General features: G+C 48.1%; 6 protein-coding genes and 3 long non-coding RNA genes across 19 annotated transcripts; 6 read left to right on the forward strand and 3 right to left on the reverse strand.

Annotated features, from left to right (window-relative positions):
• The first annotated feature begins 658 nt into the window (after positions 1 to 658).
• LOC142602877 (uncharacterized) lies at positions 659 to 3,418 on the forward strand. Of its 2 annotated transcripts, XR_012836691.1 has the most exons (4): positions 659 to 1,827; positions 1,930 to 2,105; positions 2,223 to 2,293; positions 2,425 to 3,418. It is a non-coding gene; the product is annotated as an uncharacterized LOC142602877 (long non-coding RNA). The 2 variants fall into 2 exon arrangements; XR_012836690.1 differs by having other exon boundaries at positions 659 to 2,105.
• Positions 3,419 to 4,796: 1,378 nt separating this feature from the next.
• NRROS (negative regulator of reactive oxygen species) lies at positions 4,797 to 10,063 on the forward strand. Of its 2 annotated transcripts, XM_075760691.1 has the most exons (4): positions 4,798 to 5,562; positions 6,278 to 6,391; positions 7,014 to 7,137; positions 7,379 to 10,063. In XM_075760691.1, exons 3-4 carry the CDS (start codon positions 7,030 to 7,032, stop codon positions 9,344 to 9,346), a joined length of 2,076 nt encoding a protein of 691 aa, XP_075616806.1. In that variant the 5' UTR covers positions 4,798 to 5,562; positions 6,278 to 6,391; positions 7,014 to 7,029; the 3' UTR covers positions 9,347 to 10,063. The 2 variants fall into 2 exon arrangements, with proteins under 2 accessions (XP_010309545.1, XP_075616806.1); XM_010311243.2 differs by lacking the exon at positions 6,278 to 6,391 and having other exon boundaries at positions 4,797 to 5,562.
• A 2,956-nt stretch (positions 10,064 to 13,019) lies between these two features.
• On the reverse strand, positions 13,020 to 16,930 carry CEP19 (centrosomal protein 19). The gene is made up of 3 exons (XM_075760692.1): positions 16,842 to 16,930; positions 14,099 to 14,297; positions 13,020 to 13,796 (listed from the first exon to the last, which is right to left on the reverse strand). The coding sequence occupies exons 2-3, from the start codon at positions 14,226 to 14,228 to the stop codon at positions 13,435 to 13,437; spliced, it is 492 nt and encodes a 163-aa protein (XP_075616807.1). The 5' UTR covers positions 14,229 to 14,297; positions 16,842 to 16,930; the 3' UTR covers positions 13,020 to 13,434.
• A 229-nt stretch (positions 16,931 to 17,159) lies between these two features.
• On the forward strand, positions 17,160 to 23,826 carry PIGX (phosphatidylinositol glycan anchor biosynthesis class X). Of its 3 annotated transcripts, none has more exons than XM_075760702.1 (6): positions 17,160 to 17,287; positions 18,425 to 18,488; positions 18,943 to 19,084; positions 19,995 to 20,208; positions 21,194 to 21,294; positions 23,529 to 23,826. In XM_075760702.1, the coding sequence occupies exons 1-6, from the start codon at positions 17,218 to 17,220 to the stop codon at positions 23,640 to 23,642; spliced, it is 705 nt and encodes a 234-aa protein (XP_075616817.1). In that variant the 5' UTR covers positions 17,160 to 17,217; the 3' UTR covers positions 23,643 to 23,826. The 3 variants fall into 3 exon arrangements, with proteins under 3 accessions (XP_075616817.1, XP_075616816.1, XP_075616818.1); XM_075760701.1 differs by lacking the exon at positions 23,529 to 23,826 and adding an exon at positions 22,407 to 22,997; XM_075760703.1 differs by lacking the exon at positions 23,529 to 23,826 and adding an exon at positions 22,505 to 22,997.
• LOC142602878 (uncharacterized) lies at positions 22,368 to 28,436 on the reverse strand. Its single transcript, XR_012836692.1, has 3 exons — positions 28,262 to 28,436; positions 26,920 to 27,262; positions 22,368 to 23,783 (listed from the first exon to the last, which is right to left on the reverse strand). It is a non-coding gene; the product is annotated as an uncharacterized LOC142602878 (long non-coding RNA).
• Positions 28,080 to 75,521, forward strand: PAK2 (p21 (RAC1) activated kinase 2). 6 transcript variants are annotated; one of them, XM_075760696.1, is made up of 17 exons: positions 28,085 to 28,245; positions 33,601 to 33,788; positions 36,630 to 36,696; positions 51,132 to 51,342; positions 57,062 to 57,162; positions 57,693 to 57,843; positions 58,736 to 58,767; positions 59,123 to 59,230; positions 60,405 to 60,537; positions 61,194 to 61,257; positions 62,059 to 62,107; positions 64,133 to 64,245; positions 64,744 to 64,861; positions 66,430 to 66,529; positions 69,145 to 69,341; positions 69,879 to 70,016; positions 70,544 to 75,521. In XM_075760696.1, exons 4-17 carry the CDS (start codon positions 51,156 to 51,158, stop codon positions 70,628 to 70,630), a joined length of 1,578 nt encoding a protein of 525 aa, XP_075616811.1. In that variant the 5' UTR covers positions 28,085 to 28,245; positions 33,601 to 33,788; positions 36,630 to 36,696; positions 51,132 to 51,155; the 3' UTR covers positions 70,631 to 75,521. The 6 variants fall into 6 exon arrangements, with proteins under 6 accessions (XP_075616809.1, XP_075616811.1, XP_075616812.1 ...); XM_075760697.1 differs by lacking the exon at positions 36,630 to 36,696; XM_075760695.1 differs by lacking the exon at positions 33,601 to 33,788.
• Positions 75,522 to 79,656: 4,135 nt separating this feature from the next.
• Positions 79,657 to 82,490, forward strand: LOC104637046 (aquaporin-12). Of its 2 annotated transcripts, XM_075760705.1 has the most exons (3): positions 79,746 to 80,392; positions 80,881 to 80,997; positions 81,438 to 82,490. In XM_075760705.1, exons 1-3 carry the CDS (start codon positions 79,786 to 79,788, stop codon positions 81,620 to 81,622), a joined length of 909 nt encoding a protein of 302 aa, XP_075616820.1. In that variant the 5' UTR covers positions 79,746 to 79,785; the 3' UTR covers positions 81,623 to 82,490. The 2 variants fall into 2 exon arrangements, with proteins under 2 accessions (XP_075616819.1, XP_075616820.1); XM_075760704.1 differs by lacking the exon at positions 80,881 to 80,997 and having other exon boundaries at positions 79,657 to 80,392.
• Positions 82,491 to 83,322: 832 nt separating this feature from the next.
• LOC104637045 (galactose-3-O-sulfotransferase 2) lies at positions 83,323 to 90,825 on the reverse strand. The gene is made up of 4 exons (XM_075761833.1): positions 90,713 to 90,825; positions 87,812 to 87,922; positions 86,227 to 87,178; positions 83,323 to 85,527 (listed from the first exon to the last, which is right to left on the reverse strand). The coding sequence occupies exons 1-4, from the start codon at positions 90,739 to 90,741 to the stop codon at positions 84,670 to 84,672; spliced, it is 1,950 nt and encodes a 649-aa protein (XP_075617948.1). The 5' UTR covers positions 90,742 to 90,825; the 3' UTR covers positions 83,323 to 84,669.
• LOC142602983 (uncharacterized) lies at positions 89,965 to 90,836 on the forward strand. The gene is made up of 3 exons (XR_012836853.1): positions 89,965 to 90,058; positions 90,492 to 90,660; positions 90,739 to 90,836. It is a non-coding gene; the product is annotated as an uncharacterized LOC142602983 (long non-coding RNA).
• Positions 90,837 to 113,050: the final 22,214 nt, after the last annotated feature.

Below are 113,050 nucleotides of genomic sequence, written 5' to 3' on the forward strand. Positions count from 1 at the left end.
TGAAACCCACCTTGAGAAGAGCTGCCTGTGAGCTAAGGCTGCGAAGCAGAGCTGTTGGCTCTCCTGGCCAGGGGAGAAAGCTGGGTGGGACAGGCTTAGCTCTGTAAGGAGCTGAGGGAGTTTCACTTCCCTTCACGTTAATGACACAATTACTCACTTCTCTTAAGCGGAATGGCAGCAGGAAGGGAGTACGTGTGACTACAGATGGGAGTCGTTTTTCTCGCCGTAATTTGCATTGCTGAATGATGTCACGGCAGTGACTTGTCCATACCTTCTCCTCCTGGTGACTTAGAGCCTCCAGTCCCGACAGTTTTACACTAAAAACTTTGGTGAATGTGCTGGAGTAGATGGGTCAGGGGTTTTTATTGCTTTTAATGGTTTATTTTATTGTAAGAAACTGACAATTTATCCACATCTGGCAACCCTGTGGGGAAAACTTGGGCAACGCTTTCAGGTCCAGGTGCAACCAAAGACCAAACTGTAGATGTAAGCAACCTGGTCGTGGGGTTTTCCAGCTTTTGAGGAGATCTAGGAGGAAAGATCAGTTGTCTTCTCTGGCTTTGGGCACTTGCGCGTCCTGCAGGTGCATTGCAAGCAGTTCTCTAGAGCACCTGGACTTCCAGTAGTGTCTGTCTCTGATCTTGAGTTGCTACAGAAATCCAAGGCTCTGCTACTTCAACATCTGATGCATCCCGCTGCGTGCTCTGCTCCGAAGACCTCGTGTTCTGGATGCTCTTCCGCCCTCTGAGGAGGTTCGTTTTGGCGTGGTGGTGGATCCCTGGCGCAGACCTCAAACCCCCGGCCCGGGACAGGCGGGTGGGTGAAGGCTACGAGAGGCAGCAGGAGCCTGGCCGCAGGGTGGGCTCGGCCGCGTGTGCGGGCGAGCAGAGGGGGAAATGAGATCACTTCTGTGGCTCTCCCTTTTGCGGCCCACTTCCTCCTCATTTACATCTTGCACGCTGTCAGATGTGGGAGAAGGAAGAGCGGTGACCGCAGGGACGGAGCTGCCCAGGCTGGACCTGCCTGCAGGAGGGGGACCGGCGTGCAGCCTCACCCCCCAGCACGGGGTGCGGGAAGCGGCTGTGGCTGAGCTGCTGACCAGCTCCCCTCTGCCCTTCCCGCGCGGCGCTGCGCTCTCAGAAACGTGGTTTTGCTCTCTACTAAGACCTATTTCTGCCTTTTTTCTGAGCCCCATAGAGGATATTGCACCTTTTAGAAATTAAAGGGTCAAAGCGGGGGGATCCTCTATGAAAATCGTTGCTGTGGGGCTCCTGAATGGTGTCTGGGTCCTCGATAAAGTGTCCTCCGAGCCCAAAGGCATCATTTTCCCACCTGGTTCCCTGCGGGCTCGTTGCACGTTTTCAGTCTGGTGGGGTTATTTCCTTCCCCCTCCTCCCTGAGCTCATGCAGCCCCGGTGTCTGCAGGTGTCAGCAAGCAGCGTGTCGCCGCGAAGGCAAGCGAGTGAACCCTGCGCTCCGCTCAGAACAACCCAGAATTAATTCTGCGTTCAAAGACGACGACGACTTCTTTCCATCAGAAAACCTGGCAAGGGCTCGGAGAATCCTGACGGCTGAAAATTGGGGGGAGCAAAGGGGAGCTTGGTCGAGGATAAACGGGTAATCGTAGAGCGAGAGCCAGCCAGGAGCGTGGGCTGCCGCGAGGGGAGCGGGAGTGGGGTGTGGAGTCGGCCCGGAGGAGGATGCTCTCGCTGCGGGGTTTTCCCGGGCACACGAGCTGCTGCGAAACCGGAGCCTGGAGCTTTAGTTTAGAGACTGATGTCAGTGCTTGCACGTGTGTTTCCTCGGCAGAAGACCGAGCGTGGCTAGGTAAACAATCAAGCAGGTTGTTTGGCTACAACTGGGGGGGGAAAGGAGATTTTGAAGCTGATTATAGACTGCTGATTTTTATCTCTTGGTTTCCCCTGCAAGAAATACGCTGGAGGGAAGCTGTGCTGCTTGCAGAGCTCCAGCTGCAGCGCTGGGGCTGTGGAGGTGCCCGTGCTTGTTTGCGTACATGGATGCATCCACGCCATCCTGGGATGGACACGGCCTTCGCTGTTCCCTGGGGATAAACTGAGTGGATTCCTGTCCAGAAATTCAGCCAGGTGAACTTCTGTAGCTTAAAGCTCAGCCGTCCAGCTGGCCAGTTTAGCTTTTCCCTTTAGGCTATGTAACAACTGATCGTGTTTTCTTTTTGATGTTCATGGTTCATCTTAAATTAGAGGCAACTACCGCTACCGGCAGCTTCTGAGATACATTAGAACTTCAGCTTCCCTCGTTTTATCCGGAGCGGGTGATTAAATTAAATAACTTTGTCATTCGTGTCATTTTGAAAACGTTCGTGCTGCCTGTGCACACGTCAGCCAAGCAGCAAATTTGATGTGGGTTTTTAAAGATAAAATTTGGATTTTCTTTCATTTCCAGAGTCGTCGCTGACCGCAGTACCTGGGAATGAACAACTGGAGGGAGATGCTGGTCTTCACCCTGCGGCCGCTCCTCCCTGAGATCCAACACGCGAGATGCTGCTGCGACGGGGTCAGTCGCTCCAGCCTACCTAACTTTTTCTGCAATGCAGGTTACGGTTTCCCCTGAGCTGGCGATTGTAACGTTTCTGTAGGTATTTATCTAACTAAGCCTTCCCAGAGCAGCTGGTTCTTCTCTCCGTCTCTTTTTCCCTCTGCAGGGGCGCTCTCTGTGTCTTCTCCTTGTCGGGCAAAATGCTGGAGAGCGAGCAGAGCCGGAGGCTTCCCGGGAACTCTTTGCTCCGTCCTGCCTTGCGGAACAACTTGTTTAATTCTCTCCAGTTCTCCGTCGCGGCGGGAGTAGAGGAAGCCCGTGGAGAAACATTTCTGTTTGCTTTGCCCCAACTCTTCGGAGGTCCTGCTGGTGCGTGAACCGGGAGTGACCTTTCTCTTGGTGCTTCCACTCGGGACGAAATCACATTTCCTGCAGGAAAACAAGGGGCACGCCGAGGCGCAGCGATGGGGTTGCTGTTTTCTGTTCCAGTTTCTCCTTTCCCTGTGCTGGGAGCAGCAGTTCAGGGGCAACCGGGCAGCTGCCTTCTCGTTCCAACTTTTCTCTTGGTTTGTGCTTGAGAATTTGCGGATTGTTAAGGGAAAAAGATGGTTTGGAGGGAAGAGTTGGTGGGAGGAATGGAGGAAGCTCACTGGGTGTAAAACTATATGGGGATTCCCGGTCCTCTCCTACAGCTGCAGGAATTGCAGCTGCGTGCGTGGACGCTGCTCCGAGTGGCTGAATGTCCTTCAATTTAATCCACGTGTGTCATTGAGCTGGATTGGAGCTTCATGAAGAGCTGACCAGACCAGCAGCTCCTGGCAGCTCAATCCCTATACCTTTACTGTGCTGATATTCAAAAACAAATTAAAAACCCCCTCAACGCACAGAGCCAGTCCTTACGGGGAAGGCTAGGTGGGGGGCATGATGCTGCTTGAGAGGAAGAGGAGGGGAACAAGCAGCAGCTTCGGGACGTTTTCAAAACCATCTGGCTGCAGGATGTGGGGAAAGTGTGAAATGCAGCGCTGCTGCCAGCTGCCCCAGTGCGGAGTCGGCGGCCGCTCTGCGGGGAGCAGCCCTGGTGTGCGGCTGCTTTCTGAGGAGGACAGGGTGGGTGAAACACGGTCGGGCGGCGCGAGGGCTCCGCCGATCCTTCGGGCATCACCTTTGGTAGCAGCGCACGAAGGAATCTCATCGGAAGGTCTCCCAGGAGCCGCCGGATCACCCAAGAGCAGGGTAAGATTGCAGGCGAGGATGCTCAAGTTCTACGGCTTCAGGACTTCCTGGCCCTGGGGTGAATGTCTGCTGGCTCCTCCCTTTCCAAGCATCAGATGAGGGGGTTTGGTGCGGGTTGGGCTGGTGGCAGGGTTTTGGGGATGAGGAGTGGGTTTGTAATCGCCAACCAGTGTCAGCCCTTCGTGTGACCTCGAGCAGCGCTATGGGAATTTTGCCCCACTGCGGAGGTTCTGCCATCTGCCCCGGTTCACTTGGATGAGGAGTGCTTCTCTCTTTTCCTTCTTGATTTTTATACTTCAAACTTCCTTGAAAATGGAGGAAATGAAACCACAGGGCTTTTTCGTGAGTGACATGGGAGAGCTCAGTCTCCTTCCAGAGAAGAAATTAAATTTAGGGTGAAGGCAGAAAAATATCTCACTGGTCATTTCTGCTGGCTGCAGGAATTTGGGGGCCGCTTGGTCTGGTGGGTGGGGGTGACCCAGGCTGTCACGTCCCTTGGTGGGGGCTTGGTGTGCCGCCATGAAACGGTTCATCTCCCAACTGCTGCAGAAGGTCCCGCCGGTGCCTGGGACGCAGAGCAGAGACGTTGCAGGGCGATACCTGCTGATCCCACTGCGCAGGGTCCTGTCGTGTGGCTGAACCCTTTCTCGAGAGTTTTGAAGCCTTTTGCAGTTGGGTAAATCCAGGCAAACTGTTTTCCCCCTCAGTGGATGGATTTGCTGAGGATCTGGGGGTTCATGAGGATCCCAGGAGAGCAGGGGATATGAGGTGGGGAGATGGAGAGCAGGGGTGGATGGGGGTGAGGAAGAAGAGGGCCTCTCTGTTCATATTGCCTTGGTAAGGTGGATTTTTTGTCTCTGCCTTGGCAGTTGTGGGAAAAGCCATTTGTGCAGACTTTCACGTGAGGATCAGCACTTGGGAGGTCCCTGCATCCAAATGGGTCTCACTCGCAACCCTGGGTGCTGGGTTTGCCGAAATCCCGAGCAGCCCCAGGAGACCCAAAGGTCTGTGGGCGGTGGGATCCGAGCATCCCGAATCTCACCTAGGCAGGGCGAGGGTCTGGGCGCTGGTGTCCCAAAGCATCTGGGGACATCTCAACGTCCGGGGACACGTTCAACCCGCACTTGGGATGCGACGGGAAATAACAGCACCTTCTTCTTCCCCCGCGGGAAGCGCATCCCTTGGCTCCTGCTGAAGCCCCTGAGATGGGCGCTGGAGGCAAGCAAGGGACTAGAGGGATGACGTGGGAAGAGGTGCCGTGCAGGGGAGCACTGCCCGGCCGGTGGCTTTTCTCCAGCGCGGCAGGGTCGGTGGATGGCTCCGCAGGCAAGAAACACCCCCCGGGGTCACCGGCTCTGCTGCCTAAAACCCTCGCAGGGGTTTTGCTGCTGGAGCTGTGCAGAAGAGTCACGGTGCAAGGGTTGTCCCCAGTGCTGGCTTCTCCCCGGGAGCAGCGGGAGAGCCAGGAGCTGCACGACCCTGGGTGGGGGCCGGTTCCCCCGGCATCCCCCTCCCTGCCCACCCGGCCCCCGCGGTTCCTCCTTGCTGGGGAGCTGTTTGTGAGTGCATGACCCGGGTTGTAAGTGCTGAGATCAGTAAGCGAAGTGCCTGGCCGCGCTCGCTGCCTCCATGTGACTGCAGTTTCCGTTAGCTCCTTCCGCAAAGGCTATATTGGTGCTAAGCGAGAAAACGGGTGGGAGAGAAACCCAGCGGGTTGCACCTACCCTTGGCCACAAGAGCCCCCTGAGCGCAGCCGGAGGGGCCGCCGGCTGCAGGATGAGTTGCAGCAAACCCTGCGCGCCGCCTCACGCGGTGAGTACCCCAATACCTTTGCTGGGGAACAAAACTCCCGTTGGGGGTTTTTGGGGAGCGCCCCCCTCACCAGCTTGAAGACCCAGCGACCGTACCACACTTGTGCCCACGTTCACAAGAGCCGTGGCTGCGTGGGCCGGCGCACCGTGGGGAGCACCCCGGGTGCTCCTAGATCTCTTGCATGTGGGCTCCTCTGTGGGACTGCGGGCAGGGGTTTCCTGCCCATGCTGCTGCCTGCTCTCCTGGCCGGGCAGGCGCCATCCCTGCAGCCCCGGGGAGGAGTGTGGGAGGATGGAGGCTCTTCTCGGCGCTGGGGGAGGCCAGCTCTGGGTGGCAAAGACAGGCTGAGCTGGGTGAAGGAAAGCGTGAGCTTCTGCGGAGGGCTTCAGGGGCTGAAGGTGAGCTGGAGGCAAAGCCCTCGTTTTTTTGGGTGCAGCAAGGACACAGCAGGGTTCCTCTGCTGCCACCGTGCCTGGGCATGAGGCGTGGCTGGAGACCGAGGGCTTGGGTGGGCGCAAGCTGCTGTGTGCATCAGCTCCAGCCTGCGGGAGGGGGGCTTCCTCTCCATCCCCACCAGAGTAATTAATGCCGCTTTGGTAAGACATTGTCTTCCCGCTTTTGGCTGCCCCAAGGAAGGAGACAACCCAACTCCCTCTGTGCTGCGAGGCTCCGGCTACCCGGGCTGCCAAAAATAACCCACCATTTCTTCTTCAAGCGCTGGCAGTTATGAAAACGCCGCTTGCCGAGCCCTCGCCGAGACCTCGCTGCTCATTTGCCTGAGGTTCAGCTTTTCCCCAGATGCAAATGCCGTCAGCTCCGGTTCCACCAAGTTAGTAAGGGGGCACCTCACGCTGGAGAGCCTCTGCTTCCCCGGGAGGGTCTCCGGCAGGGTGCTGGTGGGGGGCTCGGCAGCGGCTGGGTCGGTGTCCCCCAGGGGAGCGTGTGGTGCTGGAGAGGGGGGACGGGAGCCCTGGCACGGGGGGAGCCTCTGCTCGAGGGCTGCAGTTCACTGGTGTTTGCGAGCAGCTGTGCAGCAATGACGGTGCCTTTCCCACGTGTGCTGCCCTGCACGGGGACCGGGCCGTCACCCCCCCATCCCTTGCCTTCCCCTGCCCCCCAGGCTCTCTTTGGTGGACCCCCACGAGGGCTCCTGCTGGGGTGGGCGGGCTCCGTGCTGGGGCTCTTTCTTTGCCATTTCTCTGTGGCCAGCTTGTGGTGGCCCAGGTCTTGTGGGGCATAGTGGCCACTGCTACGGTGTGTTGGGAGCCCATCACCTCTGGGTGCTGCTGGGGGCAATGATGGGAGCTGTGCGCCCGTCTGCAGGCAGCAGCCGTGGGCAGGAGGCCGGCCGTGTGCAAGGATCACCACTGCCATGATGGGCCCCCTGGGAAAACCTTTCGGGAAGAGGGGTCTGCAGCTTTTGACCTTCTCACCTGTCTCCATCTCCACAGGAGTGCCGCCGCTGAGATGGAGGCCCCGCTCCCTGGCATCTCCCTGCTTCTGGTCCTCCTGGCAGCGGGATGGGGAAGCGGGGCGGTCGCAGCCTGGGCAACATCTCCTGGTGGCTGTGAGCTCGTAAGTCCTCTCTTGCAAACCCTCACCCTTCTGATTGCTTGGTCCTGCCCAGCAAAGCCCAAGTATCTCCAGACCTTCCCTCTCCCGGCTACAGGCTTAGCTAAGGAGTGGACTGGGGTGCCAAGGCTCTAAGCATAGAGCCACTTCCTCGTCCTCACTCTGCTCCCCAAACTTCTCCCTTGTCTTCTCCCCGCATCTCCCGTCTCTCAGAGCAGCGTTACTTATCCACTTCATGCTTTAGGTACAGAGCACCACAGACTGCACTGGGAGGTGGTTCAGCTCCGTCCCAGGAAATCTTCGAGGCGATACTGAGGAGCTGTTGCTTGATGACAACACTGTCCAAGTCCTGGGAAACACCTCTCTGCTCTCATACCACCAGCTGCGGCATCTCAGCTTGACCAAGAACCGGCTGGAGCTCATCGAGCCTGGCACCTTCCTCAGCAGCCAAGGCCTTCACGTGCTCTCCCTGGCAGACAACCTCCTCTTCACCAACTACTCGCTGACAGCAGCTGCTCTTTCTGTTCTGCCAGCCTTGAGGATGCTGGATCTAGCTGGAAACCGCCTCACTGAGGACATGGTATCCGTTTTGGTCTGGAACCTGTCCTCCTTGGAGTCCTTGTCAGTGGCCAGGAACATCATCATGAGGCTGGACTCATCCGTCTTCACGAACCTGACGCAGCTCTTGGAGCTTAACCTGGAGAAGAACTACATCTTTGAGATTGACCAGGCTTTCGAAGGGCTGCAGAGGCTGCAAAGGCTCAACATAGCTTACAACTACCTCCCCTGTGTAGTGGAGTTTGGCCTGACCCAGCTCAGGGTGCTCAACGTCAGCAACAACGTCATCGAGTGGTTCCTGGCTGTGGAAAGCGATGACCTCTTTGAACTGGAGGTGCTGGACCTATCCCACAACCGCCTTCTCTTCTTCCCCTTGCTGCCCCGGCAGAGCAAGCTGCACTCTCTGCTGCTGAAGGACAATCAGCTGAGCTTCTACCAGCGCCTCCCCAACGGCACATCCCTGGCGGACGTCACGGTGCAGTTCCTGCTCATTGATGGCAACTCCACCACCATCACAAGGGTCAGCCTCTGGGACGAGATCTGCAATAGCAACCTCTCCTCCCTGCGCCTCCTCGACATGAGCCAGAACCAGGTCTGGTACCTGCCGGAGGGCTTCCTGGCCCAGATGCCCTCCCTCACCCACCTGAAGCTCAACCAGAACTGCCTGGAGGTGTTTCACCTCTCGGAGGGGGGTCCCTTAGCCATGCTGACGGAGCTCGACCTCAGCCAGAACCAGCTGGCGGAGCTGGAGGCGGAGGTGGGCGCTGGGGACATTCTGCCCAACCTGCAGCTCTTCAACCTCAGCACCAACAGGCTGCGGGCGCTTCCTCCTGGGGTTTTCACCTACACCAGGAAGATCGCTACCGTGGACCTCAGCCGCAACCGGGTTGACCTCTGTCCCCAGCCAGCCGTTGCAGGCCAGGTGGAGAGTCCCCCTTGTGTGGACATCAGGGGTGTGGAGACCTTGACTCATCTCTCCTTGGCCGGCTGTGGTCTGCAGGGACTGGGTGGCCACCCCTTCCAGGGAACACCGCTGATGCATTTGGACCTCTCCAACAACCATCAGGCACTGTCCAGGGACCTGGGATGGCTGCAGGACCTTGCTCTGACGCTGAGGGTGTTGTCTCTGAGGAACACCAGCCTCTCCTCCACCGCGGTGGACTTCTCTGCCTTTAACAGCCTCGTGCGCTTGGACCTTTCGGGGAACTCCTTGACCGTCCTCCCTACCTCGCTGGGCGTCCTGAAGCTGCACAGCCTGGACCTGCGGGACAATTGCCTCCCGGCTCTGCCGTCAGATGTCGCGCGGATGCCCCTCGGGAAGAGCCTGCGGGAGGTCTACCTCAGCCGAAACCCCTACAACTGCTGCACGCTGGGCTGGTGGGACGCCCTGCAGCGGGTTGAGGGGTTGCACATCCCCGATGGGCAGGAGGTGACCTGCAGCTACGCCTCCCGCACGCTGAGCCCCAGGGCGCTGCCCGAGCCCGTCCTGCGGAGCTGCCGCTGGCAGACGGCCGACCTGGCGCTCCTCTACCTGGTGCTGGCTTTGCCCACCTGCCTGACGCTCCTGGTGGCCTTCGCTGTCGTCTTCCTCACACTCAAGCAAAAGCTGCTGAAAATGGTGAAAAGCCGGTGCGGGGTGTCCAGCCCTTACTGATGGCTGAGGAGGAGGAGGAGGAAGGGCTCGGGAACAGTGAACGTGAGCAGATTGTCAGGATTACAGGCGGTAATCCCTCCGAGGTGGGTGAGATGGAGACTTGCTGGATTAGAGGACCAGGGGGTGCTGGGAGAGCTGCTGTTCCTGTTACGGATGCCCTACGGATACCCGATGGGCTGTGGCTGGTGATGGAGCCTGGGGCCATGCTGGGCATCCCCAAGGGACACATCTTCAGCAGAAACCTCCAGCTGATGTTGGCGAGAGCCAAGCAGACGTGACACTGAACACCTCTTGGCCAAAGGGGCACAGACAGTTGCCCCCCAGGGCTGTTTTTTGCCCCTGTTCAGGCAGTTCCTTTTATTTATTCATTCCCGTAGCCAACTCTGCTGCAAAACATCGTCCAGCTCTGCACCCAGCCTCCATGAATTGCCTCGGGCCGGAGCAAGCATCACCTGGGCACTGCAGAGAAGGGCCTCCGTGGCTGCGGCTTCCCGTGCCGCTCTTGCTGGCACGGGCAAACCTGCAGGCAGCCCTGGGTGTGCGCCCGTGTGCGTGTGCTGATAAGACAAGTACTGTCAGCACGGCTGAAAAACACGTTTTGGGGTGTTGTTGCTTGATCAAGTCACAGTCCTGGCTAGACGAGCCCATTAAAAATAGCCCAAGTTGCAATGATGTAAAATATTGACTAAAAGACATGAGAATAAATTATATCAGTGGTAGTATTTCATCATCAATTTCTTTTCCTCCAGCAACTGCTGGATTAAACAGATGCAAAGAAGAAAAAACCAAGAGAAAGCCTTCCTTCTTGTTGCGCAAGCCCTGCTCTTGTGGGCTGTTGGGTCTGTCAGCGTTGGGGGGTTTCCTCCACCCAGCCCCGGTCGCAGCATGTACCAGCTCTCCCAAACCAGCAGCGCGCTACCTGGGGAAGTGTCGCTTTGTTCCTCGGAAGGTCACTGTGTGTGGAAACGAGAAGTGATGGCGGTTGGTGCTAACTCAAAAGCCCTGCTGAGAACCAGAGCAGCTTCGTTCCTGCGGCACTGTCGGGATGTCTCCGGTGAAACGCGTGTCTGAGTTGGACGGGAAGGCGGGGTGGGGGGAAGAAAGTCGTGGTGCCAGTGTGGGCATGATGGAGGCTTGTCCTTGCCTGGACTCGGCAGGGTGATGCAGGGTGTGCTGGGGACTCGAGCCCCTGCAGCCAGCCCAGCCGTCACTCCGTCCTTGTCCTGGGAGGTGGTGGAGGGAGATGCCGGAGACTGGCATGGGGCCGGGAGTGATGCCGGGGGCCAGCGCAGGCAGGCGCGGGCAGCGGGAGCCAAGGCTGGCAGTGGGGCCAGCAGGGCAGCAGCCTCCCCAGCACAGGCGTGGAGACGAGGACCGGGGGTCATTGATGAGCCTCGCGTGGCCGACTGCCGTGTCCGGCTGGGAAAAAACAGTGTAGGTCGGACCACGCTGGACCACCTGGCAGCACTGCTGGGGCCAAGCGCTGGCAAGGCTCTGGAAACCCAGCTGTCAAATCTGTCTCAGAAAACAGCTTCTCTCTGGCCCTATTTTAGACCAAAATAGCCAAAACCAAAACAGGCCCCAGCTGGGGAATCCCTCAACCTATTTCAGCCGTTCTTTTGCCCATAAGCCACACGCCTGAGGGACAACAGCGACCTATAAATACGTCCCTGCAATGGTCTCCGGTGGGTCTGCGCCAGCACCAGGTACTGCAGCCGCGTTTCAGTGTGTCCCCGCTGGTCAGGAGCCCCTGAGAGCACCCCCCTCCCTGGGACCACTTCTCCCCTGCTGTGGGTGCCAGGTCTGGCCTCAGAGGGTGGATATGTCGCATCCCCCGCCGCCGTGGGTCTGCTGCTTCTCCTTTTGGTGGGGCGATGTGGGGTGCACAGGTGCCTGGCACTGCCTGGGTTGTGGATAAAAAGTGGGTGTTCTTGCTCTTATTGAGCCGATGTGGGGGATACTCAACACTCCTCCATCATGGGAGGTAGCAGCAGCTTTGCCCAGGCACAGGGGCACGGTGCCGGGAAAGCCGAGGCTCACCCAGAGCTGGGACCTGCAAGGGATGTCAGGGCAACGAGATGAGCTTCCACTCTTAGAGCTGCTGTTCATCTTCACAAGGTCACAGAGATCAGGGGAGGTCCTCAGTGACTGGAGAAAGGCAAATGTCTCACACATCTTCAGTAACAGTCAAAAGGACATCTTGGGGAGCAACAGGGCGGCCACCCTCATGTTGGGAAAACCCTGGAGTGTGCTTTCTTGGAGCACGTTTCTAGAAGAGGGTGGCTGGGAGCAGTCAGCGTGGATCAACCATGGGTAAGTCATACCTGAGCAACCTGTGTGCCTCTCACGATGACACGGCTGGGTTTGTGGGCAAGGGGAGAGCGGTGGGTGCCATTGACCTCAACTTCAGCAAGGCTTTCAATACTATGTCCCAAAATGTTCTTGCATCCAAGTGAGGATGTTGTGGTCTGGATAGCTGGGCAACCAGCTAGGTAAAAAACAGTTGGGTGATCAGAGAAAGGCCTGTGCCGGAGATCTACACACCCGTTTGGGGGTGGAAGAGCTGAGTCAGGCTTTATTTTTTTCAGTTTTTGGCAGATGAGGCATTGGCTTCCATTTCCCTTCTGAACTGAAGACTCCCTTAGAGAAACATAAGCTCACTCATCTTCTCCAGTGATGACAAAGTACAGTGGTTTAACTGACACTCCGTTCAGATTTTTCACAGAACTGGCTCTATCATTTCGATGTGTAGGAGGAGAGCTCTTCCAAACCCCAGCTTCTGCACTATGATACGATGTCTTATTGACAGAATTGACAGGCTTTAATTAATTTGTGGTTGCAGGGAGGAGGACAGGAAATAAATTGGTCTTGGAGGCACTTTACAACTCTTCTTAGTTACCTCAGGCACGAGTTTGTTGAGGCCACTCAGCTCAAGGTGAAGGCCCATCCCATTCACAGCCCTCACAAGCCACTCAGATTCAGAAAGCCAAAACCTGGGAAGCTTTTGGAGTCACATAATTTTCTAAAGAATCCTAAACTTAGGCTTCTAATTCTTACCAGAGAGCAGGACTTGGCTAGTACAAACCAGCTGAGGTAGCCAGTGGGATTTAAAACTTCAGCGGGATAAGTAAAATAATCGTTTGCAGAGATTAAGTTCTCAGTGACCATCAAAACACTACGTGGAGGACCTTTTGCTGTAGCTTTGTCACCTTAGGTTCTCCCCTAGAACTATTTCGAGGGAGCTGGGAACTGTAGTCTGATGAGGCAGCAGGGGTAAAGGTTTTGTTTCACTCTAAAACCACCTTCAGCCTTTGTGAACTTCTAACACATGACTTTTTTTCGGATAGTTTAAGCGCATTTTCCCAGAACTGCGCACTCACTGAGAAAGCATCATCTAGTAGTACAAGGAAGCAAAACACCTCACTTCATCAGTTTGAAATCGCTGTAGTTTCAAAAATACCTTCAAGACTAACTTACTTTCTAGATGTTCTGTTTCTTAAATAAATACAAGGATTTATATTTGTGTAATCCAAAGCTGGTGATTTAAGCATCGCTCAGGAAACGTGAAAGTAATATTCTCAACGCAATGTTGATTCACCCAGAAAGACTAGGATATATTTAACATTCCAACAAGTAATAATAAATACTACACGTATGCAATAAAGCTTTAGCATTGCTTTCAACACATAAATATTTAATGCTTCATTTTCAGATGAAGCTGAATAGAAATCACAGCAAGGCAGGCTGGTAGAGTTTTCGGCCAAAGCTGACGGAAAAGTAAACGAATGAAAGAGTAAATAATTTAAAATTATTTAGGCACTCGTACATAGGAAAAGACTAAAAACACCCAATAAGTTCAGCTGCCCAATTTCCATTTCGTCAAGTCTGGCTTCTTAAACAAAATTCACTTAAACCTGGAATCCGCTGTAGCACCTTAGGCCTTGGATTCTCCGTAGCCAATGTAATAATGTGCACCAATGGCACGAACTGAAAACGATGCAGCAGAATACGTACGCTGACATCATTCTCTCTGTTAGGACTGCGAGATCTGTCAATGAATTGCTCATCCAAGACATCTTTGTCTGGAATCAGATTTCTTCACCTGACTCCACGTCCCAGCCACAGGACTCAAGCTGCTCATCCTGTGGAAACTCAACCTCAATGTCGTAGACAAAATCTGGGTCGTCCTTCTTCTTCCTGTTCTTTTCGAAGAGCTCATCCATGATGCTCTTCCTTTTGGCTAGTTCCTTGTCATCTAGTTTGTTCATATCCTCCTCAGGATCAATGGTCTCTTCCTGCCGAAATTTTTCCAAACTTTCGGCCAGGCTCTCTCCTCCCAGGTGACCTTTCAGCAAACTGTACAGCTTCTGTAGCTGACGCAGCGAGACCCCTTCTAGGTAAGCCTTGTGCCGAGGGTTATTCTTCAGCTGCTCAGCAGCCAAGCCGCAGTCTAAAGAGAGAGCCACCGTGAAGAGTTACAGCTGCAAGCAAATCTCTTCCCCTAAACAGATCCTCTTCTCCCAAACCCTCACACGTGAGACCTCCAGACTTAGCAGAGCCACTGCTCAGGTTAAGATGTAGCCCTGGGCTCCTCGGGGGGTGACAGCGTTACCCCAAAACAACCCCTCTTTGCACTCCCTGCATGCCAGTGAGAAGCTACCCGGCAGTTACTAAAAATGCTGTTACCAACTATCTGTTCCTCTCACCGTGTGCAGAGAGGACTTGGGGAATGCTGCAAGTAACACACCACACCTGAGAACTTGGAGAAATTTCTGACAGGCATGATGCGCTGGCGAGTCTTGTCCTTGTTGTCTTCTTTGTAGATCAGGATAATGGATGGAGGCTGAAAGCAGACCCCGCACTTCTTTGCGATGTATGTCATTACAGTTCTTGCCGCTGGCTCAAGCGTGGTCAGTTTTATCAGAGGTGTGCTCAGCAATGTCAAAGCTCACTGAAAAACAGGAAAAGAAAAAAGGGAAAGAAAGTATGAACATCTCTCGTTACTGTTCCTTTTAGCAGGGTTAGAGTGGCCCAAGTTCAGCCAAAACACGCAGCCATAGCGTAAGTGTCCCCGATTTCAGTGGAAGCTGAACACGTCTCTGCGTGCTCTGTGAGCCGGGGGCCAGGCGCAGTGACTCCCAACTGCTGGTTTACACCTTTGTCCCTACTTGGGCTTTGAATCAGAATTACGTATCGCACACAAGTTAATGTTTTGGTCTACCAGCTAAGTACTGCACAGTGAAATGATACCAAAAGGATGTGGGTTTTTTTAATATTTATTCATTTTGAAAGTGAAAATGTCATAAAACCGTAAATCAATGTATTATAGTTTCTTCACAAACAACATTTGCCACATATTGTATCCATTGCTCTGGAAAGCAAGGAATTGTTTACCCACCAAACCCCTTCCTGCTCTAAGCACCAGGCTTTTAACTTCATATCGCCTGACAGTTCATATGAAAGCTCCAGCTGTGACTTCAGGGAGAATCCTTTTTTTTTCAGTAAAGATATAATGATATATTTCTGCTGTAGGCTTATTCGAGCATATTTGAAAAAAAATCTTCAGAAAAATGCAGCTAAAATGGAAATTTGAAACATCTTGGAACCTCGCTCAAAGAGCTTCTACAAAATTAAATCTGAATGACGCAATAAGGAAAAGACAGAATTCTATTACACTTATTTGTCTATTATACATATTGGCTTTGAAAAGATACAAATTGATTGATATGAATCAAATTTCCTTTATTCGCCTTTCTTTCACAAACCTGGGGATGTCATATTCCTTATTTCACATGGTAAGGGATAACTTTGCACCCATAATGTGACTGGAATTCCTTATTTTTTTTTTAAGATTTGAAGAGGAGCGATACCTAGTCAGTTTTTGTAAAGCTTTCTTACAGTTTCTTATAGTGGCATACCTATAACCGATGGCAGATGGGATAAGGACAGAGAAGAGATTCAGAAATGAAGGACAAAAGTAATTAAACTCCTTATTAGGCGACAATAAAAATATGAATTAATTTTCAAGAGAGGAGATGATGTTGAACTGTTTACTCCTCCTCAAACTAAAATACACCAAAAATGAAACTGAAAAGCTGAGAATTTACAAGTGACAAATGGAAATGCTTTTTACACAGCATATTACCACTGGGAGAGCTTAAACTATAAAAAGTTCATGAAGGTCAAGAACATCTTAAGATTAGAAAATGCTGAGCTCCTGCATGTGTACACGGAGGAACCAGGAGCTTTTGTCATAGTTAAAAGGTGGAGGAAAGGGGTGGCTGGGGAGGGAGCGCTGACTGACCCACTGAATCTGCGGCTGTATTTATACGGGTAGCACAAACATACTGTACACACTAGAATCTCTTTTTAAAGTCAGGGCTAGTAAACTCTCAGGTATCAGTGTGTCAGTCAGGCACTATATAAATGAGGTTAGGAAGCTAATCCGTAACTATCCTTTTTACTCTTTTCTGAAGAATTCTGTCTTGCAACAGGAGAGGGGGAACGTCGGCCTGACGGGTGGTGCCAACTTCTCTTTTTCTGCCTTATCGCGTTTGTCCGTACCCAACATGCTGTCGAGAACTCCTCAGCACCAGCCCTGCCCTTGGCTCCCTCCTCTTTTTAAGTCAGATGAAATATTAGATGAGACTTAAAGATCCAAATCTGCTGCAGATCCTCTTTCCCAGCTTGGTGTGCAGCACTGAATGCACGTGTTTTATTTTTCTTTTGGTTTTAAATAAGTGAAAATATGCCAAACGTGAAGGTTATCTCCTTCTCTGACTACCCTACAGACTGCAGTAAGACAAGGTAAGAAATTATACCCCAAAAATTAATGTCTCCAAATCAAGAAAAATTGCATTAATCTTCAAAAGCTACTTTGAAGTGGAGTTGAAAAGTCTTCCTTCTTTGTTAAAACCCACGTAGGACAGAGTTCAAATTTCCAGCAATGTTCTCAATACTGAAAATGAACTACAGCTGCGCTGCCTTTTGCTTTTACGTAGTTCTACCAGCCGGGCAGAAAAGCAGAAATCTCTCAAGAGCCACTTTCACTATCTCAAAATGAGAAATAATGCTTCAAGCTGAGCTGAAATGGCGTTTTGAAGGGTCACTGACAATCACAAGAGTGGGCCTGAAATAGCAAAGAAATCTTTCAGTGAGGAATACGACCATGAGAAGAAGCCATTCAGATTCGTGTAAATGCGGGGAAAGAGGTTTTGCATCTTCAGGTATCGCAAGCAGAGACCTTCACTACCAGGCGCGAAAGGCTGGTTTCAGTAGCTCTGAAACACAGATAGGTTGAGGTTTTTGCCCTGCCAACTTCTGCGCTGCTGAAGAACTACTTTTGCCGTTAAAAAGCCACTTTTCTATCGCTCGTTGCTGCCAGACGAGCAAACCCTCGGGGTTATGCGCGGTCGAAACCTAAACGTTGAGAGCGAAGGGAAGCGGGGCAGGAGCGGGTTCGTCCTTCCCTCCCCCTCTCGCCCCTTCCCCTCACCTCAGGCGCCGGCGGGACCGGGCAGGAAAGCGCTTCCTCGGTGGCGGCCTGTTCCCGGCGCCGGCCCAGGCCTGGCCCGCTCCACCGGGCCCTCCACCGGGGTGGTTGCCATGGCTACAGCCGCGTCGCACGGGCCCTCCCGCTGCAGGCCCCCTCTGGGCTGCCCGCGCCGCTGCCTGCAGGACGCGGCGGCTGCTGGCCGGCCGCTGCAGACCCGCGCACCGGGCGGGGATAACGGCGAGGCTGAAGCGCCGGGGCAACGTTTAACGGCGGGTCCCGCCGACGCCGCGGAGTGAGGGGTGAGCGGGCGCTGCGGGGGTCAGGCGAGCCCCGCGGGCGCCCGGACCGGGAGCGAGGCCGTGTGGAGCGGCCCGCCATGGCGGCCGGCCGGCGGCGGGGTGAAGCGCTGCTCCGCGCCGGGCTGGCCGCGCTCCTCTGCGCCCTCCGTAAGTGCCGGCCCGGCCCGGCCCGGCCCGGCCCGGCCCGGGGGAGCAGCTCCCTGTTGGGCCCGGCGGGGGGGAAGCCGGGCCCACGGGCGGTTCCCTGCGCGTCCCGCTGGGTGAAGCCGGCCGGGCCTGCGCAGCGGTGGTGGGAGCCCGTCCCCTCGCCCAGAGCTCGGCCGAGCCGAGGCGTCGGTGGTTAAAGGCGGCCGGGCTGCGTGTCCGTAACCCTGGGCGTGGGACAAATGGCTTCACGCAGCGCGTCCCCGCGCAGTGTGGTCCACGTGTGAGCATCTGGGATGCCGTGGTACTGACGGGAAAGGGTTCAGGCCAGGTTGTTCGGGCTTTCGTCTTGAAAATATTTATTTATGCGCTTGTGGAGCTGTGTGCGCCTGCTTGCTTGTAGGGCTGGGTTCTGGGCTCTTCCTGGGGAGATGGCGGATGCCCCAAGCCTGTCAGCGCTTCATTTGGACAATGCCCTTAACGACGTGCTTGAGCTTGGCCAACCTTGGAGCAGTCAGGTCATCACTTGGTCGTCATAGGTCACTTCCAACTGAAATAGTCTGTTCCAGTATGGAAATTAATAACAGAAACAAGCAATTTTCCAGATTAGGTAACTGAAAACCAGCTGCAAAATCTCATAGTAAGGCAGCATTGCCTTGCTTTGGGTCTCCGCTCAAGCAGATACTGATGTTGTACGTAAGATGATTGGAGTTTCAGGTCTAAAAGTGAAATCCTGTGGAAACTTAGCGAAAAAGAGTAGCTGTAACACAAAGTTTGTTGTTAAAATCTGGATCTTACAGGGATTGATGGAGAAGTAGGAGATAAGGAATCGCACCTGGAATGGGGGTTGCAGTGGGAAAAAGTGGGGATTACTCCTCAGTAAAAACAAAAACATGCTTTTGAAAGTTGCTGTACTGGAAAAGAGATTTCAACCTTCTGGAGGCTGAAGCTTGGCGTTCTACTGACAAAACAGCTGTTGGTTGCACTAAATTGAAATAGTTTCCCCTTTTGCTGTGAGAAGTTTTACAGACGATGTGTTCGTAGATGATACGCTTTCATTCATTAAGGTTGTCTGCCCGTGTGATAATTACGTGTGCTATTCTGTAAACACCATTACTTGTTCCTTTTGTGTTATCTTAGATGTGCAAGCCGCTTGTCAGGATGCCACCGTCACGCAGGAGCTTCTGAAAGAGGGGTTTCACAGGTAAGTTGTCACCCTGGTGCCGCATCAGAGTAACGTGCAGGGAATTTTACATGAGAGGAAGCTTCTCCCCTAATTCATGCACAGTTGTATCATCAGCTCACTGAGCTGTGATCTGTAGGCATGGCTAGGCACCAGGAATCGAGTAATTAACAATTACAAGCTCTAGTAGAGGAAGAATAGGAGGCCCTTTTCTAAGATTAAGATCTCGGAGTAGTTCTGAGAAGTTAACAAAGAAGTGAAACTTCATTTTGGTCATGGATGTGGAGTCAGGGTGAACTTCCTCACGGGGGAGGGACAGCATGGCTCGACAGGGAACTGTTTTTTGAATTTGACGCACGTAGTACATGAGAGCTGTGTCTAATCTCTGCGTGTTTGAGAGTATGTCTCTTGGGGGTGTTTGTGCCATCTTTTGAAGTGCGGGTATAAACACTTTGCTTCTGTGGCTTGTTTGAAGGGACCTGCTGGTGAAGGTAGAACTCGACGTAGCGGAGGAGGATGCAGCAGGATGCACAGTGGCAGCTAGAACTCGTCTTCCAGCAGGAATCTACGTGGATCCCTACGAGCTGGCATCGCTGCAGCAGCACAATTTAACGAAGGTAACAACCCCTAAGCTAAGACTTCTGGTAGTCACTCAGATAAGAACGAGTACGCTCAGCAAGTTGTAATCTCTGCTTATCTGGCTTGTTGAACCAAGGTGATTAATTCCTTTTCCTGGAAGGAGATGCTGCATAATATCATCTTTGTGACATCTCATTGTATCTCTCAGCTTGATCGGCATTGCCTGGTGCGGGGGGTTTTGTGTCATGCGCAGCTGATGTTTCTAGACATCGGGGTGCGTACCGGGGAGCCTCTGCCATTCTGCTCAGCCCCAGATGTGAGCGACTGCGGTACAAGCTATTCGGGTTCAGAAGACGGAAGGTTAACCCCACAAAAGAGGTGGTGGTGGCAGGCTCTTAAGTAGCGTGCGGCACGTGTGGGCTGAGTAGCTTCACAGCTTCATTTTCATCAATGCTTTCTGTGTTGCTTTCAGGTATTTGCTTTGCATTTTGGGTAGAGAGATGTGCTAACGCTGTGGCTTTACGGTAATCTCCTTAGGTGCTTAATTTAGTTAAAACATATGAAGACTCTGGGCAACTTGTGCTTGTGAGTGCTGGTATGGCCTTGCTTATACGCATAACTAAGCTAATGCCTGTTAGGTTTGCACCGTAAACTTTTCACACGTAAGAATGACTCATTGGAGAGAAACTTGAAAAGTTATTTTGGAACAGCCTAAGGAGAGAATTCCCAACCTGATCATCCTGACCGTGAAATCAGGCACAGTGCTAGACAATAGAATGAGGAAAATAGGTTTCCCTTCTGATGCTGCAGTAGGTTATTGCAGCAGACAGCAGCCCCTTACATCCCAGAATCATGCACAAAATGTTCATTTATTCTTTTTTTTTCCCCATATCCCTGCCTTTTGTCGATTCTGATCGCAACTGCATCTGTATCTTTCTCCACTTGCAGGCAGTGTTAATTCCTGATGTCATCGATGTGGAGGCTCCAGAGTACTTGGCTACAGATCTTCTTGTGCTCCTGTACATGGAACCCGACCCTCGGTGCTCTCGCTGTTTTAGAGCGGCCTTGCCTGTGCACGGGCGGTACCACCGGCCGGCAGAAGAGAGCAAGGAGGCGTTGGTTGTTCTGAAGAGCCCTGAAGTACTGGTCTGCTGCTGTGACAGTGAGATTCTTGTTCCGTGTTCTTTTGGGGAGAGAGGAATAACCGGCTGGCAATCCAGAGCTCGGAATTCAGTTCTGTATTTGTCTTCTGGAGAGGGAGCTCTTGGTAGAAGCCGTGCATGGCGTATTTAATATTCACGACCAGGTATTTAGAGTAATCAAAGCATTCTGGTGGTTTCTAACACTTTCTTCTTGCATTCCCTACATACAAGGGAAGAATGTAGAAAAGTGTGTGCCTGAAGGTTAGAATGGGTGGAGTCTCGGACTCCTGTGAAACAAGAACCTGATATCCACTGACAGTGAATATTTTAAGTTATATGGACAATGAAATCCTCCACTTTTGCTACAAATTGTATTTCCTTTCACAAAATCATTCTTGCTAGCTGCCAAGTCAAATGTGCTAACGATTCTCAGCTCCTTTATCTTCACTGGCACATTATTTGAGCCGTGATTTTCTGGGATAAACTTAGGGGCAGGAAAGACTGCCTGGTCAGTTAAAAAAGGGGTGCAAAATCTTCCCATTTTTATGTTACATTTACTACTTATGAGCAGGAAAACATATTTATTATTAATATGAAAGTATTGGAGGGGAGTACTTGTATGTGCCAATGGGAGGCCAACAAGGAGAAATGGAAGAATGACCTCTTTGTTTTGAGGGAAGATAAATTCCTATGGCTAAAGTTGAGGAGTCTACAGGCTGATGATGAATTCTTTGTCCTGTTACGGACAGAAGGGCCAAGCTACCACAGAGGTGAGAGTCTTCCTTGGGTACCTACTCTATCAAGAAGGGAAGAGTTGCAAAGTGCACAAAAAGAACCGTGCAGGTTAGCTGGCACATCTCTGTCGGTGCTGTTTCACCTGCTGCCTTTCACGGAGTAGATTCTGTGTAGTTGTTGTGGAGGAAAGACACCCCATTTGGAAAAGTCTTGCAGGCCGTATTGCTTCATCCTGTCTGGATCCTGCTGATGCGTTAACATCTTCCGTAGATCGCCTGCGAACAGAGTGTTGGAAGCCTGCTGAAGCGGAAGCTCCCTGCTCAGGCAAAACCAGTGGCCCCTGTCAGTGGTACAGTGTAACGCACAAACCTGTGAGTTCATATTTTTGGTGAGAATTCTTGGTTCTCGTTTAACAATCGCTGTCTTTTTTCTGTGATTAGCAACTTCCATAGCACAAGAACTAATTAGTAAAAGGCTTAGTTGTGTGATTCCTGTTCAGGGAGGCTCCCTTCTTCCTTTCTGACTGGCTCTTAATGAGTGTCCTCCCACCCTTCTGACATGCTTAGAGCCTCTCTCCTCTTCTAGTCCTTAATGATGGCTGCTCTCCTTGCCCCTTTTTTTCCCCTTCATAGTTCACTTGGAATTTGAGGATATAATTGGCACTGGTCAAATTAAGAAGTCTTTACAATGTATGTGCTTCAGAGGAATAGCAAAGTGGAAAACTACTTTATGATCTAACTAAAGGAGGGGTGAAACCCAAAAGATTGAAGGAATAACATCTTAAAATAAAAAAAAGGCCACTTCTATTTGTTTGGTTGTCATCTGATTGGCTAAGTATCTAGGCAGAGGTGAAGCTTCTTTATTCCGTGTTCAAAACCAAGGAAAGTTGGATCTTTAGTGTGGTCAACAACTGCCTTTGATACTCGAAAGGGTTGCAATAGCGTAGAGATTCAGAAATGAGACTAATTTGTCTCATCGCAAGTCTGTTGGGTTTGTAATGTGTGTGCCTTCCTACATTTAAGATACCTGCAGGTGTCTGGGATAGCTGTAGCTCTTGTCCCAAAACAGTTTTGAGCTTTTTGCATCAGAGAGAATCCAAATAGTATAGTTGTTCGCCTTGGAGGAAACTGACTTCTCAGTGAACTGTGAAATGCTCGTTCCAAGAGCTGCTCCCTCCCGTGCTGTATTACATACATATCCTCAACGGCAAGCCTGTTGTAAGAACAAAGATACAGAGGATATAAATGGCTACCATTTAAAATGGTATCAGACAAATTTATTGAGCTTTGTACTGCAAGAGCAGCTGGTGCTCCCTTTGCAGTAAATTGAAAGGTGATGTCCCATCTCGGTTCTGATTTTGAATCCCAAAAGAAGCCTTAGCAAAGGGCTAATTAAATAGTGGTCTGGTTACTAATCCTCCAAGTTGCAGTCAAGAAGAAATAGCTTGTTAAATGCATGTAATCCATTTATTTTTCCTTTGTAGACATATGAGGAATCGATTCTGCAGGTTCCAGTGGGGCTCAGGCAACATAGCTCCTTAGTGTGTGTCCTGACTCTTCTTGCCACGGTGCTCTGTTCCAGTCTGATTCTCGCAGCCGTATGCAAATATGGACACTTCTCCCCAGTGACCTGCTCAGAATAAAAAAAATACGGAATGACTGACCACTGTGCAGAACTCACTGAATATTACATCAGCTTCCTACGTGAGTCCTACCCTACTGTTAGTTACATCTTGCTAATGTGCAAGAGTCCCATAATGGGTAAAAGTTCCCTTGGCCGAATTCTTACAAACACCTTTCACACACCAGAAGGCTGTTTCGGTGCATTGTCCATAGACAAAGCAGGAGGAGAGTAGGAATAATGCTGCCAAAAACTGGAAGGACTGCCATGGGCAATACAGCAACAGTCAGGAGCAAAGTCTCAGTCCCCTCCTCCTGGCTCGGATCCTGCTTCGATTACAGCGCTGCTTCTTGCAGAGCTGTTTGTATTTCTTCAATTTAAACCAACAGACTTGGTGATTGGTTATTATGGGTATGAAAAACATCAGCTAGTCATTAAAGTTTCTGAATTTTAAGCTTGTTGTCCAGATAGGTTACATATGAATTTGTGAAGAGAGATTCTGTGCTTACCTGGGACAGGAGAAGGCTTAAATAATCTCTCCCATTCTAATAACCAGGAGGGATTAGCTGCTTTTGGTCAAATTGGAATTGAAAGGGTTTAGAAAATTGAAAGAAATTTCACCCTATTTCAGAAGTGGAAAGAGAAGCACTTGGCAGATGAAATGTGGTGAAAAGATACTAACCAGAAGCAAATATTTAGAAAATTCACATTCAGCCATCAGAACAGCTGATGAATACAAGGAAATGGAGAGGAAATTACTTCATGGAAAACCAGAGTTGCTCTGGATTGGCAGAAGAGCTTGGTTGATAATTGTCAGTAGGTGGCATTGTGAGCTTACAGTAACTCCTGGGGACTGCTGGTGGATTCCCTATAAGATTCCCTATAAGCTGAGAGTGAGTTAGTAAAAGCAGGTGATTTTGGGGAGTGCGTGTGTGAGGGGGAATGAATGAAAATCTTGGTTTTCAAATTCTGTCCTCCTTTCGAGGGCTCTGTGCACAGCCGAGACTTCTCATCAGCAGAATCGGCCTTTCATCGCTGTCCAGCTGTCACTCCAGGATCCCTTGGGCATCTTTCTTCTGCTTCTGCTGGAATTCAATAGAGAGCTCGTCTTGTGACTTCACCCACAACAGGTTGGCAAGTGCTCTCACACTAGGCTCTTGTTTTCCCTCGACTGTGCTGAATGATGATGGCTGCGCCAGTACTTCATCCACTACCTCAGAGGAGTCACGCACTGCATCTGCTGGGGGGAAGGGAGAAATTAAAAGAGAACAATTGCAGAGAGATTGAGTGGCCTGGTTAACCACATCAGCGCAGCAGGGCTGTGGACCGATATCGGAATGCTTGTCTCAGAGTGGGATTTTTAATTCCCAGAGTTGAGTTTGGTCTTGTGCTCTCTACAGGTAAGTAATTTTGTGTTGCGGTCTGACCCTTGGAATGGTGACATCCCAGATGGCCACTCAACTCTGGCAGGTCTTTATCACCTGAAAGCTCACAGTTTGTTTTTTTTAACATCAGATAATACCAGTTGAAAATCACAGGTGGAATTCCTTAGCTAAAACAAGCTGCCTGCTATCACAGCATCTGAAGAGCACCTTCATGTCCTTGTCACCCAAAATCAGCATCCAGCCCCTGCTCCCAGGCCAAAGGTGCCAGCCCCAAAAGGGGTGCCTGGCCTGAAACCTCCCTCAGCAGCCCTCGCACAGCCCCACTCACACTGGGGCTGTGGGCTCCCCTTAACACCTAACAGTTCCCTACCTCGCTCCATCCCTCCAACAGTTCTATCCAGACAGGTGAGTTCTCAGATGTGAGGAGAGCGAACCCAGCAGAAAGCCTCAGGGAAAAGGACCTTGGAAGAACACCATGGTCAACCCTAGTTGTTACACAAAGGGCAGCCCTCACCCTTTGCCACCTGCAGCCCTTTTAAAAACTAAGCCCAGCCCCATCCTCCTCACACCTACCTGGGCTGCCAGCCCAAGCACACAGCTGTGAAGATTTGCTTGTAAAGCACAACAGAAATACCAGCCATGGAGAAGAAGTTTCTACACAGAAACTTTTCTGAGTGGTACTTTAAAATACACACTCACATTGGGGCTGCGGACTTGCCTACCCACAGAAGGGGTCCAAAAAAACCCAAACCCTTACATCCCTCTTATCAAAATCAGCATCCAGTCTCCAAACTGGAAATGTCCAGCCACTGCTCCCAGGCCAAAGGTGCCAGCCCCAAAACGCGTGCCTGGCCTCAAACCTCCCTCAGCAGCCCTCACACAGCCCCACTCACACTGGGGCTACAGGCTCCCCTTAACACCTAACAGTTCCCTACCTCTCTCCCCCCAACAGCCCTATTCATACAGCTCGTCTTAAATGCCAGGAGAGGGAACCCACTAGACAGCAGAATGACTTTGTTAGAGCCGTGGGTACAGAGCAGAGGGACACACTGCAGACAGAGACAGGTTCCTGGATAGACATAGATAGGCATTTGTTAGGAGCAATGTGGAAAGACTTAATACCAGGTGGGGTACCGGAACAGGAGAGGCATATAAAGGAAAAGTGGAAGGCAGCGGGGTACAGGGCACCATTGGCAGAAGAGCAAAAATCTTGGGGCATCCGGCCAGCCTGAAAGGGTGATGGAGGCAGGGACGGGAAGGAGACAGGCAGAGATCTGGAGAAGTATGGCAGGGATGGGCCCGGACACATGTCTCACCACTTCCTGGCACCCACAGGAGACCTTCACCACCCCGAGGCCTCTCTCTGCCTCTGCCCCTTGCTCCTCTGCAGTGCTGGCTGCCCAACCCTCGCCCACCCAGGAGCAGGTGGTGGGTGCCTCCACACTCCTCTCCCACCAGGCTTCCAGGATGCACCACAGCTCACACACCCAGCTGACGGACACACCGAGCTCCCGGCACTGTGTGCTGAAGGTGCACGCTGTCATTGAACGCTGGGAGGGATCTGTCCTTGCCACAGGCTCCGGCTGTTCCTTGTCAGAGGCAGCTGCCTGTGGCAGCCCCTTCATTTCTCTCCTAGGCCAGCTCCCAAGGACAGGCAAGCACAGGCAGCCCCCTCCCCAGCCAGAGCCCTCGGCACAGCAGGGCCAGCCCCAGCACCTACACAAAGAGCTGCCCTGCCCCTTCACCCCTTTTAAAAACCAGGCACAGCCCCCATCCTAATCAGACACACATGGGCTGCCTACTGCCAGCACACACCTGTGAAGATTTGTTCCTTAATGCACAACAAAAATGCAAGCCAGAGAGAAGATGTTTCTAGAAAAAAAACTTCCCTTAGTGGTCCTTGCACAGCCCCACTAACATTGAGGCTGCGGGCTTGCCTAGACCCCTAGTGAAAGGAAATGGTAATGTCCTTTGAATGAACGAGAAAAAAATGTCACAAGTGGCAAAAATATCTAAGTGGATGATTTGGAAATCTGTGCAAGTGAGGATGTGGGAGTGGAAACCCATGTTAGTGATAAGATGCTGTGGGAGAAACTGAGGCAGGAGGGGTTTGAATTACAGGGGGCTTAACACTGGCAGTACTAAAATAATTGACTTCAGAACAGTTTCGGTGTGCGCTAACCATTTTGGCTGGCACCTGGCTCACTAAGTGTATCTAAAATTCATCAGAATCCCACCAATAAGATTTTTAGCTGAACTTGAATAATACCAATTCTGATTAATATAAACTAGGAGAGAAATCGCAGAACTTCTCAGTGCCTGTTTTTTGTTATGGCAAATAGCAAGTATTTGCTGGTTTTAAATCCACAGCATTTGTATTATAAATATAGTAGATGAGTTAAGACTTTCTGAATCACAAATGAACAGGCATCACAAAACCAAATCAAACCAAAAACCCCTCCTAGTTTGTTTAAACAGATGTGCTTGGGGAGGGAGACAGAAGAATGGGAATTGGGGGAAGGATTCTGAACACAGTTTGAAGCAGGAGCTGAATGGGTTTGGGGGTGCAAGGCTGAAGCTGCAAGAAGTAAGGTTATTGATAGGGAAGGAAAGTAGAGCTGAGGGAAGTGTGAAGTTCAGAAAGCTGCTGTGGTTTCTGGAGAGGTACGTGCAGAGATGAATTAGCAAAAGTTTGATCCTGGGAGGATCAAATCTGGAGTTAGAATGGGAAAGTAACAAAGCAGTATGCAAAGAGAAGTGAAGATGATGGCCTTGCCCACAGTAGGAAGCGGACCAGCAGAGTCTCCAGCAGCTGCCGCAGGGTCACTTTACAGGGCTGTTCCTGGAAGAATGGGGCTGAAATAAAGCAGGTCTGTTGGGGCAAGTTTTCTGTGACCTTTGGCTCTGCAGTAATTCTGTGGAGAGTAAGAGAGAAGATCGCCAGCAAGCATTGGCTGAAAGCAACAGAACCTGCAAAAGTCTGATTTACACTTTTTCTGCTTGAGACTGTAGTGGAAGTCTGGGCTTTCCCCTCCAAGACCAAGCTGCCTGATGCATCTCCCTCTCTTTCTGAAGATGTTACTTCAAGCCTGGACTGACAGAGGAGGTGAGGCGCAAGGTGCAGGGCAGGTCGATGTTTGGGGAAAGCCGTCTGGAAGATTAAATGTATCCCAGGAATTCAGGGCTGAAGCCTTGAGGGCACATATGTTGCTTTCTCAGCTGTGTTACTACTGCATCTCTTGGAACCTGGGCATCTGGTAGTGGGTTAGATCGCTCTGTGTCCTGCTGCTGTTCACTGGTGATACCGCACCCCAAGCCATGTGGACTCCTGGACCTGAAAAAAATCAGTGGGAGAAGGGTTAATTTGTTTACAGCTGCATTGATACAAAAACGAGCCCCTTCCAGTACCTTTAGGGTAAGAGGAAGAGTGAGAATACCAGTGATAAGGACCATGAAGCACAACCACCCTTGTCCTTTCAGACACCCTTCCCAACCTCCTGGGTGCAGACCTCGAGGAGACACTGAAACGCAGCGTGAAGCCTCCTGTGCTGCGCCAAACCGGTTTTCCCTCAGAAAATGCAAGCATTGAGGAAATCACTTCCAATTATATGCCAGAAGATGGAAGCGAGGGGTGAAGAAGAGACTGTTTAGAAGTGGTGGTCTGCTGTTGTCTTTTTTTTTCTAGGGCGGTGAGCTTTTGCCCCTGCAGCTGGCTGCAGCCAGCTGCAGGGGCAAAAGCTCACCGCCCTAGAAAAAAAATTGTATATATATATAATTATTTTTATATATATAGGTTCAGATGATAGGACCTGAAAGTAGCACAGCTGAGATAGGGGGGTAAGGACTGAGGAGAGGGAGCGCTGCCCCGGGCGTCTCTTACTCCTATCCCAGCCGGATCCCTTGCCGACCCTCAGGCGTGGGGCTGGGACGGTGATTCCCCAGCACACACACCAGCCCGGAGCTACTCGTTCCCCTCAGGCACCGGCTCAGTCCCGCCGCGACGGGCCAGCGGCGGTTTCCCCTCAGCGAGACGAGCGACGGACTACGCTTCCCATGATCCTTCGCGCCACCGCCTATGCCCCTTCCTGCGCGGGCGCGGTGCCCGCCGGGAGTTGTAGTCATGTGGGTGGCGCCCCGCCCCCGCCCGCCCTCGCGGGCTGTGGCCACGCGCGGCGGTTCCGCTTCCCCCTCCGGCTCCTGCCGCCGCCGCCTCGGTGGGTCCCGCCGCCGCCATTGCTGAGGCGCCGTGTGGCGGCCGCGCCCCCGTTCAGCCCCTCCGGCCCCCGAGGCGGCAGGCGTTGCCGCCGCCCCAGCCCGGTGAGTCCGTTCCCACCTGCCGGCCGCGTTCTTCCGTCCTTTGTGGAGTCCCTTGGGCCGGGCCGGGCCTGTGGTGAGCTCGGGGCGGCGGCTCTCCTCACGGCGCTTCCGGCAGCGCGGGCCCGCTGTCCCTGCGGCGTCGGGCACCGAGGGCTGCTCGGCCCGGCCTTGTCCGGCCTCGGGAGGGCGGCGGTGCGGGACCGGAGCTCGGCCCCCGGCTTCCTGCGGGCCCTGCCCGCCTCGGCCCCCCGCTCCCGGGACACCCACCCCCCCCCCCCCCCCCCCCCCCCCCCCCGACCCCAGAGGGGACATCGCCGCCCTGGGGGTCTCTGAATCCTTGGGGAATTGATTAAAACCTCATTAATCTTGTGGGGGGGGGGGGGGGGGAAACATCGGTGTGGATATTGCTGGTAGAAGTCCTTACGGAAAAAAAAGAAATCTGTTTAAATACAGAACCGGAGCGCGGAGCCCTCCCCGGCCCGCGCAGCGGGTGCAGGCGATGCAGGTATCGCGGCAGGTTGGTAAATGCATCGGGCCTTTGCAGCCTGCGATGCCCGAGTTGCCATCAGCCCGCGGCTTTCCGTGCCGGTTAAAAACTGTTGCTCTTTGTGCACCTCACCTGCTTGTTTTTTTCTCCTCTCTGTGTCTTCTGCTTTGTTTTTGTTACCGCTTTTTGTATTTATTCTGTCAAAGCCATGCAGGATGGTTTAGTTGGTTGATGGCCAGGGAGCAGGGAGGATAAAGTTGGTTTTAGCCTGGTTCGTGCAAGCAGCTGCCCAAAGGTTTGTTTGGGAGCAGAGAGTTCACCAGCTGGCTTTCAAGGAGCAGTGTTGCACTTTGCCTCTAGCCAAAATAAACCGGTTCACGTGCTGCCTTACGGTGAGTGAAGACAGTCCAGATAGCGTGGCATGTTAATAATCATTATTTTGAAAGTCTTGCAATAATTGCAATGTTAGGTGCAATTCCAACATGGCGTATTGTGGGGTTCTTTATCTTCTTATTTCTGTCTTCCTCTGTTTTTGTCTTTTTATGGGTGGTTTTTATACTTAAAAAAGTGGACTCGCTCTTGTGAAGGTCTAGAATCTGCTTTCCAATGTGGAGTGTCCTCACAATGTGAGCTCTCCCTAAAAAACAGGGGACTGGCTGCTTTCTGATTCAGTTTCCTCATTTAGGAGATAATTTAACTTGCAGAGATACCGTGGAGGCAGGTTAATAAATATCCGTGTGTGAGCAAATGAGCTGTTCCAGTTTTATGTTACCAGAGAAATGACGAATTAGTCATTTTATTATTACGGACTAATGGACCGAAATAGAAGCAACGTAGAAACGTAAAAATGCAAAGCCTTTAAAGGTGTTACTAGTTTTTGACTAGAATCATTAAGATAATAGGAGCACTTTAATAAAAATTCACTGAGTACTGTTTTGGAGGAAGGAAAAGCCTTCTTTAAAGTTCACTGGTTGGATATTTCAGTTCTTGAGGCCAGAACAACAATGCTTGAGAAAGCGTAACTCAAATCTTCTGTGTTGTTGAAGTTGTATGTGGAATTTCACTTGGCTTTGTGCAGACATACCTGTTAAAACAAAAATGTTGGGCTATAAAATGGGGAATAACGCTTCTAAGTATCTTGCACCTTTGAATGCAGTGCAACGTGTTTTGGTGCATCCAAGGCATGCGCTCTCTGAGCTGCGGTGTGGCAGCTTGTCAGAGGCTGATTTACCAGGATGAAATTTGTACCGAGTTCCAACCTGGACGTTTGTCCCAACTGGAGGGGTTTCTTTCCGGAGGCACCTGCTCGTGTTCCCTCCCTGTGATGGATGCTGGAGTGGATGGGTGAATGCTTTGACCATGTATGGCAGCTCTAATCTTGTGCTTATTTTAAAATGTATCCTTCTGAAAACTCATGCATGCTTGTGTTTTTTCAGTCAGTCTTTTGGTTATGCTCAAAAGAGAAAATAATTCAAGCGCCTTTGGTTTCTAAATAACTTTAGGGTAAGTGTTCAGGGTATTGATGCTGCAGATTTTGTTCTTCTGATGGTATGAAAAGTTGTAGGGATCTGGAATCTAGGTCTATGTGTTTTACTAGTACAAGATACTTCTGCTTCAGAGTTCTTGCATCAGTCTTGTTGTTTGTTTGTTTTTTCCCTCTCTTCTACCTTTTATCTGTTTCTGCATTAGGAGGTTTCTGAGGCACTGAACTTCCCTGCAAGTTTTGTGCCAGTATAGCCTTGTTCCTTACAACATGCACATTTATTGCCATGTCTGTGTGGCAGCCACAACAAAGAAAAAGCTATTTGTTCTGAAAACAATCCCTGGGTAGAGAGACGCTGTTCTACATGACCAGGCCCAGTGATAACGTGAGCAAAGGTGCAAGTTCTGGGTCAGAAACTGAGACACAGGCAGAAAGATTTGAAAGTAAGTTGATTCACCGAAGCATCCGGGAGGAGAAGGTAGCAAAGGCATGGCGATGGGGAGAGCAAGGGGAAGGAGAGGTCTTCAGCAGCCAGGCATCACACATTAGGATGCAGCCTAATGAATCCTATTTCTGCTGGCAGTTTGGAAAAGGTGCAACTGAGTTGCCAAAAAGAAGGCGGTTGTGGAGCTTTCCCTTCTTTTTCTAGAAATGTAGTTGCTGCGATCAGTTCTGCTCTGTTCTTGTCAAAGCAGAGGGGCTCTCTTGGACTGGGAGAGAGATTCAGAAAGGCTGCAGGAAAGCTCAATTTTTAGTTTTCCAAGGAAGGGCACCTTCTTTCTAAATCAAATTTGACTGTCTGGATGAAAACTTTACGAGAGCTTCGCAATTGCATGATGTCGTCTTGGAGAGGTTTCTGTGCCTGCTGTGGTAGTAACAACAACCAAACCTACTTTTCCAGTGAAGTTTAACGTTGCGAACGCTGAGGTTACCACTTGCCCTGTGCTAAAGATAACTAATCACTCCAGGCACTTGAGTGCCAGCCTGAGCTACCAGGTTGTCTCTGAGAAACAAGACAGTCCCTGCGTTATTGATTCTGCATCTCAACAATGTCAATTTGAGCAGGGAAGTGCTGTGGAGGAGGCTGCATCTCCTGCAAGCCTTCAGTATTTGCAAGACTTTACATTAGACAAAAATCGGTGTTTTCTCTGGCTTTCTGGCATGGCGAGGCCTTAGGGGAAGGGATGCGTGCATCTCTTGGACAAGAGAGAGAAAAGACTGTTTCAGGAGGATGCTTTATAAAATCACCTATGAATGTTTAAGCCCTTTCCTTTTGAAAAGGTCTCTGATAAAGTGAGAACCTGGAGAAAGGAAAATGAAAATATCTTTTGCCACTCTTGACGTGGCGTGGTGTGAGGACAGCTGTGCTTGTAAAGGGGGACAGTAGGCGAGGAAGAGGAGAGGAGCCCAGGGTGCTTGCCTTGTGGCAAAGGGCAAGGAGCCCTCCGGCAAGGCCGATTTTAAAGGCAGGAGGATGCAGCTAGTGTCTTTTAGCAAGGAAGCACTGCAGCATTCCCTGAAGGCCTGAGGATTCTTACTGTGCTTTGCTGTTTGGAATTAGGGTGTCTTGAGGTTGCTATGTTGTAAGAATTTTTAGAAAGCTCTTATTTGTATTTAAATGCAGGTGGTAGGAGGTGGAGGATGTTTTCAGGAGATCTCCTAGTGACCTACCTAACAGAGCCCAGATTGTGAAGTGTAAACTGAGCTCACTGTTTATATTCAAGGTTTGTCAGATCTCAGAGCATGATTTTATCTAAAGTTGTGCCTTATTCTAAGTGGAAAATACATGCTTTAGTGCTTGTATTTGGACTGATGTAGTGGACAGTGTCTGTCACCGAGAGCTGGAAACACTGGTTTTGGTCCCAATTCTGTATCTGACTTGCCAGTTTTTTTAAGTCAATCATTCTTTCTGTTTTTCTCAGCTTCTTTCTATTTTCCCAGCTGTGAATGGGGATTAATCAGGCTTTGAAAATGTCTCACCTGGCAGGCAGGCAGGCAGAGATGTAAATGTTAGGAACATGCCTTAAAATTGACAGGAGTTTTGGTTTTGCTGTTTAGATAAATTTGGGGTGACTAGACACACTATCTGTGAATTCACAAAATGAATTCTTATGCTTTCGAAGGGCTGAGGTTATGGTATATTAAAAGAAATTGGTGAGGCTTCTTTTTTTTTTCAGGCAAGACAAATGGATTTTGAAATTCTCAAATGGATGTATCTAACCTTGTTTCATAAATTTCAAAACTCTTTTAAAAATCTTCACTTCAGCTGCTAATGATGTACTGGTGCTTAGTATTGTTTTAATGAACACACCTTACTAGGGAAATAAATTATTTTTAAGACTCTTGGAAAGTATTGGGTGCTTTGTATAACAGATGGGCCAGGTTGTCATTTCCCAAAAGATCTAAGCCCAGCACTGGTGTTGGGGTAGCTCTGGCAATGATAAGTTTTCCCAAAGTTGTACGCTTCAACAGAATTAATTTGTTACTGAGATACTGGCTGTTGTCCTGGAAGATAGGTGGTTACCTGTTACTGACAACTGGACTATATTTGAATCTTTGGTCAGGGCTGTTCTCTCTGCCAATTAGCAAAAATTGTTTCCTATCTTTAAAGGAGTTATTTTGATAAGACAGGTTTAATTCTTTCTGATTCTATAGTTTCATTTCAAAGAAAAGCAGCTATGGGGAGGCACCCACATGTTATGGCAACAGTGAGTGTGATTTAAAAGTGGTGTATGTGTTAAGAAAAGGATTTAGCATAATGTGATCCAGAAAGAAGGCAGCTGGCAGATGTATTAAGGGATGGAAATACACTAGAAAGTCTTTACAATTCAACTTCTGCTTTTTTTTTTTTTTTCCTCCTGAAGTTTTCTGCTTCCTGTTCAGGTGCTGGATGTTTGACTCAGTGTATACCCACAGGAGTTTGTACCTGTCAGCGTAGGTAGGCTTTCCCATTGCTTCTTTAATGACTGAAGTTAGAGTTTTATCCAATAGCATGGGGTCTATTTTAGAAACAAGTGTAATACTTTCTACACTAAGCTGTGTTGGTTCTTTATTTACAATCATTCTAGAACTACTTTAACTAAGAGAGGTATCTCTTGGACAAGAGAGAGAAAAGACGGTTTCAGGAGGATGCTTTATAAAATCACCTATGAATGTTTAAGCCCTTTCCTTTTGAAAAGGTCTCTGATAAAGTGAGAACCTGGAGAAAGGAAAATGAAAATATCTTTTGCCTAAGCCTGTCTACTGCAAAAGGGGATTTGGGCCTCACTTACCCAGAGGTCAGACAGAAGCTGTAAGAGTCTCAACTTTTTTCTTCGTTTTAAACTGTTTGACCAATCAGGAATTCATAAGACAAGGAATTAAACATTTTTTACCTTTTTGCCAGGATTCAGGATATCAGAATTGAGGAGAAACAATTTCTGGCCCAATTCAAGGTGCTGCTGAAAAGGGTCTCTCATGGAAAGGATCTCCCTCTCCTGCTACGGGCAGGTCACATCAGTCCGACAGCCCGGAGGGTTCCTAAAATGCTAGCAGCAAACACTCTGAAGGTGCTGGAGGAGAAAGGACCAAAGGGTGAGAACAATCATCCATACAGAGTCCCAGCTACGTGTCCGTGAGCTCTTCTTGGCTAATTCACATGGAAACGTTACTCTAAATGTGCACGCTAAGGCAGTTTTCCTACCACTGTGTTGGTGCACTGTGAGCGTGCAGAGAGATGCTTCCTAGTTCAACAGCTGCTACTTGGTGGCATAAAAAGATGTGATTAGTTTTGCAGCTCATGTAGTTTGGGAATACAGAACGTAGCAATGAGATTGGTGGGCAGCTTGGGCAGCTTCAAAGGGTTTGGGTCTTAGTTGAGTCTTTTTCTGAACCTGGCTGACTTCCTACGTGATCTCGGATGGCTGTTACCATGTTTGCTTGCCTTGGGCGAACAGGTTGACTGTGGTTCATGAAATACTTGATGTTTTATACTAGTGTTAAAAGCTCCGAGTGCTTGAGGTTTTTACCAGGCTGTTAAGCCCACCTGCTGCTACTGTTTTAGATCAGAAATACTTGACTATAAGGGTGCTGCCTGATTTTACACAGAGCTAAATGTGAGAACCAGCCGTTTGGGTTGGAGGGGGGAAAGGAGAGGGTCTTGCTTTCCCCTGGCCCCAAAACAATTTTATCTACCCACTCCAAGCTAGTGCTGTGGCATCTCTGCATCTGCAGTGGTCTGCATCAGGGAACTAAATTGATGGAAAAGGAATCAGTGATGTTAAACTTGCCTTGCAAATTTTGCTTGATGATCTGATGCCGATGGCCCGGTTTGTAATAGCTGGGGAGCTGTGTGTCTGACTTTTGGCTCTTCTGCCTTTGTCACATGTATTTCTGAGCTTTTGGGAATGTCACTTCAGATCAAACACAGAATGAACAAATGGGTATTTATTTGTAGATCTCTTCACAAAATAGTAGCATCATTTTCTATGGCATAAAAAATAGGTTTCTAATGTTGTGAAATGATTTGTTACGTTGAAAGGGGCCTTTTTTCAATGTGTGAAATGCTAGCTGTCACAATTACAAAAATGAATTATGTGAAGTGTTTAATTTTCAGAGTTGAGACATGATAACCAAGTGTGAAATACTTAGTAAAACTTTTTCTGCTTGTCTCTTTTTGCTTTTTCTGCTCAAGGCTGCAAGTGAAGTCCAGGATTTTCAAAGACATTTAGCAACAAGAAGAGTTAATTTTAATCTGGTGCTAACATGCTAAGGCTCTTTGATATTAATGTCCAAGCTTACAAATTAATTCCTTGTGGTAAAGGGAGCCTGGGCTGCCGCAGTCAGGAAATTCATGCAAGTACCTCCTTCTGATTTTTGTTTCTGGCATGTTGCAAAGTATGTGGCAGAGCGGTGGGATGAGGACTGTTTCGCAGTAACCAAAGTATGTGTTGGCAGCACCGGTGACTCATTGCTTTTGTGAGTGCTACTTTTTCTTTCCAGCCCTTCTGGACTCACTTGCACGGATTTTATATATGTGGTATAGTACTATTTGGTCATAGGGATTTTGTTTGTGGGTTGTTTTTTTGCTTGTTTTTTTTTTGTTTTAGAGAGGATCCTTGTTGAGATTTTTTAGATATAACATTATTTTCCCAGGTAGCTGTTGGAAAATAAAAATTCAGTATAGTTCAGTACAGCTGGTTTGGATGCTTTCTTCACAAGCAGGCCTATGTGTTTTAGTGTGTGGTTGTGATGTCTTTTATTTTCTTATTAATAATTATCCCATTGTAGAATATTTTACTTCTGAGAGGCACAATTCTCATTCTCCTTGGCTGCTTGTGTGTACGCTGGAAAGTCTTACAGTCTTTTTGCAGCACAAGCAAACGTACTCATGCTTGGTAAAACTGGATCGAGTATTACTTGTGGACGGAGTTAGGACACCTGGTAAACCTATATGTTAGCACATCCACAGCAACGTTTCTAGAGCTTGGAGCATGTAACGTAATAAAGTTTTAGTGTCATAAAAAAAATAAATTAGAAAGAAGGGTTGGGGAATAAACCACAAGAATGAAGGATAAGTGAAAATACCAGGATGAAATTATTTTTAATGTTGTTTAATTCATGGTAGTGATGATTTTGTTACTCCAGCTAAACAAAATTTGTATTAACACTAACAGGGTTTAAATAATTTTTTTTTCCGTTCCCTCGTTGCAGCTAAGAGATACTTGTTAGACACATGGCTGTCACTGGTTTTTTATCTTCTAACACTTTAAACACAACTTGTTGGGGATCATCTTTGCCCTGGTATTGAAAGTCTTGGGAAGTTAGTCTTTGACAGGGCTCTTCTACCACGTCTTATTTGGCTGAGTGACTGGTGATGGTTGTGCTTTACTTCCTCAGCCCTTCCAGAGCCCACGGGCCAAAGTGAGATGCTAGCTTTCTAAATTTAAAACTGCATCTTAACTAGAGAAATCTCTTTGTCTCGAGGATCTTGGTCAGGATTGAAAATAGATGTAACTCTTGTTCCAAGTCACTCTGATTAACGAGAGAGATTGTGTTTCCTACGCTACTTAAACAGCTTTCTCTTCCCAACCCTTAATGCTTTTGTCATTTTGTCAAATAACTTGTCAGTAATCCTCAACATTTGGGGTCTTAATTGTCCCTTTCTCTTGTTTATATTTTTAATTGCTTAAATAAGGTACGGGTATCATCAGTGCTTTCTTTCTGGCTTCACACGTACTGCCTATGTGTTCATATGTACCTGGTCAACAGTGAATGATGGGTCCTTTTCCAGCGATAGACTGCTTGGTGGCAAGTGACTGCTCAAACTGCTATTTTGTGGGTTCTCTCTTTGTTACCAAGTTTAATAGAGATCTTTATCTCTATTTTACTCTTTTGAAATGACTTACTGAAATTCGCTTCCTGTTTTCTTAACAGAATTGAAAGAACCTGAGAAAGTTTTCCTTTAGATGACAAGCTCTTGGAAGGTTGACCGCTTCTAAAGGTATTATATCAGGGTTAACTTTTTTCCATAGTTAAAATAAATTTAGTGAGAGGAGGACTTTTTTGTATTAAGTGTTTGTATTGTCATACTCACAGAATTTGAAAGTCTTCCAGGCTGATTTGTTGCAACAAAAATGTTTTATGCCCTATGTTTGGACTCACTAGTGGCAGCTACTAGTATGGTAAACTAAGATGACGATGTGGAAGGCATAAAAATGTTGTGCCTGGGTCAGGCTGTTGATGTGTCTCGCCTAAGGTACTGACTGCAGTCTCTTCTTGATAGATATTGGCTTCTAGTGTAAGGATGCTCTGAAATGGCTTTTTGGAGCTGGGATGTGGCCCAGGACTTGCTTCAGCTGCTGTCTGCAGTACCCTGGTTTTGCAGCACCTCTAGATGAAGGAGACAACAGAGTCTTCACCTGGTGATTTAGGGCTCAGCTAGTGTTGAAAATTAAGGTAATGCTGTAATGCAAGTCTCCAGTTCTTGTGTTGATGGCACAGCACGAGCGATGGCTTTCTTCTGGTTTTTCATAGATTATTATCATGTGCCCCTTGCAATGGAATTAGAGCCCCTCAGACAAGTGGGGTATCTCTTATTTCTATAGAGTAAGTAGCTTTAATTTTTTATTGGGGTGGTATGCATGTATGTGAGGACCTCGTGGATGGACACCTCCATTTCATGCATGAGTTTTTGTGTTTTGTAGATGGTAGAGCTTAGACCTTAGTCTTTGAGGTCTGTTTTATGTGAGTTCAGTCTCATCCTTACAGACATCTTCAGCTGCTTTATAATTGTACAACTGTTATTGGAGGCAAGGCAAGGTAGAGCTAGGTTTGAGAACTGTATCCTTTTCATTTGTAAATGCCTAAGCCTCACAAAAATCCATTTTCTGAAGCTTTACTCTTGCTCTGTAGTATTTAACTGAAACCTTATCATTCTGCCCATAAGAATTTCACTCATTCTTTATTGAACAGGTACATAGTTAATATATGTGGAGCTGGAATGGCTACTTAATTTTAAACCTAAGTGCTACAGTACTGCAGCATCCTTGCCTAGACAGCCTGGGCCTTACAGCTTAGCTGCGACAGCTGAAATAGCGTAAAAGACCCTAAGGAAACACTTTGAATAATAAGTTCAATAGGATCACATTTACAGTTGCTTAACATCTTGCATAAATTGTTCAGCAACCTGATAGATAGATGCCCAAAGACAACCGTCACCAGCGATAGAGACCTTTCACATGATGTTTGCTCTCTTATATACGCTTCTGTGTTAAACTGCTGTCATAATTTATACAATGATATACGTTTTTTAAAGCCTTTTGCAGATTTCTGAGTTCAATATTATGTTTTGTCAACTGTTTAAATATTATTTTAACTTGACGTCTTCCTTTGGAAGCTCTTCTGCTTCACAGAGTGCTGGTTATCCTGTGTTGTCATTTCCACAGTCCTTTTGTCTATTCAGTTCGTAACTGTGTTCTTACTTTTTAAAAAATAAAAATATAAAATTATTTTCTTGAGCTGTAAAATCTATTCTTGTGGTCCTGATGCTGTAGCATCCTATATAAACAGTTGTAGATGGCTAGAGATAATTGGTGTCCTGTCAGTAAAGCAGGGATAGAATAGTCATTTCTGTGAAGTGTGTTCATGTAAATGGAGGATGTACTACATCACTTTGAAAATTTGATAAATTTGTTTGACCGTTCACAATTGGCGTTTAAACCATTGTACATTTATTTATATGTATATATGATATTTTTATCATAGATTTGATTTGTGAGCTGTAAGAAGCATATGTAGTAGTAATAATACACAGAAGAGCTTGGGGTTTTATCTTTTTTTTTTAATTTTTTTCTCTGCTTACTGGCTCCTAAAGTTGTCTTGTAGGCTTGGCAAAAATTAGTTTCCACATCAGCATATGAGGAATAAAGATGCGTTGGTTTTGAATTATGAGACAATTTTCAGCTTTTTTGGCTGTTTTTTTAAATATATTTTGATTTGTAGCTTGTGCACACAGTTCTAGTTGGTTTGGATTCATTTCTTTGCCATTTTAGATAAAAACCTGTTTATGAGTGAGAAGAGTGAGAGAAGTAGTTTTACTAGGAATTCCTTAAAGAAAAAAATTAGAAAATTAGTTAAAAACCTCATTCTGGTATCCACTTTTTTGAATGTAAGTTGTTCTTTCCCGGTTCTGAATGAGTGCTTTGGCTCCCTGAAAGATGTAGAAGAACGTTTCCCCAGATTTCAGGGATTTGCTGCATCAAACCATACGTTAATATGTTGCTTGTATGTGTGCAAGTAATTTTCAAGTAGAAAACCTGTAACGGCATGCAAGGCAAACCAGGGTAGTGTCACAAAATGAGTACTGGAGTGTGAACACCAGTAGGCCTCGCTCACTTTTTCCTGTGGTGTTTTAGGTACTACTGTTCACTTTTTTTTTTCTGTTGACGAACACAGGTCTTCATGTCCAAAATTTTCTGTGCGTAGAGATTTTGAAAATTCATGGTGATTTGAGTTGTGACAGCTACAGTTTGTGCTTTTTTTGTACTATTTATTGCTGGGAAAGGATGGGCTATGATGTCGTGCAAAGACTGCAGAATTTGGTTGTATGCCCCATCTAGGTATCTTTATCTAGTGGGGTTAAATATGCCATGAGAAATAGTTAACTGCTAATCACTTGTCTCTCTGTATAAAATTTGTAAAACTTTAAACTTCAGCAGTCTAATGAAGTTCTCTCTCAACGGGACAATCTTGAAACACTTGTACAAGCTAGCTGTGGGCAGAGTAGTGTTGGTGAGGCTTCGTTGCTGAGCTCTGGGGAGTATTTTACTAAGACCTGATGCCATCCTGCAGTCCAGAGCTGCTGTTCATAGACATACATTGGGGTGACCCTTGCTGAGTTTGTTGCTTTCTCTTTTTTTTTTTTATTTTAATAAATTGACAGCCTCACTTCTGAACTTGTAGGACACCCTGCTTCCCCATCAAGATCTACTGCTGGCTATTGCTTGCTGGGCAGCTAGTTTGCTGTTATCCCCTGTTCCCAGTTTTCCTCCAAGTAACTGCAGCAATAAACCCTGCTTTGTACTTTTCCTGTTACCAAAAGCACAGTCTGGCTCTGGTGGGGGACTGTCGGTTTTGCTGATGTGGGCAGGACCCCCGGTTAGGGGCAAGAGCCAGACCTTGGCAAAACCGTTCGTAGCAGCAGTGCTCTCTGCAGCCTTGGAAACGCTGCACTGATTTACGTTTGTAGGTTATTCTGGCGGCAGTGAAGTCTAGAAGCTACGTGTGTTTCTAAGAGGGCTTAAGGCTTGTAGAATTTGTGTGTACTAGCCAAGAGCTTTCCCAGCTAGCAGCAAGTGAACTTGGCTGGTGCAGAAGTGGGATGCTGCAGGGAACACGTCCCATGTAGGAGTCTGAGTGTTTGAAGAAGTCATTGTGCTTGTCTGTCATGGGACAAATGGAATATAATTCTCTCAAGAGAAATGATCTCTTGATTTCTGTATGGTGCTGGTAGAATATGCTTAGAAAATAAGTTACGTCCACTCAAGCCATCTCTGCTTGTTTATTTATTTTGAACGGCCTGCTGCCATGCTCAAGTGCTTTTTGTACTTAGAAATCCTACATTTGATTTCTTGGAGGTGGGTGAATTTACACTCAGTGTGGATATGAAGAAGTAAGCATTTTCAGCTTGGGTCCATTCACGTAGGGTTTTGGCAAACTGGTGAACTGTTCCAAGTGGTTGTGATCATCTGGGTGGCAGGGCTGTACTGGTCTCCACTGGTGCGTACTGTGGCTGGGAAAACCAACTCGGAAGGGGCAGAATTTCCCATTGTGGCATTTTGTGCCAGGCTGGTACTGTTTTACAGCGCTGCAAGAAGAGTCAAGGGTTTGGCCCCCAGGGCTGTTGAGCTGAGCCTAAGTTCCCACTATCTGTTACAAGTAACTGGAGTTGGAGCAAGCTTTGGCCAGCCGCTAGAGAGAAACAACGAGCTCTATCCTGACTGTATATGGAAAAGGTAGTTTTTCTGGAGGGAGCTATTTCTCTCTTCTTTTCCCTTATTATTTATTTTTTCCGTAGCTGACAACTCTACCAGTGTGATGAGGGAGTGATGGATCCTGTAATCTTGGATTCTTTCTTTTATTTATTTTTTTTTGCCATCCTGGTACACACTGCGTGTTTCCTCTTCTCTTTCCAGTTAGCCTGGATCTCTAATTTGGATGGGTAACCCACAGCCTTGTCTTGCTGCTGCCCAATAATATTTCCAGAGGTTTAAAAAAAAAAAAAAGCCTTTGTTTTCTATTAGAGTTACTGGTGATCTCTCCACACAACACCAGTAGCCTGACATTTTTAGAGCTGTATCATTGCTCTATTGAGTGGTGATTGTCTAGGCTAAACAGCTGTGAATGCTGTTAGAAATCTAAAAGTGCACTGAGCTGTATAGGTACCTTGTGCAGGATAGCCTTTATTCAAATAACTTTTGCTCTGGAATGTGTGATCCCTCCCTGCCTGTAAATGCCAGATTTAATTAAGAGAGCATCTCAATGATGAGATGCAGAGAATCTCAACGATGAGATGCAGATTTTTATGGTTTTTTCCTTGTAAACTTTCCCCCCTAGTTGCCCTTTTCCTCATTCTCCTTTGATCTTTCGAAAACCTCAGCTCATGAAAATAAAGGCTCAAAAGTGTCTTCTAGTTAGTGAAATATGAGTAAGCACAAACACCTTGAATCATGGATTTGCATGCGATGTGCACGCTGCAGGCTGGCTTGTCTGTCTGTAGTTGACTCAAGGTTTTTCAGTCGGTAGAGCAGGGGTAAGTAATTTCCTTCTTGAGGGTTGAATAGGTTTTTTCCAAACACCTTTGAGCACATGTTATCATTATGCATCGTTACACAATGGTTCATTGAAGGAAAAACTGTGGCTGTGGGCTGTATAAAACGAAGCGTGGCCTGAATTCAGCTGGTAGGCGGCAACTACCCAGCCCTGTGGCAGAGGGTGGAAATCCATCCCTCTGGGTTTAATTCCTCCTCTGTTGAGCTCTGTGGACCTGCAAGGGCTGCCTCTCAGAGCAAGGCGGGAATGGGTACCCGCGGCTTTTGGCTCAGCCCTCTGGCTCATTTCTGCACACTGCCGTCATCAGCCGGCAATAACGACGTCGTAGCCTTGCCGAGCGAGTTTTCCTGCCAAACTTAGGGGAAGTGGGAAATAAAGGCAGTTGGGAAGTCACTTCTGAGGCCTGTCTGGTACTGTCGCCTGTGATGTTGGAGCTGTTTCAGAGGTGATAAAGCAGAGAAGAGTTTTCTAGTTCACTGGTGGTAAAATATGCCACCATGGTTCAATAGCGCCAGATTTATTTTATGAAGCAGAAATGACAATTCAGGTGGGAGCTGATTGCTGTGCATGGTTTAAAGGGAGAAAGTGGAGATGTATCACAAGACTCGCAGGTGGCTGCAGTATATGGTGAAGTCAAGTATTGTTAATTTGCCTAAATTTTCTATGCATTAATGGACTTTTACCAGGAGTCTTGTGCACCTTGTTTCTAGTCTGTGCCTCTTCTAATTTTTTTTTTTCCCTGTTGGTATCTTTTTCAATTACAAAACATTCTGATAATTCAGAAATTACACCCCCTTCCCAATTAAAAAAGTTAAAAACTGAACATTTGGGAGAAAAAATTGTCCTTACCAAGGTTTCTGCTATTGCTGTTTTGTGGGGGTTTTTTGGTGGTGTGTTGGTTTTTTTTTTTTTTCTTTCTTTCTATATAAACAGACTTTGTGAGTCTAATCTGCCAGTTTGGAAGGCTGCCAGAATCTCAGAAGCGTAATCTGCTTCACTTATCTTTATCAATGACTACATGAACCTTGTACTTTATTGTGCCTACACGAGGGGTGAGGATGACTTAGCCGTAAGCGCTATGTGGTGAAGAAGTATGAACTGAAATATGTTTGTGTGTCAGCCGTCTGGGCGATGAGAAGGTGGTGTCTACTGCTGGTTGCTTCTTAGAAGACCAGGATCTGTTTTTATTTCTAAAATGACATTTTTGCCAACTGGTTGCTCATTTTCAGTGCAAGACTTTGCACATCTGCAGAGTGCCTTAAGGAGTAAATTGCTGAATTGCTTTAGGTTGTAATGTACTTTGGCAGTGCGTTTGAAGAACATTTTTCTCTGGGAAGCCTTAGTAACCCTTTCAAATACCCCCTGAATAGGATACTTGTCTTCCATAACTCGATTCACGGTAAGCACATCTCATTACAGTTTTGGAGAGACTATTCCTTCTTCTGAACAAAAGTCAGTTTCCTGTCTGCTTTATTTCTTCTGTTCAACTATGCTTTTTTTTTTTCCTTCTTTTATTTTTCCCCAACTCTCTTCTTCACTTGAGACTGAAACAGCAGTTATTTCTCTCTGTGCTATGTTTTCCCTTCTCTTTGTGTGACTCAGCAAAAATCATAAGGAAATTGAGAGGTTGGGGAAAAAAGGCAAAATGGAAATAATTTAGCTGGGTATGTTATAGGTGTCATCCAGCCTGATTTTGCAAAACACTGAGGTTCTCCTATAGTACAGTTAGAGTGGGAGTATTCTGTGTTGCTTCTGTCGCATGTAGCAGTAAAGGGAAGATCGCAAGAAAGGACCTGTTTATTATAAACTTCATGGTTGTAGCCTTGCTGGTTGAAGGAGGGAAATTAGTACTTGTGGCTGTTAATTTTGAAAAGATGCTCGCAATTTATCATCTCCATTAGTGGGTCAGCTTTGCTGAGCAGTCAGTTTGGTTAACGTGCATAAATCTTAATGAAAAATTTATGTTTGATGGGCTCAGATGGTTTTTATTTCCATTTTTTAGCTGTTTTCTCAACTGCATTATTTGGAGGGGGCATCTTGCTCGCTTGTGCTTGTAGGGAGATCTGTGCTTGCTTGGAGTATCTTAAGTTAGTCTAGTTTCCTCTCCCCTCCCCATAAAGGAAAGTTAAATTAAAATAACTGTTAGTTTTCGCAGGTATGTGTTTTGGCATTGACCAAACACGTTTATCTGAGACCCCCCCTAAAGCTGGAAAGAGATGTTTCAGCCAGTCCCATAGAGATTGGTGCCTGCCTTTTTAGAGGTGGGAAGGCTTTGTGTGCTGCCTGTTGCGTTAGAGCATCTGCACGTGTTTTTAATAACCGTAGGTGGAACAGATTATCCTGCTGGCTTTTACTGGCTATCATCAAGGTTACTCTTGTTCTTGCTTTTGCACAAGACCTCTTTTGGCAGGCAGAAGATCTGAGACTGCGTTTGCCAAGTCTGCAAGAAAGTAATTCTTTGTCTGCTGCTGCTGTGTTGTTTTTGTTTTTTCTTTTTGCACAACTTTTCAGAGTTGAAATGAAGAGATAAGTATTTTCAGTCTCTGTAGGTAGTCTCATATTGTTCTGGAAGACTCCTTTTTGGACCTGATTGAATAAATCTAATGGATCCAAATGTTTCAAGTTGGAAGGCAAAACATCCAAAACTATTTGTTTTGCTTTTCGTGGAGGAGGCAGTTTGAGATTTGCTGGTTCTGTGAATTTTTCTGCAGCGGTGAAATAATTTCAAATTGATGACCTTCTGAGCTAACATGCTGGTGGAGATGGGGCAGGAAGTGAGCTGTGGCTAGGTAGCACCATCTGAATAAAAACTTGTCAGAAAGCTGCTTTCAGCTAATCCCTGGGAGGAAGTGAGCTATAATCAGTACTAAGTGAGCTAATCACAGGAAATCTATTGCTCAACAGGAGCCTTTAAAAAAAAAAAAAAAAAAAAGGCGGGGGGGTGGGGAGAAAGGGGGAAAGAAAAATACCCATGCATACATTTCATTCTGCTTTTGTACTCCAAAATCTGTTTGGTCCAAGAAAATGGAATATCTGATGAAATGAGCAGCCCTTCGATCTCCACTTAAAAACTGGACCATGTGTATATCTGTTTGCCCGCTTTTCCAGAATAATGAAGCATCAAGTCTCATCTCCTCCAGTAAGGTGGTTTTTCAGGTATTAAAAGGTGGTGGTGTGGGGAGGCTGAGGGTAAGCTAGCTACCAAAAGCACTGGAGGCTTGGAGTCAGTGTACTGGGAATGAGTCTCCAGACATTTTCAACGAGGATTTTTTTATAACGCAAACCAAGAGTGGGACACGACTGTCTTCAATCTGTCTTGTTACACCAGTCTTGTCTTGGAGCATCACATGCTACCTCTTTTGTTGTATTGTTTGTAATTACTCTGCATTGCTTTTGACATCTTCTCCCTTGGAGATTTGTTTGCGAGACATCTATTTTGCTATTTTCCTCTGCTCTGGACCTGGCTGTCCCGGATGCCGCTCTTTGTGTGTGACAAACATTGCCAGTAGCACCCTATAAGGCTCTACAGGAAGACAGTAAATGACAGCTGCCGCCGCGCAGATTGCTGTAAGGATAACTTTCTTTTCTCAACCTTCATCCCCTCTGCTAGAGGAGGGACAGGGAAATGCGCTTACCATCAGGGCTTTTTTGATCTCTTTTCTTCTTCCATTCCTTCTGTCAGACGACAAACAAAGTTTTGCTGTGTTGCTTTCAAGCACTGTGCCTGCTGTCTGTGTCCGTGGCCCAAATGTTCTGCAGTTCTTGGAGCAGTTCAGGTGGTGTCCCAGTAAGGTTCTGCAGCTGTAGTGGCATATCAAGGATTATGATTTCAAAAGCAAAGTGGTTATGTTTCTTAATGCATTGTTAGCCTGAAATTTGTTACTTCTGCTTTTTGGTCAGCCCTGCAAAATAGACTTAAATTTAATGTTTGTGTTGTTCCTTCTGTGTTACGTTGCTGATAGTAAATGAGGTGAGCGATTTTTACCTGCAATAAACAGAACTGAGTTCAGTTTGCAGCCTCCTGTCAGGGTATGTACATACAGAGGACTTGATTTATTTCACTGATTTAGTTCTGGCTCCTCGCAGATCTGTTGCTTAAGTGGCAATGTAAAACCAGGATATTGTGTGCCAGGAATAGGAATTTATGTACATGTTATCAAACAGCTGTGAGCTTAATGTGCTTTGGTTTGTTGTTGTTGTTTTTTTTTTTTTTCCCAAGCAGTAGTCCAATTTAATTTTTGCATCCAATCCCAGGCAGTGACATACAGACGTAGCCCAGACTCCTCAAATACGGTAATTTGAACATCTTAAGACAAATTGAACTCATTATGACCTGAGAACTTCCTACAGCAGCTGTTCCGTTTGAGGCATGGCACCATCTTCCCACCCCTGCTCGGGCCCTTGCAGTACTACACTGTGAGACTGATATATATATGCAATCATAATGCATATTTAAAGCTTAATCTGCTCAAGTCCAAGTACTCCAGGAAAAATGTGACTGTGTACTATGGCCAATAGGAAAATGCTTGTCTTCAATTTCATTTCATTTCCCTTTAGTCATTCTGCAAACAAGTTTGAGAGGAAAAATGTTTGTCCTTTTTTAGAAGTTAGAGGAGTTAAATAGCAACCCCATGGTGGAGACGGGCCTCCGTGGTGGAGCCTGCAACCGCTTCAGCTGGGACAGGAGTGCGTGTGAGCCTTGATACCGATCACGAGGGAGGCCAAGGGAGCCAGGACCAGCACAAGAGCTGTACTTAGGAAGTTCTTCAGGAAGCAGCCCCGCTTTATGCTCATACAAGGGGGAATTGAGGGGGGGGGGAAACCAACCACCAACAAAAAAACAAGTCAAAGCCAGAGCATAAAGACCAGTGTGCTGCAGCAGTGTGTGTTCATCAGCTTTCTGAAAATGCTGCCCAGTTCTCACTTTACTTTCCAGCTTTTACTCGCCGTCAGGGTTATGTTTCTGGGTGTTTTCGCACCAGTGGCAGCCACAGGAACTGCTGTCTCTTCAGCACTCAGGGTATGCCATGGGTTATCGGGCCCTTTTCTTCCCCAAAAGGAAGAAAGCTAGTGAGCAGCAGAGGTGACTCCTGGAACATCGCTGTAAAAATGAAACTCTGAACGTACGTGCAAATTGGTCACTGCAGGTCTCTTCAGGGGCTGGAAGAGGGGGGGATTAAGCTACACAAGGAGCTTCCCTGGGATTTTCTTGCCTCAGTCTCACTGGGCAAAGGTGGAAGGAGAAGAGTTGCGCTTCTGAGGAACCTGGCTTCAGGTCTCCTGCTGTTGGTGGCGAGTGATTTAGGACAGCACAGACCCTGGTCGGCTGCTTGCTCTGCTGCAGAGGAGAGAGCATGTTTGCTCTTCAGCTGTTTGTGTTACAATGGTGTCTGAAGCTGCTGAGGATGAAGGGAGTACTTCCGTTTCTGCTGCCCCAGTGCAGGACAAGAAACCTTTGTCAAAAGGAGGGACGGCTATTTGGAGTAGTGTCATGTACTGGAAATAAGGACTGAGAATCAGAGCCTTGTGGTGGTCACCAGTGCTGGTCCTTGTGAGTGTGTTTCATGCAGTAAGCAGCAGAACTGTTGGAAGAAAAGCTTTTAGCTCCTTTTTATGTCTGTCTTTTTTTTTTTTTTTTTTAGTGAGTGTAGCGGGTTGCAGAACTGTCCTGTGGTGGGAATGAATCTGAAGTCTGTAGTTTGCAGCTTCACAGCTTGTCTCTGTGGTTCATTCCATTGCTTTCTAGTTCTTGTAATTAAATGCAGCGCGACTAGTGATTGTGGGGGAGTTGCTGATGTGCCTGAATTCATTATTATTACTGCTGTTATCTTCACTGGCTAAGATGAAAGCGAATCCTTTTCCCCGATTACGTCCTCTTCCATACATAACCTTTGCTTCCTCTGTCATCTTCCTTCCAGATCTAGCATACTTTTATGAGGTTGCTCAAACTTAGGTTAACCACTTACTAAAATTTCTTTCAACCAAGGTAAAAAAAAAAAAACAACCCATCATTAATTGCATTGTCAAATTCTGCCAGAGAAATATGAACCTGACATCCCCTTTGCCAACATTCAGACTTCTGGCAGGAATGAAAATTCCTCTGGTCCTTGCAATTCCCTGCACAAGCCATGATTCAGCAAGGCAGCCACATGGGTGATAGTGCAAGAGGGATTACGCGTAGCTGCTGTGAAATGCACAGGCTCCTTTTCCTCTTTGGGGGAGTGAGAGCTGAAAAAGAGCTTCAGTGTGTATTTGCACTCCTCTTTTTTTCTTCTTTTTTTTTTTTTTTTTTAATCCCTCCTCCAGTCATTGCCCATAATGCCAAACCTCCGCAACAGTTTCAAAAGTACTTCCTGATGCTGTGGAAACTTTCCCTGCATAATGAAGACAGTGTAAGGATGAAGGAGAGAGGAACTGCTCTTTTCTTCTGCACTTGGCTGTCAGAAAGAGACTAGCTGTTTGGATTTGAACCTGAACAAAATAATTGATTTTTAACTTCCAGTTATGACGAAGGATCAGGCTTCTGTTTACTGAAGTGATCTGTTGTGAGTGGAGCTGTTGTCATTTATTTAAACTATGAATTAAAAAAGCTGCCGTGCATAGAAATGGTCATTTGTGGAAAATAAATTTGGATCTAGCTCTTTATTTTAACAACAGCCACTCAGAAATTATACTGCATGAGCTTGAAGGAATTTTTTTTTTAACTGGCTAAATGACAGAGCCAGTCCCTCCAGTGCGAAGCTGATGCCTGAGCTCCTTCTGCCATCCCAGTCTGCTCTGCCAGTTTGTTTTCCTCTGTAGAGCTCCTGGCCTGTACCTTGAGCAAGGTCAAGGATGTTCCTCAACACTTTGAATGTGAAGCACTGATCAGAGCTGCAGCTCTGAGGGTTCGTGCACAGTTGCCGTTATGCCAGTTTCTTGAAGCGCCTGATTTTCTTGTGAAATAGACAGGTTTGGGATGTACTTGCTTCCAACTTGTTGCTTAAGAGTTTCCTCTCTTGAACACACGAGGCACTAAGGAATAATTTGTTTCAGATCAAGAAGCTGTAACACTGAGTATGCACTGAGCTGACTTGTGCTATTTGTGTCACTGAAAATTTTTGCTATAGTGAGAATTTTATTTAAAAAATATGCAAACAAAAGTGCAGTAATTTTTTTTTTTTTTTAAATTTGCAACCTGAATACCACCTTACAGCATTGTTAATTCAGTGACTGGGCTCCCCAAGGGAGCATGTGGGGAATTAGTGTGAACTTGGAGGGCCAAGTCTGTTCTTGTCCAGTTTCAGATGCAGGTTACTTGTTTATCCTTACATCCTGCTCTTGCTAAGATCAGGCAGCTCAAAGAACTGCGCAGATGGAGGAAATAATAGAGTTTAGTTTAGAAAAATACAACAGGCTACTTGTGATGTTGCTTTCTTCACATAGTGTATCATTTTGGCATTAGTTTTGTGATATGCTTCTTTATCTACTATGATTTATTTAGCCATCTGATTGTATTTCCTTGTCCAAAGGGAGGAGTGCTGTCTTTTAAATGCCTATTCCCATTTGGATAGCTAAGGACCCGATCTCCTATTCTTTTCTGAGATTTGATTAGCATAAGGGAGATGCATTATGGTCTGCTCTCAGTCCAAACTCAACTTCAGTAGGACTCTCAAATACCGTATGTCTGATTTGGTGGTTCAGACCAGAAATTTGTGCATCTCAAATTGGTGGCACACACTTTGTGCAAACAATATGTATTGTTAGGAGAGTGATTGGAATTAAAATCCCTGAGGGTAGGTTGCTCAGACCTCCTGCTAGATTGCTGGGTTCTTAATTTCTTCCCCATCTTGCAGTGCAGGTACTGGAAAATACAGAAGATCCTGCAGATAACTTGCAACATCTGAAAGAGCAATCAGTAAGCGAATTTGTGATTCTCATCCTTCAACAATCTTCCAGTCTGATTCACAACTGCATCCCTGCAGACGTGTTCAAGTGTTGCAGGTCTGTTGATTGCTCCATCATCAGGCGAAGGACTGGAAGGCAGGTTTCTCTAGGTGGGTGTTGCACAGCTTAGGCAGCTGTGCCCCATCAGTCTCTAAGCAGATGAACAACTAGCACATGTGCAGTTTTTACTTGCACTGCCAGAACTTTGCTTTGTGCCCCTTGTGCCTCTGAAGGTATTTGTACTGAAATGATCCACTTTCGTGGGCATTGATTATTAATTCTAACCTCTTTTGAGCTTCATGACTTGAACCAAAGTGCTCTTGTGCTGCTTGAGTTCAGGCTGCTAGCCTGATTTGTTTTCTTCATTGGGATCTGGCAATATTCACCCAGTGAAACGATAGGGAATGGCAATCCACCTGTCTTTAGTTCTGCTGCAAGATGTATGTGTTGTACAGAGACGTTGTATAGTGCGATATTTATACTTTGGAAATAAGATGTGATAATTTAGAGGGAATTGCAGTGTCTTGCCCTGACTCTTTGGAATGGCACTGATAATGATTGCTCCACTGGTGTTGCTGGGACAGAGTTGTGCTTTGGGACTTGGATGGGCAACTGATAGACACTGGTAGGCCATTCATTTCCCAGACTGTCATGAAAGGAGGAGGTCAACACAGAGGAGATGTGTAGGCTCCTTTCCCAACGGGGTAGCTCATCATTTCAGCATATGGAGGAATGAGGGGCATATTTGTTATTTAGCTGTCATTGAGAGGTAATTTCTGTATATCTTTCTTTGTGCTGTTTACTCTATAGCAGAGAGGCTGCTGGTTTCTTGGTGATCAGAGAAAAATTTCCAGGATATCATGGGGAGGGAGGAAAGGCCAGTGCAGATTTTTGTGAATGTGGAATGTATCATGTAGATGCTTTAGCAGCTCTTTGTTTGTCATCTCTTTCATGTTTTTGTTAAGGACTCAAAGAGGATTGTGGTGGTAGCATATACTCATTTTGCAAATTGGAGAGAGCGTGGCACAAAATGGTAAAGTTATGCAAGTCCTCATTCAGAAGTGGAATGCATCCGGTGGATCCTAGTCCCCATGCTCTTTAATGCAGGCTGCGTAATTCGGGTAGAGATATTCTTAATGCTGCTTAATGTGGACGGTGTGTTTGAATTACGACTTCTATACATAAGCTATTCTTCTCTCCTCAAGATCTCGTTTGATGAATGACAAAAAAATAGAACATCTAAAGCTATTAAAGGTGTTTGATTCTAGACCACGAAGCTTTTTGGGCTAGTGCTACCCCTGAAAGATACTGTACTTATGCCCTTACGTGTACTATGCCTTTCAGGTAATCAACCTTTGTGTGAACAGATGGTAAACCAGATCTGTGAATTGATCCACATTATAACTGACTGTTCTCTTTGACTGGGATATTTTCACCACTGGAAAAGTTTGTCACTCCATCCTACAAATGCTGCTCCTGGCCCAAGTGAATGGGTGGCCTAGAAGTGGGAATGAGGAAAGGACAACTTCCTTTGGCGGAGACATTGCTCTCTGCCAGGGCTCTTGCCGAGTTCCTCAGAGTCGAATTCGCACCTCCCTTCCCCGTTGGCTAACAGAAGAAATGCTACGTTTATGTCTTTCATGCGCTCTTTCTATGCTAAAGCAAGTATTTCTTTTTCAGTGCTTTCGCTAGCTATTGAGAACCATGTCTGACAACGGAGAACTGGAAGACAAGCCACCAGCTCCTCCTGTCCGGATGAGCAGTACTATCTTCAGTTCAGGGGGCAAAGACCAGTTGTCTACCAACCACAGCTTGAAACCCCTGCCCTCTGTACCAGAAGAGAGAAAACCTAGGAATAAAATCATCTCCATATTCTCTAGCACTGAAAAAGGTAAGATGCCTCTATTTTCCAAGGTTACTCCTTGTGTTCTTTTACTCTTCTTGTAAGTTTTGGTAGCACTTTAGACATTTGAGTCCAGCCTGTCCTAGTCTAGGAGGAAGTGTTGAAAGTTGGGTATGTGTGTTCATGGAGTGGAGATGTTCTTTCCTTTTGCACTGGGATGTTTGAAGATAAAATGTTAAGAAAAATTAAATAGCTCACTGAGGAAAACCACCACCTGTTGCTTCCCATGTTTGCTGACCAGTTTGAAGTAGTGCGTTTCTAAACAACCCTAATAAATGTTTGTGATTCCTATGTATCCTATTACTTACCATTTTGCTATGCTAAATGCAGATTTCTAGTTTATACTGAGCATCCAGTTATTCTGGAAGTTACTTTACGTTAGTGACCACTTATGTGGTACATTGAGGAGAAAAAAAAGTAGTAAAGAAACAGTGGAAGGGTACAGTGTGCATGAAGGAGAATTGAGAAAAATTAAGTCCTTCTGTCTGTGTAACTGCACTGTTAGGATTAATTACTAGTGGGGGAAAAATCTGTTTCGCTGTAAACAAGGACTATTTCTGAGAAAATGCTGTAATGAAACTAGACTGTGGTTGTGCTTTGTGCCTGTCCTCTTTTCTTTGATGAATGTATGTACAGCGCTGGAGCCCTGATCCTGATTCTCCAGGATGTCTATACATACAACAAAATAGTTCATAGATAGAAATATCTTCTCCCATAGGATATGGTAAAACTGCGCAGGGACTTACAAGCCTGGCCTGACGCTGCTATGCATTTTATTTATTATTAATCTCTACCAGTTAGCATTGTTGTGAATTACTATTAAGATGCACAATGGGAAGACCCTGCTGCTCTTAACGTCTTCTAGTTCTGCTCTTGGCTTCCGGTGCCTTGCTGCTAATGTGCTGGGCAGGAGTGGTTCAGTCATGCTGACACAGGTTTGACTGTTTTGAGAGACTTTACTCCTCTGGTTATTTATTCTCTTGGCTAAGTATTTTCCCCAGGGCTGGTTTTCACTCTTGCTCAGCTGTGAGAGCAGTCCCTCTGCAGCCATGCCTCACCCTGGAGACAAACGCTAGAGGCAGGTTTCCCTCTATTCGGAAGATCTGGCAGAGTTTCTACTCTGAACGGTGGGTGTGTTTTCCTTTTCAGAGGATGGAAAGATTTGGCTAGTGTAGCTTTTGGAAGCAGAATGGTTATTTCACAAGGTCACTTATTGTGAAATAACTGTCCACGGCTGGATTACGGCAATAGCAGTGGTGGTCTTTTTTTTTTTTTTTCTTGGTTTTTTCTTGGTTTTTTAATTCTTTTTTTTTTCTTCTTTTTTTCTGGCATCGGTAAGAGCCTTAAAGAGGTGAGGAGAATGCGAGAAGCTACTATAGGTTGGTAGCAACACTCCAAGAGAGAGACTCCAGTGACAGTAGTGAAGGTGGTGAATCCGGGTGCTGTCAGCTAGGTGTACTGCCACATGTCGAGCAGGTTGCACCTTAGCCCTCCAGTACTGCAGAAACTGGTGGTTTATGATTATATCGTTGGTCATGGAAATGCCCAGAAATTGTTGTGGCGAGTGCTGCAAGAAAATCTGTTGAAAGGATCAAATCTGTCCACTTTCAGACTAGGAGAATGGTTTATGAGCTGGGATGGCACTTCTCATTGTGCTGCTGCATTGATCGTTCATCAAAGCATTTGTGGCCCTTTTCTATAGACAGGGATACAATGAAGTAAAACATAAACCCCACATGAAGGAAGATTTTTTTTTTTTTTCCTTGCTCTGAATTAGTAATACCATGTAAGACTTGCTTGTGTTGTGAAACAAATTACGGATGCAAGCGGGCGCAGCACAGCTGGAGCTTTGTGACATTTTATAGCGCCTTTACTTCTCCTTGGACGTTTTCCTCGTTCCATCTTGACGGTGGATTTATTCATCGCTGAAATCGCCGGGGAGGTGATTGAAGATTTGTGTTAAGTTGTATTGGCTCATCTGAAATTGCTTTGGGGTGCCAATACTTATTCAGACTACTCTGTAAATACTGATGTGTACCAAATTTATGGAAATTAATCTGCATACTTGTTAAGCATGTGTCTGTGTACCTACTGCAAACTAAAAAGGAAGAAATAATTTCTGCTGAGAAAAGTACATTTTAGAGAAAATGGTGTTGGTTTATCTTTTCTAGATGTTAAAAAGTATTTAAATTAATGTCCTTCTGAAAAAAAGCAGAAGGTCTAACTGCATGGCAAGATAATGTGGTTAGGGAAAATGGTAATTGAATTATCTAGCTTAAAGAAACTATCTGAAAGATGTCTTTGTTTTTTTTCATTTGGAAAAAACCTGGTTGATTGGTTGACCTGCAGCAAGGATAATGTAAACATCCAAAGAAATGTTTTTGGCCCTCAAGACTGCAAAACTGGCTGTCAAATGTAAGCAGAATATAAATGGACACAGTGACTTTCTGGCACTAAAACAATAGTCAGATGGTAGTTTTATTCATTAGCGTGGCTGAGGCGCACCCTCAATAGAAATGCCCGCTTCAAAATATATATATATGTATAATTCTGTTGGGAAGCTTTATAGAAATATTAACTTGCTGCTTGGCTTTTAAAAATATGTTGGGACTATATGCAAAATAATTTGTCAACTCAGGGTAGAAGTTTTTTTCATGAGAAAAATTTCCCCAGCCAGTGCCAAAATTGACAAATTACTACAAAAATGGTAAATTCTCCTTTTCAGAAAATGAAGGAATGTCTTACCAGGAGATGTTCAGGACTACTGCAAACAAACTTGTTGCTGAATAACGTTGTTTGGCTTTTGGTCTGCTGATCTCTGTACGATTTTGGAAGGTCCTTCCTGGGCAGAGTCACCATACCTGTTCCACAGCTCTGTCCCCCTCCCCATGTCCTCTCTTGGGAGGTTTCTCTAGCTTGGGAGATGGCATTGGGGAGGTGGTGTGCTCTGGGGTGAGGTTTAGCAAATGCAGAGTTTCAGCCCCAAGTCTGAGCTAGTTCTGTGCTGAAATAATCATTGTTTGAAGGGATTATTTAATGACCTAGTCATGGAGGTTCGTCCTCCCCCCCTCCCGTTCCATTGTTTAGGATAAATGAAGTGATAGTCATCTTTTTACTAGAGTACTTAATTGCCATGAATTTCCTTGGCTAGACTTCTGAAGTCAAATGAACCTGCGTGTGTTTTTTGGAAAGCTTTAAAATAGTCCCCTAAACCAAGAAATATTTTTCTTTGAGGAGAACTTATTAAAGGAGGTGCTATGGGGCATCGCCCAGCACCCGGGATCATGCATGTGACATGCTGAAGACTGCTGGTTTAGGGCAGATTTCGGTGTGGTTTCAGCTGCGGTTCAGCAACTCCAAGCGGACCATCTGGAGTAGTCTACCTCCTGCGAACAGGCTGTTGAGAAACATCTGTGTTTCTTGCTCTGCATACAGAGGTTGGCTGGTGGGAAGTGAGGGATGCTTGTGGATAGGTTTGTGAGGCAGGAGGGTGTGTAAAGTACCATCGGTGACACCTTGCCGAGTGCCTGTGGCTTCATTTGGGGGAGAGAAGAGTCCAATTGTATTTAAGGCGCTTTCTTTGTCAGAAATTCTCCAATTCTCCGAATTCTTCTGAAGGAGCTGCGCCTTCCCCTTCCTGGGAACAGGGAGAACAGTCTGCAGGGCCAAGGGACCACATCTTAGATTCACTTGCTGTTTGAAAGGACCGTTGCCCTTTATTAAAGGCATTCCCATTTAAATACAGAACTGTGTTGCGAACAAAATCAGACGCTGAAAAGCAGCATGGCCTCACAGTGCCACAGAGCCTCAGGTATGTCCTGCCAGCACATGATTCCCGGGACTTGCCTCGACTGAAGCTCTCTGCTTGCATTTGTTTGAAGTGCTGCTCTGGTCTGCTGTTCTATGAGCAGAGGAGTGCGTTTTAGTCTCCTTGCCTAGCTTGCTAATAAGATGTGTGTATTTTTGGAAGGACTGGGTTTATTTGTGCAGCACATGCTGGGGGATTTGAGCACCAGCTCCTGTTCCCTGGATGTCAAGTGCTCCCAAACAGGAACCTTCCTGAGGAATATAACTTTTTTTTTCTTTTTTTCCCTTGCTTTCACATAAACAACTGCAAGAGATTGGGAAGAAAGAGTACTTTCCTTAAAGGCTTTCACATAAGTGAGTTTCTCCTGTCCTGTGACTGAATGATGTTAATGAGAACATTTGACAGTCCGTTTGCTTTTTGGCTCTGACCTGTGCAGCCATATTAAAGATATCCTGTTTATAATAGCCGTGTCTTTCCACTGCATTGTTCAGCTGGAGGCAGCCCACATGGCTTTTCGTTTGTAAGTATTGTCCTCGGCTCCCCATCCTTCCTCTCCTGCCAGCGTGAGGGGATTTCAGACGGATTCTCTGGCTCTGAGCAGCGTGATCTATGCTTGCCCCATCATCAGTAACTTTTTACCATGCAATAATGAAGAGGGTGCTGGTTTAGCTGCTTGTTCTGTACTGAAACTACATGGCTTATTTTTAAGGTGAATTGAAAAGCAAAAACCTGGTGGGTTTTTTTTTTTTTTTGGACATACAAACATAAGATGGTAATGAAGTTAGATTGCAAAATAGTGTGCTGCTTTACAGTTATGAGCACTACGGCATTCTTGCTGGCTTCGTGCACGCTATATGTAATAAATGCAGCTGATTCAGCTATATGCTCTGTGAGCCCACAGGCATTCCCAGGATTACATGTGCAGTTCTCCTGGTATCAGGTTAGACATGCTCTACGGCTTACGGCCAGGCCTCTGCCTTTCAGTAGAGGGCTGTGAGACAAAGCCTCCAGCATCATCTTTCTACCTGCAGAGCAAACGGCAAGGACACTCCTCTGTTGTGGCAGGGAAAGAAAGCAGGGCTTGGGCTTTTTTGCAAGAACAAGAAAACAGGTTCCTGAAACCCTTCAACTTAACTCTGAACCTCTTCTGAGGAAAGGGAGCAGAATGGTGTATTTTATATTTAGACTTAACTACAAATTATCTTCTATTTTTTATTTATTTTCTCTTTGCCAGAAAAAATAAAAAAACCACCAAAAAAACCCCTAAGCCCCAGGCATTATAAAACATCTTATAAATTTAATTGAATCTTGGTTGGACTGTGTACATGGTCCTTCTCATTATCTGTTCTTGCTTCTGGTACTTATTATGCTTGCTTTCTTTCTTTTTTTTTCCCTTTTAATTTAAATTAGGTAATTGCTCTGAGGCTATAAACTCTTATCTTCATCACAGGAAGTCCTAGTTTGCATTAATTACCTTGAATTGAAGCAGTGAGGCAACTGAGTTTTAACTGTCTTTAGGGTGAACTTGAGGTTGGGCTGAAGTTGTCTTCAGGGTTGTTCTTAATCCATATTAAGTGTCCTTTTTTGCATTGTAAACATTTCATATGTTTAGATTTCATATGCTCAGCAGAGCTCCTTGTGCTCTGGTGCTCTTAATCTCTTATTTGATTGCTACCATAGTGTGAATGATTTGGATGGAACGAGTTTGGATTCTGATGTGAAGTCTATACTGACTTGAAAATATCAAATCACTGCGCTGCATACGCAAACACCTCCATCCAGGAAACAAATAATGGTTACATTCATCCTAACTGCTGTAATGTTTGGATTGATTATATTCAATGGAGACAATAGGACTTGGAAATCTTTGCTTAGTAGATCTTTGAATGTCTTTTTCAGGAAGCAAGAAGAAGGAAAAGGAAAGGCCAGAAATCTCCCCCCCATCAGATTTTGAGCATACCATCCATGTGGGCTTTGATGCTGTTACTGGAGAGTTCACTGTAAGTACACCTGCCTTGGAGGTGCTCAGAAAACAGCTGTGGGCCAGTGCTGTAGTGAAGCCATTGTGATGTTTTGGGATAAAGTGTGAGTTAGTCTGTTCGGGTTTTTTATCAAAGAAATAATTTTACTGTGTAAATACAGCACGCAGAGTAATGAGACTGTGACCTGTTAGTACTTCTGCAGGGTAAATGTCAGATCTGATGCTTTCTGTCACCACCTGGGAGAGCCTTCCCTGAGAAACCCTCTTCAGTTTACTTTCGTTAGTGGGTAACGCTGGTTCTGTTGAGCGTTTTTTGTATTCCCATTCCTCACATCTGGCTTAATACACCTGAAAGAGCTGGTGTCATGTTGGCACAGTGATTTGTGTTGTCACCTATGCACGTGTGGCTCCCCATTAAAAGTCCATCCTACTCGTTCATGTGTTTAAGGCTGCACATTTTGTGCTTTTTATAGAGGAAATAAATTTGTTCTGCTTTTTAAAAGCCTTTATGATACTAGGAGGATGCTTAAAATAGCTTATATTTTTCAGGGAATGCCAGAGCAATGGGCTCGGTTGCTTCAGACCTCAAATATCACGAAGCTAGAACAGAAGAAAAACCCCCAGGCGGTACTAGATGTGCTGAAATTCTACGACTCCAAAGACACAGCAAAACAGAAGTATCTGAGTTTTTCTGCTCCAGGTGAGCTCCAAGTGTGTGCAAGACATATTAAAGAGGAGTTAGGTATTTGGAACACAGTCTTCCTCTTGTTCAGAACAATAAATCAGATACAAATGCTGAAAGAGCATGTTACTTCTCAGTGAGGAACAAATATTTGAAAATGAATTTAAAACTTGCTGGAAACTGGCATTGCCCAGTTAATTTCCTGTTTTAAGCGGAGAGGGGAAGAAATGGAACTGGATAATTCAAAATAGCAGCCAAAATTAACTTCAGTGGGCTGTGTGTATGAAGCTGGGGGTCCTAGACTGTCATTATTTGGCTTTGTGCTGGAGACCTTGCTCCTCCTGTCTGTGACTGAAACAGCTATCTGTGAACTTGATGTGACCGTGTGGTGACATCAAAGATGCAAAATAGGTTGTGGCTCCTAAGTTGGGAGCTATGTGGGGGGGGCTGAGAGAATGACTGTCCTACAAACAGATGCAGTTTTACCTAGTTTTCTTCCAAATTATTTCTGAAAAATAGCTTAGTAATAAGGCTTTGTAAGATTCTCAGCCTTGATTCAAGACACCGCCAAGGGAACAGAAATATCTGTTTGATCTTGATTTCACATCTCAGTAAGACAGAACACATAAGTGTGATGAGCAGTGCTCAATTTGGAAAACTGTGTGCAGGTACTCCAGTGAGGTGAAGAGCAAGTTGGGAAATGAGTGGGTTTGCTCACCCTTAGGGGAAGATTTTATAAGCTTACAGATTCCTTCTGCATGGTCTTACAGTGCAGTACTGGTTTCTCTCATTTGTGACCATGAAATTTTGCTTTCTGAGAGATGAAAAAAAATCTCCAAAGCAGTCTGTGTTCTTTACTCTTTATTATTTTTCTGATGAATTTATGTATTCTGCTCTTTGTCCTGTTTAGAAAAAGACGGTTTCCCTTCAGGAACACCAACGGTGAGTGTGTTTACTCATTCTTTGTATCTTCAAGTTCAGGTCTTCTGTATTGGTTAAATACTGAATCTTGCAGTATAAAACAAAATGAGAATTTTTGGGGAATAAAAACGTAAATTGGAGGGGGTCAACAGAGCAACAGAGATTTCACTGGAGCAATAGTATTTTAGTCTTGTAAGAAAATACAATAAGGCACTTAAACCATTCAACCTATCCTTTTCTTTTAACATCAGTAAGAATTCTTTTATCTTAATGGGGGGGGGTGGGGGTGGGGAGAAGAAAGTAAGTCTTTACCCCTGTGAGGGAGACAATTTTGTTTATTTTGTTTATTTTTTTTTCCACTTTCGTAAAAATGTAGACCAATGCCAAAGGTTCAGAGCCATCAACAGCTGTGGTAGATGATGATGAGGATGATGAAGAAGCTCCTCCTCCTGTTATTGCTCCACGGCCAGATCACACAAAATCGGTGAGCAGCTGTAAAATGTACAGACCTGCATTTCACAGCATTGCAGAGCTTTTTCTGCTATTTTCTAGCAAATTGTTTTATTTGTGAAATGAGCCGTTGTAAGTTTTTAGGGAAAAAGTTTGGGTTTTATTTGAGTTTGCTAAGAAAATGCCTAATTTCTGATATCAGTTGGATCAGAAATCCTGAAGTTAATGCTCATCTGTTTGTTCTCTTGTGTTAAGGATACACAGCTATGCTTATCCTTCAACCCAACATGCGAGGAGGAGGCTTGTTAGTCCTAAAAAAAAATACAGCTAGGTTCTGTAACTTTACACACTACAGTGGTACAAGTGTAGTGCATTTGATATTCTTTAGTTTACTTGATTGCAGTGTGGTAGTCTCACCAAATATACTACCTAAACTCCCCCCAAAGTTTGAAAGCTTATTTCACTCACAGTCATCAGCTTAAGAAGTTGTTGTTTGTTAAATTTTAGTGTAGTTGTCCTGAACTACACATCTTGTTAACAAAGTCCCAGGGATGCCACTTAGTTCAGCTCATTATTTTGTCCATGGTAGGTGTACGTTTCGCCACTCCATCTACTTGTTTTTGCTTCAGGAGCGCAAATGTGAATTGTGTACATTTGTCAAGTGATACTGCTTTATAATTGCCCGTATATATGTTTATATGTAAACATATAAAATGTGACAGGTCTATGGCTGTGTATGTCTGAACAGCTCAGGAGGAAATTAAAGCTCCAAGAAAATCCTCTAAATTGGGGACAACTGGGAAATTTCTGAGAGTCTCATGCTCCTTTTCATGGCGAAGCACGAGTCTTTGTCCTCTAGATCTTAGTAGTAGTTGATCTCGCTATTAAATAGTGATTTCTGTTCTGTTAACTGGCATGGGTTATAAAGAATAAGCAGGTAGAAACCTCTCAAAATGTCTGTCTTTGGAAGTTAGACTTAATCTCCTAGCATCCACTCTGTTCAGGAGGTGCCTGGGTCTGTCTTTCAGAGGTCAGTAAGGTTGCCAGCATCTTGACTTACTGGACTTTAATGTTTCTCAGGTCTAATTTCTGCCTCCAACCTGTTATGTTAAAATGCTGCTTAGGGATCTTTGAAGAATTGTGATTGTTCTCAGCTGAAGGTCAATGATTGCAAAGCAAATACTCAGGTAAATAGTCTCTCTTAACAGATTTACACACGGTCTGTCATTGACCCCATCCCTGCACCAGCCAGCGACACTTCCGTTGACAGTGCGACGAAATCGGGTGATAAGCAGAAAAAGAAGACAAAAATGTCGGATGAAGAGATCATGGAAAAACTACGTAGGTGGTTTTTATTTCAGATAAACAAAGGCTTTAAGACAGGGAAGGAATTTTACCCTCACCCTTATTTTTGTGTAAGAGTTGTGTGAATACTGTGCTTGATTCATTTCGTGTCAGACAGTAGCTGACAGTGCTGCATTCAGAAGTTTTGCCGATTTATACGCTTCAGAGCACTATTGGGTAAAAAAACCTGTAGAACAGTTTTTCTGGATTGAAGTTTGGTTGTGATAATGTGATCTGCATGTATAATACAACCGTGATAACACAAAATAGTTTCGCTGTTGCTTGTTCATAATCATCTTGAAGATAATTTTTCTCCATATTAGTATTCCTGCGTGTAAGTCAAGAACTGACTAGTTTCTGGACTAGACTGAGCTCATGGATTTGCCATAACCACATTTGCTACACAGAAGACTACCATTCAATTGAGATACCAGGGGAAATAGCATGATCTGTCTTGTTAAGAGTATGACCTAGCATAATGATTGTCTGAGGTTGGGCCATTTGCAACTGGAGCTGAGTCAGGAAGCTTTGGCTGTTCATGCATCAGCCTTTACTACTTGAGCTGACCCCTCTTGGAGGTGTCTTGGCCAGGCCAGCCCTACTAAAGGGGAACAGTGGGATTGACTAGTTTTTTGTTTGTGGTTTTTTTTTAGGCACTATTGTGAGCATAGGAGATCCCAAGAAAAAATACAACAGATATGAAAAAATCGGGCAGGGGTAAGTGTTCATCCCAACTTTTATTCCCAGTGAACCAGTGTTAAAAGCGGCATACTGTTCTCTATGGGATGCTATTGCGTAGCTACCGCTTACTGAAGCAGGCAGAAATGTTAGCTGTATTAAGCAGATGGTGAAGGCTTTCCACCAGTGGTGGAAACTTTGAATTGTGTCTTTTAACGCAAAAGCGTAGCTCTGACTTCTCTGTGGGTATATCTAGTCCTCTCCTCTCCTGGTAAGATGCGTTCATCCATTTTGAGATATGACTGCTGAATAGCACAAGGGCACATCAGAATGCTTTCTGTGTGCTAAGCTAACAATACTGCTTTAACTAGGTTATTCTTCTAGTGGTCCTCTGAATCCTCCTGAGAAAAAACATATGTACAAGTTATAGCTTTTCCAGCTTTCATGATATATATATATATATATGCATAACTCCTACTGTATATTTTCCAAATAGGTCTGTTTGTGGGTGGGCTGCCCCTGGTGGAATATGAAAGTACCTGCCAGAGAAGGGGCTGCCCAACTTATCTGATCGGAGCAGCTCAAGTTCTGGGGGCTTAGGCATCCTGAAAGCAGGAGCCATAGCTGGTGTCAGAAGAGAGCGTGTTTGAGATTATTTCGTTTTGTGTGGACCAGCTGGCATTTCTATGATACCACTTGCTTTTAATAGTCGTCTTTTTGATAAAGCTCTTGCAACACTGAAAGCTGACACAATTTTGTGTTTGTGATTTGTCTGTTCACATGCATGTTTCTTACACAGAGAGAGGCAAGTGGCTGTAACATTTTTCCTTTTCTTCACAGGGCTTCAGGTACAGTCTTCACAGCTATTGATGTGGCAACAGGGCAGGAGGTAAGATTTCTGTGTTTGTTGGAATGAAAATACTTTTTCTGTATAAATGTTCTTGTGTATGTGGTCGAAATGATTTGATTAGATTTCTTTCTGTGTCTCCCATCTCTGCTATCACCTCCCAGAAGAATGTTTGTCACAGTCATTTGTAACAGTGTGTGCCTTGTTCTGTAGTAATCAGATGATGAAAGCTAAAAATAGAGTTTTGTCTTTCCAGTGAAAAGCAGAGGGAGTGAGGTGTTCCAGAAACGGGTTTTGAAAACAGTTTATCCTTCAAGAATTGTGGGCAATGGTGTCCTGCATTTTCAGAAATAAAACTGTTAGTCTTTGCACATTTGTTCTCTACTCCCCTCTCAGTACAGGTGATGGATGCGCCTGTATGGAAACAGCTTGCCCCGTATGATTCTTTGCTGTAGTTAGAATGCCTTCTCCACATCCTGCTCTTTGCTTTTCTTCTTTAATGCCTCCAAACGCGCCTGGTAAAGTTGGTAACATCAGCAATACTCTGCATGCTTGCCATCTCTGGTTCCCGGGACTAAAGTTGTAGGAATTACTTGCTTCTCTTTAAATTCAGAATTCCTTAATTTTCCTTTAAATGTCTTCAGGGAGCCATTCCTTCGATCACTGATCAGTAATTGCCCTTTCAGCAGCAACCACATTTGCCGGTACTGTAGTGGAGCACCACATCTTGATAAAACACGAGCCTTTCAGTCATCTCAATACCTTGTCTCTTGATTTGCTTTCTGCCCACTGTGGTTCTTTGTGTTCTCTTATTGACTGCAGACTAAATTTTGTAATTCAGTTCCTTAGGCCTCCTCTGCGTCTTGTCAGGCAGGTGTGCTAACAGTTGATTGCTTGCAGTCTTCATGCGTTAAACAGATGCAGTACTCTGGCTTCCTCAGTGCTTACTGTCTGAGGATAGAATTAGGTCTGTTCAGCAGTGAGAACAGAAGGCCAAAGGAGGATTTTATTGCTGTTTTCAACTCCGTAATGGGAAGGTGTAGAGAATGTGGAGCTAGACTCATCTTAGAGCTATGCAATGACAGGACAAGAGGTAACAGACAGAAATTGCCCCAAGGGAAATTCTGTCTAGATAATAGAAATTATTTTTTGCCCTCACAGTTAGGATGGTTGAACGTGGGACAGGAGCCCAGAGAGGCTGTAGAATATCTGCTCATTGAGATCTCTATTCAAAACTCAGTCGCACAAGACCTTCAGCAACCTGCTCCATTTTGGCAAGCTCCATTTTTGCTGGCTCCATTTCCCAGCAAGGGAACTGGACCAGATGACCTTGAGAGGTCCCCTCCAATCATAGTTATTTTGTGATTCTATGCCACAGATTTTCTTTTTTTAATGTCTTTGGCAATACGCTAGCGATCATTTCTACAAGGTTATATTGGTTCTTACATTTGGTTTTGAACGGATAGGTTATCTTGTAAATTCCGAACTGCCTCCCCAAAGTGTTGCAACTAACATAACTGGGACATTTTAAAATCTGGAATAGTTATCCTTGTTAGCTTATTTCCTGGACAAGATAGCTCTTTATCTTCCCTTCTCTCTCTGGGAAAATTCATTGCTTTAATTGCTTTGAGAGCAATTCCTTCTGCCTCCTGGCATTCCTTATACACAAACACTAATTTGGTTAGAATACAGAAAACCAAATTGCCTTGCCTTGTATTGGAAGGCTTATGCTCTCTCTCGTGGTTGCTACACGATTCTCTCCTGCTTTAGGCCTGCTAATATGAAATTGGGTGAGTATCTTTTTATTTCCTGAATGTTTCCTTTGCTGTCTGTTCTGGCCTTTGTTATTCTTTGTGGATCTTTTCAGCTGCAAGAGGACGATGTTGGCTATGGGTGCAAGTTGTATACTCATCAAGTTGTATGCTGATAAAGAAGTAACTTGCCAGCTGTGCTAAACTTCTTCAATACTGATACAGAATTTCTTCTAACTTTTCACCATATTAAGAGTAACCAAAAGGTTTTGATACTGAGGTTTGAGTGACTGCTGTTTTCTTTTGCCCTGTTCAGGTTGCTATTAAACAGATAAACCTGCAGAAACAGCCCAAGAAGGAGTTGATTATTAATGAGATCTTGGTAATGAAGGAGCTAAAGAACCCCAACATAGTCAACTTCCTGGACAGGTAAATGCAGACAGCTGGCTGATTCCTTTGTCCCCAAGGGTTTCAAGAGGTTTTAACTTGATACGCAGACCTGGACTGCCTGTACCTAAAGGTCTTATAAATAAATGAGACTGTATTGAGACTGTCACCTAAAAAAAAAAAAAAGAAAAAAAAGGCTATCTGTTCTAGGGAACAGTCTTGATGATTAAGTAAGAAGCCGCTTTCTGTCATTAATGCAGTGCTACATGTAGTTGGGGATCAGTGGTGGACAAGAGCACAGCTGGAGCAACACTTGTGTATGAGATGTGTAGGGTGTTATCCTGCTCATTTAGGTAGTAAGCGGCACACAGCTTTTCTTGTCAGCGTTTGCATTTCGGGCTACTTTCCAGAGATTAACTTTCTTTACCGTTTGTCTTGAAGTGCTCATGAATCATTTCATTTGACCAGCTCTTATCAGTCATTTTTCATTTCTCGATTTCTTGATGGCAAACGGGCATGCTTTTCATTTTCTGTTTGTAGTTACCTCGTAGGAGATGAATTGTTTGTGGTGATGGAGTATCTAGCTGGGGGCTCACTAACAGATGTGGTCACAGAAACGTGTATGGATGAAGCACAGATTGCTGCTGTTTGCAGAGAGGTGAGTATTATAGCTGATGGGTAGAGGAGTGAAGGTGCACTCTGTTCCCCTAGATTTTATGGTTAGGACTAATATCAATGACTGCTGTTGGAGCTGTTGAGTTAGGAAGAATGACTAATAGCAGGAATCAATATTAAAATTGCAGAAAATAACAAAATGAGTTTAACTCGGAGATTCGGGGGTTTGCAAGTTGTAACACCACAAGAACTATGGCAGTTTTGAGCTGGGTGGTTGGGAGCGTTAGGTGGTGGAGCAACTAAAGATTTCGGGTTTGGTACCTGGGTTACCTAGTCCTGGTGACAGTGTTAACAGAAAGATGATAATAATGTGGACTGAAGTTCAAGGAAGAGCAATGAAGAAGTTTCTCATTTTAGTAGTTTTCATAGTGTGTGACATCTAGCATTCTGTGTTAGTTAAGCTTTCTTTATGGATTTCTCAGAAAAATAATTCTCCAGAAGATTGTAGTGGAATAATTTTAAGGTTGCAGTAAGATTTCAAATGGAAGAGTTAGAAATAGCTGAGGTCACAACTTATCAGTGGTTTCTGCCCTGAGTCAGGGTGCTGGCATCCAGCTCAGGCATGCTTTATTATGGCAGAAGGAGAAGTATTTGTATTATCTGCTGTGCGGGAGAAACTTAGGCTTTTAAAAACCCCATTTGACTACATCAACGTGACATCTGCTTTTGGTGACTCACGCAAAGGGGAGGGAATGGAAAGCAAACTTGTGCATTAACGTGTATGGACAGGTAATGGTTTCCTGAGAAACAGGAGCTGGAAGCAGAGAAACAAATGTAACTATTTACTGTAACAGTAATTAACTTTCCTGAGGAAAAAGTCTAATGTTGAACTATTGTACTTCATCAAAACTCTGCTGCCCAGCATGTTAGATACGTTTCATTCTGCAAATCAGTGCCACTTTGCTAAAGCAAATGAAAAAAAGTCACAGAAAACTCCCTGGGGACTACATCCACGCCAAGTTGCAAATGGTGAATGTTCTGCTTATGTTAAGAGAGAAAAATCTTACAGTTGTTTTTTGCCTTTTATTCTCAAGTAGCAAAACTAAATTTCATTATGTTTTTAGGCAGAAACTTAATGTAAAAGGTTGTAATCTAAAACCAGTGCAAAAACAGTATTAGTGACTTTTGTAATGAAGAGGTTTTACAGCCTTCACTGTGGGAGAAGCTGCATGCATGTTAAGAATGAAATCTCACCAATTCCTGTTGGTGAGACTTCATGCTAAAAAGCTGTCACTTAATCCCTTATGGTTCCTCTAGAATTTGTGGGATGTACCAGAATTAACATCTGGGATTCTTGGGAGTGTTTTGGGTGATGACTGGATGACGAGAAGTGTAATTTATGGGTTTGTTAAGATAGCAGAGAAGCTCCATGGTTAAATGGCGGGTATTTTTTAGCACAAGAGCTTCCTCTACTGGCTATTTTAAATAATACCTGTTACATTTCTGCACTCACCACTGGCTGAGGGTGCAAGCATTGTTTTTGACTTTGTGTTCACGGAAACAAATTGTGTTTCCATATGCTGAATGTTATTTTTTTTTTCTTCCATTCAGTGCTTGCAAGCGCTTGAGTTCCTGCATGCCAACCAGGTCATCCACAGAGACATTAAGAGTGACAACGTGCTGTTAGGAATGGATGGATCAGTTAAACTAAGTGAGTACCAGACAATTATTTAAATTGTTGTGTAAACTTTGGCTCTGAGAGTGTGAGATGGCAGGGAAATTTGAGGTCAATTTTCATTGACTATGAGTAATAGAAATTCATTCTGTGATATAAAATGAGTAACTCACAGGTAGCAGGTACTGAAATTCTGAGGGCCCTAAGACTAAAAAGCTGTGAACGTGTTAAACCGGAAGGATGTTGAAGCAAACCTGTTGCCACATGAATACGTTGGTAAATATGAAGTAACTGACACCATGCAGCCAAACAGATACGAATGATTGCAAGAGAAAAGTTGCAGCTAACTGCAGTTGCTTTGTTAGTCTCTTCAGGTTGTCATGACTTGCTTTTAATGTTCTGCCCTCTTCATTAGAAGGCCAATAATACAAAAAACCAGTAACGTATGTTATTTACCATTTATATTGCAGTCTTATGCTGTGCCTGTACTGGGCCTCCTTTTCTTGGACTGAAAGTATAACACGCTTTCATTAATCTAATCATGAAATGACAAAAGAAATTACTTGCTTTTCAGGTAATTGTTATGCGTGCATGGACTTGTGTACAGCAAGTCAGGTTCTGGTGTGTGTAAATGTCTGTGGCAACCAAAAATGTGAAACCACATGAAGGGGCTGTCAGGGCTGTTGAGAGGGAGGTGAATTATCTGACTTCTTGGTATGTAGGAATGTGCAAAGCATAAAGCGAGCAAAGAATTAAGGGAAGGTGTTTTTACAGTTGGGTAGGAGTTAAAAAAGCCATGAAATGGATCTTAGCAATATTTCTTACTCTAGATGGTTTGCAGTCTCATATTGGTTATGAGATGGAGCGTGAAGAAAGATTGTAAGGTACCCTATTTGCTGACTAGCATTGTTGGATGCTTGCTTGCATAGGAGGGTTTTTTTTATTTTTAAGGGAGTGATGTGTTTGTGCACAACTTGTTTGGGTTCAGAGGCTAAACATAAGTGAATAGTTACCGTAGAGGAAGTGGCTGAGAAGAGTTAGCTGGAGAAGGCACAAAAAAGCTGTCAAAGCAAAGCTGAGAGGTGAAAGGACAGGGTTAGCAGCCTATATGTAGAAGCATTGGCCCCAGGAGATTGAGAGAAGATGAGGAGGAGGAAGAGACAGGAGAAAACAGGAGTTAGCTGTGAAAATGCCCTATATGAAGGGGAGGTATTGCAATCAGCCCTTCTTTGGCTGTATGATTATAGAGCTTCTAGCAGTTGTTTAGGGTGGAGGGTGGAAAAAGTTCCATCTTCTTTTCAAGACCTTCCCCATCTCTGGGGGAGTCTGGCTGCTGGGAGACTGGTGACAGAAGAAGTAAGAGACATCCGTCTGCGTACCTACACACGGTACTAGTTGGTGGAACTGGGTTCTACATCTTGGCTGTCTTTTCTCTCCGTGCTGGCGTGGCATGGTGCTGAAGGTTGGTAGGTCAGGAGACATACTGCTGCTGCTTCTCTGGTGTGTTCATTGAAATAAGCTGTGCTTTGAGTTGAGTATGACACCTTGATAAAGGCCAAGAAGGGCTGATGAGGAACTTGGTAGCTGCTATAGGTTGGAATTTTTTTTCTTTCTTTCTTTTTTTCTTCTCTTTTTTCTTCCTTCCCCCCCCCCCCCCCTTTTTTTTTTTTAGGCAGCATCTTGACAGTTGGGTGGGGGCAGTTCTTTCTTAAATTGTCCTCTCAGTACAACTTAGCACTTTCATGACTGGCTCTTTTGTCAGCACTGCGTGACATAACGCTTTCAAAATTGACTCAAAATTTTACATTCTCTCTCTCTCTCTCAATTTTAAATTCTCTCTCTCTTTCTCTCTGTTTCTCTCTCAAACTTAGTGTCAATGATAAGGTAAAATCTGTCTCCTGCCTTAACTGTGTTCTTATTGATGCTTTACATGCCTGGGAAGTGGGAGTGCTGCAGCTGGATAAAGTAACATGATGGAACATGCATTGCTGCTGCACCTGAAGGCTATAGGAATAGGTGACTTTTCTCGTTTTCTTGAGTGTGGTTGTTCAATAGTTACCTTGTGGAAAGGTTTGTTTGTCCAGGTTCCTTCTGCTGAGTGGGGTAGTGCTTTGCTTATCTGAAGCTTTGTTTCCATGTCTCTGTCAGCTGTAGTACCTGTACTGGATGGCCAAATTGCTGTGAAATGTTGAACTCAGTAGCTGCACAAATTAAATCTGTTTAGCAGGGCAGAAGCCGTGGTTTGTGGATTCATGTTTTCTAGATCAGGCTGTAGAACAAGTCATGCACAGAGCACCTGCCTTCTGTGTTCTGCTTGATTTTATTTTTTTTGGCTGTTACCAGTCTAGGAATCTTGAGGACTGGGCAGAATACTGTTCTTCTACAGGGTAATACTTGCGTCGCTTTTCCAGAGGACAAAAAACGTTATCTTCATTCCACAGACGTCTGCCCTGCTTAAACACTTGAGGTTTTGTATCTATCTTGCACGTTGGATTTTGTAATATGGCAAATATAGTGGGGGGAATTGAAAAAGGAGACACCCCCAAAGCGTGGACGAGTCAAATATATGTGTAGTAATAGAGAAGTCTTCTAGGAAGCCCACTTACTTAGGGTGCACCAATTTAACTTCTTAAAATTCTGTTATCCTACAGCCGACTTTGGTTTCTGTGCTCAGATCACCCCAGAGCAGAGCAAGCGCAGCACTATGGTTGGAACTCCTTACTGGATGGCTCCTGAAGTGGTCACACGGAAAGCATATGGCCCTAAAGTGGATATCTGGTCTCTGGGCATCATGGCTATTGAGATGGTGGAAGGAGAACCCCCGTACCTCAATGAAAATCCCCTGAGGGTAAGCAGCTAGAACTGTTTGCGGGCGTTTACCATAGGAACAGTAATTGTTCATTAATAGTATCTACATTAAAAAGAAAATGAAATGAAAAAACCCAACAAGCTTCATCATTGCAAGAAAATTCCTCCAAAAGGAAGACAGCTGTCTTGAATTTGCAGTTAGCCCGACCCTGATTTTTTCTATTTAGAAGATGAATACCTGCTTGTAACTAAAACATTGGACTTTCAACTCAGTCTTCTGTGCTAGTTTAGGGAAATTAAATCCATTAGGTTATGAAAAATGCTGCTTGTGTCAGAATCTGCTGTTTTCTTTGCCAACATAAGTATCTGTTGCCAAAAGATTTTCAATGTTGTTTTGCTACTAGCAAGAATAGGTCACGACTGCGTAGAATTGTAGCATTCTTAGTTTTCATCTCACCAGGGAGAGAAATAGGTTGCAGAGCCCTTTCTCATCTAGACTAAGGGATTGCCGCCAGCCAGATCAGTTTGGCATCTTTTAAAGATTTGCCTTGGTTATACAATATTCCTTATTTTACAGGCTTTATATTTGATAGCAACTAATGGCACACCAGAGCTGCAGAACCCCGAGAAACTGTCCCCGATATTCCGGGATTTCTTGAACCGATGTTTGGAGATGGATGTAGAGAAAAGAGGATCAGCCAAAGAATTGCTACAGGTGAGAATCAGCTTCTCACGGTCTGAGATATGGAAGCCACGATTAAGGTCAGGCTGTGATAAACCACACTGTAGACTGGCACCCTCTTTTTTTGTGTTTTCTCCTGAGGATTCTAGGGGAGACTAGTTAGGAACTACGGTCAGCAAAGATTGTAATAAGTTCTCGGAAGTCTTTCCATCAGTAATCTGTGCCTTCATTCTGCCACTGCTAAAGCATCCGACAGTTTACAAACTTGCTGTAATAGAGCTATTGAAGTGAGCAGAACGGGACTGAGAGAAGACATTTGAGCAGGAAACCTCTTTGTAGTGAGTTACTGGACAAGGAAAGGCCTAGGCTCTTTTGGGGCAAGGAGGGATGATTATCAGGCGTGAAGTGCTCTGGATCTGTCCCTTCAGGAGCTGGGTATTGATAGCATTTGCATTGCTTTTCATATCTTAGAATGAAAAGGGCTGTGTAGAAATACGGCTTTTACTGGCTTTTTAAACTGCGTTTTTCACTAATTTACTGTGTTTCTCTCTCCCTGGCAGCATCCCTTCTTGAAACTGGCCAAACCTCTGTCTAGCTTGACGCCACTGATCTTGGCAGCCAAAGAAGCAATGAAGAGTAACCGCTAACGTTACTGCCACAGCCTTCATCCTTTTTTTTTTTTTGTTTGTTTGTATTTTACAAATCTTTATAATATATGAAATTTGTTACACTTCTGGGGGGAGGGAAGGGATTTTGGGGGCAGGGGGAAACATCTGCAAAAGGGAAGAAACTCTCATCCAGAAGACACCCAAAACAAATCGTGGTGATTCTAGCGATCCCTGTCTGGGGTCCAGAAGGAATTGAGGACTGAATTACTGGCCTTTTTTTTTCTTCTTCTTCTTTTTTTTTTTTTTTTCCCCTTTTCTGTAGACAGCCCAGAAATGCCACTTACTGTGCCCTGGGTTTTAAGGGTTTTAAACAACTTTGCTGTAACAGCTCCCATTCATTGTACCCTTCTGGGTACTTTCAGTACTTGAATGACAGATTCAAGCTTTCAGAGAGCAGTACTAATTTTACCTGCTGATCTCTTTCACTCTCCTCTTCCTCCCCTCTACCTGTTTACTTTTAAATTGCTCTAGCAAGCTCTGATATGACTAGATTCATGGCAGGTGTGACAAATGTGAAGGTACATCTTGCCCCTCGTTTCTTTTACAGATTAGCTGTTACTGTACTGTAGAATTGACAACTTGGCTACTTAAGAAATCGTATTGAGATGTGTTTTGCTTTTTAAAATGAATATGGAGAGAGGGGGAAGAGATTCAGAGAGAAGAGAAACAGATTCAGCTGTTTCTCATATGCCTGTGCTCTGTGGACTTTTAATCAAAGATGTGGCCTCTTTGTAGAAACTTAATGATTGGTCAAGTCTTTGGATGTCTGTTTATGGATATGTAGGTAGGGGTCAGATATTTTATTTATGATCAAATGATCAGCTATAGTCAGGGCAAGAAAAAAATTCCAGCTGTCTTCCTGTCTGCTCTTTTTTTTTTTTTTTTTTTTCCTTTTCTTCCCCCATTAGACTTGCTGGCCAGAAGCTTAAGGGATAATGTGCTTGGTGCGGTGGGTGGTTCAAAAATGTGTATTGTATCTGCTCTGACTTGGGCTTTGGAAGTTATGCTGGTGCCTTTGACTTTTTTATTTTACATTTCCCTTCTTTGTATCAAATACATTTTTGTATATGTTGTAATTTTTTCCCCCCAAGCAAATAATGCATCAACCTATGGAGTTGTCAGAATTTAAGTATTAGAGCTATTTTTTCCAATTTTGTATGTGCTCCATTTGTACTAATGAAATCTGAAGAACAAATAATGCCAGATCTGAGGACACTGAAAATACAGGATTTTTAAAAATATGATTCCAACAGAAGATCATAAACACCTGGAAATGCCAAAGCGTGGTTCTGAGGAGACGAAAGCTGAGAGGGGAGAATAGTGCCGTTGGACATCCATGGGGCTTATTTGACTGGCCAGTTCTAGGCTGAGGAGCCGTGATGTGTCACACCGATCCCTCCGCACTCAAGACGTTGTACCAGCTGGAATGTCTGAAATCAAACATTCAATGCAAGAAAAAGTGCCTCCCTCTGAAGGACAGTGAGCAACTTGAGCAGTTGAGTTCTTGGGATGTTACCATGGGCAAGTGTAGAAGAGCCTGTCCCCCGGCTTCTTCTAGTGTTACAGTACGTGCATTTCTACTTGCGGTTTAACGAAGAGCCAACTGTAGTTACAATGTGCCAAACGGTTCTGTGAAAGAACAACCATTACTTTAGTGGGATTTTAATTGCATTCCCAGTGGGGCAGGACCTGGGACGAGAGGGTTATGGCTGGGTATGGACAGAGGACCCTGAATAAAAATTTTTTGCACAATTTTACAAGCATTGCTGGCAGAAGATAGAAGTAATTTTCAGATAATTTCAGTGCTTGTATAGCAATAGAGATAACTACATTTTGGGGACTGGTAGCCAAGGTATGACAAAACCAACTTCCAGCCAAGAGAGTGGCCAGCCAGAACAGCAGAGGCTGTTTGTGTTAACGATGGAGGGAAAGCGGGGCTGGGGTCTGGCAGCATCTGCTGCGACTCGCTGGCTTCTAGGAAATGGTGTGGTACCAACCAGATGCCGTGTTGTGCAGGGTGCTCCAGTATTGCATTCAGCTTGTGTGGTCATCAAAATTTGCATTGGATAAATTAACCGCTCCGTCAGAGGAATAAATCCCTCTAGCTGTAAGTGTAAGATTATGGTTTTAAATTCCAGGAAGTGTCTCATTCCAGGCAAGTAAGTCTAGATGCGTTTCCCAGGCAAAATGTGTTATGAGCCATGGACGCTGTAAACACTGTGTAATGGTGGGGAAAAAAGCCCACCCGGTTTGAGTGCGTCTGGCTCCCTGATCAAATGAAGTAGCGAGGAGGCTTGGCTGAGAAAAATAAAAAACCCTGTCATACCAATGATTCCCTCTTTGTCCATTGCTGGCAGTGGACTTTGTGAAACTCCTTGTGCCAGAGTTAAACTGGGAGCTTTTCTTTCCTCCTTCTTTCTTTTTTGTGTTTTTTATTTTTTGATGGCACAATCCAGACAGTAAGATAACTTGTGATTAAATGTAGGGGGTTTTAAAATAGAAAAACAAGGAATCGTAAGTAATTTTAACTTATTAGTTCACTTTTATTGATGAATGAGAATGGTTTAAAACATGTGTTACAAAATTTGTCCAATTTAGTCTACTTAGGAGATAATTTCCAAACTTTCAGCCGTCTTAGAACACAAAACTTGGCCCAGCCCAGAAGTTACCAGAATGTACCTTGATGCTTGCTGAGTGACCTGCAATGGCATTTAGCTCTGAAGTTGAGAAGCGTCCGCACCTCCCCTTCCCCACGCGGCAATTTCGTTGTTACGTGGTGAAGTTTCCCACCCCCCGCTGCCAGAAATCGGGGTCAGAGATGGAGCTGGCAGGAGAGGAGAGCCAGGAGGAGGTTGCTGCGCTGTGTTTTTGTGCCCTGGTGGGTCGGGCATTGCTTTTCTGTCAGCTGGATGTGTCTGCAAGATGAAAACATGCAAGCTGTGTTTGGTTTTTTTTTTTCCCCCCCTGAAGGGAGCAGATTAATGCCCTTAAAACTTGCTGCAGGGCTGTTCACCTGCGCCAGTTTGAGTAGATGGTGGTAAGGGAAGGATTGCATCTGCAAGTGCTGGGATTTGCGCTCTCTCGGGATCCTGAGTCAGATCCTAATCAAATATGGATGTGATACATATGAAGTGTAGTGTGCAGCGGTGTGGTTAGTTGGGTATATGGAGCCAGGCGGCTTATGGCTGAGTTGCAAGTGTGTAGGGACTGTGTGACTCCTGGGATTTTCTTGTCAGCATAGAATAAAACCCAGACTTTTTCGTTAAAAGCAACCGTGGCGCTGGGAATGTGCACTTTGACCTGCCTTAGGTGTTAATGAGACTAATTGTAGGCTTGTTCCCCCCGCCCCGGTGCAGGGAGATGTAAATGTGTGGCTGGAGCAGATGGGAAAGGCCCCGTCCTTGTGTCTGGGGGACGGTGGATGGGCTGGGGAGGGAGCAAGAAGGTTGTTAAGGGTCTCTCCGGCTGGAGTTGAATAAATAAATGTCTCTGGTCCGTTTTTTCCCCTCTGTTCCTCACGCTGTCAATGGAAATGGAAGTAGGTGCAAGCTTTCTTTTTATTTTTTTAACTGTCTTCAGATTTTAATGTTGCCTTTTGTGTAATTTAATCCCGTTATGTTATTTAATTGTTACTGCAATATTAACTACTGTATTTGTTGACTTTGTTTTAATAACTGTTCTTTCAGGGCTAGAAATAAACTTTTAAAAAACATTTGGGTGTTTTCCCCCCTTCCCCGTCATGAGTTTTATACCTTCTAAGACAAGAGTAGCTGAAAAGAGTCCAGGTTTAGATGTCTTAATGAGATTAACAGAATGTATTTGTAATTAAGGTTCTTACGAATGCTTTAATTATGATGGATATCATTTTATGCTATACTAGCCTGTTTCTTTTAAAAGATCTGATTCCTCACCAGTGTCTGTACCAACCTCACGATAACCGCAAGCTTTCCTTGCTGCCACGCGCTGCTGGCAGACGGTTACGCCTCCCACAAAATGGTCCGGATCGCTGACTGGTGGAGAGCGGCTCTGAAAACACCCTCTTCACCTGCCGTGGAAGAGAGATCCGTTGTTCTCCTTGCAAAGGGTGTGAAGCAAAGACCAGCCTAGTTCGTCACAGTTGCCTCTTCCACCATCCATTCACCGTAAGGTAGCCTTTTGGTAGCCACTGGGGTGGGACTGATGGGCCAGTAAACTGCAATCGTGGCAATATGACGATGTTCCACTAACTATTCCGAACAAGACTGCTTTATTGCACCGTGAATATCATCCAGTATCCCGCATATAAGCGTTACGGCACAGGGAACGTGGGGAACGAGCTGTCCTGGTTCCTTGGAAGACGTGGCTCTTGGTTCCGCACCGTCAGCGTTTGACTGGCAGAGCCGAACGGGGCGAGGACGCTGGGTGTCAGCAGCTCGCCTAGGACTTGGGATGGAGTCGATGGTGCCTTCTGGTAGGCTGTGGAGACTTGCTCATGTTTTTCATCGAAACTATGAAAAAAAATGCTGTGGCGTGTTGGTGTGGCAGTCTAGCTAAAGAACGGGACATCTAAACAAATTTACTTTGGGGTTGAGACCAGTCCAGATGAAGTTTCTGCCTCGGTTGTGAATGTCAAGGACTCATCGTGTCGTGTGTTTCCCATGTGTGATTGGGAAATCGTCCGTTCCCCTTTCTTGCATGTTGTACAAGCTTTGCTCATACCACTGACAAAGGGAAATGAAGAAACCACTCGTCTTCAGAAGCCTTTTCAACCAGACACGAGAATGTTGTTTTGCACAAAGCACTGTCTCTTCAGGTTAATTTGTTGTAGTATCTTTGTCTTTATATATAATTGACCCTTTATGCATTTAAACTGATGTTCTCTAACACTGCATTTAAGTGATTTTGCATTTAATTTATGGGGGGGCGGGGGGGTGGAAGGTCGACAAGAGGAGGGAGAAGGTGCTTGGTGGAACTTGCTGATTATCTGGATATCGGGACTTGCGCTGCCTGAAGGAGAGCAGGGTTTTGCCTGAGTGTGGTTTGCACAAGTTGGAAGTTGCTAGTCCTTGCTTGATACATCCTATTAAGTCTTGTGTGGACTTGCTCATCCCTTGCATAGGCCTAGACTAAAACCAAGAGCAGCCCCATCTTTTTGGATCTATTTATTCAGGATTGGGTAGTTAAAACATTAGTCTTCAAGGCAGTAAAGTCGGGGGCAATGATTTCTGCCTTTCAGGGCTGCTGTTCGGTTGCAGCGAGTTTACCGCAGAGCTGAGCACAACTATTCAGACTGCACCAGCAACACGCTGGTTAAAACCAGGGTGGCTGAAAAAACGGAGGATCTTCATTTCTAATTAGCATTTTCACAGAGAAACATTGAGTTTCAGTGCAGTTCGCCTGACTGGTGTACGAGCACAGCGGGTGTCTGCCAGTGCCTGCTCCCAGGGATTTGGACAGCTGCATTTCCCTCTATTTTTATAACTTGCATTTTGCTCTGAAGATTGTTTTTAATAAAAGTAACCATCAGTCATGTGAGGAAAGGTATGTGAAACTGCTGAGCTCAGCTAAATGCTTGATGTTGCTCTCCAGATGTGTGGAGGAAGCAGGTTTTTCCAAGAGCTTTTTCCCCCTACTTTGAACTCCAGCCTAAGCAAGGATTTTTATTTGTTTTTCTTAAGGGAGAAAATACCAACAAGCGAGAACAGTGACTGTATTTTCTCTATCTGCAGTCTGTTACGGGTGAGGAGGGCAGTGCTGATGCAGCTTCTCGATGCTGCTGCTGCTGCTTTTTCCCCGTTCCTGTCCACCAGCCAGTGTCTGCAGGGGGAATATCTTCCAGCATGTCGTAACTTCATTTCAAATCCCATTTACCTATTGATTATTGAAACAACCTGTGGGGACTGATGATTTTTTTATTTTTTTCTTTGCCATTTGAATGGGATTTGCCCACCAGGAAGTTAATGATTGCTCATTCTCTTTTAGGACAGTAAAAGGCCACCAGACTTCTGCTTTGGAGGTATTGAGTCGGTAGAAAGGAGGATGGGACTGGCAGAGGAGACAGTATGTCTCAATGCACAAATTCAAGTTGCTGGTGTTTCCTGAAGGGCTTGTGAAGAATGAATCTGGCTTGTTATAACTGCGAGTCAACGGTGAGGATGCTGATGAGACTCAGGGCATCTCCACAGGATGCTCTGGAGGATGGATAGATAAATAGATTGGGAAAAGAGCATGGACCTCGCTGGTGACATTGCTAGGGGCAAACATCTCCCTTGAATTCAAGGTTTCTAGAGCCAGGGACGATCCAACTTTGTTATTTTTCCCCCCCGCCCCCAGCGAATGCTCATTCTAAGGATTCGGGTCTTTTCACAAAGCACGATTAACTCGTGGGTCTCCTTGAGCCCATTTCATCTGGCTGCCTGTGGGAGGAAACCTGCTGCCAGGTTTCTGCTGCCTCGTCGCAGCAGCTGATAACAGGAGGCTCTTGGAAAGCTCTTATTCACCCCTCCGCCTGGTAAAACTCTCCTTAAATAACCTTACAACTGTATTCAGTTGGGGCTATTACCTCTTTGTGGGGGAAAATAGTGTGGCGAGGGGGAACCAGGGTGGTTCTGTTCAGCTTTTGTTACCCTTCAGTGGTTTTGGAGAGTGTTTATTTTATTTAACTGTGGAAATGCCAGCTTGTTCCTATCCCATGGCTAAAAAATGCCCATTTTAAAATATCTGCGTTTCAGGCTGTTGTTGTTCTTGAGAGCCCAAAGCAAATTTGGTTTAGAAAAGACACTGATGTTCCAACCGAAGGAAAAGTGTTTTTTTGCAGGAGTATTTGAATTTTTAGACAGTTTTGTTTCTAGAAAAGCAGTCGTACGGAGCGGCGTGGGCTCCTGAAGGGGTTTTGCCTTTGCTTGCTCCCAAAGCACCGAGCCCGCAGCGTGTCCCCTTCTGCTGCCAGCACTACCACGAGATGGGAAACGAGCCGCTTGCGTATCTCTCACTGGCCTTATTTTATCCCATAATTATCCTCATAAGCAACAGCTTCCAGCTCCTCTCTCCAGCCTGGGTGAAATGTCCCACAATTGCAGGATGTGCCGTGGGCATGATTACAGGTGATGGACGGGAAAAAGGACGTAAATGTTCAGGGGTCTTTAAAAAAACCTAAAGGCCAACTTCTAAAATGCTTGAAAAGGAGAAGGGAAAAATCAGTTCCTGTGGGAAGGCAGAGATGTTGGGAGGTTTTCCAGTTTTACGATGTTTTCTGTGTCACAGCTGTGTTGGGAGGAAGGGGACGAGAACGCATTTGCTTTTTAGGCATCGGCACGTGGCAGCTTTCTCTTGCAAGAGTAGCTAGAAATATTAGTGTAAGGGACACGCGTTAACCCCTTTTTTTTGTTGGGTTTTTTTTTTGTTGTTGTTGATTTGGATGGACTCTGCTCAACGGCTGAGACGGAGGGATTGAGACGTGGCGCGGGGAGATGTGTGGCATCCCTCGTGCAAGCCCGCCCGCCCCTCTGCTGTGTCTCTTCCAGGGCTGGTGTGGCTGCGTCCGTGTAAGGTTTCGTTTCTGAAGGTAAAACTCTGCTGGTTTCTCTGTTTTCGAGAAACACAAAAGTAGGGAAGACAGAAAGAAACTAGTTGGATTGTGATGGTAATTTTGGGGGGGGTTTTTGGTGGTCTGTTCTGCTTTGTCTGACCAGCACTTTGCCACTGCCAGCGGTAAATTTTCACGAGGCCAAAAATATTAATTTTATGAGTCTCTTAAAGCAAGTTTCATCTTCCTTTATTCCGGCAAGATTGTTTTTTGATTTGAGATGAAAGATGCACACTTACCCTGTCTTTTAGAGAGAGAAATTGGTTAAAAATGGTCAAATTGTGGTATGTTTTGAGGCAGGCCAGTCAACCCCAGGGCAGTTCTGGTGGGCAGGAGGGGAGGGCTTGGACGATGGGCTGTTTGCAACGTGGTCCCTCTCCTTGCTTGGGAAATGTCTCATTTCCAGCTCAAATGACTGGGGTGGTGGGTGGTGGGAATAAAATGGCGTTCTATGGCACTCCCTGGGCACGTTTAACCCTGCGGCATGCCGGTGATGAAGGGGATGCTCTTCCGACTGTCGGGATGGGAAACGCGGGCTCAGGGTGGTGTAATTCCTGCCGCAGAGCAGGTAAGCGACCCAGGAGACAGATAATGAATTGTTTATGCTCTGTTAACTGTGAGTCCCTGATAATATGACATTATACGCTCCGTGCCCCCCTTCCTGCCGTGGCCTGTGCCGCTCCTGTGCTTTTCCATCGCTCACCGTCCCTTTCCTTCCCGCAGACCCCAGCCGTGGGAGTCCGGGGGGTCCCCAGTGACTTAGTGGGAGCTGGTGCAGGGGATGCAACTGCTGGAGCAAACGCGGTGTACATTGTCACCTACATTTGCTGTCGACTCCATCGTGTATTCTAAGGTGTAACCCAAATGTATTTATGTGTTTAGATGGTGTGGGCTTTGGAGGGGGGTTTTGGGAAAGCTGTGCCCAATACGCGTTACCGGCAGGAGGAGCTGAAATGTCACTGTCGCTAAAATGACACCTGTAGACCAATGGCATGTGCAATTAGTGCCGCCACCACCACCAAACGAGGTGAGGTCTTACTCAAGACAAGGATAGGAAGCAGTAAGCAAACCGGGCTTTCAAATTGGCCAAAGAGGGACTTTGCTGTAGCTTAGAGTGGCTCTGCCCTCCAGAAACGTGAACTCTCTCCATGGGTTGCTGCCTCTCTAAGGGTCCCCTCGTGTCCCAGCCTTTGGGATCGGGGCAGTAGGTTGTGTTTTGTGGTGCCAGGTAGAAATGAAATGAAGCTTTTTTTGCTCCTTCTGCAAGACCCGAGCAGCTCTGGGGAGCGGCCGCGGGCTCTCGGCTATGAATGCCGGGGGCTGGAGGCTCATAACACCAGGACCTGCTTGCTGGGACAAGCAACTTGTCGGCTGAGCCAGCTGTGGGCGAGTCCACCGGCTCCCCGTGGCAGCAGGCATCACCCTGCAGAGGAGAGGGCAGCACGTGCGGCGTTTCCCAAGCCTGTCGGGCTGCGCCACGTTCGCTTACGCATGGGTTTATAAAGAGGAGGTGCAGAAGGTTTCTCTGCTCCTTCCAGTCTATCCCCCCCCCACAAGCGCAGCCTTTGCTATGGCTGGCCTGAATGTCTCCATTGCTTTTTTTTTCCTGGTCGTCGGGGTGTGCCAGGCGCTCAGGTGGATTTCCAAGAGGTTTCTGTCTCCTGGAGCGTACGGCTGCCTTGCCAGAGAACTTGCGGGCTCGTTACAGTTGTGCACAAGCTGCCTTGAGCTGCGGATGCTGGTGGAGATCGGCCCGTGGGGTGGTGGCTTTGGCCCAGACGTGGTCCTGACTCTGCTCTTCCTCCTCTTCGTGGTTCATGGTGCCTCTTTCGATGGAGCATCCGCCAACCCGACCGTCTCTCTCCAGGAGTTCCTGCTCCTCGAGTCCAACCTCACCGCAACTGCTGCCAAGCTGCTGGCCCAGGGCGCGGGCGCTGGGACGGGCTGGGCTGTCACCAAGCTCTACTGGTCCTGGGAGCTGACGCATTTCCACCTCATCCAGAACCTGATAGCGTCAGAGTGCAGCTCCTCCATCCGCACCTCTCTGCACCACGCTGCCTTTGTGGAAGGCACCTGCTCTTTCCTTTTCCACCTTGTCCTTTATAAGTTGCGCCAGAGTCACCCGACGTGCCGGGTCCCTGCCCTGGCAGCGACCGTCACCTTCCTGACCTACACAGGTGAGCAGCACCTGCTGCCTTCTAACTCATTTAGAAAAATACCTAATATATGGGGGAGGGACAGTCCCTTTTTCATCCTCTAGGACTTGAGAGATAATGATTACCAAGATGTTTGTTTTCTGCTTCTTTTGGGGAATACTCATTTTGGGATGAAGGCGGCAGTTTAGGATATCTAGGCAGCAGGTGAAATGTCGGCCCATGAGAAGCCGTAGCTTGCCCCAAGACTGAGAGCACCATCCTGGAACGTGCCCTAATGCAACCCCTCCATCCCGCGCTGAGCTCTTCTGCTTCCTGCAGAGCTCGGGGCGACAGGCGTGGGATTTCCCCGTGTGCTGCTGTTACGCAGTCCAAGAGATGCAGCTGCCGGAGCTGGGACACAGGGATGCTCCTGGAAGGCAGGAGGGGTTGAGGGTCTCCTGGTCCAGCTCTTTGTCGGTCTTTCAAAGGCTGCAAGCGAGACTGATGGCGGTGCTTCTCTTCCCACGCAGCCGGGCCGTTCACGGGGGCCTTCTTCAACCCTGCCCTGGCCACAGCCGCCACCTTCCGCTGCTCGGGGAGCAGCTTTTGGGACTATGTCCAGGTTTACTGGCTGGGGCCCCTCGCAGGTGAGATCTGCCCGGGAGGTACCGGGGGGGGCAGGGCTTGGCGTGGGGGGCAGCGGGCAAGGCAGAAATAACTGCGCGTAACTCAAACTGTGATAGTACAAAGGCAAAGGGCTGAACTTGGGTCTTGCCGAGCGTCCTTTTCTGTCACCCTTCCCTGTCGCTCGAGTCATCCCTTTGCTGTCTGTATTTTTAATCCAATTTCTACGTGGTTTATGGCAAAACAAGCCTCGCTAGGATATTAAGGACACAATGGTTAAATTCTCCTTAAAGTAATATAGCAAGGGTCTTTTGGTTACTGTCAGTGGGGACTTTGGTGGTGATGGGCTACTTTTTGGTTATGATGAAGGTTGTGGGAAGGGCCTGAAAAATCATTGCTCTGCCGTGGGGAGGATGGAGATGCTCGATGCAGCACGCGGGAAGGGTCTGTGCTCTTGTTTCAGGGATGCTCTCTGCCCTCTTGCTGTACCAAGGCAACATCCCACGACTCTTCCAGAAAAACCTCCTCTACAGCCAGAAGAGCAAATACAAGATACCCAAGGCGAGGGCGGCAGCGGCGCACGTGGAGGGTGACGAACTGCGGCGGAAGAGCAAAGGGGAGAACAACAACTCCAAGCCTCGTGCCTGAGCCGCGGACGGGGGCCAAGGGGGTCCCTGCAGCCCCTCGCCTGGGAGCGAGTTTCCCAGCGCGGAGGATTTTGCTGCTCGTCCCACCCAGCATCCGTCCTGCCCATTTGGTCCCTACTGCAGGGTGAGATTTTATTTTTTTTTTTTTTTTTAAAGCATCGCAAAGGAATCGGCCAAGCTGGCCTTGCAGGATGTCTGAATCCCTGAGCTCCTTTGGGGAATAGCTTTGAAAGTCTCCCTGGAGAGCTCGCAATGTTTCAAGCTGGCTCAGTGGGGGGGAAAAACCTAACACTTTTGCATAAATTGCTGGCTGTCTTGTATTGCCAGGAAGCTTACAGAAAGCCAGGACCATTACGTGGGCAGGCTTGAGCAACTCCCAGGCTATTGCATCATGCAGCACTTGAAATAATCTGACTGGGTCTCTTGCAGCCATAAAAACAAAGCATAAACCAGTAACTGCCTTGGAAACTTGGGATGAGGAGAAAGCAGGCTTTGATCTTTCAAGTTACTAAATGGATATTGCTCAAAAATTGGCGTTCTTTGAGTTAAACTGAGGTCCTTGAATTGCACAGACTGAACCTGGCAGTTCATGGAGAGGAATTTAAAAATGCTCCAGGGCAAGGGAGTTCAGTGGCCGTAGGAGACCCTGCTCCTCTGGACGCAGTGCTTAGCCTGGGTTCTGTGTGAGTGAGGCATAAAGAAATGGTGCACAAAGTGTCTGTGGTTAAAAACCGAGACCCAGGCAGCTGGTACGCAGGTGGTGTGAGTGAGCAAGTGCATCCCCGGGCTCCTCTCTGTGTCTTTGTGAAATATTCCTAAAGATAAAATTATGGTTTGTAGAAACAATAATAAAAAATAAATGTTGTGATTGGCACTTAGGTGAGTGATGTGATTCCTTGTGAGCTCTGTGGGGGCAGATTGGCCCGTCTGATGCCCAAAAATGAGAGAAGCTGTGGAGGTGTCCAAACCCACCTCTGCCCTGCCTGCTGCTCGCTCTGGAAGGGCAATAATCTGGGTGGAAACACCTGCTAGGGGCTGGGACAATCCCACGTGTGGCATCCCTGGAGCTGGGCTGCTGGGCACGGCTGGATACTGAGCTGCCACCCAGACATCTCCCCTGCCGAAAACGGCCAGTTCCTGCATTTCACAGCAAATAGTCAATTTTGCAGGACCTCTCTGGGCAGAAAATTCCTGAGCTGAATATATTCTTGATGCACTACAGCTTTTCAGAGCAATCGCGGGGTGCGTGCTCCGGGGCAGACTGTGTTTTTCACGTGATGCTCTGGTTGTACGAGCGTCCCTTCCCTGGGTCAGCCTGGCAGGAGCTTGAGCGGGGAAGATCTGCTCCTATTTACTGAGCTGAATAAGGAAGTGGCACCTGATTAAAATCCGGAGTGAACTGAGAGCCCAGGAAGGTGTCAGATGCAGGTTTGGTACCCAAAACCGTGGTGCCCCCAACCCCGGGTGCCAGCCCTGCTCGTCCCCATGTCCCCACTATGTCACCTGGGTTTTTGGGGGACGACCCTGTCTATGCTGCCTGTGGGCTGCCATCTCCCCTGCTCGTGTGTGGGATTGCCCTCCGGGCTGAACCACGGACTGCCCAGGAACCGAGAGGGGAGCTGGACCTCTGCAAACCACGAGACCACACCACATCCCAACAGGAGAAATGAGGGAAGGGACCGACGCAGCGATACATGGACATGCCTCAGAGGTGAAACTTTATGGAACAAACAATGCCTCAAAAACCACACAGCAAATGCCCCAAAAAAGATGCCCCTGCATCGTGCCCGGCTGGATGCTCAGTGCTGCCCAGTCCTCGTGGGGAAGGGCAGTGGGAACGCAGTCTGGTTTTTATCCTGGTTAAACCGTGAGCAGGAGATGGGGCACCTTCAGATGGAAACAAAAACCTTTGAGGCTCCTCATGGCTGGCCAAGGGAGAGCCTGGTGTGCTCAGATCCCCCCTCCCCCCCCGGCAATTTTTTTCTGACCCTCTTTTTATCTGGAAATCATGCTGAAAATCCTCAGCTGGGGCCTCTGTTTCTCCAAACTGATTTGCTGGCTCTGCTTTTGATTAAGGATATAGTGTAGGATGCAAAAAGTAAGGTCGACTAGCCCACCACAACCCATTCTTGTGATATTTTTCCCCAGGCAGAGTGTAGAACATTCCTACAGCCACTCCAAGCGGTGGGTCGGGATGTCTGGCTGCAGAGATGCTCACGAGATGTGTGAGTATTTAACTTGCAGTCTAACTCCGCGGTGTAGGCATCCGCTTTGGGGTAGGATGCTGATCCTATAAATGCAGCATACGATCGCAGCATCCAAAGGCAACGTGCAACCACAGGATCAAAAAAACCACTGATTTTTTTTTTTTTTTTTTTTTTTACCCCCAGGACAATTTCAGATGTTTGAGGTCTATTTCTTGGGCTGCTGGGGAAATCATCTACTGGGCAGACTGATGTAATTAAGTGGAACTTAATAGATGTGATGGTGAATATTGCTATTTTTAGTTAAGAGGCTGCTTTTCCAGCATGGTAGCATTAAGGTGTAGTGGAGGAGAGCCGCAGCTGGACAGACAGATGTTCCCAAGCTGTAAATCAAGCTCTGCGGCTCTGATTTACAGCTTGGCCCTGCGTTGTTGCAGTCTCTGGCGAGGGGCCGAGGGCTTGGGCTGCCCTCCTGGTTCTGCTCGTCCCTGCTGGAGCCGGCGCTACGCGGCGCAACACCCCGGCTCGCGTCCTCCAAGGCTTCAGCCGCCAGTCGGGGGTTTTGCCCTGTTTGCTCAGGACCTGCCCTGGAAGAGTCGTGTTGTGTTGAGCCCCTGGGACCATCGCCGCCCCCCCCCCCCCCCACCATTGCAGCCCGTCCTGCTCCACAGCTACGGCAGCGTGTAGCACCCAAGAGCTTGTGCATGGTCCTGCACAGACAGAGGTGGGCAGGGGCTCTCGTGGCCCCCCCGGGGCAGAAGCAGCCCCCGAGCCAAGGAGGCGAGCACCTGGCTGTCCTCAGCAAAGGCGGCTGGAGAACGATGCCTGGAGGGGGCAAGGAGGCTCAGTTTTGGGTGCCCTCCAGCCTGAGCCGCAGGACATTGCCCTGCCAAGAGGGAGCGGGCTGGTGGGTCTGGGGGTGCTTCTGGGCAAACTGCTTCTTGTAGAGAGCGCTGCTGTACTGCAGCTCCGGGGTCACCAGCCGCCGGCACATGAGCTCCGTCTCCTTATCCAAGCCCTGTTTGAGGTTATAGCCCAAGATCTTCGCGTTGCCGTGCTGCAGTGGCCGCAGGGAAGAGTCCTTGATGTCCTTTGGGGACACGCTGCCCATCCCTTGCAGGCAGGTCCTCGCCAGCTCTGCCCGCCTCTCCTGAAGCGCCTTTACTTCCTGCTGCATGCGCTCCCTGCCAATGTCTCGGTCAATCCTTTCCCAGAAGGTCCTATTGAAGTGGGTGTAGATTTCCCAGTCCAGCCTGTTCCAGTCCTTGATCTTCTCCACAATGGTGTTCGAGAGGGAGGACTTGGTGCTGCTGTCCCTGATGTTGAGTGGGAAGGAGACGATGCTGTCCAGGTCCCAGCACAGCATCTCCTTCAGCAGCACCATGGACTCATCAAAGTACTCTGAGATGAGGAGCAAGTCAAAGGACGCCTCGATGGCCTTCAGCATGAGTTGCACCCGCTTGACTGAGACCTCTCCGTCAGGGTTGAAGCCAAAGTCGAATGTCATGAGGTTCCTGGCGTAGTGGCTGTCGCTGTCTGCGGGGTTGTAGTAGTGGTAGGGCTGGCTGAGGAACTCCTCCAGGCTGCGGGCACGGGAGAAAGCCGATGTGCCCTTGTAGTATGCGAAGGAGGACTCCATGAGCTGCACAGGGTTCCTCAGGATGGAGAAGTAGATGGCTGAGTGGGATACCACTTTCTGCACCTGCAGAGAAGAAAAAGGTGGTTTTAAAGGTGAGGTAGGGAGAAGGGACCTGCTCGCTCCCAATTCTGTGCTCTGCTGAAAAGCAGAAATACTTGCTGGGGTTGGAGATGGTGGGTGGTGGGGAGGGTTTCAGGGTGCAGCTCATCAAAGGAGCATTTGTGTCAGCTGTAGGGAGCCCCAGAAGAGGTACATGGGGACGGCAGAGACCAAAGCTCCCCACTATGTGCTGCCACAGCTGGGTGGCCTGTCCGGGCTTGAGATACGTCCTATTTCCTTGCTGTTCCCCATATCTGCATGTCCTCAAGTGGCATCCAGAAGGGTGGATGCTGGACACAGCTGACCTGAGCTGATGTGCTTAAGGCATTCTCCTCTTGCAGTTGGTACCCTCTGGGCCTGTCCAGGGAACGGGACATCTCCAAGGGCTCACCAGACAGTTGGGCCCAGATGACAGTTGCTGACTGCTGCAGACACTGTCCACTGGCTTGTCGCAGGTCACAGCACAACGATTCATCAAACCTGTTTACAGAAGCTCTCAGGAGATGCCCATAACATGCAAGGTACTTGAGGGAAACCTTGTCCCTCTTTAGCTTCATCCCTGAAGAGTTTACGTGCTCTAAGGGTGTCCCACCTTGCTCCCCAGGAGTCCCTGTCCCCCCCCGCCTATTTGCCCCTCCCAAGGCATTGCGGCTTTGCCTGTACCTCCGACTGCAGGAATCGCATGTGGTGGCAGAGGATGTTGAACCGCCGAGGGCTCCTGGGGGAGAAGCCCTGCACGAACCTCGCCAAGAAGTGTTGCGGGTAGAAGAGCTGGTTGCCGCCCCCAATGGGGAATGCGAAGGTGAGGTTGTGCGTCTCGCCGAAGCGGAAGAGGATGTTCATGACAGTGCTGCTGGCGCTTTTGTGGACTTTGAGGAAAACAATGTCAGTCTTGGGCTCACACGTCTCCTCTTGAGAGGAGACCCGTTTGGCCTTCTGGACTTCTCCAAGAGTCATCTCGTCACCCCTAGAGGCTTCCATCCAGCTTGGGAAAAATCTTCTCTCCAGGTCTGTCTTGTAAAAGTCCTCTGCTTGTGGAGGTTGAGCTGAATTTGGCAAAGACTGTTTAACCAAGCTGCCCCACCCATGCTGGGGGGAACCTATGGTTTGAGGCTGAGACTGGCTCTGTGCCACCACCTGCATCGTTCTTGGTGGTGATGTTCTCCTGGGATCCTCTGCGGTCATCCTGTTTGCAAAGATTATGAACTTGCTGGAGACAGCCTCAGCATCTCCTGGAACTGCGGAGATCGTCCCAGGAAGACTTGGAGAAGGACCCTCTCTGGTTGCTTTTCTCAGGCCAGGAGGCTGGGATTTCAGCCTCGTGGATGAAGAATGGACTTCCACCTTCTTGCTGCTGTCCACAGGCTGCCACGTCCAGTGCTCCTCTTGTCTGTCTGGGCCGCTTTCCAGCGGGGTCCCCTGGCTGAAGTACAGGTGCATCTGAAAAGCATCCTGCGTGCTCTCAGTGGAAGTGGGGTCCGGCATGGCTTTCCTCTGCCAGCGCGGGGGATCGTCCTCCCACAGCGGGTCGGGGGTCTGGAGGGCATAGCCGAGCCTCTTCTGGCCATGGTCCGTAGTCTGCTGCAGGGCACGCTCCATCTTGCACTGGCAGTTTCTGTAACAGGGAGTACGTGGGGCTCAGTTGCAAACGGGCAGAGGACGGAAGGAGCGTGCAAAGAGGGCAGCTCCTCTGCAGCTCAACAAAACCCCCCTGCAGACACCCCAAAGTGTGTTCCCCTGTCTTTTTTGGGGTGGGTGGCATTTCTGGTGGGTGTAGGACTGGATCACTGCCCTGGGAGGTTGGGGTGGGTGCGAGAAGATAAGGATGGGTCAGCAGTGATGTGCTAATCCCCCTGGGGCACTGTGGGCTAGTGCAAAGGGGCAAAGCAAGAGGAGGCAAGGAGAGAGAAGAGCAGGTGGCCTGGAGAAGCCGGAGGAAAGTTTGCAGATGACCTCAGATTAGGAGCACTGGGAGGATGCTCAAGGGCTGTAGTGTTTTGAGGCCGGCTGGGCGAAAGCCCAGAGCAGCCTTGTCTGGACCCAGAGCGGGCTCAGCTCCGGCCAGGGTGTAGGTGTTGGACGTGAGAGCCCCAGAGGGGTCCTCTCCCAGCTGGATTTTCCTCCCTGTCTAAAGACAACACTGTTGGGTGGTTTTCAGGAAGGCGGTTTGATGGTTTTGGGCCCACCTCAGTGGTCGGCCAAAGGCTGGAGGATGAGGCGCAGGTTTGCAATCCTGCTTGGGACCTACCTGGGAGGCTGCAGCTTCTCCACAACTTGAAGCGTGACCAAGAGGAAGATGAGGAGGCTGAAGAAGATCCAGAGCCGACCTGGCTGGCACCTGTATATTGCTTTCAACTTCCTGCAAGTAAGCAAACATTTCAGACCGTTAGTAGGTAGAAGAAACATGTGTGTGAGGGAGAGGGGAAAGAGGCCTTGAGACTTTTTATAATTTTTTTTTTTTTTTTAAAGTAAGGTCACGTTTTCACGGGTGAAAGAGGTGCAGAGGCAGCGATAACCACCGAACCTCCGAGGCTGTGCTCACGCAGTGTAGCCTAGTGGAAATTTCCAGCTGGGACACAAATATCGCACCGAAAGGTAAACAGCGATAACCGCGAAGTCCCTTGGCTGCTCAGGGACGCCTTGCAGCACAGCCTGAGCTCCCACTTCGGCAGCAGGAACAGGCACTGCTTGCCTTTGCCCTGCCCTGCCTGGCCTAGAAATATCATGACTCTATCTTTATAAACAAAGACAACAAAACTTTGTTTTCCCTGCTCTCCCCTTCTATCGACGCCTGCCGTTGGAGATGATTGCCACCGGTGCAGGCTCCGGCTGTGGCTGCAGATGTGCTGCCACGGGGGCATCAGCTCCATTGCGCAGCCTGGCTTTCAGTCTGGGCTTAGCCAAGTCTACAACGGCATTTCTTCAAGTCATCAGCGCTACGCCTTGGGACTTTGGGTTGTGCGCAGGGACATTCAGGCCGTGGAAAACGTTGCCACGGGACTTTTACTGTTTGTAGGGCTTGCTGCAAACCATGGTGGAACTTGGTCATAGTCTTAGTCTTAATCTTGAGTGGAGCAGTCAGGAGACTAAGCTTCCTGGGGAAAAAGCATTAGTTTTCATTTCATTTCTGCTGGTTTCTACCCTATCATTGCCTAACAGAAGATGATTTGTACTGAAAATCTGGTTAAATCCTGTGTTGTGGGCTTTACTCGGGTGGGAGTCCTGCCTGCAAGCCCCAGGTGTCTGCCCTCCCCCTCTCAGAAGGCAGGGAGCAGGCACAGGCTGCTTTGCTGAGCATGAAACAGAGGGGTCTAAATAGGAATAATTAAGGAAAGCAGAAATTTGGGCAGTCCTTGCTTGGAAGTCGCGCTCCGACAGCTGATGTTTGTTGATGTTGCCCACTTCCTTCAGCGGACAGCTGTGCACCAAGAGAGTGGGCCTGGGTCTGCACAGACCTGCTTGTCCCAGAGCTTCTTCATCTCCGTGGTGCTTTATCTCCTACGCTGGGCAGTCTTATGACACGTGAGAGAAGTACTAGCTTGACGAGCTAGCAATGACACCAACGTGGGCTGTCTGAAGTGGTCACGTGTATCCCGTTGGTACTGGTCGGGAATTTGGGTTTGCTATTGAAAAACTGGATTTCTTCCAGAAAAATCGTCGACTGTTACAACTGACTGTACTTTGCTTATTACAGCACCAGTTCCACTGGTTGCGCATCAGTCTGGACACTCTTGGGTACGGTTCTGCCCCGCTCTCAATAACGTCGCTTACTGAGTTAAGCACTAAGCTCCTCCTAGGAGACTTTTAGTGTCTAAAGTACTTGGGACTGTAAAGGCTGGGAGGTTTTAGGTCATGACGGTGCTACTGAGGGTTCAAAAGGCACGTGATGACTAGCACGGTGAACAAGCTAGTTGCCAGCAGCACAGCATCCCCAAAATCTGGTGGCAACCTGGAGGTATCCATGCTCATTTTCCACTCGAGGAGCAGACTGCCAAGCTTGGATGAGAGACGGGCGCCTGGCGAACATGTGCATGGCTCACTGCCTGGCCATGCAAGCAGCGTGAGGAGATCCTCCTGCTGCCGCAGGTAAACGGGTATGACAAGCAACGGAGCCAAAAAATGCCAAAACGCGTTAAAGGGAGAGGGTTGAAGCAGAGACTCGGGGCTGCTGCAAGGTGAGGATTGTAGGAATACCCCGGTGTGGGAGATCACTGATGGACAGAGAGAGAAGGCAGTGAAGGAGGAGTTGCTCCAGGGTGAAGTGATGCTGCTGGACAGATCTCGTTGGAGACGCGATCCAACTCCCCCATCACTCAAGGTGCAGCTGATGACAAGTTTGCCTAGGCAGCCTAAGAAAAGCGGCAAGAAGGCAATGAAGAGCTAACTAACTGTGGTACCCACTGATATACCCAAACTCTCTCTTTGGAGAGATCTGCACGAGCATCCAGTACTGAAGGCAGAATGATGCAACGCTTCCCTGGCAAGCAGTGCTGAGGTAGGCGGCACCCTCCGCTTCTGCGGTATCTCTATTTTGGGCAGATATAATTCATCTGGGTTAGGAAAGCCCCCAGATTCCCCCACACTGCAGCTTGGTGTGCAGCAGATGCTGCAGGAGCGCAAGGAAAGGCTGTCCTGCCCCAAAACGCTCACCCCCAGCAAGAGGGATCTGCCATGATGTTGAGCCCTGCCCTTCTCCACTCCTCATCCATCCTCTCCAGAGTAGAGGCTGTGGAAGAGCACGCCTCGCCCTAGATGCGTTCATTGGGTTTGCCATTAAAACACTTGCTTCTGCCCCACGTCCACTCCGCAGGTGACCGTGCAGAGCTGAGCGCAGTGAGCCCTTGCCTGGGACGAGGCAGGAGGGATCAGCACCCCACTTGCCTCACCAAGGTCTTTGCTGCTCTTCTTCCTTTGCGGTATCGCAAAAGATGCTGTTTTCCTGCTGAGCGTGCCGGGGAGCTCCGTGAGAGCAGAGAGCCCTGTCAACCCAGACCCCCCTGCATTTATGCAGACCAGAAGCGTTCCTCTGCCCATTCCCAGCATGACTTCAACCTCCAACCATTTCTCAACACGGACCTGCAAGGACATGACCTCCAGGTAGGATGGAAACGGCATCTTACTTAAGGAAATAAATAAAAAATCCACTTACACGATCAAATACCTTCTGAATTTCAGCATGGTGAGCCGGAGCCTTGGCTGGGGAGCGGGTGGTTATCGTCAGACTGGGAGAATGGAAAGCAAACACCCGGAGACTGGTTTGTGTGCCTGCGGCCGGTGGCCCCTCCCCGGGGGGGGCGCCTGGGATGGCGAGCCCGCAGTGGACCTCCCCCCTGGTGCCCTGCTCCCCAGCGCCTGCCCCAGGGAGTGACCAGCCTCCGCACCGGTGAGTGGCACGTTTACATGGCCACGGCCTCGAGGGCTGCTGGCAGCAAGCTGCCTTCTGCAAACCGCTGCCACGTCACGCAGAGCGGTGGGCAGGCTGTCCGGGCACTTGTGGACACTGTGGGGGGTGGCTGTGCCACCCATGTTTGCATCCCTGCCTTACTCCTTGGTTTCACCCATGGCTGTTGATGTTCTGCTTCGATCTCTTGTGTCTTCCTGCTCTGCTTTTTATGGTTGATCTTTGTCCCTTCTTGTGTCCTGCTTTTACTTCTTGACAAAGCTGAGGATGGAGATGGTTCGGTCATGGGTGTTTAGCTCCTGATAATCCCTATGTTGATACAGTCTTTGGGTCTCTGCTGCTGAGACACTTTGCAGGCTGGGTCATACCTGCGTGGTATGGAGCTAATCCTCTCCAACACTGCCTGGCTCCGTCCACCCTGGGCTGGGGTTACAGCAGTCCCTGGTTCCCTCCTTTGCTTCCCCTTGCCATACTTGCTGCTCCAGGCACAGCGTTTAACTACCCACTGCCCCAAGCACCGCTTAACACATTGATATCTTGCATCTGCCATCTTCAGACTGGCTTCTCCTGTTCCCCCAAGCCAGTAATGTCCTCAGCCCCCTGTGCTGGGACTGTGCTGTGCCAGGATGACCAGCAACAGCACAGCCCTCCTAGGAAGCCAACTGTTTCCCAGTACCAGTAGAAAAATGGCCACTGGGTCTGCTTCTTGCTGGCTGATGAACAGTGTGAGACAACTCAAAGGAGGACTGGGAGGTTCCCCTCCATGATGGAGGTCCACAGCTGGTCCTTTGCTCAGGGTCTCCTCCCTCTTCAGTAGCGTTTCCTCCACATCCTTCCCCTTTGAGGCTCATCCCAGTGTCCTGCCCAGCATCAGCGAGACGCAGCCATGGCTTTGCATGACTTCAAAACAGGACCATGTGCTCCTCGTACTTGGGTACTAGATGCCTGGGGCAGTGGTGGAGATGGAGGATGCGTGGCTGCGACGAGTGCCGCGAGGACTGGTGGCTCAGGCTGTGCAACACCAGTTCTGCAGGAGCCTCCTGACATTGGTGGAGAGGACACTTGCAGTGCCTGCTTTTGCTTCACCCATGCCCATGGATCTCAGGAAATGCAAACCCGGCAGATAAGTCACTTTCAGCCCAGAACTTGGTTTTCTCAAGGGACAAAAGGGCTCAGCTTCCTCCCTCCCCCCCTCCCAGGCAGGGAGGCAGCCGGTCCCCTCACCCTGGCACAGGCAGGCGCTGCCTCTCCCCGTCCACCTCATCGAAACCACAAGTTTACTGTGGGGCTGTTGTGTTCTCCACCCATCCTGCGCTCCGGCTATCTACCCAGGCTGGCAGCTTATCTGGGAGTCCGGGGCTGGGTGAGAGCCATGGGCGAGCTTGCCGTTTGCAGGGATCAAACCCCTTTCTGCTGTTGGGACTGAGGGTTGGTGCCTCTCCCCTCTCCTTCCCTCTGCACAACCATGCCTCATGCAACCTGAGATGGATAAGCCTCCTTGGGGGGCCATGGTGATGTGGAGTAGGTAGCTGAGGGGTCTGCGAGCATCCCCCAGGCAGGACCTTGGGGGACATCCTGTTGCTGCATCCTTGCCTGGGAGCATCCAGAGGCTTATCAGTGTGCCTGGGGTGCCCAGACAGGCTTGATCTTGCTCTTCTTTGGTTGCTACCTCCTGCTCGATTGTGACTTGTAGGATTTGCTGCTGCTCAGATCACTTGTTTCGCTAAAGGACAAGCCTATTTGTCCATGGGACCTCATGGAAGGTCCGGTTTTGGTATGTAATCCTGGTCAGGATGTCCTGTATTCCTGTTTGCTGCCTGGCAGCCTCTTTCTTGGGCATGGCTTGACACATCTGTGGAAGAGAAACTCTAAAGGCAAAGTTGTCTGCTCCTGCTGGGATCTGGTGATGTGAAGCACAGCCCATGCTCTCGTCTGCCTGCATGCTTCTCATGTTGGAGGCCACATCTGCAGGACCTCAGCAGCTCTCTTGGGCTGCTTCTGTTACCTTGCAACTGCATCCCAGAGAGCCTGTTTTGGAGCATGACCTGGATGGGATGGGGCTGCACTTGTGGACTGGTGTCTGAGGGCCTTGGTGGAGATGGCAGTCCTCTGAGATTACACCCAGTGATCTCTTCTCTCCTGCAGACGCTGGAGCAGGGGCCAGATAATGGGAAGGCAAAAGTGTCTTTTTCTCTTGAGAAGCGAAAGGTGCCCTTGTAGGAGGGACTGGGCTCTGTCTCTGCTCACCATGCAGCCGGGTCCTGCTGGGGTGACCTAACGGGCTCATAACTTTTGTGTAGGTGTGAGGACTGTCCCGGTGGTGCGGAACTGCCCCAGCTGCCTGCTGCTGAGTATGACCTTCGTAGGATTATCGTACTACGGTGGTAAGTACATTCGCTACCCTGGGATGGGCTGATCTCAGCAGAAGGCAGATGAGGAGCCCCAAGGACCCCAGTCCCTTCCTGTACTCCCCCTGCTGTTTAAGATGTTGAACAAGGAGACCTCAGCTTGCTTCGAGACACCCAGGACCTTGCCACTCTCATTCAATGGCTTTCCTGCTTTCCTGGAGGGGCTGCTGGTGGTTTTTCCTGGAAAGCAGGCATCTCCAGTCCGTTTGCAAGCCTGTACCCCTGGCTGAGGTGAAGAGGAACATGTGGGAAGGTGACTGTCTCTCCAGTGAGGAGGAGAGGAGACCTGCAACCCAGACTTCCAACCTTGGGGGCTGGCAATGGGTGGTGCAGCAGATAGCACTGGGGTTTGCAAGGGCTTGAGCCTCGCTATAACATCAACTCGCTATCTGCCTCGCTTCATCCGCACCTTAGTCCTTTTCCTGCTGGGTGGGGACTACGCCGGTATAAAAATAACACAGCAGAAAGCTGCACGTGGGTTTTTGTTTGGCCTTGCTAAAGGCAGATGTTTGCCATCAGCAACACTCCTTGCTCAGCCCCAAGGCGTGAACAGCCGCTTTCAGGCGGGCGGCACAACAGATCTCCTTGCAAAGGTGACGAGCCAGCGAGGGCTTTCCAGGCACGAGCAGCGAAGGTTTGTTCTCCTGTGAGACCTAGGATGCCAAGACAGCGCTGCTAAAGCGAGATGCAGGAGAAAGCCCACCGCGACTCTCTGGGTCAGATTTTTTTCCCTGACTAACGAGGAGGGCAGCGATGTCCTCGTGCGCGTTGGCAAGAGGGAGGCAGCTGGTGCAGGCAGCCAGGGACGTGTCTTTGTAGAGAGCAGAGACTGGGGTCCTGGGGCAGATGAGGAAACTGCTTTTGGGGCTCTGCCAAGGGACATTGGGGCAACCCCTGGAGATGTCCTGGGGTGCGAGTGGCCCGAGGCTTCCTTAGCGGGGAATGGAGAGTGATGGAGCTCCTCCTGGAAGTGGCTCCTTACTTTTCAAGTCAAAGCAGAACATCTGCAAAATAAATGAAAACGTCTTTGTATCTAAAAGCAGCAGTCAACGCTCCTTGAATTCCCACCAAAGCCAGTATCTGGAGGGGGAAAAGCAGAATGCTACAGAAAAGACATACCCAGGCTTAAAATTATCCTTGGAGGGGCCAGGAGTAAAAATAGTACTGATGTCATGTTAGAGGAGCCTGGAAGACCTCTTGGCAGTGCCGTGATGGTGGGACAGACCTCCAAAGAGGCCCAGCTGGTGAGAAGGGCTGAGGAGCACTCCACAAGGGAGGACTGGAGGTGGCACTGGCTGCATCTGCGGTGGGAGTCTGAAGGCAGAGTGTCCTGGCTTAAGACTGTTGTCCCTTTGCCTCATGCAGGTAGCTAGATGTTGGGGACGTGGAAGGAGGTTGGTGCCACTGGGATAAGTCAGGGGAGGCACATCCAGTGTTGGACTGTGTCCCGTTCCTTACTGGGGATGACCGCAAGGTCCTGTTTCCCACTGTCTGGTCCCTGCTGTGCTTGTGCCGCCCATGCTGCCTGCCCAGGCTCATCGCACTCTCATGGCATCCCTTCAGGAAACCCCTAAACACACCTCTGCCTCTTGGTTCGGGTCCTCAGTGCTATGGTCACCCAGTGCTGCTGTCTCCTCCCACCCTGCAAGAAACAGATGGCATTTCCCCCCTCCCCCCCGCCCCCATATTTATTTCTTTGCTTTTTTTTGCTTTTTGTTCTTTTTCTCTTTTTTTCTTTTTTTTTTTTTTTTTCTTTTCTGTGTGCACTTTGCTTAAGCGAGGACTTATCTTCATCATTTTCTGCCTACACGTGGTCAGTTTGGCCATGCCCGTGTGTACTCTGGCAGCCCGGAGCTTGCTGGATCTCACAGGGGGATGAAAACACAAGAGGTTTGTGCGTTTCTCCGCAGCAGCGAGTCAGCCCCAGGCGCAGTGACGGATTGGGGAAATCAGGGTCTGGGACATCCTGATTTCCTTGGTCTGCAGTCGTTCCCGCAAAACCCCTGACGGAGAGAAACTTCAGCGAGGGACGAACTTCCCCCCCCCCACCTTCAGCAAACTCTTTGTGCAGTTTTTCTGTTTGCTTTTCAGACCAGTTTCCAGACAGACCTATTCATGAAAGGACCCACGATAATTTCTAGATGACTTTGGGGAATCCAGCGCACTGCGTTATCAGCAATGTGCAAGTTTGCTTTCCGAGTCATTTTGAAATCTGTCACACACCGAGCCTCCCCTTCCGCTGCTGGGCAGCCGCCGGTCCATTAGCGCCTACCTAAATTGATATTTAGTTAATTTTACACTTTGCAGAGCGAGTGAGGCATGCCGATTTAATTAGTTCCTATTAACTTCGACAGCTCTCCTGGGACATTGAAGTCAGCCCGCTCTGTGGTGGCATGCCCGTCGATACCAGTTCCCTCTGAAAGGATGCTGAGGGTCAACGGGAGCAAACGCGTCCGGCTGGGAATTCGGGACCAAAGCGTGGAGAGAGATGAGAGCAGGACCGGTGCCCACGTGCTGCGGCTGCTGGGCTGTACGGGATCCCTGCTGGCGTTGGGACCTTGTCCCAGAGGCAGAGCCCATGCCAGCACGAGGTGGAACTCTTCTTGGGCATGAGGGCTGAAGAACAGCTGGACGTGCTCGGGTTTAGGTGAGAAGCGCATCATTGCTTCTGGCTATATGCTTTTTGGCTTGTGTTGGGACTTTGGCCCTAACCGTACACTTATTTGTTCTTTAATCTCGGTCACCTTATCAGAAGCCTTTGAACAACCAAATACATCTCCACTCACCTTGGGAACAGGCTTTGCCATTTCTTTTCGGTTGGTTTTGTCTCCTTGCCAGAGACCTCCAAGAGATTAGAGTGATCCCTCACAAACTTGGGCTTTGTCTTGAAGCCTCTGAGGCCAGCAGCACTTGGGTGCTGAAAGACCTGTGTATTTTAGGGTGGCTTTGATGTCAGACCAGATCCTTCAGGGCCTTGTAGTAGCCAAGATCTTCTGAACAATTCCTGATGGCTGTCAGTGCCGTCTCTTCCCAAAGACACCAGGTTACATGTTACTGGGAGGACTTGCTGGTCCATCTGTAGGTGTCTGGAAGCAGAAAGGAAAGTGGGCATCCCAACTGCGAGGTGCCATGGGCTCTCCTCAGCAGAGGTGGAGAGAGGCAGCACCTGTTGGTGAATTGCATGCATTTTAGTTTGCACCCGTTGCTTCTTGTCCTGTCACTGGGCACCACTGTGAAGAACCTGGCTTCCTCATCTTAATTCCCTCCCATCAGATGTTTATATACATCTATGAGGTCCCCCCAAGACTACTCTTCTCTGGGCTGAACAGCCCCAGCTCTCTCAGCCTCTCCTCATATGAAGGATGCTTCAGACCCTTCATCACCTTCATGGCCTTTGCATCAGACTGGTTCCAGATGTGGCCTCACCAGTGCTGAGCGGAGTGGGAAAGGAGGCTGCTGGAGCTCAGAAAGCTGTGTTTGACCTGGGGATGGCCAAAGATGTCTTTAGAATTCTCGATGGCCAGTGAGGATCCTGTGCAGCTGCATCTGACCTGGAGGAGTGGGTAAGTGCTGGGACCACCCCTGGCTCAGCCTCGGCCAGCGCCTGGTGCCCGCAACAAAATAGTGGAAACAGTTTTCAGGTGAAGCCTAGCTAGAAAAGCCACGTTGACTGAGGAAAACCAGATGGAGCAGGTGTTTACAGAGCAAATGCCTTTTGAAACAAATCAGCAGGCAAATAGGGTGGGGACTTCGTGGTCTGATGCCACCTCCTATTTATGGAAAGCATGACAGGGTGCCTAGATAAATGTCAATGCCTCACCTGGTGGAAAAAAAAAACAAAACAGAGTGAAATCTAGGAGAGATTTTATGGTTTCTAGGAAAGCTACAGCATTGACACGTGAGTACTAAACAGTTGCCCCAAAGGTGGAGATGTGCGAGTTACCCTGGCCTCACCTCTCACCGAGGGGTGTTCCCTGGGTTATGGAGGGAAGCTGAGGGTCGTCATCTGAAGATGGTGGCCAAGATGGGCTGCTCTGCTAGATCTCCAAGGGGACCATCCCTTGCATACCTGCTCTGCTGAGTGAGATGTCTTTGCAGGGTCATTCCACAAACAGTGTCCTGCCTTCTGGCTCTGATGACAAGATTAGAAGAAGGAAAACATTGGCAGTGGTCCCGTGAGCACCTTGCAAAGCAGGGTGTGTGCCGTTTCATATTCATTTAACAGCCTTTTGTCCCAGATCTCTTAACACTTTGGTTCAGGTCATATTAGGGGTACTTGAAGCCATGATGAAAAGCAATTACTGTGTGGATCATGGTCAGCTAGTGTTGGACGAGGTGTCCACAGTTAAATCAGATCTTTGCATCTTCTCTTCATGTCTGGGAGGTGGTACGTGAGAGTTTGTTCTACTCTTTCCAAGTCCCAGCGGCACACAAGTGAGCCTCAGTCCAGTAAGAGGAAGGATGCTGAAGTCACGGGTTTGCAGTTGTATTTTCCTGTCGATCATGACAGCAGAGATGCCTCCTTCTCATATACCCAGAGCGTTAGTCCTTTACCTGATCTCCTTCTATGACCAGGTGACCCACCTAGTGGATGAGGGAAAGGCTGTGCTATCTACCTGGACTTTAGTAAGCCTTAGACACTGTCTCCCACAGCATTCTCCTAGAGAAGCTGGTGGCTCATGGCTTAGACAGGTGCGTTCTTTGCTGAGTAAAAAACTGGCTGGAAGGCCGAGCCCAGAGAGTTGTGGTGAACGGAGTTAAATCCAGTTGGCAGCTGGTCACAAGCGGTGTTCTGCAGGGCTCCGTCTTGGGGCCAGTCTTGTTTAATGTCTTTATCAATGATCTAGACAAGGGGATTGAGTGCGCCCTCAGTAAATTTGCAGATCACACCAAATTGGGCAGGAGTGTTGATCCACTCGAGGGTAGGAAGGCTCTGCAGAGGGATCTGAACAGGCTGGATCAATGGGCCGAAACCAACTGTATGAGGTTTAACAAGGCCAAGTGCTGGGTTCTGCACTTGGGTCACAGCAACCCCTGGCAACGCTACAGGCTTGGGGCAGAGTGGCTGGAAAGCTGCCTGGAGGAAAAGGACCTGGGGGTGTTGGCTGACAGCCAGCTGAACATGAGCCAGCAGTGTGCCCAGGTGGCCAAGGCGGCCAAGAGCATTCTGGCTTGTATCAGGAATGGTGTGGCCAGCAGGAGTAGGGAAATGATCGTGCCCCTGGACTCGGCTCTGGTGAGGCTGCACCTCGAGTGCTGTGTTCAGTTTTGGGCCCCTCACTACCAGGACATTGAGGTGCTGGAGCGTGTCCAGAGAAGGGCAACGAAGTGGGGAAGGGTCTGGAGCACAAGTCTGATGAGGAGCGGCTGAGGGAACTGGGGTTGTTTAGCCTGGAGAAGAGGAGGCTGAGGGGAGACCTGACCGCTCTCTGCAACTACCGGAAAGGAGGGTGTAGCCAGGTGGGGGTTGGTCTCTTCTCCCAAGTAACTAGTGATAGGACGAGAGGAAATGGCCTCAAGTTGTGTCAAGGGAGGTTTAGATTGGATATTAGGATAAATTTCTTCACCAAAAGAGTGGTCAAGCATTGGAACAGGCTGCCCAGAGAGGTGGTGGAGTCGTCATCACTGGGAGTGTTCAAAAACCATGTAGACATGGCACTTCGGGACATGGTTTAGTAGGCACGGTGGTGTTGGGTTGACGGTTGGACTTGATCTTAGAGGTCTTTTCCAGCCTTAATGATTCTATGACTTGGAGAAGAAAGAATGTCCACCAGGGAAAGGGAAAAAGCAGAGGCTATGTGGCTATGTAGGAGGATGAGCTTGGAAACAACTACCCAGAGATCTGGAAGTCTTGGGTGGGATGGAGGACCTCTGTATGTCAAAGGCAAAGGAAAGATGAAAAACATCAGGAGATGTCCTTGGACATGGCCAGCACTGCTCTGTGCTGTCAGTAATGTGCATCCACTCATATTTTGGCTCTTCTGCAGCAATTTCCATGCAGCAGATGTTGTATCTGGTTCTTCTGTTCATACCCAACCACAGCTGCATGCTACTGAGAGCAGTCATCCTTCCCTGCACAAGGACCTCAAACTCCGGGAGCTTCCTGCAAGTATTAAGTCTTTGCTCCCCCCAGGGAGGAGAGACTGGCCAGGCTTGATAGCTGTCCCCCACAGAAACTGCAGTGCCCATGTCCACACCTTCTAGGTGAGGAAGGGATTAAAAACTCAGGACTTTTTACTGCTTGTCCCTGCAGGGGTCATCAAAGCAGCATGGAAATCACAGGTAGCTGCCCAGAGAACAGGCATAATAAAGTATTTCCTGATCAGAGCTATTTTTTGTAGGAAAAAAAGCCCCTGATATTTGCATTTTGTATCCCCCGTTGCAATGGAGGAATCTGTTGACATATCCAAAATGTTTTCAGGGCAAGAAAAATAATTTGTGGGCCTTGGAAGCCAGCAAAGGAGCTGAAGAAGTTCACAGGCAGCCTCACTTTGTCCCTTTGCTTTTCCACCAGCACGTGCTGGTCTGTTCTGGCCTGGCTCCTTTGCCACTGACCTCTTCACCCCAAGAGGGAAGGACTTTTGAAGTCAAATCCCCACAGAAAGGCATTCAGATCTGAGTTGTGCTGGTCCCACCAGCTTCTTGGTCAGGTCCCTGGAGCTTCCATGAGCAAGTGCGTGAGACCTTCGACTATGAATGAAAAGCTGACGTTCCGTTCCTACAACCTACCCGTCGCATGCATAATGTACACAAAAAGGTAGGGGGTCTGCTGCTTCTCCCTTTGGCCAGGAGGACTCTGGGCTTGAAGCTTTCCTACAAGAGGAGTTCCTTCTTTTGGAGACACAGTGCCTGCTGATGGATCTATTCATTTATTTATTCATTGATTTATCTTTGCTGCTTTTCCGTGTGATGGTGCTGCTTTGGGGGAGTTCATAGCTCAAGGTGTAGATGGGGAGTGTTTGCTTTGAGCAACAGCTGTAGGTCAGGCTCCTGCTGGGACTCCCAAACTCTCTGCTTGGTTCTGCCACAGCTCAGCTGTCATCAAGGCTGTACATAAACCACATTCCCATCACTTCTCACCTTCAAGACAGTGTTGACACCGAAGGTATCCAGGGCTTGAACATCGGCCAAGTCACTGTTGTCTTCTCCAAGACCAGAAAAACCCCACTGCACAATACTATCTGAGGATTATGCTTGATTACCATATACAACTGCAATAATTAACCTAATTCAGATGTCAGTGCCGTCTGAGACACCACGGGTTAGCTGAGGAGCAATGAGGCGAGTCACGGAAGGCGTGTGAACCTTCATCCTTCGCAGCTGAACCGTGGACACCTGGCCGCAAGCTCCCACAGGCGCTGAAGCAGAGATGGAGGTGCACAATGCGGCATTGTAATCCTGCTAAGGCGGCGGGTCAGGGTGGGAGGGAGGTCGTGGTGTTGCTGGTGGGGAGCTGCGCCCCATGCAGAGCCATGTCCGGCCATTGTGTTTGAGCAAGGGCTGTGCAAACAGCACTACGTGCCGGGCCAAGGCTGCCGTTGCCATTTCTTGTTGGCAGTGACGGGTCGGAGGTTCAGAGGGGCAGATTTGGGTCCAGAGTCTATGCGTGAGGAGAGCTGTGACTCATCGGAGACAGGATAGGGTCTGGGGACCAAGAGCACCGTGCTGTGGTCTCAAAAGCCAGAGTGGGTGCTCCGTGTAGACCTGTGGGGCAGGAGGAGAAGAGAAGATTGAGGTGGATGCAGCAGCCCTGGGGATGTGGCGAGGAAGAGGAGCACAGTCAGCTTATTTCCTTCCTGTACACTTGAGCATAGGCACTCTGCCCCTGCACTGTCTCCTTGGCTGCCTTTGTTCCTTCCTGCTGCCCTGACGTGTCTGATGTCCTTTCTCATCTTGCTCCTGGGCCCAGAGAGCTCGGTCTCTTCCCATGGGATCTGAGAGCACATTTGTCCCAGAGGGACGAAGTGCACAACTGCTGCACAAACAAAGTCCTACAGAAAGCCAAGCAGGTGAAGAAGGTGGGGATGGAGTTCCTCGCGTGTTGTGGGTTTGGACATGGGTGTTTTACTAAGTCCCACTGGTGGACTCTCCTGCATCCAGAAGAGTAAGGGCACCTCTGGTTGTACCTCTGAAGACTGGTGGTGGTGGTGGTTCAATGAGGGGAATGGGGTGCACTGGGGCTGCATGTGAAGGTAAACCCCCCCCGAAACAACAGTTGCATAAGTGGTCCAAAACCCACTTCTTTGCAGATGTTAAAACATCCCCCTCCTCCGAAAATCCTGGCCGAGGCTGCGCCAGCCAGCACTGGGATAGGTGTGTTTGCTGAGCAAGCAGCTACTGTTTGCACAGAGGGGATTCATTAGGCTACAGTTTGGTTGAACTTTGTTCCGGGGATGGTGTATTACAACTCGTGCCCCATTCGCCTCTGCTGCCTTGGCTTTGGATCCCTTTCTCTGCCATGGGCCAAGGGAATGACCTTCCTCTGGGCCATTTTTTTCTATTTTTGCTGCTTTATGGTTCTTCCTCATGCAAAGTCTGGGCTTTTCCTCTGTGTCTTCTGCAATATGCTGCCCCAGGGCAGATGGCAGGACACCTTGGAGGGGCTCCTGTCTCACCAGACACAAAGCTGGGTAGGGTCGGTGCATTCTTTGGTGCCTTCCCCTGGGACGCTGTAAGGAGAAAAGAGCTGATATTTAGGAAAACTCATTCTCTGCAAAACAAAGCTGAGGGAAATGCAGATGCCATGCAATGTTGATCGAAGCAAGAAGTGTGCAGGCATAAGGAGTACATATCACTGCTATTGGTGCTGGTCGTGCTGCAGAATGGGCTCTAGACATCTTTTCCCTGTCAGGGAGAAGATCTCTGTTGAAGGTAGCCCAAGGGAGATGCTTGCCCAGTGAGGCTCAGCAGTTCAACCAGCTGGGAAGCAAGGAAGAATGGAATAGAAACTGCTGCAGTTTAGTGGACCATTACATTCCAGGAGGACCCTTCCTCTCTTCACATCTTGACATCTTCAAAAGGGACATTTCTGAATAAGAAGAATGCAGGTCCACATTGCGAAGAAGTTAGGAGACGAGGAACTGAGCCCCAGGAGAGAGTAGACCACTTCATGCTGTTTGGCATTGAAAGGAGAAAAGGGGAAGCCATAGATGTACCTATGGCTTAAAATGGCCTAGGACAAGTTACAGACATGAGGTCAGATCACAAGGAATGGAAGAGCTCTGCTGGTGTCTGTGCAGCTGCAGCTGTTTCCACCAGCCTTGGAGAGTCTGAAGACCATCTCTGGAGGGTGCTCTGTGTGCTCCCATGCATGGTAGCTCCAGGCAGCTATGACCTTTGGGCCATTGTCCTTCTGTTGGGGCACGATGTGTCTCTTTCCAGATGTTCCTCAGCCAGCCTGGGAGCATTATTTTCCTTTGAACAGACCAACACCAGGAGGTAGTGCCTAAGACTTTTCTCCATCTCTCCATTGCTCCTTAACCTTAGCTAATCTTCCAGATCATGATCCTATAGATCTCCCCTGCTTTCCCTTTCACCATCAAAGTCTCTGAGTAAGAGATGCGTGAACATGAGAGTTTGACAACTGTGAACTGGGTGAGGGCTGAGTTAAAGAAAAAGAAAAGTGGGATCTTTCCCCAAACTGGGAACCCATCTTGCCATGTGTTAGAGCTCAAAGGTCAAGCTGCATGAGCAGAAAGAGCTGCTGTTTCTGGAGAGGAGGGCTGTGTCTTGTGCCCAAGATGCTGGAGTTTGCTTCTTGGCTCAGCACCCTGCTGCTGAAGATTGCAGATGCAGGAAAGTGAGGTTAGCAGACTCACCACCTCGCTGAAAACCTTCAAGAGATGATTATGTCCAAGGTTTGGGTTGGGATACGGGTCCCTGGCCATCCCCTCAAGACAAGACCCTGCGTGCTAGCAGTGCATGAGCTGGGACAGGAGCTGGCCACAGCCCCGAGCTCTCCATCAGGGTGCCCCAACCGGGAGTCCGGCCGCAGCACATCCTCTGTGTTTCCCTCCCCTACCTTTCTGCTCCCACCTCTTTTATTTTTAAGCGGTCACCTGTGACCAGAAGAAATTGCACTGTGGCTGCTGGATAAATGAGCAACCTGTACTTTGGCATTTGTGAGTACAGTAGATTTAACCCTGAACTGCTCCGGGTGCCTGTGTCTCTCCTTAAAATCAGGACAGCTTGACTTGCAGTCAGTTAATCCTTTAATTCAGCTTTGATGGCTGAAGGTGGGAATAATTTCTCCTAGCCACCAGGCAAGTGGGTGCCCTGTCTGAGCCACCATCTGTGTCCTCTACCATGTCCACAGGATACTTCGTGCTACCTCTGCTGTGGTGGGGTCAACTGGTCTCTGAAGAGGTCTAACCCCTGGGATGATAGAGGCAGCCCAGATTTAACTTTTAGAGGGTTAAAACAGAGCAAGATGGTCCCTTCTTTTGGCTTCTCCAATTTATTAAGTCCTCTGTCACAGACAGAGCCTCCAAGTGTTACTAATAGAAATATTATGCTAATCAGTAAAAAGCTGATTGCTCTTCTGGTGTAAAACGCTCCCCTGAGAAGCTGTTTTCTGCTGTGCTCTTAAAATCCGTGCTAGCATCCCTCGTGGTAGACAAGAAAAAAGACACGGTTTGGTAGTTGTAGCTTCCCTGAAGCCTGCCGTCATTACGCAAGTCTGATGTCCTTGACTAAAGGCCAGCCTGCTGTTTTCACGGGGATTTCCCACCTTGAGGGGAATGTGAGAGAGGAAGAAATATCTTGTTTGTAATAGGATCTCCATCAAGCCTTTCCTGCTGTTTGTTTATGTTAATTCTCCATGGCATCTTTATAGAAAATGGTGTTGATGTCAGCTCGGGGTTGTGGGACTCCTTCGAGAGCCAGCAGTGAGTAGAAGCTTTTGGTTCGATGGAAAAATCTTTACTGCTGCATACAAAAAAAAATTGCCCAGGATAAAACGGGCTGTAAATGGATTGAAGGATGGGATCAAAGCCCTGCATGAGAGTCAGGGTCTTGGTTTCCATTCCCTGGCCTAACTAGGAGATAGTTTTGTGTTCTCTCCTACGTGTCAAGGTACCACGAGGGCTGACTTGCTCCCGAAGGGATGGGGAGCCCAGCACGATGGCACAGCCAGGTGGACAGGGGACTTGCCCATCACTGTCTCCATGCAAGGTGAGCAGGATGGGCCCTGGGATGGCAGCTGGGGTCAGCCCAGAGTCCAGATCCCCTGGGAAGGTGGTGGTGACGAGGCAGGTCTGAGGTTGGGATCGGGTCTGGGGACAGTAGTAGGGTTGCACACAGACTGGGGACCACCAGGCAGGTCCAAGGTCTGGCTGGGAAGTCTGGCCATGGGTTGGGGTCTGGACCAACAGCGCCATGGCCGGGCAGGGGCAGAGCTGTGGTGGGGCTGGGCACCAGTGCTCCTCCAGCATTGCTGGGGCAGGGACTGATGGGCTGAGCATGAACGGCCTCCTGGAAGGTTGTCACCAGAGGCCCCCGGGGGGGCTGCAAATGAGGGAGGATGGGGTCATAAGAGTTGGTGATGCCTTTTGGTAAGGGACGTCTCTGGCAGCACTGCACAGCTCACCAGTGTTTCTCCAAACCTCGTTCTCTCTTTCTGCCCTTGGCATGTGGTTCTGGTGCGCTCTGGCTGCGGTGTCCATCCGGGTGTCGCATGGCAGAAGAGTGTCAGGGCCTTCTGCCTGCAGCGGACAGCACCGGCAGACGCAGGTGATGGGAGCAGGGTGCTGGTGATCAGAGGAGTGCGCGTTGAAAGGCAAAACCTCCGGTGGAGGGGAGAACAACAGATCTCAGCTCGGGTCTTGCCAGGCCGTGGACATGGCCGAGCTGAGACCCTCAGTCACTGTCAGTGACCAGACTCCCCAAAAGGAGTTCATTTTCCTTTTCCACCGCAGTTTGAAGGTTAGTGGCAGGAAGCCACCTCTCCCCACACAGCACCCTTTGTCCATACCATAACCGATCATTACCCCTACGCAGCACAGCCACGTTCCCCCACCTTATGCAACTTTTAGCAAAGCATCTGAAGCAAGAAATTTTTATGGTTCCTTCCTTATTCTTGCAACAGTTTTCAGGAACTGTTAGGGCCACGTCACACTTCAGCTGGGCTTTGCCATCGCTTTCCCCAGCACCGAGGCACCCGCATGAGCAGAGCGTGTGGGCAAGGCGCCGGTGGTTGATGCTGCGGGGGCTCTGGAAGAGGGCTGCTGTGTCCTGCTGGCCACCCCACCCCAGACCTCCCTCCGGGGGACCAGCCCTAGCCAGACAGGTGCCCTGAAGCCCCCACACCTCTGCCTAAGATTTCTGAACCTTTATCCCTACAGCTGGAAATGCCGAGGGGATTAAAATGCCACTGGAGTCTAAAAGCCCTCAGGAGGGTGTTTGAAATCTGCTCAGCTTGGCCTTTTGCTCCCCCATCTCAGCTCCTCCCAGAGCTCTTAATAGTCCCAAGACTTTTATTATTTTCCACATTGCAAAACAGTAATTACCGGAAAGGACGAGGTGGTTTGAGAGCCAGGGTCCAGTGGTGCCTTCATGGCTGTGCCATCCCCGGGCAACCAGGGAGGAGCCGCTCCCCTCGGATTGTATCTTGATGAGAACATCTTTGACCAACGACCAGGAAACAAATTCCTCTGGTGCTTGGGAGGGAGAGGGGAACTGAAAGGTCAAGCCTGCCTGCAGGCTCCTCAGAGATCCCTGGGCAGGAGAGGTCTTTCAATGATGGTGTGGTGGTCACCAACATGAGCAACAAAGAGATGCCCTCCCAGGTCCTGGGTCCAGTGTTTAGTCATTGGTGTCGTACTCAGCTACTGACCTCTGAAGGGTGAGATGTTTGCATGGCTTGTGACTGCTGAACTGCCAGATCTGTGTTTGAAAATCTCAAGAGCAGAAGGAAAATTAATTTAACTAGGGTTCAAAGGGTCTCCAATAAAGACTAAGCCTTGGTGTTACTCTGAAGCCTTATTTCCATTAATTCCCTTTAATGCTGCTTTAAAATTACGAAGTGGAAGGGAATGCTGGCCAACAGATTTTTTTGTGGTTTCAAAACAACCACTATTAATCAGCAAGAAAATATATTGGCTGTAAGAGTGTTTAAACAGTAAGGTGGTTTCAACCAGGACACGTGTAACAGCGTGTTGTTGCGGTGACAGTTTAAAAATTAGCTATTGTGAGGCTCCACATATGGACAGGGGCTTGGTATTAATGATTACCACGAATTAACTGTCTGGAAAGGGGTTGAACAGCAAGTGGTAGAGTTCAGCTTGACCCACTGGTGAGCTGACCCTTTTCCCGTTCATTTAATGCCCAAATCTCATTTCTGGCCATAGCGGCTATCCAACAGCCGAACACAATGCTTGGGCGCAGCAGTGGGTGGCCATGCCAGCCCGGCCGGGCTGCCTGTGGGCTGCAGAGGACGATAAGAGGTTCGGTCCCTGCTCCTTGGGCCGGATCCAGCAGCGAGAGCAGCTCCAACAGCTGGCCAGCACTGCCAGCCCTGGGGCTCGTGCTGCTCTGTGAAGCCGGTTCACAAGTCTTCCTTCCTCGGTGTCTCCCCTTGCTTTCTCCTTTTGTGTCCTTCTGCCTCTGCTGCCTGCTCCCTATGGCAGCTCTCTGCCCCACAGCTCCCGCAAGGTCACTTTTGGTCCACCTGAATCTCCAGCATCCCTCTGCAGCAGGTGGAGGGCTGCTTCCCGAGCTGCGTCTGCCAGGAGCTTGCTGCTGCCTGCTCCAGTGATGTCCTCCTGCTCCTTTGGCAGCCAGAGATGTAGGACCCAGCTGGCGTCCTGTGGTGGTGGGGTGGCTGTGGCTCACCTCCAGGTGTACCCCGTGCTTCTCCGCTCTTGCTCCCCTCTCTCCATGGGGTCTTCTTAACCAGCTCTGCCACCGTCTTGCATCTGTCCCCATCCTGGTGACCTGGGCTCTGTGACCCCAGGGGAATGTCCCCGCTCGCACCGCTACTCCCTTGTCCCTGGATGTTTGCACAGGGGCTCATGTGAGCCACAGCTCCCTCCTCCCCTGGAAATAAGCCGCCCTTTCTCCTGTTATCACCCAGCCACATCCTCTGGGATGGTCCAGCATCTCACTGGGGGTACGTGTCCCCACGGAAAGTGCCTGGCATGTCCCATGGAGCTGGACACAACCATTTTGTGGACAGAAGAGCCATGCACACCGTGGTGTGTGCCCTAGTGCACGGGACCTGCAGGTCTTGCGGGAGAGGAGCCAAGGGTGCTGTGGCCATGCAGGACAGCTGGCACTCCTGCCCTTTCTTTCCCGACTATCAGTATTTACTGGTCTGTTCCCACAGATCTTTGGAAAATACATGGAAAGCAGGGCTGAATGTTATCAGGCTCCAGCCACTCTATTTGCAAGCATGTCTTCAGCAGGAATGATTAACCCACTGTGTTTTTCTGCCTTCCATTCCAAAAGCCCTTCAAGAATATCACAGCTCCCAAGGATGCAGAGAGCTGCTGGTAATCCTGTTAACCTTTGGGTTAATTGAGCAAACTGGAATCCTTCATTAGGAGGAATGGCACTAATTGCATATCTGAGAGGCTGAGTTTTGCATGGACCGCTGGCTGGCAGAGCAGAAATCACTGCTGACTTCAGCAAGGGGGCTGGGGAGTTAGTGGTGGCTTACTTGAGACAGGAGGTCAAGAAAACCTGTTTCCTCATCGATGCTGGACCAGTTGGTGTTGGCTGCAGGGAGGGGGATGTGCACGGACATGATGCGGGGCAGGGACATGTCCTGCAGAGCTGCTGCGCAAGGCAGAAAGGGTCCAACTGCTGGTGCCTGGCTGCCGAGCTGACAGCGGTTTCCGACCTAAAAATGCAAACCTGTAATGGCATGACATGGTAAGCAGCTCCGGACAAGAGGCTACAGTCTGCAGCTGGGCTTAGTGCTCTGCGCCAGGAGGAGCTGCGTAGAATTGACAGAGGGCTCTTTGTTTGCTGTGCGCAGTGTAGGAATTAAGCAATACTTAAAAGCAATACTTAGAAGCAAATATTGGTTCAAACATCAGCTCCCACTCTCCAGTGGCCAGTTCGGCTCATCCCAGGTAGAAAACAGCATATTGCAACACAGTCAAAACCTGACAGCAAGTATTTCTCCTAACCAGTGGGGAAACTGGTTTGTGGCATTTCCTGAAAAATAAACTAACCACAATGACTCTGGAGTTGGAGCACAGCCTCAAAATTGACCCGTAGGTCCAAACAGGGACTGAAAGCATGTTTCTGGAAAGACTGCCACAGCTCTCCAGGTATCTGCCTGACCTTGGGAGCCATGGGGAATGCTGAGCTGGTCCCAGTCCACCGTTGGCCATGGCCACCCTTGCAGAGCTGGCAGTCCCACAGTGTGGCTTACTGCTCCTGCAAGCCCCATGACGATCCGGGCTCCAGGGGACAAGTGTGTGACTCCCTCTTCCAGGAGAGAGACGACATTGGGCAGGAGGGCTGGGATTTCCGCCAGATGCTTACACTGACCAGGTAAGCCAGCTCTGCAGAAGCCTCCTGACTTCTCCCTGTCCCTCCTGGGTAGATGGATATTGAATCACAGAGTGGTTGGAGTTGCAAAGGACCTTTAAAGGCCATCTAGTCCATCCTCCCGCCATGGGCAGGGACACTCTCCACTAGCCCAGGTTGCCCAAAGCCCCATCCAACCTGCCCTTCAACACTGCCAGGGAGCCAGGGGCAGCCACAGCTTCTCTGGGCACCCTCTGCCAGGGCCTCAGCACCCTCACAGGGAAGAATTTCTGCCTCAGATCCCATCTCCATCTCCCCTCCTGCAGCTTCAGGCCATTCCCCTTGGCCTGTCACTCCCTGCCCTTGGCACCAGCCCCTCTCCAGCTTTCCTGGAGCCCCTGCAGGGACTGGAAGGGGCTCTAAGGTCTCCCCGCAGCCTTCTCTTCTCCAGGCTGAACCACCCCAACTCTCTCAGCCTGAGGTCTCCAGAGCAGAGGTGCTCCAGCCCTCGCATCATCTCCGTGGCCTCCTCTGGACTCTCTCCAACAGCTCCGTGTCCTTCTTGTGCTGGGGACCCCCGAGCTGGACGCAGCACTGCAGGGGGATCTCACCAGGGTGGAGCAGAGGGGCAGAATCCCCTCCCTCGACCTGCTGGTCACGCTGCTGGACACACAGCTCCGGACTTGGCTGGCTTCCTGGGCTGCCAGTGCATATTGCTGCTCATGTGGAGCTTCTCATCCACCAACACCCCTAAGTCCTTCTCCTCAGGGCTGCTCTCAATCCATTCGCCACCCAGCATCATTGTCTGCCATCTCTTGAGGTGGGCACCGTTGCCAGTGCCAGTCTCAGTCTCGTGTCCCACCCTGGGCTATCGACAGAGGGGCAGGGAAGATGGTCTGGGAAAATGGGTTCCCATCAGGCTGCTCTTATTGTCTTCACCTGCTGTGATGTGACCTGTAGGTCCAGGACAGGACAGGAACTCGAGCCTAGCTTTGTGGTTGACCATGCTGATGTCCTTGTTGTGGGCAGGCTCCAGCCTTCTCCAAGCCACAAACTAGAAATTCCCATTTCTAGAGGGAAGCAAGCCAACTCTGTAGACAAGCCCAAAGTCCTGGTGGGTGTATATTGCCTTCTGCCCTCAGCCCACCCCACCCTGAGGTTTGATTGATTCCTTTTTTTTAAAATTATTTCTTTTCTTCCATTTTCAGTGCTTTTTGTCCTTAATATCTCGAGGTGAACTGGGTCTTCATCACAGAACTGCCAGCCTGGTGACCCTGGGAACAGTGGCATTGGCTCCAAAGCCCTCCACTGCTCAATAGGAGCACCTCTACGGAACTAACTGCTCCAAAGAGCCAGGCGAGATGCCTGTGTTGGTGTGGTGCCTCGATCGGAGCTTTCCCTCTCCCCGGTTAATGTTTTCCCAACATGCACACACCACCAGAGCTCGGCTCAGCCTCCATTCAGCTGCGTTGGCTCCAGGACGAGCTCTGCCGTGGGGAGCAGCCAGCACCGTGATAAAGTCGAACCCTCTCCCAGACAGCGGTGGCAGCTCTATCTTTATCCTAGCCCAGTTACAACAAATGTCCTTTCTTTAGGACGCAGCCAAAACTCCAGTCCAGCCTTGTCTCAACCACAAACCACAGCGTGGTTTGCAGTAATAAGGGAGGTGTAGAAATAAGCAGTATTATTTTACCTTCAATTTTACTTAGCGTGGAGCCAAGCCCTGTTCTTTTCTTGGGGTTCAGATGTGTTTATGCATCACCAGTGACCTGTGGTTGGTCAGAGGGTGTGTTAATTTGTATTTCTTAATCATTCATGTAATTTTTAGCAGCATCCTCTTTCTGAAAACAGAACAGCCAGGATCCATAGTGTTGCAATACAACGAACTTGTGATGTGTAATAATAATCCAGCTCATTTCATGAAGATGTACACTACAGAAGAGTTGATGCTTTCTGGATAATAAGGACAAAGTCTGAGAGGCACTGGCTTAGCTCTGTCCTTTCTGGTAAAGCTGCTCCTGCTTGCATGAGCCAGAGCTTTCACATCTTACCCTGAGAGACAAGAATTTCCATCGTTAGTAAGAATTGGCCCTTGCTGTTCAATCTCACTTGGTCAGCCAGATACATACATTTGGGCATGCGAGGAGCTCTCTTTTTGCACAAAACTGTGCGCATAGGCAGTGAGGTATGGATCTAACTAGAACTTGTAGAAGCATGTGTGTGTATTTAGTGAGAGAGAGAGGACCTGCTGTGTGAAAAAGTGTGCATTTTCTAACACAAAATTTGGAAAAGCAGTTGTCTGGTAGATGTTCAGGGGAAGAAGTTGATTTTGCAAAGAAGTTTGTCCCTCCTGGACTCCAAAAGGAAGGCATTTTGCAGCTGGAGGCCACCCAGAATACTTTGCCTTTTCCATCCAAGGCTTCCTTTGGTGGGAGCATCTTGGAGACCTCTTGGGTGCTTTGGAGATCAAGGTATGATCCTTGAAGCCCAGGAGGTCTAGAGGACACATCACCAATCCGCTGTGCTTCTGCCATGGGGTACCTCCAAGGCAAGCTGTGTGTTGGAAGAGTCTCTTCTCTGCAGAGCTGCTCTGCGGCAGGCTGGAGCAGTGGATCTTGGCCACAGGTGGCAAAGTCACTGAGGGAGCAGCACAAGATGGGTGCACATCAGGAGGTGAATGGAAATCCATCCTGGAGAAAGGTAGGATTTGATAGCATCAAAAGGAGGTATTGAAGCTACTTCATATGTGACTGATGACTTTCCAGATGACTGGTGGCTGGACATCTGGAAATCCAGGAGGTTACTGGTAAAGGCTGGACGACAAGAGGTAAGCAGTAAAATCTATTGCAATCCAAGCCTCTTCCTTCCCCCCCTGGATTTGCCCTGATGCCATGTGGGAGGACAAGGGGAAGAGGTGTGGAGTGAAAACCACCCCTCACATCACCATGACACAGCCATCCCCTCAGCAGATACAGAAAGTGAACTGGGGATGGAGGTGCAATTTGAGAGGAGTGGTGCGTGTCCATGTAAAAAAGGCTGGGAACCATATGCAGAAGGCAAGATAGTATGGGCTCTTCCAGCAACAGCTCTTCTGTGGCTTGAACAGATCCTTTATGTTTTCCAAACTTTCTTCTGCGACTTTCCCCTTCATCTGTCACGTAGCAAAAATACCTTTATCTGCTCTGGATAGTGTTATAACCACTTAGATTGTGAAGTCAAGATATCCAAATATTTTCACCATTATTTATGTGCTCAGATAATTTTGCATTAGTGGCATTGTAATTTCTAGGCTCTCTTGCAATACCTGTTAGAAGACACATTTTGGAACAAATCAACAAAAAGCTATGGAAGAACCGTGTGGGACAGCCTTCTGCAAGCCCTTATGCTTCTTCCCATGGATGGGGACATTTCTAAGGCTGCCCTGGGTGAGGCAAGGATTGGTGAGACCCATGGGGAGCTGGAGATGGATTTCAGTGGCATCTACATGTCTCAGTGGAGGAAGACCTGGGAGGGCCACAGCTTGCTGGACTAAATATGGATGGGAGATCACAAGGGAAGGAAGGCTTGAAGTGTGAGCAGGTCATTCCTCCAGCTGTGGTGTGTTTGGAGATGCTCTGGACACAAGAAGATGCTGATCTTCTGGGAAAGCAGGGGATGAAGTGAGGAGAAATAGGAACTAGCCATACTGCAGGAACTGCTAAAGGTGATGCTGAAATAACCATCAAGGCCATGAGTGCCTCTCGCTCAGCCTGTAGGTACCTCCTGCAGACAGAGTCACAGGTAGGGCAGGCTCACAGTGCCACGGTGGAGGTGGTCATTGCCTGAAGGTCTCCAGCTGCCCCCTTGCCTGGGTCGCATTGTAGAGCCATATCCCTGACCTGACACTGGGCTCCCACCTGCACTGAAGCCACTCTGGCCACCACCAGCCACCCGCAGGTTGCTGTGCCCTGAGCCTGCTGGGAGGAGGGAGAAGAGCCTACTCGGGGTGCTTCCAGCCAACCTCAGCCAGGAGCCCGCTGTGGGCAAGCCCATGGCACTGCTGCCTGGAGAGTGCAGGCACTGGGAGAGGAAGGACCTGTGCAGGAGATCCAGGAGATCACAAAGGGAGGCTGGTGCTCTTGAGAGAAAGCATGGGAGTCAGACCTGGGCTTCCTGCAGCACTCTTGTGCTTGTGTCGGGTGGACGTGGTGGGTGGACCAGC

Source organism: Balearica regulorum, chromosome 9 (genome assembly GCF_011004875.1).
Source record: "Balearica regulorum gibbericeps isolate bBalReg1 chromosome 9, bBalReg1.pri, whole genome shotgun sequence".
In the NCBI taxonomy this organism is placed as follows: Eukaryota; Metazoa; Chordata; class Aves; order Gruiformes; family Gruidae; genus Balearica; species Balearica regulorum.

Excerpts from the sequence above, each read along its gene's own strand:
- CEP19 (XM_075760692.1), bottom strand. The coding sequence starts at position 14,228 with ATGACATACATCGCAAAGAAGTGCGGGGTCTGCTTTCAGCCTCCATCC. Across the intron at positions 13,797-14,098 it reads AAATTTCTCCAAGTTCTCAG|ACTGCGGCTTGGCTGCTGAG; the intron begins GTGTGGTGTGTT and ends CTCTCTCTTTAG.
- PIGX (XM_075760701.1), top strand. The coding sequence starts at position 17,218 with ATGGCGGCCGGCCGGCGGCGGGGTGAAGCGCTGCTCCGCGCCGGGCTG. Across the intron at positions 18,489-18,942 it reads CTGAAAGAGGGGTTTCACAG|GGACCTGCTGGTGAAGGTAG; the intron begins GTAAGTTGTCAC and ends GCTTGTTTGAAG. Across the intron at positions 21,295-22,406 it reads ACAGTGTAACGCACAAACCT|ACATATGAGGAATCGATTCT; the intron begins GTGAGTTCATAT and ends TTTCCTTTGTAG.
- NRROS (XM_010311243.2), top strand. The coding sequence starts at position 7,030 with ATGGAGGCCCCGCTCCCTGGCATCTCCCTGCTTCTGGTCCTCCTGGCA. Across the intron at positions 7,138-7,378 it reads CTCCTGGTGGCTGTGAGCTC|GTACAGAGCACCACAGACTG; the intron begins GTAAGTCCTCTC and ends TTCATGCTTTAG.
- PAK2 (XM_075760694.1), top strand. The coding sequence starts at position 51,156 with ATGTCTGACAACGGAGAACTGGAAGACAAGCCACCAGCTCCTCCTGTC. Across the intron at positions 57,844-58,735 it reads TCTGAGTTTTTCTGCTCCAG|AAAAAGACGGTTTCCCTTCA; the intron begins GTGAGCTCCAAG and ends TGTCCTGTTTAG. Across the intron at positions 62,108-64,132 it reads ATGTGGCAACAGGGCAGGAG|GTTGCTATTAAACAGATAAA; the intron begins GTAAGATTTCTG and ends TGCCCTGTTCAG.
- LOC104637046 (XM_075760705.1), top strand. The coding sequence starts at position 79,786 with ATGGCTGGCCTGAATGTCTCCATTGCTTTTTTTTTCCTGGTCGTCGGG. Across the intron at positions 80,393-80,880 it reads CACCTTCCTGACCTACACAG|CCGGGCCGTTCACGGGGGCC; the intron begins GTGAGCAGCACC and ends CTTCCCACGCAG. Across the intron at positions 80,998-81,437 it reads CTGGCTGGGGCCCCTCGCAG|GGATGCTCTCTGCCCTCTTG; the intron begins GTGAGATCTGCC and ends CTCTTGTTTCAG.
- LOC104637045 (XM_075761833.1), bottom strand. The coding sequence starts at position 90,741 with ATGCTGAAATTCAGAAGGTATTTGATCGT. Across the intron at positions 87,179-87,811 it reads GAGAAGCTGCAGCCTCCCAG|AAACTGCCAGTGCAAGATGG; the intron begins GTAGGTCCCAAG and ends TCCCTGTTACAG. Across the intron at positions 85,528-86,226 it reads TGCGATTCCTGCAGTCGGAG|GTGCAGAAAGTGGTATCCCA; the intron begins GTACAGGCAAAG and ends TCTTCTCTGCAG.